This window comes from Lepidochelys kempii, chromosome 13 (assembly GCF_965140265.1).
Source record: "Lepidochelys kempii isolate rLepKem1 chromosome 13, rLepKem1.hap2, whole genome shotgun sequence".
Taxonomy (NCBI): domain Eukaryota; kingdom Metazoa; phylum Chordata; order Testudines; family Cheloniidae; genus Lepidochelys; species Lepidochelys kempii.
Window position 1 is genome coordinate 13,981,981 of NC_133268.1, and position 144,179 is coordinate 14,126,159.

A 144,179-nucleotide genomic window follows, 5' to 3' on the forward strand; every position below is an offset into this window, starting at 1 on the left:
GGCCAAATTCTGCTCTTACCTCAAAGTAAACTTGAAAAGACTTCCTTGAGGTAAGTGAAGTTACTTAGATTAGTGACATCTAAACAGAGTGTGGCTCTCAGTTCCCACAGAGAAATAGTGGTGGTATGGCAATAATTACTGATGATTCAGCTTTCCTACAGCTTCCTGTGCTGAAGCAATTATTCTCTGTTTTTCATAGCCTCTTTAAATGGCAGTGTCTAAATAAAATACATCGTTAACAATTATGATGGTTTCAGAGTAGCAGCCGTGTTAGTCTGTATCCGCAAAAAGAAAAGGAGGACTTGTGGCACCTTAGAGACTAACCAGTTTATTTGAGCATAAGCTTTCGTGAGCTACAGCTCACTTCATCGGATGCATGCAGTGGAAAATACAGTGGGGAGATTGAGATACACAGAGAACATGAAACAATGGGTGTTACCATACACACTGTAACAACAGTGATCAGGTAATGTGAGCTATTACCAGCAGGAGAGCCGGGGCGGGGGGGGAAACTTTTCTAGTGATAATCAATGTGGGCCATTTCCAGCAGTTGACAAGAATGTGTGAGGAACAGTGGGGGGGTGGGGATAAACATGGGGAAATAGTTTTACTTTGTTTCAGAGTAACAGCCATGTTAGTCTGTATTCGCAAAAAGAAAAGGAGTACTCGTGGCACCTTAGAGACTAACCAATTTATTTGAGCATAAGCTTTTCATGAGCTTTTCGTGATGCATCCAATGAAGTGAGCTGTAGCTCACGAAAGCTTATGCTCAAATAAATTGGTTAGTCTCTAAGGTGCCACAACTTTTACTTTGTGTAATGACACATCCACTCCCAGTCTTTATTCAAGCCTAAGTTAATTGTATTCAGTTTGCAAATTAATTCCAATTCAGCAGTCTCGTTGGAGTCTGTTTTTGAAGTTTTTTTGTTGAAGAATTGCCACTTTTAGGTCTGTAATCGAGTGACCAAAGACAGTGAAGTGTTCTCTGACTGGTTTTTGAATGTTATAATTCTTGATGTCTGATTTGGGTCCATTTATTCTTTTACATAGAGACTGTCCAGTTTGGCCAATGTACATGGCAGAGGGGCATTGCTGGCACATGATGGCATATATCACATTGGTAGATGTGCAGATGAACAAGCCTCTGATAGTGTGGCTGATGTGATTAGGCCCTATGATGGTGTCCCCTGAATAGATATGTGGACACAGTTGGCAACGGGCTTTGTTGCAAGAATAGGTTCCTGGGTTAGTGTTTTTGTCGTGTGGTGTGTGGTTGCTGGTGAGTATTTGCTTCAGGTTGGGGGGCTGTCTGTAAGCAAGGACTCCCAAGATCTGTGAGAGTGATGGGTTAGGTTGTAGATCCTTGATGATGCGTTGGAGAGGTTTTAGTTGGGGGCTGAAGGTGATGGCTAGTGGCGTTCTGTTATTTTCTTTGTTGGGCCTGTCCTGTAGTAGGTGACTTCTGGGTACTCTTCTGGCTCTGTCATTCTGTTTCTTCACTTCAGCAGGTGGGTATTGTGTCTATTAAAATAATCAACTGGTTGCTGAAAGCTGAAATTCCTCCGGTTGTCACCAGGAATCACTAAGCATAAAAGCTATAGCAACTTTATCCATTGCATTTCATTTGGGTATCTAGAAAACTATCCCAGGGTGGGTTAAGTACTAAGTAAGGGACTTATGTTCAACTGACAAAATTGTCTGACCCTGGGAGTTCCCAGTCTCACTCTCCTAGAAACAATGTTACAGCTGGGAAAAAAGACAGGCCATTATTTTTTACAGTATAATTTGTAGGGCTTTATCAAGCCTAGATGTAAATGTTAGCAAGGATAGAGCCTTTGCCACCTTTATTGCAAGATCAGGCAACAGCCCTCAAGGTGAATGTGTTTTGGTTTTTTTCCCTGATATTCAGTATAAAATTTCCTAGCTTTCTTAATCCTATGGGGCCAAATTCTAATGCCTTTAGTAGGGAAAAGTCTCACAGAGACATTCAAATACCTTGGTGTTAAATGTGATGTAGAAAGATTACATAGAAGTCAGTGGGGACGTTGTTGAGTGAGTTCCACGAGCTTTAGCCCATTATCACTAGTGACACCTCCTTATTCACCCTGTGCTTTCCTTTAGCCCTATACTCCCTTCAAATACTTGTAGATGGTGACACTGGAATTACCTAATATGTAACTAAAGCTGCTCAGGAATTTTTTGATTTTTTTTAATTGAAAGACCAAAACTTTTCTTGGGAATATATGTTTGAATAAACTTTCAGGGGGAAAGTTTCTCACGTCCAGGAGAGAATTCGTAGTCTAAGAGAGGTAGTCATGTTAGTCTGTATCAGCAAAAACAACGAGGAGTCCTTGTGGCACCTTGGAGACTAAGAAATTTATTCTAGGTCATTGTAGAACTGTATCATGTTTTGTTAGGGTATGTCTACACTATGGAATAAGGTCGAATTTATAGAAGTCAGTTTTTTAGAAATCGGTTTTATATATTCGAGTGTGTGTGTCCCCACAGAAAATGCTCTAAGTGCATTAAATGCATTAACTCGGCGGAGTGCTTCCACAGTACCGAGGCTAGAGTCGACTTCCGGAGCGTTGCACTGTGGGTCGCTATCCCACAGTTCCCACAGTCTCTGCTGCCCATTGGAATTCTGGGTTGAGATCCCAATGCCTGATGGGGCTAAAACATTGTCGCGGGTGGTTCTGGGTACATATCGTCAGGCCCCCCCCCCTCCCTCCGTGAAAGCAAGGGCAAACAATCGTTTTGCGCCTTTTTTCCTGAGTTACCTGTGCAGACGCCATACCACGGCAAGCATGGAGCCCGCTCAGGTAACCGTCACCGTATGTCTCCTGGGTGCTGGCAGACGCAGTACAGCATTGCTACACAGTAGCAGCAACCCATTGCCTTCTGGCAGCAGATGGTGCAATACGACTGGTAGCCGTCCTCGTCGTGTCCGAGGTGCTCCTGGCCACGTCGGCTGGGAGCGCCTGGGCAGACATGGGTGCAGGGACTAAATTTGGAGTGACTTGACCAGGTCATTCTCTTTAGTCCTGCAGTCAGTCCTATTGAACCGTCTTATGGTGAGCAGGCAGGCAATACGGATTGCTAGCAGTCGTACTGTACCATCTTCTGCCAGGCAGGCAAGAGATGAGGATGGCTAGCAGTCGTACTGTACCATCTTCTGCCGAGCAGCCATGAGATGTGGATGGCATGCAGTCCTTCTGCACCGTCTGCTGCCAGCCAAAGATGTAAAAGATAGATGGAGTGGATCAAAACAAGAAATAGACCAGATTTGTTTTGTACTCATTTGCTTCCCCCCGTCCCCTGTCTAGGGGACTCATTCCTCTAGGTCACAATGCAGTCACTCACAGAGAAGGTGCAGCGAGGTAAATCTAGCCATGTATCAATCAGAAGCCAGGCTAACCTCCTTGTTCCAATAAGAACAATAACTTAGGTGCACCATTTCTTATTGGAACCCTCCGTGAAGTCCTGCCTGAAATACTCCTTGATGTAAAGCCACCCCCTTTATTGATTTTAGCTCCCTGAAGCCAACCCTGTAAGCCGTGTCCTCAGTCGCCCCTCCCTGCGTCAGAGCAACGGCAAACAATCGTGCATCTGAGTTGAGAGGTCACAATGGAGCACTCTGGGATAGCTCCCGGAGGCCAATACCGTTGAATTGTGTCCACAGTACCCCAAATTCGAGCCGGCAAAGCCGATTTAAGCGCTAATCCACTTGTCAGGGGTGGAGTAAGGAAATCGATTTTAAGAGCCCTTTAAGTCAAAATAAAGGGCTTCATCGTGTGGACGGGTGTAGGTTTACATTGATTTAATGCTGCTAAATTCTACCTAAAGTCCTAGTGTAGACCAGGGCTTAGTCTCTAAGGTGCCACAAGGACTCCTAGTTGTTTTAGTCTAAGAGAGTGACCCATCCCTAGAATAGGCAATAGCCCAGTGACTAGGACATTCAACTTAAACCCGGCTCTCCCACATCCGAGGTATGTGCTCTAATCACTGGATTAGAGAGACATTCTCTGTATAAATAATTCAATATTTATTAGTCCAGAGCGACTTGCTCCATATCCCTGTGGCTAGGGCACTGACTTGGGATGGGGATCCAGATTCAAGTTGAGTGCTCTAACCACAGGGCTGTTAATTATTCTGGGGTTGTCTCTTTCATATCTTCTTGTGGAAAAATTCCAAAGGGGTTTGGTTTCATTCCAATCGGAAAGAGAACAAATTTTGTAACCTCAACTTTTTGTGAAACAGAATTATTGTTTTCTTGCCAGACTATTTGTTGTAACCATATCAGATTCATTCCAGTTAAGTTACTTTTGAGGAGTTCTGTGAATTTTAACTGGTTTTCTTGAGATGCACCTAACGGTGTCAGAAATGCCTACAGATTACCCTATTCCGGCATCTTGGGTGATAATGCACTTGGACTCAGTGAACCTGGAATTTTTCATTGTGGAAATCCTTTTATTTTGTAATGTCCATTAGTAATTGTGAATTAAACAAGCATCAGTAGGAGCTGACTCAGACTTCACAGCTGAACTTATGAGTCATGCCACAATAAACTTAAAGACCTATCAAGGGACCAATGAATGTTGATTCTTCTCTCACTTCAAGGTCAGTGACTGCTTAGAAAAGATGGAAGGCTTTCGGCACCACAGGATCCTCTCCTTTGGAGTCTCTGTGCAGGTTGGAAAACAAAAGGGTTAACTCAATCTTAGCCCTACTGACAGAAGGGGAGGAGGTGAGACACTCATGACCCCAGCCTATCCCTCTGCCAATTGGATTGAAGGGGGAAGGACAATTTATAGCCTGTGTTGCACTTTGGTTGAAATAAGCAATTATTCAATAGGATTAAATTGAATCACAGCTCCACCTTGTTTTTCTCCACCATTCTCCCCTGGATTCCTTACTTAGCTCCCTCTAGTGTTGATATGTATGTATTGTTACCTATTTACTCCTGTTCCATTCAATCAGCTTTAAATATAATAGCCTGTTAACAATCCCGACCCCCATACCAAATCAATGGGCCAGCCCTGTTACAGGATCACAGATAATGCAGGGAACAAAATGGGTGCACAAATGGACTAACTTTTCAAACCTCTCTTCAGTTGTAAACATTTGATTTGTGCTGGCATAAATTTTGGACATGAATAAAAGAAAATGACTAGCTAGTTGATTAATGGTCCAGTGCCCCTGTATAATTTAACAGGAAGGTTTATGAAACTGTCAGATGCACAAGTTTGAGCTGCTCTGGGAAGCACCTCCTAGACAAGATTTCAATAGTGACAGTCTCATTAAAAATTCCTGATAGAAAATGCAGTATTTTTGATTGCTGGGAGATAATTGAAGCCATTGTGCCACCAGGGCAGCATAGAGTTTCCTTTCCTTGAGGAGGAATTCTCTCTGGCACCCGACTCTCTCTCCCCCAGAACCTCTATTGAGCATAAATAACTGCATAATTAGGAGCATTCTGCAGGAACCACTATCAAAACCAGGATACTAGACTAGATGGGCCATTGGTCTGTACTGGATGTCAGCTCCTATCTCTTTCAGTCTATGAATATTTAGAATATCTTTGAATTGGATATAAAAGGGACAATAAAAGCGGTACTGAAATATTTCTCAGAAGCAGCTATGATCTGGCAGTGGGTAATTGTACATTAAGAGATGTCTGTGAAAAATAAAATCCTCTTAACAGAAATAAAACTAGGTTTTGCTCTCAGCTATGCCAGTGGGAATTCCACTAACTTCATTAAGGTTGCCTGGAATTTACAAGAAGTGAATCTGGGCCCTCACCAAGGCAGATTCATCCCTGGTGTAACTTCATTTACTTCAGTGTATATAGGACTATAACGGGTTATTTTTTGCTGTCACAAATACTTCTTACCAAATCAGGTAAGAGAAAATGAGTTATAAAGGGAGTGTGGGGCTTTGACTTCAGACATCTGTTGAGTCCCATGGGAGTTCAGAGCCCTCAGCACCTTGTAGGATCAGCCTGTTTGTGAACATGCTGGGAACTGAGAAAGATCCAAACTCCGTCTTTGACTTCCAAGGTAGGAGGAATTGGGATTGTTTGATAAGGGAAGCAGATTTAACCGCTGTCTCATGCCACTGATGTCTGCAGAGAAGCAGAATGCAAACAAGCATTTAGATTAAAATGTTAAATGAGTTCCACCCAGATCAAACCAAATCCAGTGACACAGTGAGGAAAAATGCCCGGGTAAGTAATGGTGAAAAGAAAATCCTTTGGTAAATAAAAGAAAGCAAACAGCCTGTAGTGTAAATACCATGGGTTAGAGGCTGAATAGAAGAATGTCCTGCTCATTGACAGAGAGACAGGGACTGGTTTTGTTTCAGTGTTCTCTACATGATGATGCAGATGGCAGTCAACATTATGTTTTGGATAACGTATAGTGAATTCTGAAAACGACAGTGGTGTGGAAATCCAGGGTCCTTGCTCTGCTTCACCTCAGTGCTGACTCAGACAATCTATCAACTGAGACTTGCCTGAGTCAAAGTAGAGTAAGAAGTAGATTTAAAAACTAAGCAAATGATTGCAAGGTCTGATCCTAGATTTGAAATCAGGGGATAAATGTTACTGCTGCCCAGAAATTTTCTGACAACATTTTTCCATCACACTGCCAATTTGTCAAAAGCAAAATACTTTGTGGAAATGTCAGTTTTGATGTGTGTTTCTCCCCGTTTTAGAAAAAAAACATGAAGTGTTTTAATGTCAAAACATTCAGTTTCAACATTTTTGGAACAGAAGTGTTGTTTTTCATTTCAAAACAGCTTTTTCTTTAAAAATTTTATATTATAAAAATGATCCAAGTGGAGCAAGGCATTTTAATTTTATTGGAAGAAAATATTTGTTTTTTTTCCAGAATTGTTTTATGGGAAATTTCAAAATGTTTGTCTTCATTCTGTTTCAGAACAGGGAAAACAACTCCAACTTGTGGAATTTCCCACAGAATGGAAAATCCACTTCCTTCCCAACTTAAAAAATGTTAAGTTATACCTAGTGGCTCTTTGATAACATAGGGCAAGTACAGAGAGCCATACACCACATGCTAAATGAAAATTTTCAATTGCTTCCTACTGGTTCAAGCTTCCCAACTAGGTTTCATAAGTAGCCAGGTTCCTGGGGCGAGTGGTCATCCCACAGTAACCAAAGAAGACCAAGTGAAGCAAACAGAGACTGCCAGGTTCTAATGGATGTAACTAGAATTTGGCAGTTGGTTTATATTGGAACTCTGTATTCAATTTGCCATTCACTACTGCATAAGCAGTTTCCAAATTGCTGATCAGTGAAAACCTCACTTTTGACAGCTGGTTGTGGCCACTACAATCAAATTTTGCTCTCTGTGGGGTAAGCCCAGGATGTATGGTGTTACTTGGGCAAATAGCTTAATAGGTTATAAAAAGCTAATAATAGTTGTTGTTGTTGTTTTAACAAAAACAGCACCTGAAGTGACATTAGCTGGGGTGACAATCTGCATGCTTCATGGTATGGGTTGATCAGGATGGTTTCCTATCCACACCCATAGACCTGGGCCAATGGTATATTAATTACACAGTTATGCAGGATTTTTACTTGTGTGGTTTTCTGGTGGATGAAGCCTCTGGCACTGAAAGTCTTGGGGACAGGATACCATAGCAGTTAAACCAGGGGTCTCTTCCTGTTTCAAGAATAATAATAAAAGGGAAATGAGCAAGATGGGATGTGGAAAGAAATGGATGGAATGCATTAGCTTTCTAATTTAGCTGAGTTCTGAGATCAGGTATTGCACAGAAATGCAGGGCTAGAAGCAAGCAGATTAATAGAGTTGAACACTTGAAATTGATAGGTTATCTGTGCCACCCTAACAGGGCTGCAGAGGAAGTGTGCCACATGACACTCCAGTAATAACTTAAGATAATTTTCACATTGTATGTCACACCGCTACGGCTTGAAGAAGCATGTAAGTGAAGTGACATGGTCTAATACTCTGCGTATGGGGCCAAGAAATGGAAACTTCTGAGTCTTAATCCCAGATCTGAAACTGTCTTGCTCTGTGTCCTTGTGTGAATCTTTTCACTCCTGGGTGTTCCATTTTCCCCATCTGTAAAACAGGAAATTCTTATTTTGTATTGTAGGAGCACCATAGAGCCCCTCAGTCATGCTTCCGTACCCCATTATGCTCAGCCCTGTGCAAACACAGAACAAAAAGACAGTCCCTGTCCCAAAGTCTATATGTGAAATAGTAATACCTATTAAGAGCATCATAAGGATTAAATAGTTAATATTTCACAATGCTCTAAATTGCTAAATATGATTGCACTTTCCAGAAGGAAATTTAAGATCCATCTCATCAACACTGAACAGAAAAGCAGGGAATAATTTTCACTTGGCGTATTTTGCCAATGTGAGGGAGAATTGTGCTTTTTTTAAACAGTGTTCAGCAAACAGTTGTTATTCCCAGGAGGAGAGAGAATTTATTGCTGCTGGGATAGCCCAGTGTAAGAACTCAGCAGGGGGGGAAATGAAGCAAATGGATGTAACTGAACAGGTTTGAGTGTCCCTAACATCCAGGAACAGAAAATAGTTTGACAGGGCTGGTGGAGTAGAGCACTCCACCCCTCTGTATATTTGCACCTAGTGTTAGTGAGCATTCTGATAGCAGATTACTAAAGGCACAACAAACCACCGCTGGCAGCTGTTTGCTAAGGGACTGCAGCACTTCCACCTGAACAGCTCCAGGTTGTCTCAGTGGTCGTGGAACTCTTTGGCAAGAACCTGTACAAGGTAACTGACACTGTCATGATTTCTCCTGTATCTTGGGCTGTGCTGTTGTTTCCATTGCGTACCATTACTGCCCCACGATTCAACCTAGATCTATCTGTTCTCATGTTAACTTCTGCCAAGTACGCAGCTGCAAAGCTGTGTGTTGGTTTGTTTATTCTTCAGTGTGGCTGGTGCATGTTGTTTTTTGCTGTGCATCAGCATTTTCTACCTGATGCTTAGTGCAAAAAGACAGAAAGACAAAAAAGGAAACAGATGTTCCAAGAGAGATTCTTACCAAATTGCACAGGACTATTAAAGCTTTCTTGGGACTGGTTGAATTGTCATTTCCTGGTAAGATTTCCCATGAGACCCTGAGGTGTGACTATAAATGTCAGTCTTAGCTAGAAGAACAGGAGTACTTGTGGCACCTTAGAGACTAACAAATTTATTTGAGCATAAGATTTCGTGAGCTACAGCTCACTTCATCGGAGGCGTTCAGTGGGAAAAAAAACATTAGCTAGTTTACCCTTCCCTTTTGATTAATGCATGTCTTGAAATCCACTCCTGTCTTGCAAAGATTGAATGTGAAACCATAAGGACTTTAATTTTGCACTTTCTGAATGGGTGGCCACAGCTTTGTTGCAGTTTGAATTGTTCTAGGGTGGTTCTTGTTTGCTCAGAGTGAGCAATTTCAGTCCTCCCTTGTGTCCCTTCCGTGTAAGGTGTATAAACTCTCCTTTAAGAGTTCACGAGTCCTGTGTCCCCTTCCCCCTCAGCTTCAGAGCCCCAAACCCATCCCAGCTATCTTCTACAAAGGGTATCTGAGAGCTGGATGACTTCTATAAAGGTAGGAAGGGGATTTTCTGAAGGCCCTGCCCCTGCCCTATTTCTTCCTTGGTTGCATATGGCTCAGATCAAAAGTTTCTTTATTCAGCTGGATATTTACTTAGTGACAGGTCCTCGTACTCCTTTGTTCTGCATTTATTTTATTTTTCTCACTGCAGCAGCATACGAGCAGATCCAATATGATGTACTTACGGGTTTAGGATGCAGTCCTACTCCCCCTGAAATCAGTAGCAAAACTCGCTGTTCCTTAGGCACAGAACATAGTGAAAAAAGAGAACTAAGCCTGATTGATTGTAAAGGGATTTTAAGCAAAGCATATGGGCTGTGTCAGTGCTGAATTAACTGAATGTTATATGACACAGCTTGCTGTAATAATCTTAGATTGGTCAATAAATGGCATTTAAAGGGTCAGTTTCAGACGGGTTTCACCGGGCAAGAGATCACTTTTTATTTATTACTTTCTCAGTCTTTACTCTGTAAAACCAGGTATACACACAGCAGAACCAAACCTATAATTTTTGGATGGTGGGGGAAGGGGGGATGACATTCACCCTTACATAGAGAGCCAAAAACGGACTGAATTTCTCCCTTGTGGAAAATGCTATGGTTCAAAAAAACCAACATATTTCTTTTGGGGTTTCTTTTCCCTATTCCCAGTAGAAGAGGTGAAAAACAGTTCATGAGTTGTGTCTGACTTAATCGCATGCTTTCCTTTTAAATCCAGTTAGACTACATTCCTATCCCCCAGGTTTGATTGATCCTCCTGCAAGGTTACAGTTGCAACTTGATATAAAAATCTGTATCCTCTTAAAAGAAACCTCCAGGCTGATGGCAAAATTACTTTTATACTCCATCCACACCATGGCAAGGACTTTATTCTCCAACTTAATTCCCACAATGGTGTGTGTCTCTATAAAAATATCAATACTCACCCCCACAGCAAGCTAGGTCTGGGAGAGATTTGCTAGCAAATCTCATGTGGAATCATGCTTTGCCTACATGCCTGTATCTGAAAGGTGTGAGCTCTTTGAGGCATGGACCATTTTTTGTTCTGTATTTGTACAGCGCCTAGCACAGTGTGGTTCTGGTCCATGACTGGGGGGGTTTAGGTGCTGCCACAGTAGAAATAACAAAGTGACACACCTGTAAAATGGGAAATCTGATTGAATACATGAGGAGAACCCAACGGGGAGCTCTGAGAGAAAAAGTGTCCATAGTTAGAGAACGGCTCTCAGATAGCGACTGACAAGATCAGATTCTGCTTAAAAGAGAACTTACAGGTGATCATGGAATTTAAAGTACATCTAAGGGTTCAGGCATTCAGTTAATTCAGCACCAAAGCATCACCTACACTCTGCTTAACGTCTCTGAATGGTACTGAGCACTTTCAGTTCACTTAAATAAATGTGAATTGCAGCTGCTCAGCACCTTTGAAAGTCATGCATTTAGATGACCTTTTTATGTCAGTGTCTAAATGGATTGTGGAGCCTAACTTTATGCAACCCAAATTCAAAAACGCTGGTCTAAGTAAGTTTGCTGGTGCTGAAAGGAGCTGGCATGACAGCCTTGGAGAGTAAAGTCCGGAGAACAAATATAGGAGAGAATGCAGCTGTGCACACATCCTCGATCCAGCAACCCATCCAATCACCACACTGCTGGCCTGGAGAAAGAGGGGGTTCCACCTTAATGTCTTTATATGGGATTGTACTGTGATTTTAGGTAATGTACTGCAAAGGCAGACTGGCCCAACTGCCTATTACATGGTGCTCAGCTGACAGGCTCAGCCTGTCAGACTAGAGGGAACTAGGAATTCATAATGCTCCTCATTGCCATTGTGAGGTTTTCCCTCATAGGCACATTTAAAGTAGTGTGTGCATTTTCATGCCTAACTTGTGCATTTACTGAAATTGCATGTGCAAATAACTGATTTGCATACACAAATGGTCGCTTGGACCTCTAACCAGCCAAGTTGGCAGGCAGTCACAGTTTGCACCAATTACTATTGCGCACATTATGCACTCACATTTTGTTAATGGAGCTGGGCTTCCGCTCTTTTGCTAACCAGCCTTAAAAACGAGAGGGTCTGCCTTAAACTGAGTTCTGCTTTTTGTCATCTGAGCTGGAATAGCCTACTGGGAAGATGTTATCCATTCTGACTAGATGTGTGCAAAAAGATCCTGCTGAACGAGCACTTTCCTTGGGAAATAATTTAGGAGAATAGAAATGGTCCCTAAATGGGGCCCTGATTCTAGTAGCCCTGCACTTGGAAAAATTCAGCTTTGATTTGAATTGCAGAGCTGACTTAACTATTTCAATAATAGACCTAACCAACCTCCTGCAGGCAACCTACTGTGCTAGGGAAATATTTGGATATTTGAAAAAATACAGCCGCTCTTTGTGAAACCTTGAGTTTTACAGCATGCATCTTGGGGCTGTAGCATCTTCTGCGGCCGGCAGCCTCATTGTATCCTGCTGTTTGGCAATCTAGAGCAAAGTCAGTGGGCAGTATGTATGCTTGCAAAGGCTTCGAAGCTGGAGAAGTAGGTTTGCTATGATGAGCAAAAGTCCCCAGCACAATGGGAGCTGCTGGATGATGAGTGCTTCTGAAAAAAAAAAAAAAAAAAATCTTGGCCATTTAATTTAGGTGTCAAATAGGAGCTAAGCTTTCTTGAAAATCTGGCTCCAAATGCAGGTGCTGAAAATCTGTCATACCAATCTTTGCTACAGTGATATCTAAACATAATGGCAGGATTACAGGAGAGAGGCAACCACAAGTCTGTACCAGACTGTTGTGGCAAATGTAAGTGATGCTGGTTTAGCATAGTTATCTGCATATGTGTTGTTAATATAATCATTTCTACTGATGCTTAGCTTTGTCTAGAGGTGGCAGTGACCTTTCGCTTGAATATTGCTTTTTCTTGAATATCAGCAACATGTATGTTTTGTTGGGGTATTTTTAAAGCAATATTAGAGAATCAGAGTCATGACTTGACTCCAGGCCATGTCATTTTGTACCCAGATAGTAATTGCAAGAGACTTGATACTTATTTTTTCTCAGTAACCACATTTCCACTTAGATTGTAGAGCAGCCATTGGTAATGCATAATAATGACCAATTGCTGTGACCTGAGATAAGTCTGAATGGATAATATCACAAACACTCACATGATGGAATTTTCTCTGGCTTTTTGTGAAATTTCAACATCATCCAAGCCAATGAAGTAATGAGTTAACCCCAGCCTTTTATCAAAAGCAGCTTTCAAATGAGCTTTTACCTCTTTTGGGTTTCCACGAGATAGGCAGCTCTGAGGATTTCTTGAATTTCAGTGTGAATGTTATTTTGATTGCCTGCTACTCTGTATGGTGCCTGTCACAACGGGGCCTCATTTTGGGCTTGCCCTGAGGCACTACAGTAATATACATGATTAATAACAATAGATGTTTTATTTCATCTGGAATTATATTTTTTTCAGTCACATTTATAAATTTAATTATATGTAGGAACGTAAAGTTCTGAGCCCAGTTTCTGATCTCAGTAATGTACCACTGAGATGCAATTGAAATCATTAGAGTTGTACTGATATCAAACTGCTGCAAGTGAGATTACAGTCAGACCCCAGACTCTTGTGAAAATAACCAGATACTGGGTTCTTTTTCTTTCAAACGCACGGATGTTACATCTAAGGCATACACGGGAAGTGAAACACATAGTTTGCAAGTATTGCTTACACTGTGTAAATGGTATAGTCTGCTTGTTGAGCAGGTAAGCCTGGTAACATTTTGCATGGAAAATAGAAGTAAATTCTTCAGATTCAACTAGACCCTGAATTTCCCCACTGAGATTAAGCAGTGGGATTTGAACCCTTTTTTTCCCTCTAGATAGCATGCTACTTTGTTGCTAGGCAACAGAACTACCCAACAAGGACAAGGGGCCATTATACATCCATGGGGAAATGTTGGCTGTTTTCCACAATAAGCCAAAAGTTCTGATGTATAGATGAAATATCATCTGAAAAGATAAACCTCTTGTAAAACTTCTCTGCAGTCTGAAGTCAGGGCTCCCTGCTACAATCTGTACTCACACAGGTACTCTTATTGAAGTCAATATATCAGCTGTGTTTATGTACTGAAATCAATGGGATTATTTCAATGTTCACTTCAGTCCAGTGTCAGGCCTTTAACAAATCACAGGGACCAAGGATGTGAGAGAGGCTCAGCCATAATCTCACCAAATTTGGGAGTTTGCATACAAAAGAAACCAGTTCTGAACTGTCCCTGGGGAAAAAACCCTACTTGATGAGGTTTAGCAAAACTACCCCTGGTTTAGGCCCCTCTAAGCAGAATTTAGGACCTAACTGTAATCAGTTATTTGAACCTCCAACCGTAGTGGCTTCAGCTACAGGGAGACCTTTTTCTGAACAAGTTTTGCAGAACCAAAGTCTGACCAATAAAGTTTAACAACCCCTGGATTTCCTCCTTCTTGAATATTTAATAATGGTCTAATTCAAATACCTAGAAAAAACTCTCCTTTGAGATATATCTGTGCAACATGACTAGGGTCATGTGGGGGTAAGTGAGAGCTAAATTTGGTACTTCCTGCCTAACTAAAAAATAAACTGGATCCCACATTTTCAAAGAGGGAAACATGGAACTGCCTGCCCTGTTTGACAATTTGGGCCTAAGATAGCTTTGTTTATTTCTCTGCGGCACTCAGATACCATCATTTAATAGACCTAGTGGGATGAAGTGGAATGAACTACTAAGTTGGCCAATGACCGTAGAACTGAACAGTCCCAAAATACTTGAGAATTTCCTGTTTTAAGGTCTGGTCCAGGCTCTTTTCTTTTTGTTTATTTAGCTTGAACAGCATATAGGCCCTGACCCCAAGCCCATGAAAGGCAATAGGAACCTGGGCTTTGTATTGGGCCCATTGTGCTAAGCAAGCTGCAGTTCCTTGCCATGAAGAGCTTACAGTCTAAAGACCTGGAGAGTTCAGATGATATAAGGCAGTCAAAGAGAGACCTTGCTGATTAACTCAAATATATTGCCTATGCCTAAACCAGTCAACTAAGGCCTGAACTAAAGCCCAGTGAAGTCATTGACTTCTATAGGTGTTGGATCAGGTCCTTAATGAATTAAACTTATTACCTAACTAAAATACCCCACCTGGACATGACCCCCACATTTGGAGCTGCAAGTGGGTCTACATTGTTTTGTGCCGGGGGAATTATCTCCCTGACACCATCTGTGACCTTTATACCCTCTGTATGCCATTGGCAAGGCATGTGAGGCTGTCAGGGAGGAATGGGGGAATAACATCTCCTGTAGGATTTGCCATACTGCACACACCATTCCTCTGACAAGAGCCAGATTTTCAAAATGCCTAGATGCATGCTTTTTCCCCCTTTTAATTGCCCTGTGTGTGAAAGCTGTTGGGATAATTTCTCCCGACCCCTGCTTGTTTCAGTACGTGCGTGGTGTTTTTGCCTTTAGTCTTAATAGTGAACAATTCCCTGCATGCCCTATGCCTTCTTTCCAGCTAGCAGACACAGGCTCTGTGCTCTTGTTTCACATATCTTAACAGTTCACAAAGTCTTAACAAACAATCCATGTTTTGGCTGCAACTAAACTTTGTGAAGAAGCCAGAAATGTTTGTGAATCTGCCCCTTTTTTGGTGAGCAGTTGTCAGTAGAGGAGGCTGTATCCAAGTAATGAGGCCTGTAGCATCAAAGAGACAGTGATGTAATAAAGAAGCAACTTTCTGCAAAGCAGATGGGACTTTCCGGGAATTCTAAGGTGCCTGTGAAAACCTGTAGTCAGTTGCCTTCTCTTAATTTGATAGATTCCTTCATAGGCATGCATCAACTTTGTATCAATAAACTGTTTTTTTTTTCATAGCACAGCAAATATGGGAAATAATTTGACTGTTCAAGAAGAACCTGAAGACCAAGAAAATGTGTGCATAACAGAGAATTATCAGGTAACGGAGAAATATTCATTCTAATGTTCCTTGGCTACTGTTACATTAATAAGAATGGACAAGAATCTGGGTGCCTAACTCCCTTTTCTGCTTTTGAAAATCCCACCCTTATTGTATACAACCTTCCTATATTAAGGCCTGGATTCTGGATTCGCTATTCCCATGTGTATAGTGTGGGAGGAAAGGATGCATGGACACCATAATCTTGAGGTGCAATCTTGTCCTCATTGGTGTCAATGGGGAAACCCCTATTGACTTCACTAGGGCCAGAATTTCACTCCTTTCCCCTTTGATGGGATCAACAAAGCAATAAATTCCATTGATTTAGGTGCCTAAATGCCTTAATATCTGGGCCTCAGGCACGAAAACCCAGATTTCTAAAGATATTTAAGCATTGCTCCACTCAGTTTCTAAGGTTCTAAGTCAATTTGAAAATGGGACTTAAGCTTCAAAGTCACTTAAACGCTTTAAAAATCTTTACCAGGTATCTTCTGCTACACTGGTGTGTGCAAATTCATGCAAATGTTTATTCTAAGGCATGCAGCTGAACGATATATTATTTGATGTTTCAGGTTGTGTCTGAACCACCAGCCAGTGCTAAAAATGGACCTGTCACAATTCAGGTTGTACAGACTGTTTCTTCTGTAAACGATAAAGGTATGTACTGGAAAGGGAAGACTGTCACATCCACTCTGCTTTTGCTAGCAGCTAGGAAGATACAAGGTTAAAGCTGAAGCAATAAGAAGCAATGTTTAGTGTCAGATGAAGAGATTAGCTCATGCGTCTGCTCAGACTTGTGAATAGGGGCTTGTGGTTTTCAAAGCTCAGGCCTTTCAAGAAGATAAGATAGCAAAGAGAGCAGCTAATACAAATACTCTCATTAAGCTGTTTAATCAGATTAGGTGTTTACTGCTGCAAATTGCACCTGAACTATAAAGAGTTATACTTTAGACTGAAAGTAGACTGAATATTTAGGACCGGATAAATCATTAGCCCAGGCTGGCACAAAGGGGTTAAGTACAGGTGAAAACCTGGCACAGGGACGCTTTATGCCTCTCCCTGAGCCCAAGATGCGGGGGTGTTCTGGGGTGGACTGAGGATGGACTAAAAGAAAAGGAGTACTTGTGGCACCTTAGAGACTAACCAATTTATTTGAGCATAAGCTTTCATGAGCTACAGCTCACTTCATCGGATGCATACTGTGGAGCTCAAATAAATTGGTTAGTCGCTAAGGTGCCACAAGTACTCCTTTTCTTTTTGCGAATACAGACTAACACGGCTGCTACTCTGAAACCTGAGGATGGACTGGAGTTGTTGTAGGTGGGCCAAACAAGGAAGGGAATGATTTAAGGGTGGGAAGCAGTGTGGCTGGGACATCTTACTTCCCAAGTATTTTGTGCCACTGCATAGCCCCAGAAGAGCCATTGCAGCAAGGGGCACAAGTGAGGGCAGCCCTGAAGGCTCCACCAACCCTTGGAAGTCCTGGAAGAGAGGTCCAAACTGCCTTTTCTCTGTCCCAGTGCTTGCACCCATGCCAGTGAAGGGCTGAATCCGCCTCTTAGAGATGCTCTGAGATTGTGGGTACATGGTGGGAAGGTGTGTCACCAAGTGGAACGGAGGAGAACGTATAACGTGTTGATGGGAGCAAAAGCTCCCTGCGAGCAACAGTCAGCAGCAGCACCAGTGATACCCAGTGTAGAGTTACCAAGTGATTTCATTGTGCTCTTGTGCCAAGTGGAGAATGCACTGGTCACTGACATAGACACTGATCATTAGAAAGGGGAGGCAGGAGAATAGATGGTAGATAGTGTCGGGAGGTTTACTATTCATTGCTGGAGTGTCTCCTAGGGACTCATCTGGGGACTAGCTCTTGACAAGTCTGATGCCCTCTCCTTCAGTTGCTTGCCATGTTGTGTCTCTCTCTCTCTCTCTCTTTCCAGACTAGATTGCTCCTACTTCATGGCTTGGCCCTCCTACCAGGTCACTACAGTTCTCCCCTTCCAAGGTCTCAATGTCCCACTGGACAACCAGCAGTCTTCTGCTCTACTGCCTAGTCCAGACCACTTCCCCAGTGGCTAATAGGGGAACTGGTCCTATTCTTTACTCCAGGTTCCAGCACAGTGACCCTATGTCTAGCAACCACAGTGTATGCAATCTCAAACCCTATTGCTCTTTCTCTGGGCTCCATCCTATCTTTCTTTAGCCCCTCACCCCAGGCTACTACTGGAGCTTTCTCTACTCCCTGTGGCTAGTCCACCCCCTATCAGGTTCTTGCTAGAGAGTCTGCATTTGCAGGCAGGATGCCAGGGCTTACATCCCCTAGGACTCCTCCTCTTCCCTTTCCAACTCCCCTTCTCTCCGGAGTTCCTCCCATACAACCTCCTCCTACTACATACTTCCTCTCTTTCTACTTAGCCCAGCTCAGCTTCATCAGCAATTAGGCCTCATCAGTCCTGACTTTCCTCCAGATGCAGCCTGTCATGGGGTTAATTGGCCCTTTTTCCTACTCAGGCCTTGTGTGGGGTAGACACCCCACCCCAGCTGTGTTGGAAGAATGGGGATTGCATGGGTTAGAAACATGTTAGGGTATTTTAAGTGCTCCTATCCCACCATTTCTAACAGAATCAGACCTACAGGAAATAAAATGTTTACCTAATCTGTGTCCCTGTGCCGCTCTGCCAAAAGTATTCTTCAATGGAGGTTGAGGGTGCTCAGGGCTGCTCAACAATTGGATCATCATACATTTACAGTCGTCATAACACAGATATAATACATGTTTAGATGTATTATATCTGTGTTACGACGACTGTAAATGTATGATGAGCCAATTCTTTTTTATAAATAAAAACTATGCCAATAAAATGCCCTGAATTTAAAAGTTTATTTTGAAATTGCCAGATGAACTCCAGTGGTAGGGTCAACATAGGTGTGGCAGAATCATACAAAACCTTGAAAGTTAGGATGCACCTGATACTGACAGAGGATGGAGGCCAGTGAAATGAGCTGAAAAAATATTGCAGCCCTGTGACAATATTGACTTGCTTGCTAATGAGTTACACAGGTTGATTATTTTGATCTTCAGTAAGTGTGTATGTAAGATCAGGGCAAAGAAATCAGATTGGGGGGTGGGGAGAGGGGCATTTTATGCCAGATCTTCAGCTAGTATAAATTAACCTAGCTCCAGTAATCTGGACCTTAATCTGCTCAGCGTGACTATATTCTGGTCTTCCGACATCCACACAAATTGTTAAGAGTTTCAGGATTTAAGCCATATTTCTAGATTGCTAACAAGATTGGGATGTAAAGGAGGGCAAGGTGCATGGTATTGCACAGCTACCAAATAAATGAGGTTACTAGTATATATAAATAATTTATGTCCCAAAATAAAGTGGTGTTAAATGAGAGGAAGGTTTAGAAACCAAATGAATATTTCTTAGGGATTTCAGTAATAAACATGTAAACATTCACTTTTATCCTCTCCTCTCAACTTTTGGCTAAAATCAAGTCCAATCTTACACGTCGGATGAGTTTTTGGTCTGGAACACAGAAGTCAGGGCTCCAGAAGCTAATACAAGTTATACTTAACTGGAGAAAAATCAGTACACTGATTGCAAAAAAATCACTTTGCTGACTCTAAAATACAGGGGGTGGGAATGTGCAAACTCAGGCTTGGAGGTGAGCTTCTGGAGCCCTGACTTTTGTGTTGCAGACAGAAAACATATCCAATATGCATTTTTATTAATCTATGTCTCTGGCTTGATCTATAACAATTTTAGTAAGTGTCCTGGTAAGAATGTTACATATGTTCATAAACCAGGAGTGGGCAAACTTTTTGGTTCGAGAGCCACATCGGAGTTGCGAAACTTTATGGAGGGCCAGGTAGGGAAGGCTGTGCCTCCCCAAACAGCCTGGACCCAACCCCCTATCCGCCCCCTCCCGCTTCCTGCCCCCTGACTGCCCCCCTCAGAACCCCCGACCCATCCAACACCGCCCTCCCCCCCCGCTCCTTGTCCCCTGACCACGCCAGACCACCCCCTCCCGGGACCCCTGCCCCAACCACCCCCTAGGACCCCACCCCCTATCCAACCCTCCTGCTCCCAGACCCCGACTGCCCTGACCCCATCCTGACTGCCTCCCGGGACCCCACCCCCTATCCAACTCCCCCTGCTCCCTGTCCCCTGACTGCCCCGATCCCTATCCACACCCCTGCCCCTAACCGCCCCATGGGACCCCACCCTCTATCCAACCCCCCTGCTTCCTGTCCCTTGACTGCCCCCTGGGACCCCTGCCCCTTATCCAACCTCTCCCCGCCCCCTTACCACACTGCTTAGAGCAGCAGAAGATCTCAGCCATGTCGCCGCCCTGCCCAGCAGCAGCGGCGAGCTAGAGCACCGGCGGCGCGGTGCACTGAGGCTGCGGAGGAGGAGGGACAGCAGGGGAGGGGCAGGGGGGCTAGCCTCCCTGGCTGGGAGCTCAGGGGCTGGGCAGGATGGTCCCGTGGGCCATAGTTTGCCCACCTCTGTACTAAACATTCATGACTCATTTTCTGATTCCTGATGATGTTCTTGGCTACTCTTGGGATATTGTTTTGACTAAGAAAAAACTATTAGAACCTCCTTTCTTTTACATTTGTATATAGTACAAGCAATAAGTTGAGACAAGATGTTTACAAGTCCTAACTCCCTTAACAGAGGAGATGTTAGTGGGTAAAAGGCCAATAAATTAGTAAATTGATTGTTTTTGATGCGATCTACAGTACAGACACAGAATGTCTCGGGGAAAGTAGTAATAACATGACTGTCCCCCAGACCTGATTAAGACATGGATCCATTTTTTTTCATGTAGAGGTCACCTAACTATGATCCTGAATTGTGCCACTGACTGGCACTTTAACAGTGTTTTTTATTTACAGAGATCACCCATACACTTAGTTATTAAAGAAAGTAAATTCTCCAGGAGAACACAGTTTGTGTCTTTCCTCTGTAACAGGCTGCTCCTGAACACAACATAAAATGGCAGCTCCTTTCATTAGATGTCTAGAAATTTAAAGGTACAGTACACAGAAGAGAAATCATAATTTACATAGCTACGTATAAGTGAGAGACCAGGTGTGGGGAGGCAATATATGTTGAGTTGGTCCAATAAAAGATATTACCTCACCCACCTTGTTTCTCTAATATCCTGGGACTAACACAGTTACAACAACAGAGCATAACTGCATATGTGACCATCAGGACTGTAGCGTGGTTTGGAAATATGGTTAACCAAGGATTCAGTCACATCTACACTGCAAGACCAAAGCCTGTTTTATCTGTGTTTAGGGACTATCATAATGTAATTCAGCCCCCTGACCTGTGTGACTGTAATAGTCTGCCCTGGACATTAGTTTACTATTTTGTGTATAACTACAGTACATAGGTGGAGCCTTGTCTTTTTGTACATAAAACATATGTCAATATCATGTATAAATTGTGGGTGTTAGCTCAATACTTGAATGATTAACACTATTTGACTTGGTTCAGCTCACATATAGCTGCCTTTTCCTTCCTGTTTTCCAAACTATACTGTCGGAGGAAAACCCACTGGTCAGTGTATGCTATCCATATACCTTCATGACTGGTCCACAGAGACTCTTGTCCATGGGGCTCAACAGTAGAGCAAATGCAAAGAGCCATCTGCCTGAATGACCTTGTCTCCTACATGTTCCCTGAAGCCTGCAGATTAAGTCAGTGGAACTCCTACCTTACTCCACAGCAGTTCAAATCCCCAGTGCAAGAATCCTGGAAACATGACTGGATTCCCCTCCCTTATGTGAGTTATTGCCATAGAGGGAAGAATGGAGTTTTGATTAGTTACTGCTACATACATGGACTGTTTTTCTTTTGCTAAGAAAGCTAGATCCCCTCTGATATAAATATGTATCGACTTCATTTATGGATCTCTCTCTTACATGCACACACCTACCATTGTTACCAACATACAGCTTTTCTCCAAATATGTCCATGTGGTGAGCTAGCAGGCAGTTAATTAAGGTATCAGCCAAAGGCCTGGTGAAATTTATGAAGCAGGGAATTGTACTTACAATCAGAGGTTATTTTTTCCAGAGCAAGGGAAGAATGCTGCATGATTCTGAATTTCATGATTTCCCCTATTTTTTTTCTTTTTGATTCTTGGTGAGTTAATATATGAACGGACATAATGTGACTCCAAACTTTGTGACTTTTTTAAATAACATAATATAAACCTTTTGCTATGAGTCTTATTGAGGTTTCATGTCAGTTTTACATCCCTCCTCTCACCAAAATTTCATTAAACTTGCAATTTCAACAAAATGGGTATATTAGTACCAAAAATATGCTTTTTCTTAGATTTTCAATTTAGGAATATGGTTACATGCATGCTCAATCCCATCTATACTGCAAGATCAAGACTTATTTAACTGAAGACAAACATCATGTAACCCAGCCCCCTGACCTGTCTATATTGTTTAGTTTTAATTTTCAGATTAATCACTCAAAGAAAAGGACCCATTTTCACTTAGAAACAAGCCTGATTTTACTTGAGAAACTGCCCCATTTTCGCTCCACAGAATCAATTACCTGAGGAAATACGTAAATCTTTATGTGCAAGTAGTTTTGCATTTCATCGGGTGTCTCTGATACATCTTTAGACAGAAAAAACAAATGAGAAACAAAATTGTGATTGTATACACCTAATTGTCTCTGAAGACTCAAATCCTGCAATGAATCCCATGTAGATGGACCCCTGAACTGACACAGAGTCCCACTGATGTCAGGAATCTATCTAGAGACCATTGCAAGGCAGTAACCTAAATGTCTGATGCATTAGAAAAATTGGAAGTATGGTGTGATTCAAGGCTGGGGTTTTTCAGAGCTGCCTTGATGATCCGGATATCCAGTTCCCATTAATTCTAACCGGAACTGCACATCCAGAATCCTTAGGCAGCTTTGCAAATATCAGCTGAAAAGAACCCAGTGATGCGTGGGTGGTGGTGAGGTGCATTTTCTCAAAGAGAAGCCATTTAGGGTCAGTTTCACTCAAGGGAATGAGAGCTTTCCATCAGTTTCAACAGGTGAAGGATCAGACCTTTTGACTCCTAAAGAATCCCAATAAAGATGAGAAAGGCCACAGTTTTCAAGAGTGCTCAGCACCAACACGAGGGGACAGATTTTCAAAAGAGCTCAGCATGTTGGTGGTGTGTGCTGGATGCTGCGTTCTTTTGAAAATCTATCTGTAAATATCACAATGGCACCCTATGAGTGTCATAAGCTAGCCCTTATTTAGATGCCTAAATGAGAACTGACCTTGTTTGAAAATTTGGTCCCAGTTCCGGGTGCAGAACGCTTGAAAATTTGGCCCTGGACTGTTTTGAACATTTGGCCGCAAGTGCTCAGGCATGGTTGTTCCATGCTGCCAACCACATCTTTTAAATGTCTCTTTGCTTTCCTTTTGGAAACTATTTAATTTCTCTTCCCACCTGTTATTTTTGCAGCCTTGTTAAAGCATCCTGCTACGTGCTGAGAAAACACTGGTTGGTAGCCTTATTGTTTCAATTCACATTTCTACAGATACAGCGGAGTGAATGTTACTAGTATTTCTCCTGCCTGGGACATTTTCCATTTCTCGCTGCTTACACATATCAGCTACTAAATATTGTTTCCAGTCTTATCTAGAACTTTATTATTAAGTGAAAACTACCAGTATGCTACAGCCAGTAGAAATATCTAGCCTTTGAACATTTTTCTGGAACAGTAAAAGAATGTTCAGCTGCATTATGGTGCAAAGCCTCAATTCCATACTGTTTAGTTGTAATAAATCTTAAATAGCCTATTAACCCCGCTGCATACCACCAGAAGTTTTCAATTGTGCCCCTGCCAACAGTTATGCATCATCTCTATCAGATCCAAATCTTTATCTTGTTAATTTCTTACTGTGCTTTCCAACAACGCCCTTACCATGTGAGAGTTGTTTGTATTTAATGGTATATTTGGTAAATAGGTGGATTTCACACACCCATCTGCTAAGATAACAAAAGTAATCCAGCGAGTTAAATTACTCCTCTGATACAACTAAAAGGAATAACATTGTTTGGAAGGCTCCATTGCCATCTGCTACTCATCAGTGTGGGTGGATCGGTGGCTGCCTCCCTAGGTGCATTGCTCTGGAGCTGGAGGCAAAGGTAAAGTTAGAGTACAGTTCTGTTGGATTGTAAAGCTTTTCTGCATGAACATATTGATCCAGTTTAACAGGGGACTGTTGAGGGGGAAAAAAAAGGAAAGTAACACAATGGCGCTCAATAAGCAACCTCCCAACAAACATTTCAGGAAAAATTTCAGGTCAGTGGCCTACATCCAGGCTTCAGCCCAAAGTTACACAGCTGTTTTCCAAGTCTAGGAGCCTAGAGAGCAAAGCAACCCTAAACAATTAAGTGATCTGACTCCTGGGTGGGGTGATCAAAAGGCTGAGCAGCTTTAAAGACACTCTCCCTTGTGCAGACTGAGTGAACTGCTTAGTGATTTAAAGGAACAGATTATGCAACCCAGACCCAAGCAGTCTGGGGGGGGGGGGCAGGGGCGGTCTATGGGAGGCTTAGACTTACCAGGATCCCCCTGTGGAAGATGGTTGGTTCAGTGTTTTAAAATTTTTGAAATGCTTTTGTTCTAAATACTTTGTTTTAAGAAGGCTGCCTAGTGACTGTCATTGCTACTGGAGAGAACAGAACTGCATGTGCTGAACCTAATTCAGATCTGCTGAGGTAACCATAGTTGATATGCAGACCAGTGCCACCCAAGGACTGATCTGAGATTAGGAGAAACATACAATTCTTCCCTCCCTTCTGTAGGGTAACCAGATGTCCCAATTTTATAGGGACAGTCCTGATTTCCTTATATAGGCACCTATTATCCCTCACCCTGCCCCGATTTTTCTCACTTGCTTTCTGGTCACCCTACCCTTCCCCGACCCAGAAGTAACAGCTCAAGGCCCGACACCTGAGGGGATACATTCAAAGAGACCAGGAGAGGGTCAGAAGTGCAATTAATTTGGTAACTATAACAAATGGCATTCTTCTCTGCTTGTCCAGTAAAACGCTGCTGCTGAGTTGTCAGATAGTTACAATATTGCAACCCAAAAATGGTTACATATCAAGAGTGCTGCTTGCAGATAATCTGTAAAGAGCACTGCGTTTTGAGAGGGATGGAGCAAAGTCATCCAGCCACCACCAGTTTGAAACTTTGCCCTATAACATAGATTTCTGAATGAGAATTTCATTCTATGAAGAATATTAGCTTGAAAAGGGAGAAAACAAATTTACTATGCTCATAAGTGAGGCTCTAATACCTTTGAAAATAGATGATCTTTTAGTCAGATCAAAACTTCTCTTAGCAAACCATTGGGGTGTGCCATGTAAATACATACAAAGTGGGTGAGGTAATATACATACAGCAGGGGGGAACTCCTAAATGTACAGCAATTTTAACAATACAATAACAATGACATTTTAAATATCTGGGAAAAGAAAGTCACATACTAATTAGATATACTGAAAATTAAATGAAAAGGTGAAAATTTAAAATAAAAAAAATCCTTCTTGTATGACTACATATTTAGAATCCTTTAAAATGTGTATTACTCACCAGAAGCACTGCGGTGGCTCATTCAAGGCTATTACAGTCCATCGTGCTAGACAACACTGATGGACTTTTAAAAGGGTTTTAGGCTGACATGCAAATTTTAGTTTAAGAACATAAAGATGTTTTTGAATTGTAAGAAAGTTGCAATATCTGAAACAATGAATCAGAGTGGTAACTGTTAGTCAACTAGGAGTTCGGTGGCACCTTTAAGACTAACAGATTTATTTGGGCTTAAGCCTTCGTGCGTAAAAAACCCACTTCTTCAGATGCATGGAGTCATCTGTCATTGCAATATTTCATTTTGATAACATTTAGTCATCTCATTTAGACTTTGATATTAAAACATTATTTTAAAAATATGATGTTATATTTAATATTTTAATATAATATACAAGTTAACAAAACTAATCAAAATGATAAAGTAAAAATGAAACATTTTGACATTATTGAAACTAAACAAGAAAGTTGAAATTCAACTGTTAGACGTTTCATTGTGAATATTTTGTTGAAATCAACAGATTCCCCCAAACAATCTTGATTTCAACAAAACTGCAATTTGTGATGGAAACTATTCTGTCAAAAATTTAACCAGTGCTAGTCATGTACTTGCTTTAGTTGGCAATTAATTTAATTGTTATTAATTATCAAAATTAACTACTACAAATTCATAGTCACTTGTCAAATAAAACTCATTTGTGATCATCTGTTAGTCTAGTCCTGGATGATCCAAGTGACCAGGGGCTATTAAAGAGTAGAAGACTCAGTTCGGAATGTCTTTGTATTTATGGATTGAAACTAGACTTTTAATGTTGATTGGATGGTTATTCTCAACCTTCCATTCAAGACATGAAAAACTCTAAGCTCACGCAGTGCAGCTGCTCTTCTTTTTGGTGATAATTAGAGACATAAGTACTTTCTTGGCTTCACAAGCTATGTTTTAAAAAATGAGAATTTAACAAGATTCTCTCTCTAAAAAACACAGCATCTTTTATGATATAAGCATCTTTATTTCCAGTGGACTTTTCTTGTCCTTGTTATTAACTGGAAAAAAAATGTCCATTTACCTTTTTGTTCTTTTTTTCTGGGTTGTCTTCCACATCCCTATCTGAATTCCTGAAATTCCTTCTCAAGTTTTCTTTCTCTAAATTACTAAGTGAAGGCCAGATACTGCAGTCCCTTCTCCGGCAAAACTCCTGAGGAAGGTCAGGAACTACACGAGACACCTTTAAAAATCTCAGCCGGTGCCGATCTGCATCTTTAGGCACCTAAGTAGATTCATAGATTCATAGATATTTAGGTCAGAAGGGACCACTATGATTATCCAGTCTGACCTCCTGCACAACACAGGCCACAGAATTTCACCCACCACTCCTGCAAAAAACATCTCACCTATGTCTGTGCTATTGAAGTCCTCAAATCGTGGTTTAAAGACTTCAAGGAGCAGAGCATCCTCCAGCAAGTGACCCGTGTCCCATGCTACAGAGAAAGGTGAAAAACCTCCAGGGCCTCTTCCAATCTGCCTTGGAGGAAAATTCCTTCCCGACCCCAAATATGGTGATCAGCTAAACCCTGAGTATATGGGCAAGATTCATCAGCCAGATACTACAGAAAATTCTTTCCTGGGTAACTCAGATCCCTTTAACCTTTAACAATCTGGCCCTGTGTGCTTAGAGAGAGATATCAATAGTTAGTAGACCTTAAATTGATAGGGGAGTAGCTATTTAATAATTGTATGCAAACTTCTCTTTGCATGCACAGATGCTCAAACAAATGCACACTGAATATTGCAGAAGCAATTAGATAATATTGTTTTATTAAAGGATAACAAAATTGTTGCCAGAATAAGTTATTTTCTTACATAAGCAGTAACAGGGAAGGCATAAAATGTGAGATAACCTTTTAAAGTACAGAGCTGGAAAAGGAAAAAAATCTGTTTATTGACAAACACAAGTTAATGAACCCCCCCCACACACACGAGGAAGGAGGAGGAAAATACCAGATTGAAAGTGGTAAAAGTAGAGAAACTAAATGAACCGGCCCTTTTGGCATCTGGTAAGAACCTCACCTTGGTGATGAATCTCATTGTCACAGCCCTCAGTTTTCATCAGTTGTTTCCTTCCCTGCTGGCAAGCCTTTCAACAAATCCTATTTACATTCACGCTGGCATATCAGCTGACTCCTAAAGCTCTGTCTTTCTCTTGTCACTCCAGTTTATAGAAGGTTCCTACCTGCTGGTTGGTAGGCAGTAGTAGAATGGAGACAGCAGTGTCTGGAGTCTAAACTAATTACTCAAAGAGTTAACTTTATGACAAGAGTGTAAATTTGATTTACTTGTTGTGTATGGACCTAGGAACCCTCTTCTTGTCAACTCTTTGAAATGGGCCACCCACATTACTACTACAAAAGTGATTTTTCCTCCCTTGGTATTCTACTGATAATTAAATTGTCTCGTTAGACTGACCCCCCACCTGGTAAGGCAACTCCCATCTTTTCATGTACTACATATAAATGTATATGCTACTGTATTTTCCACTCCATGTGCATCTGATGAAGTGGGTTTTAGCCCACGAAAGCTTATGCCCAAATAAATTTGTTAGTCTCTAAGGTGCCACAAGGACTCCTCATTGTTCTCTCTTTATTCTTTGTCTGTACATCACCTAGCACAATGGGGTATCGATTCATGACTGAGCTCCTAAGCACTACCACAATATAAATAATAATATATTCATCTTAGCTACACTGTGCATGCTGCTGTAAGTCGGATTTCTCTTGTGCTCTATCAAGAAAAATCTCAGCAGAGTCATACTGTTGATCGTCAAGGACTATGATGTCCTTACTGCGCAATGGGAAAGGATCAAAATGAAATATTCTAGGCAGCATTGCTGTGATGTTCAAATTGTCATCTGCTGAACTAAGCCATTGTCTTAGCCATGTTACTGAACATGAACTGCTTCTTTATGCCGCTGCTTCTTAGGTGATACCCGCTAGTACTGTTGCCTTTCAAGCATTTAATTTGAAGTGTACGAAAACTTAAAGGCAAAATGCTAAACAAGGTGAAATTTGAGGAATTTTTTTCACAGTTCATTGCCAACTAGACAACAGTCTGTTTTACTGAAAAACTGATCATTTTGCTTGGAGTTTTGGCTAAAAAAAATGGGTGCTTTCCCCAAGAATGAGCCCATTTCAATGCAAAAATTGGCCCATTTAAGTAAAAAATTTTAAAATATGAAGTTTAAAAAAAATTCAAATGTTGAAAGTCCAATTTCAATGTTTCTCTGTTAAAATGGGCATTTTAGCAAGTTTTACAGAAAAGCATGGATGTGTTTACATAGCGCCTAGCACAATGGGATCCTGTTCTGAGTGGGATCTTTGGGTGCTGCCACGATATAAATATTAGATGACAAAATAAAGCAAACTGTAGAGGGTACCCAACTGGCATAGAGAGGCTAAGTGACTTTCCCAAGGGATCACATGGGAAGTCTGTGGCAGAATAGGGCTGAAGTTGGGTCTTCCAAGTTCTAGGCTAGTTCCCTAATCACTGGGCCATCCTTCCTCTTCCATCTCACTGTACCTCAGTTTCCCATCTGTAAAATGGAGTTGGGAATACTTTCTGCCCCTCCCCTTGTTAGTCTTTTTCTAGTTAGGGTAGAAGTCTGAGAAAAGAAATAATGGGCTTGATCCTAGGCTGGTGCTGAGCACCACAACTCTCACTGACTTCAGTGAGAACAAAGAACATCAGAAACTCAGAGAATCGGGCCTCAAAGCTAAGCAGAAGCTCACATTTTGTACCACAGAACACCACATTTACTTAACACATTGCAGTATATATTGTCTTCACACAGGCATTGCATTTTAGAATGAGTTTATTAAAGCTCTAGACCACCATGATTAATAGGATAACTTCCCCGCTTTGTTGGATAATTGCTGTTTTATGTTTCTATTTGCAGTGGATGCAAGGACAAGTGTTGAACAGAATAATGTGGCCGTTTCTTCCGAGAAGACAATAGAGATAAGCTCCACTTCTGATGCAAATGGAAAAAATCCTGGGACTGAGGCCAAGAAACCCATGCCAGCTGCAAAATTTCGTTTTCTCTTTGCTTTTTCACGGCCTGTACCAGGACGTACTGAAGAGCAAGCTACAGACTCATCAGTTGGATCATCTAAGCTTGATGTCAGTTCAGAGATGCCTGAAGTGAACAAAGCATCAAGTGAGATAGCAGATAGTCCTGCAACAGCTGTGCTGGAGGAAGGGTCCGATAAAAACCTAAGCCAGGCCCCTTCTACAGCAGAATTTAGTGACACTGAGCTAATAGCATTAGCATCACCTGAGACAGAGGACAAAGCCTTATCAAAGACAAAACAAGTAACTTTCTTTGACAGACTCTTCAACCTGGAAAAGGGGAAGGAGAAAGAAAAGAGTAAGACACAAGTTGAAACCCAAGAGGAAAGCCAGACTACGGAAATTCCTGACGCAGGTATCGCAGAGGAAGAGGCTGCTGGATTACAGAGCACACCAAACAATGTCCCACAGGGGAAGGCAAGTGTTTGAATGGGAATATCAATTTCTTCCTTAATGAAATCTCTTAGGAATATTAATGGTGCAGGACAGCATCATGTTCTGATGGTTGTATGAATCAGGCAGCAAATATCTTTGTTTTGTAGTGTGACTCCCCCACTTATCAGGGGTATCTAACAATCTCTGGAAGACGAAAAAAAGCTGTGGCATCTGTTTCATGACAAAATTGGTGATGTCTGATGTACAGCTTAAGTTCATTTATATTTTTACCAAAGACTTGGGCAAGATAGCTATATTCATGCTTCATTAGTCTAGATGATGAACACCAGCTGGCTGCAAGTGTAAAAAATGTACTTGGAGCACAAGTGACTTTCATGCTTTAGGAGCTCAGTGTCTGATATTGAATGGTTTTAGGAAATTCTTTAGGCATATTTCACATGAAGCTTATAAAATACTAACTTACTCATTTTATGCACTAGCTACCTCTGAATATCATACATATTAGGTCACAACCTTTAGTGAAGACTAGAATACCATAGTAACTCTTCGCACTTTGTATGTGTAGTGCTCTTCATCCAAAGAATGATAATTCTTTAGAATGGATAGGAATGAATTTTAGAGACAGGGAAAATGAAGCATTAAGAAGTTAAGTGACTTGCCCAAGGTCATATGCTAGTCAGTAGCAGAGCTGGAAATAAACCTTGACTCTCTTGTGTGCTTTATAGAAAAGATCTCAGCATTTGAGATAAGCAATTGTTCTGTATCTATAGCAATTGTTCTGATGCTACTTTTGAGTTGCTTTATACTTGTCTCAAATGTGATGGCTCTTTTTACTCTTCCTGTGAATAGCGGGTAGTAGCAAGAAGTAAATGTGCAGTGGTTTATTATTAATTTTATTTTATTTTTTATTTATGAAGGGCTGTTAGCACTCTGAAGTAGAACTAGTGGAATGTAGGAGAAAATGTAATCAGAGTTCTTTCTGTTTTTAAATGATTATTAATAGGTTCTTAAACTTAATGGGGCAAATCAACATAGCTTCACTGACTTCAACACAGTAACGCTACTTTACAACAGCTGAGCATCCAGTCCAAATTTTTTCTAAGGGATGACTTCAGGCTTCATCTGTAAATTTTTATACCATCAAAATTACTAGAGATTGATTTTGCATATCATGGCACTTCAAGGATGGCTATGTTGCTCAAAGGGCCAGCCCCTCACCAGGTGTAAAGTGGTGTAACTCTACTGTTTGCTTCAATGTGCTAATTTGCATCAGCTGAGGATCTAGCTCAAATATTTTTATGATCTCTGGGGAAAAAATACATTGTAAAAACTGGCTGTTTACCAGAATCTATGGAGGAAAAGGCAATTTTAAGAGCAATTATTATTTTGATGGCTCTAGTATAAGTCTTCTAATTACATTAATGGTGGAATATCACTAACTGCTGCCTTGAGCACTGTTGACAATGTCTCTGAACGAGATCTGTTTGCCTTCTGAATATATTATTGCAGTAATGTTTCTAAAATAAGTCTCTCTTTTTCTACTCTGAAATTCATCCCCCCTCCATCCCCCCCCCCCCCCCCCCCCGAGGTTTGGTATCTCAGTTCTGGAGGATCTCAGCCCCAGAATAAATCTATTTATCAATTCTTTTTTTAAGGCTTGCCAGTTTCTTTTAAGATAAGAGTTTGAAAGAATAGAAGTTTACTGATAACAAATGTGTTTTTGTGCCTGTCCTTCAAAAATGGTGCACAATCACTGGGTATTTCAGACAGCTAATTTCTAACATATGGGATATAGTGCCTATGCACACTTGTGTATTTGTGTTTTGACTTGGACTCATGGAATCTAAAATCATCCACTGTTTAAAGCAGAGCTGAATAAATAATCCACAATGAATAATGTATTCAGTACGTATTACCTTTTCTTTCAGTTTGCAAATTATCCAGGGAAAGACTGATATTCTGCCAGTATTAAAAAATATTTACAAATTTCTTCAGGATTAAGTCTTGGCCTATAGCTGATTAGAATTGTTACCTTTACAGTTAAATATAAAATTCACAATTCATGCTTTGTTTGTTAATTTCTTTAGACTTGACCTATGCCATTTTACTTTACTAGGAATGGTTTGCTCACAGGTAAACCCCTGAGAGGAGACACAACTTATACCAGAAATAAAGAATGTTTTTAGAGCTATGTCTTATGCCTGTTCCCCAAACAAAATAAGCTATATCAGCAAACCGACATTGCTATAACTGCATCTACAGTAGGGATTTTTGCTGGTATAAAAATGTTATAGAGAATCACACCCCTCGCTGACTGGCAAACACTTCTAGATGGCCTATGATTCTCTTTTTTTACGTTAAGCAAGCACAAAGCAAACATTTCAAATTACATATTTGATTATAAAATGGGCAGTGTACAGTTCATGCTGTTGGTTGGTGCAAGCAGTGAAACATGAAGCATACATTGTACACTGCAATACATAATCAAAAGTAGCTTTTCACTAGGAATTTGAGTTAAACATTTGCTTGTTGTGAACAAATTCTCACTCTGTAAACCTCAAGCATGCGAGCGTTTGTTAAAAGTGAACATCAATGCATCATAAACATGATCAAATCAAAGTAAACTTTTCCAACTCAGACAATTACACGTTAGAAATGTTTCTGCTATTCCACAGCTCTAGCTTGGATACTTGGACATCTGCTACTGTTACTCATGTTGAATACTACCTTCAACCTCAATCCTGTAAAGACCTATACATATGAAATCAATGGGACTACTTGGAGTAGTAAAGTTAAGCACATGCATAAGTATTTGCAGGATTGGGGCCTTAGTTTGCATATAAGGCCTTTGGAATTCAGTGGAACTACTTATGGACTAACTCCCTGATTCTGTAAATACTCTTAACTTTCAGCATGCAAATGGTCCCAGTGAAGTCACAAATGTACATAGGTGCTTGTAGGGTAAGGGCCTCAATTGGTACTCAATGTGAGAGTGAAACTTCAGCCTTAGCCTTGACTTTTGTGGCATTTCTTTGTATATTTGAGGGACAGAACACAAAAAGGCAGGGGGTGTGGGAGCCTGAGACCTTTCATGATGAGCCAGGAATGAACATTGTATAGCCAGATTAAACGAGGTGATAAAAATGCTGTCAAATTTATAATTATTCTTGAGTTGCTGAGCTTTGCTTTAATTCCATCTGATTAAACTAAGGCCTGGCCTCTGTCTTCAAATACACGCATACTATGTTTCCTGTAAAACTAGTTACTTTGCATGTATGATGGCAGAAGGATTAAGATTTAAAATTATACCCCAAATCCCCCAAACAGTTGCTAATTTAACTTGATTGTGTCTGCACAATGTTACACAATTAAAAAGAAACTCAAGTTATTGCTGTTGGCACATTATCGGTTTTGGTGGATTGTGATTTGTAGCCTTTATAAGAGCCTGTTCAAGTCAAAACATCACTGAGGTTGAGAACCAACAAATAACCACGTTTCAGAGTAACAGCCGTGTTAGTCTGTATTGGCAAAAAGAAAAGGAGTGCTTGTGGCATCTCAGAGACTAACCAATTTATTTGAGCATAAGCTTTCGTGAGCTACAGCTCACTTCATCGGATGCATACTGTGGAAAGTGTAGAAGATCTTTTATACACACAAAGCATGAAAAAATACCTCCCCCCACCCCACTCTCCTGCTGGCAATAGCTTATCTAAAGTGATCACTCTCCTTACAATGTGAATGATAATCAAGTTGGACCATTTCCAGCCAAAATCCAGGTTTTCTCACCCCACCCCCCCCACACACACACAAACCCACTCTCCTGCTGGTAATAGCTTATCTAAAGTGACCACTCTCCTTACAATGTGTATGATAATCAAGGTGGGCCATTTCCAGCACAAATCCAGGGTTTAACAAGAACGTCTGAGGGGGGGAGGGGTTAGGAAAAAACAAGGGGAAATAGGTTACCTTGCATAATTACTTAGCCACTCCCAGTCTCTATTCAAGCCTAAGTGAATTGTATCCAATATGCAAATGAATTCCAATTCAACAGTTTCTCGCTGGAGTCTGGATTTGAAGTTTTTTTGTTGAAGAATTGCCACTTTCATGTCTGTAATCGCATGACCAGAGAGATTGAAGTGTTCTCTGACTGGTTTATGAATGTTATAATTCTTGACATCTGATTTGTGTCCATTTATTCTTTTACATAGAGACTGTCCAGTTTGACCAATGTACATGGCAGAGGGGCATTGCTGGCACATGATGGCATATATCACATTGGTGGATGTGCAGGTGAACGAGCCTCTGATAGTGTGGCTGATGTTATTAGGCCCTGTGATGGTGTCCCCTGAATAGATATGTGGGCACAGTTGGCAACGGGCTTTGTTGCAAGGATAGGTTCCTGGGTTAGTGGTTCTGTTGTGTGGTATGTGGTTGCTGGTGAGTATTTGCTTCAGGTTGGGGGGCTGTCTGTAGGCAAGGACTGGCCTGTCTCCCAGGATTTGTGAGAGTGTTGGGTCATCCTTCAGGATAGGTTGTAGATCCTTAATAATGAATTGGAGGGGTTTTAGTTGGGGGCTGAAGGGGACGGCTAGTGGCGTTCTGTTATTTTCTTTGTTAGGCCTGTCCTGTAGTAGGTGACTTCTGGGAACTCTTCTGGCTCTATCAATCTGTTTCTTCAGTTCCGCAGGTGGGTATTGTAGTTGTAAGAATGCTTGATAGAGATCTTGTAGGTGTTTGTCTCTGTCTGAGGAGTTGGAGCAAATGCGGTTGTATCGCAGAGCTTGGCTGTAGACGATGGATCGTATGGTGTGGTCAGGGTGAAAGCTGGAGGCATGTAGGTAGGAATAGCGGCCAGTAGGTTTCCAGTATAGGGTGGTGTTTATGTGACCCTCCTCAGACGTTCTTGTTAAACCCTGGATTTGTGCTGGAAATGGCCCACCTTGATTATCATTCACATTGTAAGGAGAGTGATCACTTTAGATAAGCTATTGCCAGTAGGAGAGTGGGGTGGGGGGAGGTATTTTTTCATGCTTTGTGTGTATAAAAGATCTTCTGCACTTTCCACAGTATGCATCCGATGAAGTGAGCTGTAACTCACAAAAGCTTATGCTCAAATAAATTGGTTGGTCTCTAAGGTGCCACAAGTACTCCTTTTCTTTTAACAAATAACCAGTTACACTGCTGGTAAGTGAAGGATAGACTCCACAGTTTTAATTTAGGAGTTGCACAAGCATTCAGTGTTTGACAAACCAGTCTTTATTTTCGTGGTCTACAAAACTACATTCACATCACAGCATAATCAAAACAAGGACAGGATTCATGAATTGATGAAGAATTTACTATTTAAGCCAAAGAAAAGATAAATTATTTGCCTGAAATGTTTCACTGAGCCAGGATTCATACAAACAAAAGTGTTGGCAGGATTACATTCTTTTGATACGTTTTTCTAATGACTGAACTAAGATTCTAGTATAAACCCTTAATTACTCAAAAGCTTGGCTCCTTATAGAAATGCATTTACCCAGGAACATTTAGCTCCTAATGCTGACTTTCCTCCTATGTTATTTCCAGAGGTTTTTTTATTAGCATTTGTCATTGTGGAATGTGCTGATGCAGAGCATTTTGTGGATATTTAAATACAGCTCTAGATTGTGAGGTTCCATATTTATTACCTCCTCCTGACTTACACTGTAAGGGACTGATGCTGCATTCCTTACTTCAGAAAATTCCTGTTGAAAGTAGTGCTGGGCCACAATTAAAGCCCCATATCACGACACAGGTTTGGGTCTGAATTTGCAGCTTGAATGTTGATGGAGGCTAACAGTTTAGGGAAGCTCCTTGTACAAAACGGGTGATTATAGGGCAAAAAGGTAACTGTGTGTGAAACTGCCCACTGTCCAGAGGAAAAGGTGTATGTATCTCGTGAGTGCAATTTGCTTGTTTGCTCCTCTGTGCACCCATTTTGCTGATGCAGTTTGGTTGCTTGCATATGAGAATATGAGCTGTGCAACATGTGTGGGGGGGGTCTATTGAGGGGAAAGAAAGGGTCACTGAGGATTTAGTTGTGCTTTGTGGCATGTTGGGCTTTGAGTTGGCTCTGGTAGCATGGTGCCTCAGGCTCTTTAAATCCTCCACCTCTCTGCACACTGTGTAGCCTGGCTCTCGTAGGAGAGTGTTTCAGGTCAGCAATGAGATGCGTTGGAACGGTTGTATGAACATAAAGAACCTACTCCTACTTGACCAATGATGGCCGCAAGACAGTCCTGTGTTTGTTTTGTGTGTGTGTGTCTTTCATTTCTATTTGAGAGTATGTGTGTGAGAAATAGAGAGAGAGAAACTCAGGTTAACGTCACTAAACAATTCTCACTGAAGTTCTTTTGCTGATGTCACCAGTTTCAAGCACTCTGTTGAGGCTAGTTTTGCTTAGCAATGTATATTCTGTGTCCTGTTTTTTTGGTCTGTTGCCTCACACTTAACTGTCCCTTTCCCATCTGAAGCAGAGCTAGCTTTTATCACATGTCCAGTACCACTATACATGGCATCCTTGGAAGAATGGCCACTGAAACTGGCACAGACTGCATGTGTTTTACAGGGAACATACTGTTCTTGGAAAGGCTTTGGCCTGTAATTGCCAGCTGTACAAACAATTGTGTCAGGTCCTTGCAAGAAATTTCTAAATAGCCTGTTAAACCATTCTGAGCCATTGTGATGCATATCTTTCTGTGGTAGACTTGCAAAATGGTGGCTTGGAGATTTAAGCAGGTAAAATCCTGTTATTGCTAATGAAACCAGTGTACTTAACTCCTTGCCTACAGGTCTAAGAATGTACCCCACTCTGTGCACATTTCACAACACCAAAGAAACCCTCTAGTAAAGTTTTTTAATTGCATTCATGATTTCACATGCTCAGAATTCCTCTTCCCTCCTCCCCCAGCCCACCACTTGCCCATACAAATATATGCTCCTTTGTAAATCATATGTAAATAGTTCTTTTAAAATTCTGTGATACAGAAGAAGAAAATCTCAGAAACATGACCCAAAGCAATATTTCTTTGAAAAAGTGGAGATTGATAAAAATGCCTAATGGCAGGTTGATAGAAACCTCCTGTTCGCCTTTCTAACGCCAGCGAGTCCTTTCTCTCAAGGTATTTCAAAGCTACCACCTATTGAAGATACATTGCAACTTTTTTTTTCAATTTTGTCCCTCAAAGAAAGTGGGAACGTCATCTCCTAACGGCTATTACTACTACTAGTGTCACCGGTTTCTCTGCCCCTGGTAAATCCATACTGCAGTTTCAAGAAAATATACTGTATGATTATAAGTTGTTATTAGTATTGAAATAACACTTAGAGGCCACTACCAAGATCAGGGCCCCCTTGTGCCGGGCCCTGTAATTATTGAGCATTATATGTGTGCGTGCGTGCATGCATGTCTGTCTGTCTCTGTGTACAGACAGACAGCCCCTGCTCTGAAGAGCTCCGTCTAAATAGACAAGGCAGAAAAAGGGTTGGAGAAATGTAGTATTAATGTCATCCCCACTTTACAGACGAGGAATTATGCTCAGAGAGATTAAAGCCGAGATTAACAAAGGTATTTAGGTACCTAAAGATGCAGATAGGTGACTAACTCCTAATGACTTCCAATGGGAGTTAGGTGCCTAATCTCCACAGGTGCTTTTGTATCTACAGCTAGGCACCTACCTGCATTTTTAGGTGCCTAAATACCTTTGTAAATCTGGTCCTGTGTGATTTGCCAGGATTATACAGGAAGCCTATAGCAGAGCTGAGAAACCAACCCTGATCTCCCAAGTCTAGAGCCTATCTTACTACTTGGAGATTTCTGGTGATTGGATTTGCATGAGTGTCCCTTTCTCATCTTGTCCCTCAGTGCTCTGCAAGGCATATAGACAGCCCCTGTATCAGCACTTGAGCTGTGCTGGAATGTTCCAGATGGCGTTCTGGTATTTCTGATGGGGTGCAATGAAGAGGGGAGCACAATGGAGGGGGTCAGGAGGCACAAAAGAGAGAGATAGGGGAGCCATGCCCTCCTCCCACAGCTAGCTCTGAGCAGCAACCCAGAAGCCACGGCTTCTCCTCACGGGCATGCCCAAGCCAGCAATGTGGGGCGACTCTGCAGTAGGGGTCAGTTGCCTGCATCCTCACCCAATGGGGAGCCCCTGCTGGCGTTCTGGCACTGTGGGCTGGAGGAGAGGCCAAGGCATGGCCAAGAAGGGAGGTAGAAGCTGCTGGGTCTACACTCAGAGCCGGCCAAGGGGGAGGCTTGGGCACTCCTTCATTGTGCCCTGTCCCTGCCTTCCCTATGGCCAGTGCTGTGGGCACCCTCTTCTTCCCCCCAGAGAGCCCTGTACCACTGCACAGGCTGAAGGGTCCTGGCAGGAGTATAGAGCCCCCCCCACCACCACCCCTTTTTTGCTGCCAGTGAGTAAGTCGACTCACAGTGATGTCATCAAGGCTTTTTTTTTTTTTTTAGAACTCAAGCACAGCTCTGTATAGCAGTCTTCGTGCTAAACATCCTCCCCCCTGAGAAAATAACAGCGGCCTGCTCCATGAGCAGTGGAGGTACAAGGGTACAAGGAACCTTCCTTCCATACCCTCCTTATGCCCCAGCTTGTGTAGTACATCTAGAGACCAGGCTGAATTCAGTCCCTGTGCTCTCTGAGTGCAAAAACTCCTTCCTCCCTATTCACTGGGGAGGTGCTTGCTACCCAGGGGAGTGGCAGGGAGGTGGTGGGGCTGGGCCCCCAACGCTCCCTGTACCAGCCCATCAAACAGGATTGGAGCATAGGAGAGAGCAGTTCCACCTACGGCTAGGGAGTTCCTGTGCTCGCCCTGGGACAGGCAGCTTGATCTAACTATAAATAAACAAATCAATATAAACTCAGATGCATTTGTCTGCACTGTACTGCACTCATCACTATAGTTACCTAGACAATAAAGTACCTTCTCAAAATGCCAATATTTACCTCCTGGAGAGGAGGTAAACTTTGTTGAGGGAATGAAAAGGGCAGTATGTCCCTAGTGCATTTAAAAATGCACTTCCATTTTAGTTTATTTAGCTCATTAGTGAATACGTCACTAAAGGGTACAGAAATATTTATCTTTCTGCTGTTTTTTTCCTTTTTTTGTTGTAATATCTGCACCCCTGGTGGGTGTGGAATAGAAGGTAAAAAACTAGTAACTGATAAGATCTTAGGCCCCAAGTCAATAATGCATTGAAACAGTACTGAATCAGAACATCTCTGCACTGAATACAGGAATGGACTACACTTACAGTACAATACTGCATACATCATTCTAGCATGAAATCTGTTTTCTTGCCACGGTTTAGTAGATTATAATTAGAGCTGGTAGAGAAATTTTGAATGTTCAAAATTTGTAAAAAGTTTTTGATTTTTTTCCAATTATTTTTACAAAAAATCTTATGGATGATCAAAAAATTGTAAGTTTGACATTTTCAAAAAAAAAATTGAATTTTTTTTAAAAAGTTTCTAATTTTTTGTTATTATGTTTAATAATGAAGCTTTGTTTCTGAGATGTAAGCAAAAATTAAAGAAAACCCCACAAACCCATTTAACAGAAAACAACCCACAAGCTTTTAAAGGCTCCAGGTTCCATATTGGTTATCTGATCTATGAACAGACTTTGCATATGTCGTTATTCCTTCAAGCATGACAGACTGGAGTCATTTAAAGTAATTGGGGTGTGCTGTATGCCATGAAAAAGGAGGAGCAAGAAGAAATTGCAGGGTTCATAACAGGTCTCTGAGCTGTACGTTGGACCCCGACCTGGCTGCTGGTCTTTCTAGTGTACTGCATTGGTATTTTCAAGGCAAAACTTATTATTATTTTTTTTTTAAGAACTGCAAAATCTCTTTCTTCGCATCGCAAACTAGTGTGTTTGATGGCACTACAAGAAAGCAAACTGACAATGGGAACAACTGCCTGGTGGCATCCTTACAGCAAAGGACTGCAAACAGTAAATTAGAACTTAAGAAAAAAGGACTATAGCCCGCCTGAAGGTGAAGAGTGGTGCATTAACAGAGTCACCAGTAGGCAAGACAGCTATTCAGTTTGGTGAGGAGGCTACTCATCCTGGGAGGGTATAGTGCAGCCTGGGCTGCATGCTTGCTCCCAGCAGAAATACCCATTTCCAAATGAATGGCTACTGAGCATCTCGTTTCTATAATGTGGATAACAGCTCAGCACCATGGTCTCCCCATTATGCCAATCCCCCATGCAGAAAAGCAGTGTGTGCATCTCAGCAAAGACTCGATCCTATATCCATTGAAGTTGATGGTAATGCTGCCATTGACTTTAATTGTGCAGGATCAAACGTCCTATGTAAATCTCATTTCTGCTCTCTATCAGCATCAAGCAAGACCTTAGAACAACAAGAAGCCGAAGGTACGAGAATAATTTCATGTCCAGGACCACCAGAGCTGATTGGAAAATGGAATTGCTATCCCATAGGAAATTTTGACATTTCAAAATTCGTTTTCCCCGAGAAAAGTGGGTGCATGGAGAATACTTACATATTAATTGCAACGTTCACTTTTTGAAATTCTGCCTGAATGGTGAAAGAGGGACACTTGTTTTGCACCTTCTGCCTCATAAAATGTAAGTTATGTGGTTCAGTTCATACATACTGATCAGTGAATAGTCTTGAGACTAAAACTTAGTGGCTTAGTAAATGGATGGATGGTGCTGTGTAGCTGAGTGCAGTTTTCATTAATTCCTGCTATTTTACCATAACTAACACATCTCATTGAAACCATTTTTTTCCCAATTTGCCCCAGTCTTTGATGTATTAATATCTCCAGTAGGGCAAAGCTATTGAAAACATTAAAGTAGAGACTGGTATCACTAGATCCAAGTACCAGCCATTAAGACAGGGACAACTTAGGACCCACATTTTCCAAACTGTGCATGTGCCAAAACGCATAGAAGTAAATGCCTACTTTGCAAATGCCACTGTGCAAATGAATGGTTAATGCAACGTGGTAATTTACACATTGGGGGTGAGTGAGGATCCTAGCGTCTACATATAAAGACTAAAATGGGCGACATATTAAAGAAAAAGGACAAAACAAGCTATATAGTTAAGTGGTTTTAAAAAAATAAATAAGTTCAAGGGATGATTAACTTAATTACCTGAGGGTTCAAAGGCCAGATATTTATCTAGTGTAAATAAGCATGGCTGCATTGAATTCCACTATATACTTATTATCTATTTAGAAAGAAGGAGCATTTCTCAGTCCTTAATCAGAGACATTTGATACAAGAAAATTACAGAAAACTATCTGGATTAAAATTATAGGGGGCCCAATTTTCAGTGGAACCTCAACCGAACCTCATCTTGTATGAACACTTCTTTTGCATAGCCCATCCAGCAGTCCCATCCGTGCACCTGCATACCTAGCTGGTAGGACTTTTGCTATCTCATAGTGATCTTCTGTTAGAGATACAAGGCAGGTGAGGTAATATCTTTTATTGAACCAACTTCTGTTGGTGAGAGAGACAAGCTGTTGAACTTACACAGAGCTCTTTTTCGGGCTCTTCATAGATCTTCTGCGTCCTGCTGCTCTTCATGTAGGCTTTTGAAATGAAGACAATTGGGCCATCTTCTCGTCTCCCCTTCTGCAGCATGGAAAGGTGCAGAATTGCCCTAAACACATGGAGTAGGTGTGGGGAGGCCCCAGGAAAGTGAGAGAGAATTATGCACCCACTGTGAAGTTGCTTCTTATCTATCTGGAAGAAGCTCAGCTCCCTCAAGATAGGTGGATATAGGCAGACCAAAAGGGGAGAAGTTGAGGAAACAGCCCGTCTCTGTGATGCCTTCCCCTCTCAGGATAGAGTGCAGTTTGAATCATCAGTTGTTATTGTTCTGGGCAGAGAAATACAAGCTGAGCACTCCCCCAATCCAGGCATTTTCAGCTGACCGGTTATGGCCAGATTCTGGTCCCCCTATGCCATCACAGCAATATGGAAAGGCCAGAACAGGGGAAAGAACCTGGCTTATTGTTTGTTGGGTCACAAACTCTAACTCTGAAAAACTTTACTCATGTGATCTGTCCTACTTACTGCAACAGGACTGCTCACATAAGTAGGATTTGCAGGCGCAAGCCCCAAAAATAGATTAATGGAGAAAGGGAACCTGAGTGTTAATAAAGGGGGGAAAGAAGAATATGCCCAATCATTGTTCAAAGATACGTAAAACACTGTAAACTGAAATTGAATTCACTCATGTTCATGTGTGACTGCTCACATAAGTAGGATTTGCAGGCGCAAGCCCCAAAAATAGATTAATGGAGAAAGGGAACCTGAGTGTTAATAAAGGGGGGAAAGAAGAATATGCCCAATCATTGTTCAAAGATACGTAAAACACTGTAAACTGAAATTGAATTCACTCATGTTCATGTGTATAAATCCATACAGTGGTGGTTAACTGATCTATTAGCCTCTTTAGAGTTACAAAGTTATCTGCTAGGAACAGAGATCCCTAACTGGTCTGCTTGCACTTTGCTAATCGCACTGTTATTTGTTAGTTACAATGAGATCCACTGCATTTGAATAGTCTGCTACCTGAGCCCTTAAAGCCCAGAGCCCGATTCTACAAGGTGTTCAGTGCCCCAACATCCACAGACTTCAGTGAAGATGGGGAGGGTCAGTACCTCTCAAGAGGCACTTAGGAATTTGCAAGATCAAGATCTAAAGATGTGTGAGGGCTCACACTTTTATGTTATTTCTTTTATGTATTCATGTAAAAGATATTTGGGAAGGGGGAGGTGAATTTTTTGCACAGCTCTTTAGGTAGTTTCTGAGTCATCAGGGTGTCAAGATTGTAAATAATGAAGACAGTCTAAGGGCCACATTTTCTAAGAGTTCCAGGTTTTGAGAAAAGCTCAACAGGATGGATATTGTACTCTCTTGAAAATCAGGCTGTAAATGTACTAACGGCAGCTACTAAGCACTTCTGAAAATCTGGCCCTTATTTACTGCCTATATGGGAAGTGAGCTTCTTTGAAAATAGATTCCCAATTCTGAGTGTGAGCATAGGAAGAACTGTCCTGATTGTACTGTTTGGAAAATCTGGCCCCGCTGACAGACAGCTGTGTGTGGCTTAAAAAGCTAAAGTTGTTGTTGATATTTGGTGGTGGTTTGAGAGGTTTTTTTAATATTGTTTGCGTTTTCTAAATAAAAATTATTTCTGGAAATTGCAGAATATTGAGGAGCAGAAGCTTTCTTTGTATGTTGTAATCAGACACTGCGGCTTCAAAGGCCAAAATCTCAGCCATTTGTTCCTGTTCACAAGTGCTAAGCCATGTTGGTAGAAAAGGGGGGTTGTTTTGCTGCATGCAACTTTATTTGCTATGTGTGTTATACTCTGTAGCTCAGAACAGTGTTCCTCTTGCCAGCTGCAAATGCTTACTACATTAGAAGAGAGGGACAAAAAGATTTGTATAAATGCTCGATTGTTCTGAATATGTAGGCTGGATAAGTATGGCTGGAATTGGGGTTATGACTCTGAGAGCAACAGGATGCAAATCACAAGTGTTACTTTTACATTCCACTGGAAATTAAACAAGCTGGGTCTGAAGAAACTGTGCTTCTTTTTTAGGACATAGATGACTGCAACCAAAAAGCCGTGCAGCAAGGCTCAGCAGGTGTCAATACTGACGAGGCAGCAGTAAAACAAGAGAACCCCAAGGCATCTGCCACAACAGACTCCAATAATTCTGTCATGAGTTTCTTTAAAACTCTGGTAAGTCTTTGCCTACAGTTTTGCTGTATAGGGAACACCTAAAAACAAAGAGTGTGTATTAAATTCCAATCTATATGCATCTATGAATGTCGAATATGCTCATCATCTCAGGTACCAAAGATTAATGTTGTAAAACTAAACTGATGCCTTAGAGAATGCTTAGATTGATAGGTAGAGAGAGAGACTGTGCAATAGTTACTTAATGGTATTGATTAGGAAAACTTCCTCTATTCTTATAGACTATTTTAGAACCCATGTCATTCAGTTCTGTTAAAAATATTTTCTGTGAGTTAAAACTTGCTTTGAAAATGTCTAAATGTACAAACAAAACAATCATCAGTTACTGGCAGCACAAATGTAAGTCAAGGAAGAGACAGGAAAACCATTAAGTACAAAGAAGAACAATAGTTGTTAATGAGAGAGGAAGCAGGGTAATGAAAATACTAAATTAGCCATGCAAAAGGACAGCAAATGCCATAGGTTATAATCCAGGAGCATCAGAATTCATGATTGGGTTCACCTTTAGGGAATAATAGAACCTGAAGGTTTGTCTAATATATATTTTATCTTGATTTTTATCTTTCCGGACACCGTCTCAAAATTACATTCAGGAAATGAATTCATCTCATATTAATATGCAATAAGTCTTTCCCATTTGGAAAGCAAAATAGAGTTTGATATTGTAGGTTGCATGTGTATTCTTTCCCTTATGTCATAGATAAGCCTGCTAGGTTCTAACTAACTGATGAAATTCCAGATCCTTCCTATTGAAAGAAACTGAATTTGGACATATTTCATCAACTATTACAGTATTTTGTTTTCTCAAATATTTAAGGTTTCACCAAGCAAATCAGAAGCCAAAAGTGACTCTGAGGACAAGGTAGGCAGTTTGCTTGATGTTTTTCTCTGTGTCATTACCATTACAGTGTGCTCAGATTGGCTTCAATGCTATCCTTTCTTCTCCTGTGCCTTCCCTTCATCTGTACATGAGGTTACTGTTTGTTGTAATAAAACAAACAGTAACCTTTCAGAAATAAAATACAAAAGAAGAAAGATGACCATAGACTAGTCTATTTTTTCCATTCAGTTTCAAATAATGTGCTGAATGTACTACTTAATTCACTTCCCATATTAGAAGTTTGAAGCTGAAATAGTAATATTGTTATATTGGAAGTTATTTAGATTCTCAAACTAGATCAGTTTGGGGTTTCTGGATGAAATTCTGGGCCCACTGAATTTAATTGCAAAATTCCCATTAACTACTATAGGGTCAGGATTTCTTCATGATTTTGCTTATACAGCTATGCAAAGCTGCCAGTTTTCACTTCCTATTATTTAAATGTGAATATAGATCTTTTTTCTTGAGGCCTTGCATACAGGGCGACATTCTCACCTCTTTGTACATAGGGTCACAGAAGTCTTTCAGCACATGCAGAACTGTAGCTATTCTGTGCAGGGTGTGGAACAGGTCCATAGGAAGATGACAACACATTCTGCTCTTGTTGGAGCTGAGGTCCAAACCAGATGCCATTGGTGGGAACGTGCCCACCAGGGGTCTGATCTAACTCCCATTTTAATCAATGGGAAGACTTTCAGTGATTTCAGTGGGACCAGACCTGACACCTTCATTGTGTGTCTCTAGCGGTCACACTAGGAGCATGCTGTAGTTGGAGGGGCTGTACTATTCCTGCTAAGTAGCTGAAACCTGCACCCTGATCCTGGTTTGTGAGGTAAATTCAGTCCCCCTCCACCTCTGTATAATTCTCTCATTTATTCAGGCTTTAGAGGACACGGGGAGGTGAGAGTCAGTTTCTCCATGATGATTTTAAAATGGAGTAGAAAGAATGTCCAGATTCTTCTAATGTAATGCAGCGTGCAGTCTCTCCTACAGTGGCATTGCCTCCCCACCCCTAGCAGCTCGTGAAAATCAGCATAACCTTCATAGGCACAGACTTCATTGGAACTACACTCCTTTATACTAGCTGAAGATATGGCCCATTGTGCCAATTTCTACATGCTGTTACATCTAGAGTCTTGCTGCTGAAGGTAGAAGAGTTATTCTGGATTTACACTGGTGTAACAGAGCAAAAATTGGCCCATCAAATGTGTGAGCTCCAGGAATCATCATTATTGTAGCTCTGTGAAGCATTATGATAGTAGGAGTCTTATTATTGTGCATATCTGAAACCTGGCATTGTCCAAAGTGTATACATCTAATTTGTGAAGGTTGTATATGTTCTGGAAACTGTTTTTAAAAGCACAAATCATTCTAAGAGAAACAAGTATGCCTTTAAGGACTGCTCTTGATCCCATTTTGAAGTCAGTGTCAAAAATCATAATGGCATCAGCAGCAGCAGAATTGGACCATCAGAAAATATAATGTAGCTTAATAACGCAATGTTACAGTAGCCTACAGGAATTCCCGGTGAACCTGGTAATCAGTTTATATGACTATAACTAAATAACCTCCTACATTATTTTTATTAATTAGATTTTATCAAGTGCATTCAGAGAAATAGCTTAAAGAGAATAAAACGGTTTAAAAAGTAGCATCAGAATTCTGTATATTCGGTAATAAAAAATAACTGTTAATGTATTTCTTCTTTTATACCAATTTCCTACTATTCTTTATGACCCTTTCATTCTGAATTCTTAACAACCAGCCAAATGTTGACAGTTTGGACATGTAATAGGTCATGCACACAATTACCTAACTTGTCCACGCAACTCTGTCAACTGCCCCTAACTATCAGGGATGAAATTTTCAAAGGAGCCAACAGGAGTAAGGCACCCAAATCCAATTGAATGTCAATGAGATTTGGACACCCAGCTGTCTCAGGAGCCTCTGAAAATCCCAGCCTACATAGACAGTTGCAGGCCTGACTTTGTGAAAACCAGCCTGATATTTCTGCAACATATAACTGTGGATGTAGGCACACTGTAGTTTGGAAACAAATACACTGTTTGGGTTTGGTTTGCTAACACACCTGTAAAAGTAAACATGTCCTGGTGCCTCCAGCAGGATATGCCAATCAGCCTTTGTGCACAATACACAGAGATTGCTGGGAGTGCTTTCTGTGAAGAACACACTTTTATTTCCAATAATCTTTTTTCCAGAATTAACACCATGACTAAGTATTTAGATTGGCAAGACAAATAAATCTTCACTCCTGGTGAGAAATCACATTTTCACTCAATTCAACAAAAATAAAAAAAAAAGAAAGTAACATTTTGTGTGTTTGTTTTGTTTAGCACTAAATTTTATTCCCCGCCCCTCCCTTCCCATTTCAACATCAGTTTGGTAGGAAAAGAGTGAGGAACAAATAATGAATTTCTGATCGAGAGGAATTCATAAACAATGCTTTTCCTCAAAACAGGAATTTTGCCACTTTCACCATATTAAAGCCCTGTCAGCAAACAGGAGTACTAAAATTTGACCCTAATTCCAGTTAGGACTTGGTCCTCCCCTTAGTGAAATCAATAGGAGTTTTACCATCAACTTCAGTGGGAGCAGAAGCAGGCTTTTCTTCATGAATACAACAGGGAACAGTTTTTATAGTGCAACCACTTTGTCCACAGAATAAGTTCTCTCTGAGTATGTGTCTTCATTGCAGAGTTAGCCCATACTCTTACCTACGTAATGCCCACTCATGTCCTCACCCAACTTTGGTTGTGCTTCCAACCCAAACTAGCTGGCACAGCTGCTGCTATGGGTTAGAGTCCAGGTTCCACTTCATCTCGAACTGGTAACCCACCCACTTTGCAGTGAGGACACATTTGAATTCTGATAGTCCTCCAGGGTCTTCCCACAGTTGCCCCCAGGACAGACAGATTCTCCCAGAATTCACTGGGAAGGAATCATAGAGCATCTTTTCTTACTGCAGCACAAGAACTATGGTATATGCCCCCAAAAGTCTTAGTGACACACAGCTGTGTGCAGCACAGTGGTGACGCAGTAAGTTGGCTCATAGAATCATAGAAGATTAGAGTTGGAAGAGACCTCAGGTCATCTAGTCCAACCCCCTGCTCAAAGCAGGGCCAACCCCAACTAAATCATCCCAGCCAGGGATGTCAAGCCGGGCCTTAAAAACCTCTAAGGATGGAGATTCCACCACTGCCCTAGGTAACCCATTCCAGTGCTTCACCACCCTCCTAGTGAAATAGTTTTTTTCTAATATCCAACCTAGACCTCCCACACTGCAACTTGAGGCCATTGCTCCTTGTTCTGTCATCTGCCACCACTGAGAACAGCCTAGCTCCATCCTCTTTGGAACCCCCTTTCAGACAGTTGAAGGCTGCTATCAAATCCCCCCTCACTCTTCTCTGCTGCAGACTAAATAAGCCCAGTTCCCTCAGCGTCTCCTCATAAGTCATGTGCCACAGCCCCCTAATCATTTTTGTTGCTCTCTGCTAGACTCTCTCCAATTTGTCCACATCCCTTCTGTAGTGGGGGGGCCCAAAACTGGACGCAGTACTCCAGATGTGGTCTCACCAATGCCGAATAGAGGGGAATAATCACTTCCCTCAGTCTGCTGGCAATGTTCCTACTAATGCAGCCCAATATGCCTTTAGCCTTCTTGGCAACAAGGGCACACTGTTGACTCATATCCAGCTTCTCGTCCACTGTTCCCCAGGTCCTTTTCTGCAGAACTGCCGCTTAGCCAGTCAGTCCCCAGCCTATAGCAGTGCATAGGATTCTTCCGTCCTAAGTGCAGGACTCTGCACTTGTCCTTGTTGAACCTCATCAGATTTGCCAATCCTCCAATTTGTCTAGGTCACTCTGGACCGTATCCCTACCCTCCAGCATATCTACCTCTCCCCCCAGATTAGTGTCATCCGCGAACTTGCTGAGGCTGCAATCCATCCCATCATCCAGATCATTAATGAAGATGTTGAACAAAACTGATCCCAGGACCAACCCCTGGGACACTCCCAGCCAGCTGACTGCCAACTAGACATTGAGCCATTGATCACTACCTGTTGAGCCTGACGATCTAGCCAGCTTTCTATCCACCTCCATTCATCCAATCCATACTTTTTTAACTTGCTGGCAAGAATACTGTGGGAAATTGTATCAAAAGCTTTGCTAAAGTCAAGGTATATCACGTCGATCCCTTTGTCCATATCCACAGAGTCAGTTATCTCATCATAGAAGGCAATCAGGTTGGTCAGGCATGACTTGCCCTTGGTGAATCCATATTGACTGTTCCTGCTCACCTTCCTCTCCCCCAAGTGCTTCAAAATGGATTCCTTGAGGACCTGCTCCATGATTTTTCCGGGGACTGAGGTGAGGCTGTAGTTCCCCAGATTCTTCTTCTTCTCTTTTTTAAAGATGGGCACTATATTGGCCTTTTTCCAATCATCTGGGACATCCCCCAATTACCCTGAGTTTTCAAAGATAATGGCCAATGGCTCTGCAGTCACAGATAAGCCTTTTCAATGTGGCTGATGACCTGGGTTAGCTCTACAATGAAAACACACCCTTAGATCTGTCCAAAGAATGTTAGGAAGATCCTCACCTTCATGCCTACAAAGAACAAACTACTTTAGGGTTGAATTTGGCGTCTTAAAGCACACCAACATGTTGTTAACCAACATACCTATGGACTTAATCTATTTTTGAGAGAGAGAGAGATGCTCTCCAAACATGGGTGCAACCTTATTGATGTCATTGGAGTTTCACCCATGTTAATAGAAGCAGAATTTGGCCAATACGATAAATCTGTATTTCTTCTCTTCTGTTGAATCACACTGTCATAGGATTAGCTGGGTTTTTTTTTATAAGTTGTTATTGGACAAAGTTATCCACTTGACTGGAACAAATCTGCCCTCAACTGAACCATATATTCAACCCTTCACAGTACTCCTGACTTTGTCCCACTATGTTCAACCCTTCAGCAGAGCCATGGGTATATCAAGAGCACTGCAGAACAGAAGAGGGTAAAGAAGAATTGGCCATTGCTAATCTTAATAGCTAACTGAATTATCACATAATAAAAAATCCAAGAGATAGTACGCGACAGAGTTAGGGGCAACTACGTGTCAAGGGAAGATCTAGGTGTCAGGATGACATCTAATGCTATGTCAGCTTCAGAGCTTCCTGCAAAATACTTCATATTATCCTGCACGATTGAGTGAACAATAGTGTCTTTAATTTAATTGATGGCACTGTAGACCAAACAATATTTATTGCTTTGGGACTTGGATCACTCAGTGTTCTTGTGGTTTCTATAAGTCAGTCAACTCTGAATGTTTTTATTGAACACCATTTTACTTTCATACGTTTATAAAAAGGGCTGAAGTTTTCTAAGAGGTGGATAAAGGAGAAATCTTAACTGGTGTTACCTGTGAACTCTATAGAGTATTGGCATTAATATTATTACAGTAATGGGGTTAGTCTGGTTCAGAAATAGAATTGGCTATTCTATTCCTGAACCAGACTATACCTCTAGATCTGGTATCAGAGAGTAGGATACTCCTGATTCATGCTCAGATTGGAAGATCATTCTCAGAAGCAGTGTCCTTTTAAGGGAATATACAATGGAGTGACTTTGAAACATTTACTTCCTGATTTAAGAATGTTAGTACCTGCCCACTTCCTAATATTTCTCTGATTTTTTCAACATGACTGGTAGACATTGCATAAGCGTTTTACACATTTCCATATATCTCAGAATGTTTTGAACATGCATTTTAGATTAATGTATTAATGGAAGATTAATACATTTTTATTATTTATACATATTATTCAGAAACCTTTTTTATATAATCAGCAGTACAGCATTAGAAAAACCCTAAATAATAAAGATAAACCCAGACCCTGCAAAGATTTACACACCCACTTAATTTTAAGCACATGAATAATCCATCTGAACTCAAAGGAACTATTCATGTGCTCAAAATTAAGTACATGCTTTAATCTTTGTAGAATTGCTGCCTTAGCATAATGATGAATTTGGGGCCAAATTCTGATCTCATTTATACCAGTTTAATCTGGAATGAAGTTAATTTTGGATTTAATTGGTGTAAATTAATTCAGACTTTGGCCCACTGGACTCAGATTAAACATTCACATACAAATTCTTCTCTCATTTGTAACTCTGATCAAATCATCTGAATTCCACTGAAGTAACAGAAAGAGGAGGTTTGCCAAGTGATGACTGTCAAATTTTTGCTACTGTTCATCTAAAACAAAGTCCATGGGAACTGAGAGATAACTATTAAACAAAAAATATAACATTATTTTGGCATGTTATTGTCCAGGTGGATGAAATGAAATGTTTGACTTTAATACACCACCTGTAAGTGTTGTATTATGTATTAATTAATACTTAATTATGTATAATTAATAATGCATTAAAGGAAATGGAGTATGTAATAGACTATGAATGCTGTTGCACAAAAGGAATCCAAAGTGGAGAAGGGCCATGGTGGGCATCCTGCTCAGAAGACACGAGTAGAATCCCAAGCTAAAGGAGCCAAGAAAAAGAAGTCAGAGAGTCCCAAGTTAGGACACAAAACATTTAGCAAATTCTTTAGGCATAAGGTCTGTATATGATTCTAGCAAAAGTGGAACCCTGAGAAGTAACAGATGGCTCTTGTCGCAGGGTGAAGTATTAAAATGATGGGATTTCATATGGTGCAACTGAAATCGGAATCTGGTCAACCCTTAAATAATTTGAAAAATAATTACATGAGCATATACCTAAAACCTGTGGGGAAAAAGTGTTTTGCTACATGGAAATACTTCCCTCATATACCATCTGTGAATTCAGGATTCTGAAAGAATTCCTCTAATCTGCTAAAACCTACATTCTTTTATTATTGTAATAAGTCATTAACGCTAACCAAACATACAATGGCCATAACCCGAATACATAGAAGATTTGCACTGACAAACAGTGAATTATGAAACAAAAAAAGGTCTCCTTCAATGGGATGCTAGCTCTAAGGGCCCAATCCAACTTCTAAAGAAGACAATGAAAAGATTCCCATTGACTTAATTGGACTATTCACATGCTTAAAGTCAGGCATGTGCTTAAATACCTTGCTGAACTGGAGCCTATAACCCCAAACATGTATTCAGTAGAGGTGGTTGAAAAATGAGATATTTTTCCATTGAAATGCTTGAATTTTCATTGTAAAACTGAAACATTTTTGGCTGAAAACTGAATTTTGTTCTTGGTTGAAAATCTTTTTTGTTTTTCCTCGTGAAAACTTGAGGAAAGCAGACACTGTCCATGAAAATTTTGATGTAGCTGAAAATCCAGTTTTCCATAGGAAAAAGAAGTGTTGACCGAGAATTTTGAACCCAGTCCTAGTATTCAGTGGGTTAGATCTTAATCAAAGCTTTTGTCTTAACAAGGACGATCAAGATTTATGTTGTGATGCACTGTGGCTGGGAGACAAAGAACAGCAGCATTATATCCCAAAGAATGTAGAGTCAGAGACCCTTTAGCTGAGGGAGGAAAATAATATTAATTGCATGCAAAAATTCCACTCAGACACCCACTTGGAATGTTTTGGGAGTAGGGGGCTTTTATAATAAGTAGCTATGTTAGGGTTAGCGGTGGGGAGGCACCTCTTTAAAACTGACAAGAACATTTTATTCTCCACTGTTCACTAAAAGTTCCATGTTCCTTCATTTTTTTTCTAGTCCAGAAATGTTCCGTCTCATTAAATCTCATGGAAGGTACGACAGTCTTTCCGCTGTAGTTAAAACTATTGGGCACTGTCTAGACGAGGAAAATAGGTCATGTTTTGAAAACATGACAGCTAACATGTTTTGACTAACACATTTTTAAATAGTGTAGAATATTTAATGCATTTAAAATAAGTTAGCTGGTCACAGCCTACCCCCTAGACCCTGCACTAGTGTCAAACATTACTAGCTAATATGTTTTTAAAAGCTATTTAAAAATGCATACTTTTTATGTTGACTCATTCCTCCTTCTGTGGGGATTTTTTAATTGTGTTTTTCAGAGTGCGTGGGTGTTTTGTGTTTAAATATGTAAGAAATTACCACACTATAAAACAAGTGTAAGTAATATTGGAACTACAAATTGTGACACTCTCCAATGAAAAAGGTAGAAAGTTCAAAGTTGTGGCTAAAACACTACCCCGTTAGTTGTGGCAGAGGTTTCAAATCAGGGCACTACCTTTTGTGCCAACACAGGAAGGTCAGTCCTTTGTCTTGGTTTGCTTCAAAATCTGACATTAGTAACTTAACAGTGGAGTTCCTCGTGTCTTAATTTCTGGTCCTGTGACATGACAAACTGTAATTTAAACATGAGACATCTTAGGCAATTAGATAAAGAACTAATGTATTTAAAATTATAGTTAATTGTTTTAATAAAATTTAACTGTGAACACTTCATTTTGAGAACCCTTGGTTACTTGGAGTTTTTTCTATTTAATAGCCTTGTTAGCTTCAGTAATAATCCTGAAGTATTCATCCTAATTGAAGGAGGATAGCAATGATTAAAAAATCCATTGTTTTTCAGTGCTGTCACTTATATAAAATACTAACTTCTAGTCAAAATAAGCATACTAAAAACCAAGTTTCAAATGTTGCTTCTGAGCAGTAACATGGACCCTAATAACTGGAAACATATTAAGCCTGGTACCCTGGGATTTTGTTAGCTTTGATGGGATTCTCCCAGCTGAATCCCTGTGCATCTCGCTATTCAGATCCTGAGTGTATGTCGCTTTATGCTCAGATCTAGTTTTTAAATATAACTTTATTGATTTATGAAATTCCATCTGGGGAGGAGAGAAATTATTAATTAACTTTCAGGCACTATAGCTGAAGTCAGTTTCTGGCTTTCACCCTGGAGTTCTGTAAATTACTCTGGATCATTGGAGTTAACCACAAAAAGGGGAAATTCATGTCTCCAGCAGAACACTCACACCTGTTCTTTCAAGAAATCTCCAACTGCATGGCAAGGTGCCTAGAATTAGAGAAGCAGGAAGAACATTTGCCCTATATTCTAATTTATTGCTTCTCTTCCTTTTACAGAATTCAGCTACTCCTTTCCTAATCTAAGCTGCCCTATTATTTGGAGTGAGCAGCTCAAGAGTCATGATAACTGGTTCAGTGAAGTTTGGATCTGGTTGCATAAACTGTGTGCTGCAAGGCTACCAGTGTTGCAATAAATCCAAAGATCACACTTTTCATGTGAACAAACTCCCAAATCGAAAAGCAAATCCCAACTAAGACCACTGAGTTTTAACTGATTTTTTACATATAAATATAAATTCGCCCTGAGTTAACAGGTCTTGGGTAGGGATCTCTGCAGGGAGGCGGGGTGGGGGCAATGGAATCAACCTCCAACCACTGGTGCCGCCCCTCTGTAGCTACAACACCAGTTTATAGACTGGAAATTCCTAGCTCCCTTGATCCACATAAGTGTGGACCTCATGGTTTCTTCCCTAGGCTGCCCCAGTGGTCTGCTCTGTTGATGATAATCAGAGATGATATATTCTAGGCACACTCCATGGCCTTTAGAGTGCAGAGATGCCCCATGGCTTCTCTCTTTGCCGTCTCCCTCTCCTCCTGAACAGCCTTACTGCAAAACGCAGCTGCTTTAAAGGGTGTGTGCAGACCTTCTGAGCTTGGGTAAATGTTACTCCCAAAAGGTCTCAAGGGTACAGAACCTTTATCTTCAGTATTGAAGTAGGGCATACAGTGCTTTGCAAAACTCTGCAATAAGACCTGATGCTCGAACAATCATAACAACAACAAAAATGTACTTGCATGGTTATTTGTAATGGGCATAGCTCAAATATTAACCAGGCCTCAAAACAGAAATTAAAAACAAACATTACATGGCCCTATATAGCCCCAAATCCATCCTAGACAATTCTCTACGTCAGCTGCACCTAATATAATCAGATCCACCTACATTTAAAGGCCTGATTAAGCAATTATTGCAGCACTATCTGCAATATCTTACTTGCGTTTTGCTACAAAATATAGGCCGCAGTATAGCATTTATCACTCAACATTTCTTATCACAGAAATTAGGCCCAGATTTTCAAAGACACCATTTTGCAAACAGTTCCCATCTACAAACATAAGCCAAGGTTTGTACACATGTATTGAGGGTTGTATGTGCATATGCGTGCACACAGGCACACACACACAAATGTGTGCCTTTGAAAAGCTATGTCTAGTTGTTGTTGTTTTTAATTTGTTATGCCTTATACTAGGAAATGAGTTGGAGATTTTTTTTTTCTTGAAAGTACAAGTCTGTGAAAATAAATGCATGAGAACTGGCCACGAAGCACCTGACATGAAACTCCGGTGTTTCTAAAGATATAAATAAATTGTTGGGAAAAGGACACAAAATGCACCAAATAAAGGTGACTGGTGTACTAGTGGATGAGTTTGAGTTTGGTGATTTCCATAAAGTAAGCATGAAAGCCCAAGACCTTTTAGAAGCCAGCTCTACTCCAGTAAGGTAGAGCTGATGTAGTGTGTATCATTAAAGGGCAATTCCTCTAGGTCAAGCAAAAGGTTTATTGCTGGAGCTGCTCAAACTACAGCTGCCTTGTTTCTTAAAAAAGAGTTGGTAGAAGCAGGGCAGTCCAATTCAATTTACATGGCAGCAGGAGTCTGGACTTTGACACACACAAGTATTCACTGAAAAGAAAATGATTAGCGATACAACCAATTCCTACACTGTGTAACTGAGAAGAATGGTATTGTTCAAAATAAACTTACCGTTGTGCTTTGTTTCCCTTTAGTCCACAAAAGAGGCCCAGGAGCCAACTAATGCCCAAGTGAGTAGGATTACTTATAAGTCATCCAAATGACTTGTATATAGTCATTTTTTTAACTAATGTCACTGCCACATCCAGTCTGACACAATGTATGAATGTAACAGTTAACAGTCTTTGCAATGGATGGATTTCTACTTAGTTTACATCTTCCTTGCCATGAGTTCACTGCATTACTTACCTCTGAAGTGTATGGCAATGCAATTTGTATGAGTGATGCTGTACAAGTTGTGCTCTACTGTGTCATATTTCTTGGGTGAGCGTGGTTTATTGCGTCATCGCTCTTGTCATGAGTGATGCTTGAGTGTGTTTTGAGTCCGTTTTCCTTTACAAAGTTTTAATGATGCTGTAACGATTTTTGTGTATGTCTCTAGGGTGCTGAACAGCTGCCGGTCACCTCTGTCAATGTAAAATCTGAAAAAAATGCCCCTCCCTCTCAGGAATCGCAGACTGCAAAAGCCCCTGAACCCGCAGCTCAGAAGCAGGCAGCAGCAGCAACTACTGAAGCTCCCAAAGATATGGCTAAGGAGAGATCTGCACCTACTTCCACACCATTGAGCAAACTCTTCTGGAAAAAGGTATGTCTAGATTTCGGAATGGTTTCCTCTGCTCCCCATCTCCGCAGTTTGGGGAGATAATGTAACTGGATTCCTGATGAAGGAACCAAAGCCAAAAAGTTAAGCAGAGTCACATTTTTAGACAACATAGGTAAGTGTGAATGTCTATGCAGTTACCACCACTGTTCATGTGCTTTGTGCAGTTGCCTGTGCAAATGGCTATTGATGGTTATTTGCACATGTATTTCCTTTACTAGTGTGTAATTATGACCCTTCTGGAAAAGGCCTATATGACTTAATAAAGAGTAATAACTTCCTATAGAATTTTTGAGCTAACCCTATGAATAGGTGATATAAATCTCTATTAAATTATATAGGTTGGTTTAAAAATCCTTTAGAGATTATATTATTCTTTAATAAATTCTATAGGTTTTTAGAGTAATTTCCATAGTAGTCTGTGATGGGTTCGGTCACAGAGACCTCCCCTTGGTTACTGTCACCTGACAAGCTGGAATTGCCTCTGAGCCCATTTTCCCTGCCAGCTTGGAACTCCAGAACACCTGCTTTTTTGAGCCAGACATGCTAGTTTGCTGCAAACACAGACCCAGGTCTGGTTTACGCCCCCAAAGCTGCAGACTTTAACCAAAAACTGCTTAGCAAGTTGCCTATCTCCAGCACCCAGACACCCAGTTTCAAACCTCAAATAAATCAGTTTTACTCTGTATAAAGTTTATGTATAAATAAATTGTTCACCCTCTATAACACTGATATAGAGCTGATATGCACAGCTGTTTGTTCCCCCAGGTATTAATCACTTACTTTGGTTTCAGAGTAACAGCCGTGTTAGTCTGTACTTGCAAAAAGAAAAGGAATACTTGTGGCACCTTAGAGACTAACCAATTTATTTGAGCATAAGCTTTCTTTGGGTTATTTTGGGTTAATTAATAAACAAAAGTGATTTCATTAAGTATAAAAAGTAGGATTTAAGTGGTTTCAAGTAATAACAGGCAGAATAAAATAAGGTACCAAGAAAAATAAAACAAAACATGCAAGTCTAAGCCTAATACACTAAGAAACTGAATACAGGTAAATCTCACCCTTAGAGATGTTCCAATAAGCTTCTTTCACAACTAGACTCCTTCCTAGTCTGGGCCCAATCCTTTCCATGGTACAATCCTTGTTAGTTCCAGCAGGCATCTTAGGTGAAAAACAGAAGATTCCACATGACAGGGCCCCTTTGTTCTGTTCCACTCCCTAATATATCTTTGGCACAAGGCGGGAATCCTTTGTCTCTCTCTGGATTCCCATCCCTCCTTCTAAATGGAAAAGCACCAGGTTAAAGATGGATTGCAGTTCAGGTGACACGATCACATGTCACTGTAAAACTTCATTACCCACTAGCTGACACCCATGTATACAGGAAGGCTTACAAGTAAACAGAGCCATCTACAATCAATTGTTCTAGTCAATGGGAGCCATCAAGATTCTTAACCACCACTAATGGCCCACACTTTGCATAATTACAGTAGGACCTCAGAGTTATGTTACATATTCCTAGTTTCAGATACAAGAATGATACATTCATACAAATAGGATGACCACACTCAGTAGATTATAAGCTTGGTAAAGATACCTCACAAGAGACCTTTTGCACAAAGCATATTCCAGTTACATCATATTTACACGCAATGTCACAGAGTCTGTTTCTTTTTTTGGAGTCCCCTGATTTATTTGTTTTACTCATGCTGACGCTCTGAAACTCTGTCCCTCCCTTGGTCTGTTTCTTCTAATGGGTTTCAAACAAGAATGAACATACTTGACAGACAACCTAAGGGTTGGCAGCCCTTAGGTAAAGCAATATATTTGATAGAAACTAGCAAGAATTATGAAAATGAAGCTGCAGTTTCTATGGTTCTTTGTGGTACATACAAAAAGGCGGGGCCCTATCTAGTTTTATTTACCAGAGGAACTACACTGAATCATTGTATCGTGAATAACTGCCCCCCCCCGGGCTACGGTTCAAATTTAGATGCCAAAAATGAAATGCTTCCAAATAAGTAGATACTGATTAAATGAAGCCCATGAGCTTCTTTGTCTATGATTTCTCTGCTGGGCAGAAGAATTGGAGACATAGTTTCTGTATGCCACTAACATTGAACATTTGTGGTGCTTACTACTTCACAGATGAAGCAAGCATGATTTGCTTGTTTCACTTCACATCCAAGACAGTTTAAAGCAGTTGTCTGGGTTTATTATTTTCCTATGGCATTGGATGAATCAGGTATTTGTATTAAAAGGAAGCCTGTAAAGTGGGGAAAGAGATATCTGAGAGGTTTCATATTGTTACAGAAACCATATCCACTTTCTGAATATGTCTGGCTCAATGGAGATGCAGAGCAAGATGCATACTGAGCCTCAAGATGGGATAAGAAGAGAAACAGCTGAATCAAAGAGACAAATCCATTAAGTTGTAAATTCACTGACGTCAGTGGGAGTTGTACCAGAAATTCACTTTAAGCCAAGTTGTCAATTTTTTAATAAATAAGTAACCTAGTCTACTGTGTAAGAGGAAAGAAGGGAAATGTAGATCTGTTCCTGAACATTAACTCTCATTGAAGATTTATGGGCCAAAATTCCATTCGGACTAATAAGTGAGATTCTGCCTTCTACAGATGGCCAGCACAAAGCCTCTGCACTAGGGGAGTCTCACTAAAGTCTTCTCCTGAGGGATTCAATTGGACTCAAGTAGTGCAGAGGCTTTCTGCACTGTGGTGAGTTCCATCCAGTATAAATATCAGCTGCCCTCACACACCACAACCCCGTCCAAATATGACAGGCCCAGGCAACTCCCTCCATTTGTTTCTTCTCTTTTTTTTTAACCTCTGTCAATCTGAAGGGAGACTGAAGGGGTATGAGGACATGTCAAGGTCCTTCCTGGCATGTGGGACCTCCTTGAGCCTGCAAAAAGGGCTTGACCATCCTACCTAATGTTTCTTGTGGCCCTCAAAATTTGGAACAAAAATAAACTACTGCAAGACAAGAGTCCCACACGTGCTCTGGCACCAGCCCCACTCCAGCCTTGGGTGTATTGTGTTCCTCACCATCCAAATGGTGTTGGTTGATCAGAGTGGAAATTTGCCCCAGTGGTGGACAGGGACTATAGAGAGCTCTGCATATCTCTGTGCAGACCTAACATAGGCTGCAGCAGATATGGGTGACCCTGAGAAATTTCTGAGTATAGTTGGGCCTTCACCAAATGCATGACTCTAAAGACCCCTGAACTTTTGAGGTCTTTGAAACCTGGACCCAAATTTTGCTGCATGGGCCCATCTTTGCCTAATTTTGAACTATCCAGACTTCCTGATTCTGCAAACTTTGGCTGGAAGTCTTATGAGAACAAGATTTGTTGTGAGATTTCTGGTCTTGCCTGCTTCCAGCTGGGATAGAAATATCATGAGCTAACTGAAACCAAATAAAGGGACAATGAAAAATAAGAAAAGGAGTACTTGTGGCACCTTAGAGACTAACCAATTTATTAGAGCATAAGCTTTCGTGAGCTACAGCTCACTTCCTCAGATGCATATCGTGGAAACTGCAGCAGGCTTTATATATACACAGAGAATATGAAACAATACCTATTCCCACCCCACTGTCCTGCTGGTAATAGCTTATCTAAAGTGATCATCAGGTGGGCCATTTCCAGCACAAATCCAGGTTTTCTCACCCTCCACCCCCTCACACAAATTCACTCTCCTGCTGGTGATAGCCCATCCAAAGTGACAACTCTTTACACAATGTGCATGACAATCAAGTTGGGCTATTTCCTGCACAAATCCAGGTTTTCTCACATCCCCCCCACCCCCATACACACACAAACTCACTCTCCTGCTGGTAATAGCTCATCCAAACTGACCACTCTTCAAGTTAAAATAGAACATCTGGGGGGGGAGGGGGGTAGGAAAAAACAAGAGGAAACAGGCTACCTTGCATAATGACTTAGTCACTCCAAGTCTCTATTTAAGCCTAAATTAATAGTATCCAATTTGCAAATGAATTCCAATTCAGCAGTTTCTCGCTGGAGTCTGGATTTGAAGTTTTTTTGTTTTAAGATAGCGACCTTCATGTCTGTGATCGCGTGACCAGAGAGATTGAAGTGTTCTCCGACTGGTTTATGAATGTTATAATTCTTGACATCTGATTTGTGTCCATTTATTCTTTTACGTAGAGACTGTCCAGTTTGACCAATGTACATGGCAGAGGGGCATTGCTGGCACATGATGGCATATATCACATTGGTGGATGTGCAGGTGAACGAGCCTCTGATAGTGTGGCTGATGTTATTAGGCCCTGTGATGGTGTCCCCTGAATAGATATGTGGGCACAATTGGCAACGGGCTTTGTTGCAAGGATAAGTTCCTGGGTTAGTGGTTCTGTTGTGTGGTATGTGGTTGTTGGTGAGTATTTGCTTCAGGTCGCGGGGCTGTCTGTAGGCAAGGACTGGCCTGTCTCCCAAGATTTGTGAGAGTGTTGGGTCATCCTTTAGGATAGGTTGTAGATCCTTAATAATGCGTTGGAGGGGTTTTAGTTGGGGGCTGAAGGTGACGGCTAGTGGCATTCTGTTATTTTCTTTGTTAGGCCTGTCCTGTAGTAGGTAACTTCTGGGAACTCTTCTGGCTCTATCAATCTGTTTCTTTACTTCTGCAGGTGGGTATTGTAGTTGTAAGAAAGCTTGACAGAGATCTTGTAGGTGTTTGTCTCTGTCTGAGGGGTTGGAGCAAATGCGGTTGTATCGCAGAGCTTGGCTGTAGATGATGGATCGTGTGGTGTGGTCAGGGTGAAAGCTGGAGGCATGCAGGTAGGAATAGCGGTCAGTAGGTTTCCGGTATAGGGTGGTGTTTATGTGACCATTGTTTATTAGCACTGTAGTGTCCAGGAAGTGGATCTCTTGTGTGGACTGGACCAGGCTGAGGTTGGTGGTGGGATGGAAATTGTTGAAATCATGGTGGAATTCCTCAAGGGCTTCTTTTCCATGGGTCCAGATGATGAAGATGTCATCAATATAGCGCAAGTAGAGTAGGGGCTTTAGGGGACGAGAGCTGAGGAAGCGTTGTTCTAAATCAGCCATAAAAATGTTGGCATACTGTGGGGCCATGCGGGTACCCATAGCAGTGCCGCTGATCTGAAGGTATACATTGTCCCCAAATGTGAAGTAGTTATGGGTAAGGACAAAGTCACAAAGTTCAGCCACCAGGTTAGCCGTGACATTATCGGGGATAGTGCTCTTGACGGCTTGTAGTCCATCTTTGTGTGGAATGTTGGTGTAGAGGGCTTCTACATCCATAGTGGCCAGGATGGTGTTATCAGGAAGATCACCGATGGATTGAAGTTTCCTCAGGAAGTCAGTGGTGTCTCGAAGGTAGCTGGGAGTGCTGGTAGCGTAGGGCCTGAGGAGGGAGTCTACATAGCCAGACAATCCTGCTGTCAGGGTGCCAATGCCTGAGATGATGGGGCACCCAGGATTTCCAGGTTTATGGATCTTGGGTAGTAGATAGAATATCCCAGGTCGGGGTTCCAGGGGTGTGTCTGTGCAGATTTGATCTTGTGCTTTTTCAGGAAGTTTCTTGAGCAAATGCTGTAGTTGCTTTTGGTAACTCTCAGTGGGATCAGAGGGTAATGGCTTGTAGAAACTCGTGTTGGAGAGCTGCCGAGCAGCCTCTTGTTCATATTCATGAAAAATAAGAGAAATTGGAGAAATTGCCCAAGTTTTACAAAGCTCAGGAAAAAAATTGTTTTGAATTTTGTCTGAAAGCCCTGTCTTGCTTTTTATTTAATCCAAAGCAGTGTTTGTCTAGCTTTAGAAGTTGCTTGATTTTTCTCAGACAAGTTGAAAAATATTTGCATTTTTCACTAAACAGGTGTTATTTTCAAATGTTTTGTTTTCTCGGTAGGAAACAAGACATATTGTAATTGTTTCATAATAAAATCCCTGGCTTGGCTTTAATGATTGAAATAATGCATTGCACCAGTCTACAACTCCCTGTCGGGTGTTCATGTTCATTCATGTTCCCTCGCTCTCTCTCATTGTAATGTAGCTGATTTAAAAATACATGAAAATGTATCTTTTGTCTCCATTAATGAACTAGTTGTTGTCAAAGGAAGGTTGATTGTCATGGAAGAATTATTTTATCTTATCTCATATGTGGCAGGCATGGTCAAAATTAGGCTAATTAAAAATATGAACTAGGTTCTCAGCTGGTGTGAATTAATTCTTCATTGATTCCAGTGAAATGATGCTAAATTACACCACCTGAGCTTCTGATGCTATATTCTGTTAATTTAAAATAATCTTTGGACCCAGTTCTTCTCCCACATACACTGTTTTACAGTCATTGAAGTGTATCTTGTTTACGTAGGTATAAACCAGTGGGAAATTAGGCCCTTTGTCTTTTGAAAATCTCACTCTTCTCTCTGTTTGAGAAATGGGTACTGTAGGTCAAATCTGAACCTTACATTGGTGCAAACTCCATAATAACTCCATTGATTTGACCAGGGAGAACTGAATTCAATGGAGTTACTAGAGATATAAATGGGTGTCGCTGAGAACAGAATATTTATATTTATATTTTATATTTAGATGTTTTTAAAAAAATAAAATTACCTGTTTGGTTTGAATGATTATCCCTTACCAGCAAAAGATTTGTGTCACTTCCTTAGGTTTTCTTGATAGAGGAATATATTATATTTCCTTTAACCAGGAATCTTGGTGACCTAATCAGCTGAGGCCAAAGGAGTGCATAAAGGCACAAAATGATTTCCCCCCTCATAGGTTAGCCTGAAACTCAAGTTGTTTTGGAGATATTGCTTGTTGGTTTTTATTTTTACTTTATCAATTCCTTTTGCATACTTAACGTATTGCTCTCTTTCCTTAGTTGTTAGAGAGCAGAAGCTAGTAGCAGTTCAAAATAAGTGTGTGTAATTCACACCAATGTGTAGTGCTTCTTTTCAACTAACAAACAGAAACAATCAACAAACAGATCCAGTTACTTCTCCCTTTCCAGCAGGACTCCCTGGAATCTAAAATGCTTGTCTCTTAAAGGAGCTTTCACTTCAAAATATAACTAATGAAATGACTGTCAACAGACTGCAGTGCTAATGCTTTAATTAGAGCTCAGTAAACAGTGCAAAATAATATCTGTGAATGCTTGTTTAACTCTCCAAATTAATTCACTTCTGCTGCGTTTGGCCCTATTTTGTGATCACTTTCCAGGAATATTCTCACAAATGGCTGGAATGTTTGCCAACGTAGCCTTTCTATTTTTTAAGCAAATGGTGAATATTAATGGAAAAGCAAATTTTGCATTTGTAATTACAAGTATTTGCACTGGAAACCTGATTCCAGGACTGGAACGTATCTAGGCATAGAAATATACCACATGGCCATTTTGAATATAGAATGATTACAAACAAGCTGCAGGCTAAGAAGAATTCAGGGAAATTAGTCAGTAAATTATCTCAAATAATGGATACATTCTGGAGGGGAAAATCACAATTTGAAGTAGTTACAGTTTTGAGGTCATAGATGTATCAGCAAAAGACCTGCCTCTGTTACTGAGATGGGAGGCTTCATCTATTGACAGTATAGCCAGCAAGCTGTCCAGCAGGTATGATAAGCATGTACTAAACAGCAACCTTCAGCACTGAGTCATTAGCATGGAATTTGCAGAGCAAACAGTACCTGAAGGGTGTGTGCCATAAAGAAGGAAAATGAATATTTGGGTGGAGAAGGTGGTTATAATGTATTGCCCAGGCCTTATCGAGTCCCTGAAGCGCTTTGTCAACCTCCACTACAGAATGTACTACTGGCAAAGTTGCATGGGAGTCGAGGGTCAGGATATCACTGAACTCTGGTCTTTTTATCCTGCCTCAAGGGGCCAAAGCAACATAAAGGGGCTTTAAAAGGAAAGATCCCTTGTATAGTAACTAGGAAAAACAGGCACAGCTGATTTCTGAGGAGCCCCTTGAAAGTCCTAATGTAGCAGGCATGCTCGGGTGGGGCTAGGGTTGGGAGGTGTATCAAAAGCTGGGCCATAGCATATAGCACTATAGAGGTTCTGGACAGTGCCACTTCCCACAAGCCGGCAGGGACAGGCTGCAATAACTTAAACAGAACCTTTCTAAGTTACACAGGGGCCACCCAAAATCAGAAGGGCACAAAAGTGGCTTAAAGCCATTCTACTTCTCCCACTGGGCTATTGAGTTCTGCCATGTGCCTCTTAAGCAGTAGAGATCAAAATCACACTCAAATTCCAATTTACCCCAGTGTAACTGACAGCAGAATTTCGACTTATAAATCCAGAAAGCTCAGTCAATGTAATTTATGGCTATAGGAATATCACCGTGTATTCAAGACAAATAAAGTTGATAAAATTGTTCTCCCTATAATTTATTATTATACAAATTGTAGAGTCCGCCTTTTAAAACTAATCACAGAACATAGTGTCATTTTTAATTTTTATTATTGCTTTGTTGAGTACAGAGGAAGACAGGCCCAATCCCTAGAGGAGAATGTAACTTAATGTAAAATCATTCAAAGTTTATTGACCATCCATAACCAATTCTGTCCTTTCATTGTCTTTTGTTTTGGACAGTACATCCCTGGTGCCAATGGGCGTTGAGGCACACCCCAAGCCTGTACCAGGGCAGAACATTTATGTATCTTGACATTGACAGGTTTCCTGTCTGCCTATGCCAAATGCTGAATTATACTGTTAAAAGGTATTGTGGGATGTATACTTTAGCATAAGTAAAGTAAGTAGAATACAATGTAGCATGACTTCCCAATACTCTCATTTAATAACTACTATATACTATATTAATAAGTGTATAATATATACTATATTAATAGCATTGGCAGTTCTCACAAAAGAAAAATCAAATCATTTATAACTCCTGATTTCTGGGGATGTTCTTACTGTGTTTTGTGGGATTGCTGCTTTGCAGCTCCAAACTGAACAATAATCCCAACAGGTTCATCCATTACTAAAAGGAATCTACTTTGACCTTTCTCGGCACTGTATTATAAAAGTTAATGTGGGATGAAATACCACCCTGTGAACGGACTCTAAATCCTACTTACAATCCAAGTCAACATTTCAGAGCCTTTTTCTACAACCTGCCGAGAAACTATAAAAAGAAACCATTTGGGATATCCAAAGTCAGGGATCATAGACCAATGTCCTTTCTGTCTTAATCTTAGGTACCTACATGGCCCCCATTATTATTGTGTCTGAATGACTCTCAATACCCCAGGGAAGTAGGGAAGTACTAATATTCCCATATTACAGATGGGAAACAGAGACATGAGGCTTGTCTACATGGTGTGTTAGTCTGCACTACTGGAGGTGCAAATTCCATTGTACACCAGTGTGTGGTGCACTAACTGTCTGCGTGAACCCTGCTGGCTCACACTTAAAGTTCCCTGGTGAGCTTTGATGTAGTCCCAGTACAGCAACATGCACTGGGGAGCTTTAAGTGTGAGCCAGCAGGGTTCACACAGACAGTTAGTGCACCACACTCTAGTGTGCACTAGAATTTACAGCCTGGCTGGTGTGGACTAATGCAGTGGTTCTCAACCAGGGGTCTGGGGCCCACTGGGGAGCCCCCAAGCAGGTTTCATGGGGATCTGCCAAGCAGGGACGGTATTAGACTTTCTGTCCTGGGCCACAGCAAGCCAAAGTCTGACCACATGGGGTTGAAGCCTGGGGTTCCAAGCCCCGCCACCCAGGGCTGAAGCCAAAGCCTGAGCGACTTAGCTTCACAGGGCCCCTTGTGGCGTCGGGCCCCAGGCAAATGCATGCTTGCTACCCCCTAATGCTGGCCCTGCCTTTTACATGCAGAAAAACATTGTGGCACAGGTGGGTCATGGAGTTTTTATAGCAGGTTGGGGGGGACCTCAGAAAGAACCCCTGGACTAATGCATCATTTCAACAAGCCCTAAGACTCAAATCCTCAAAAGATACGTAGGTGCCTAACTCCCATTGCAGTCCAACTTCCTATTGTTCCCTGTTCCTTTTTCAATAGAAAATTTAGGTAAAATGGTGAGAGGTTTGTGTAAATTACTGTCTGAGCAATGAATCCCTCCTGCGCCTAAGTGACTTGCCCAAGGTCATACAGGAGGTCTGTGGCAGAGTAGGGAAGGATCTAAGTTACCCAGGAAAGAATTTTCTGTAGTATCTGGCTGGTGAATCTTGCCCATATGCTCACAGTTTAGCTGATCACCATATTTGGGGTCGGGAAGGAATCTTCCTCCAGGGCAGATTGGAAGAGGCCCTGGAGGTTTTTTGCCTTCCTCTGTAGCATGGGGCATGGGTCACTTGCTGAAGGATTCTCTGCTCCTTGAAGTCTTTAAACCACGATTTGAGGACTTCAATAGCTCAGACATAGGTGAGAGGTTTTTCGCAGGAGTGGGTGGGTGAAATTCTGTGGCCTGCGTTGTGCAGGAGGTCAGATTAGATGATCATAATGGTCCCTTATGACCTTAGTATCTATGAATCTCCAGAATCCCAAGCAAGTAACCAGTGGCCCATACTTCCTCTTGAAGTTTAATGGTATGAAGAATATAACTGTTTAAATATTGAATATGTTATTGGGTATTAACCCCTTATGAGTTAACAGGGTTTCGAGAAGAGAAGTCTTCTATAAAAGATTTCGGTTTTCTATGTCCAGTGCCCTCCCCCAACCTATGCATGGAGTCCCTACTACAGAGCCCAATTGTTCATACTTTGCAATGAAAGTAAGAATTTGACCCTTTATTGCTTTGTGTGTAAGTTTAAAAGCTTTTGCATTCCATTGAAACATCCTGCACGGAAAAACTAAATACAGCCAAGCATCGGTATGTCAACCAAGACGTGAAATAAAACTGTAAGTTAACAGAATCACAGCAGCAGTTTGGAAACTATCTTTGTAGTTATAGGAGTGACATTTCCTTTATGATGTCATGGCAGCAGTGGAGTGGATTTTGCAGTTTGTACAGCAGCTCCAGTGTTCTCTTTCAGCTTTTATTTACAAAGCACAGTCAGAAGGAGTTTCATTTTCTGGAGTGAAGTATTTTAAAATAAGATCTGAAAGTTAAATCATCATTATAGCATGTAAAGCATAATATGAAAGGTCTGAACCTTACAGGGCTGAAGGAAAATAAGTAACTCTCAAATGCATTTTTGTAAGTATAATACACAAAATAGATCTTGACAGGATGAGGGTAGTCATTTTCCTGTCTCATTCATCATGCTGAAACAACAGGCCAGGCCTGTAATTCAGAAGCTATAGCGGCATATCTACAGTATACAATGCTATAGGAAATAGAGAGAGAGAGTGTAGTTTGGTCTACACTTGAAAGTTATATCAGCATAGCTATGTCAGTCAGGATGTGAAAAAAAAAATACCCCTGACCGATGAGGCTGTGCAGCCATAACCCACAGCATAGACACAGTTATGTTGATGGAAGAGAGCTTCTGTCAATGTAGGTTTCAGAGTAACAGCCGTGTTAGTCTGTATTCGCAAAAAGAATTCCACGATATGCATCTGAAGAAGTGAGCTGTAGCTCACGAAAGCTTATGCTCTAATAAATTGGTTAGTCTCTAAGGTGCCACAAGTCCTCCTTTTCTCTCTGTCAATGTAGCTATCATCATTCAGGGAGGTGATGTTCCTACACCAACAGAAAAACCTCTTCTGCATCTACAATACAGAGCTATGCTGGCATAGCTATTCCGATATGGATCTCGGTAGCATACACAAACCCTGTGACTCAGGCTGAGGGGTTTTAGAAAATAGGTATAATATGACAAAAGCACATGCAATTGTGCATCCAATATGTACACACACATCTAGTAACAGCACTCAAAATGGCTATAGGGATTTCATCTATCAGTCACTGGTTAGAAGCATGGGGTGAAATCCTGACCCGGTTAAAGGCAATGAGAACACTCTCATTGATTTCAGGAGGGTAAGAATTTCACCTGTGATGATCAATTAACACAGAAGCTCTGACAATTGCAGTACTGGGTTGTGCAAATTAGGCACACAAATGTACAACCTATAAAGTGCACACAAAGTTCTGACTGAGAATAGTGGATCAACGTGTATGTAATGCAAAGTGTGAATGCGGTAATAAGAGATAATTATATAATAACATCTACATTTGAAAAATAATTCACAGATCTGACCTGAGTTCCAAAGCCAGCACATATCTAGCATTTAAAAACAATTAGATTTGATGTATATTTGTAAGTATAAAGAAATCCTGATGTGATAACTGTATACAAAGTTCCATCTCCAGGTCAAGTTAATGGAAATACTTTAAAAACTTTGAAAATTATAAAAGGGGGTTCTAGGGTATGTGCACACACATATGCAATTGTACAGGATTCCTTCCTCGTAATAATTATAACCAAATTATTATAAAAATATCATTCCTAATAGCAGGCTAAGAACTCCAGACAAGGTACCTTATAATTTCTTCAGGAACACTGTGGGATGCCTAATTAAAATGTGTATTAGCAACATTGCTCAGGTAAAATGAGAGATTTCATATGCAGTTGTCATCACTGCAAATTAGATGTGCATTTTGTACATGCCTATTTTAAAAAAATCTGGCTCTGTAATTGCGTTTATAAAATAGGTTTGATATTATTTTTAAATTGGAAGTTTTATTTAACTTTCCTAAATTTTTCTGACTCTAAATTACCTACTCTTAAATTGTACAGTCCAGTGACCAATGAATAAAAGTACCTCACTACTGTAAGTATAATGTTGTAAAGCATGGAATATTCAACAAATTAATCCCTCTGAATGGCTGATTATCTCTTAATATTTTCTAACAGACAGCAGCACTTCTTCCTTCCTTCCTTCCCTCCCTCCAGTATTTGGCATTTCTTCCCAGGATGCAATTGTTATCGCTAGAGAAACTAAACCCCCTGCACAGAAAGCGCTTGAGAGAAAACTCATTCGGGCTGCAGCTGTAACAGCAGTAGCTGTAATAGGATTCCAAATGCTAATCTTTGAAAGATGAGCTCCTTGAAGCTAAGTCATTGCCTTACAGCCACTCTTCCAGCTCATGCAATGATCCGTTTCCTTCTAGCAAAGAAATGGTGAATTGATTGTGTGTATTCATAATGCAGATGAAATAGAAATACAGATTAAAATTATTACTATCAATTAACTGTTTAACTTTCATACATTTAAATTCTGTTCATAGAGTAATTTTTAAACACATTTTAGATGCACACAGGAATTTCTAGAAGAGGAACATTGCAATTAAATGTAATGCTGGAAAAAGTTACGATTGTGAACATCTAATCTTGATTCCTATCAAAATACCGTTCATCCCATTGAAAAAGGAAAAAAATGCCCAGGAAAAAAAAATAGATCAGACAAACCCGTGTTTAGCAATATATTACAATCTGTTTCAATGCATGCTAGGAAATCTGAGGCTAATTTCTCTGAACTAATATACGGTCCAATCCTGTCATACTTACATTGGAGGGTGCTGTTAGGGGTATTATTGCAATTAATGGGATTACTTGTGTGGGAAGGTGCTATGCAGTGTGAATCAGGATGGCAAAATTTTGCCTGTAGATACGTAGGGCACAGTTGTGACCATGGCTATGTACCTGAGCAGGGGAGTAAGGAGGTCAATACACACATTACCAATGGCAGCATGGGGTGGGGAGAGACAACTTGCACTGGGTCGCTACTCCCACTTCCATGCAGGTTGGCAGGGAATGGGTGGGCAAGAGCAGGATTAGAAGAGCCTTGGTTCTGCCCCTCAAGTGTGCTCTCTGGAGCAGTGGAGCTGGAGCGGCAGGGGAACTTATCTGTAGGTACAGGGCTGGCTCAAATTACCTTTCTCCTGGAGCTTGGGGAGAACCTGTAACCAGACTGACTATGCCTGGTCCTGAGGCAGTGTGACTATGCCCTCGGGGCTTGTAGAAAGCTGCAGTTGAACCCTTAATGGGTCCAAATGATCAAAACAAAATAGTAAGAAAGGGCAGCGTTGGCAGTAGGGATGAACAATTATAGAGCTCCTGTGGGCCCTTCACATGCATGGTGCAGAGAGCCTACAGCCACTTGTCATTCACCAGCTGAAGGAACAGTCATGGGGAAGTGGGGGTTGTGCTGTAGAGCCTTTGAGATGGGGTGGGGGGGTGAAATAGATATCTTCCCCTGTAACCCTCCCGCACCAGTCTCCATGCATTTCACCCACAAAAGTTGCATTATATCCAGACAATCAGGATTATTTACTGCAGATTATTCATGCACTTCGCCAACCCCGTTTTCAAAAATCCAGATGATGTGCTTTATACCATGGGCACCCGCGTGTGCATGTTACCGTTCCCCTCTGTGCCCAGGACACGGAGGATAGCAGTTGTTCCAGCCTATAGCAATAGAGCCGTGGTTCTTTAGTTCAAACTGTAGCAGCTCATGCTTTTTAGGTCCCCAATTCAATCCCCAGTGTGTAAACCAAGAGGAGGTCACCATATAGGCTCGTACATTAAAAGTAACTCTATACAATGTACATAAATATTGCATGAATGTCTATAAATCGATGTGACACATTTGCAGCAGTTGCTTTGTACAATATTTTAAATTATATTCACTTTGTTGGCAATGTAAACAACAGGTCATGTCTAAATGTCAACGTCTAGTGTAACTACTTTCGTTTTAGTTCAGTGTTTAAGGGGCTGAATGCAAAGTAAGATGTGTTTATGATGTTATGCATCATTCTGCAATTGGCTGTAAAATGCTGCAAAGGCTGGGTTCAGATCAAATTATTCAGGTTATTTCCATGAGAATAGCTTGGTCTCTAAGACAGAAAGGAAGATGCTTCTCTATATGGTGACTGTGAGTTCCGAATTAATTAACATTTCTTTAGTGCACAGGAGAAAGTCCTTTTGGGGGGGAGGTGTCTACCTGGGCAGGAGCGTTATAACAATTTGTATAGTGGGGGTGCTGAGAGCCACTGATCAAACTGTAAACCCCGTATATGATGGAAACCACTTCAAGCCAGGGAGTGCAGGAGCACACCTAGTTCCAGCACCTAAGTACCTGCGCAGTTATAAAAGAGAGAGCAGTCAGCCAAGGAAATGCACGTTTAGCCCATACCCAGGTGGGATCTGAAGCATCCATACATCAATGAGGCACCTATGTTCCTCCTGGTTGTGTTCTCTGTATTGTGAAGTTTGCTTGAACACGATAAGCTCTCAGAGGTGTGGCCCTAAGTAGACTGTGGAATGAGGCATTCATAGACACAATTTTTCATTAATACTTTAGAGCTCATTTGGACCCCAGTCCTGCTAAATGCAGAGCACCTCTTGCAAATTGCTGAGCACGTATTAACTTTCATGAATTCCAGTGGAAGTTGAGCACACGCAGGAGGTGTTCTAGACCCTATAGGATCAGGATCTTGGTAAGATAATGGATCTGATTCTCCATTACCTTGCAGCTCATGTAGTTCTTTACACCTGTGCAAAGTGGGGGGAGGGGGATGGGAGAGCACTACTGATATGACTGAGTTGAGAATTCTGAGTCTGATGTCTTTCATCCACCCCAGATTTCCTTTGCACTGGTGAGAGTGACTAATCCCGGTGAAAGCCAGTGAAGAATTAGACCCACTATTGTTTTCACAAGTTATTTAATCTTATTCCCATTTCTGTTTACAAACCCCTGGGCCTGATCCTCCTCTCACTCATGCCCATTTTAGAGAAGTATAACTGACTTTAATGAAATTACTCCCGATTTATACCACTGTAAGTGTTCACATTCTATGTTGATTACATTTTTGTTTTAAATTTTGAGTAAAGGTGAATATTGTACTTGGGAACTAAAGCCCCAATTCAAGAAAGCACTTTTTTTCAGGAAAGTTCTCAAACATGTGTCTAACAAAGCTTGCGCTTAAATCACACTGATTTAAGCATTTTCTTAAATAGGGATGGACTTAAGCACATGCTTCAGTGCTTTCCTGACTGGGGGCCCTAAAGGATGTAATGCAATTCATAGAATAATTGTACCTGATGTTCATTCTTTCTGTATAGAATTCCTGCATTTCTAACTCAAGACATCATTGTTACATTATAACAGCACTACAAAAAAGTACTGATTTAAAAAGTATGACAGATGAATGATTTTCTGCCTTCTTAATATTTGTCAAAAATAACCCTAGACTGCACCAGAAGACACAGAGGTTGTAATCAATGAGAAAGTGGAGGCATCCTTAGAAGCAGTGGCTCCTGACAAAGATGAGACTAAAAGCCCAGAAACTGCAGAAGTAAAACCTAGAAGAGAAGAAAATAAAAACCCCAAAACAAACCTGAGGAAGTTTTTTAAACTGGTAAGCAGAATCTTTGAACAAGAGGATCTGAGGGAGCCTTGTTCAAAACTTGTGGGTGGTAACTTTTTAAGCAATTCTCATAATGAGTTTACAATTCTGCTTGCATACAGCAATGAAAGCTACATATGTAAATAATGGAGACAATCTTTATAACTGACCAGAGGCACGTAAATGCTCTTGTAATAGTATGAAAACATTTGTGTGGCTACTTTGCATGTGTAATTACTATTACTACACATAAAATATTGTTATTTATATTTCTGTAGAGCCCAAAATGTGCTAGGTGCTGTAAAAGTGTCACCCACTGTTTATTTTGTTACATAGCTCCCTCTAGTGGCTGCTCCACAAGCGTTTATGGGTCTGCTAGAGCTAACGGCTCCTAAGTAGCAGAGATAGAGCCTGATCCAAAGCCCATTGAAATCAATGGGAGTCTTTTAATTAATTTTGGTGGGCTTTGAATCAGGCAGCTGGTTCTTTAGGTCAGAGACAGAGGGTTATGCTTAGCATGCTGAAGGTCTCAGGTTCAAACCCCATTGTCAGCCCAAGTGGGGCTAGCTACCTAGATACAGCCCCTTACTTCACCAATCTTACAATCTAAAAAGACAAAATGAAAATATAACCCTCAACTGCTGACAAAGTGGGGTGGAAATGGAAACAACATACAAGGAACTGATCAAGGTAATAAGTGGCATGTATCTTGTTATTTCCATGGACACGAACCACTATTATGGTAAACGCACATGCAAATGACAGTGTAGTAATCTAACCGGCAATTGTACACTCATTCACTGCAGTTGAGGTCACTTCTTCAAATGATCCTAAAGAAGCAGAAAAGAAAACAGTCCTGGTATAGAACTAACCTGCTGCTCTGATTAAAACACTATCAGGTCTGGGACTTTTAAAAGCATTTTATCTGTTTTGGCTAGGTGGTTCAGATGCTGCTTTACTGGTTAGGTAGTTACCTGATATGGAGTCATAGCTGTATAGAATTTAGCTTTTATCTGACACCATATAATGGCCCAGCATGTCATGGCATGTTTTCAAATATGTGTATGCACAATTGTGGAAACTGTATGCAGAAATTAGGTGGATGCAGAGTTTTTGAAATCGGAGCCTGTCAAGGTTCCTTCCCCACTCTGAACTCTAGGGTACAGATGTGGGGACCTGCATGAAAGACCCCCCTAAGCTTATTCTTACCAGCTTAGGTTAAAAGCTGCCACCACCAAAGTGTTACACAAAAATCAGGGGAAGTGCCCACTTGGAAACGTCTCCCCCAAAAAATATCCCCCCAAGCACCACACCCTCTTTCCTGGGGAAGGCTTGATAAACATCCTCACCAATTTGCATAGGTGAACACAGATCCAAACCCTTGGATCTTAAGAACAATGAAAAAGCAATCAGGTTCTTAAAAGAAGAATTTTAATTAAAGAAAAAGTAAAAGAATCACCTCTGTAAAATCAGGATGGTAAATACCTTACCGGGTAATCAGATTCAAAACATAGAGAATCCCTCTAGGCAAAACCTTAAGTTACAAAAAGACACAAAAACAGGAATATACATTCCATTCAGCACAACTTATTTTATCAGCCATTTAAACAAAACAGAATTTAATGCATATCTAACTAGATTGCTTACTGACTCTTTACAGGAGTTCTGACCTGCATTCCTGCTCTGGTCCTGGCAAAAAAACCACACAGACAGAGAGGACCCTTTGTCATCCGTTCCCCCCGAAAACCTCCCGTCGTCCCCCCCAGCTTTGAAAGTATCTTGTCTCCTCATTGGTCATTTTGGTCAGGTGCCAACGAGGTTATCTTAGCTTCTTAATCCTTTACAGGTGAAAGGGTTTTTCCTCTGGCCAGGAGGCATTTAAAGGTGTTTACCCTTCCCTTTATATTTATGACAGAGCCATTATCTGGATCACCCTACATTCTTTTAACAAGTTAGGTATGCATTTGGCTGGACCACTGCACTCTAATTTGAAAATACCATTGCCACAAGTAAATTCTCATATTTTTTCAGCACACATGTGGATTCTCGGGTCTGCTCCAGTTGCTGAAAGCAGGTAGAAAGCTGATTTAACCAATTCCCTGAAGATTTATAAGGGATATCCAGGGGGCATAGTGCTGACAGAGCAACTCTGCACAATCTCCTGGTCCTAGACCTCTGTGCAGTGGGTATTCCTAGAAGAAAGAGGATGGTTTGTGCATCCTTATACTTCTGAGATCCCCAGCTTCCAGAATGGTAGATCTGAAGATTGGGGAGAATTGTTTATTGTAGCAGCTACAAGTACCAGTACAGGATCAGAGCTCAATCGTGCTAGGACCTGTGCAGACATGCAATTAAAAAAAAAACAGTCCTAGCCCCAAAGAACTCACCATTTTGGCTGTGACATGATGAAACACGTGGCTGAGACAAACAAATGGAGAGGCGTGGAGATGAAGGACTGTAAAGAGAACAAGTTGTCATACTGTTGTCCCTCAGGTCTGAGTGGTTAATCGATGCTTGGGGCTTTGCGGGTTGTTTCCATTAGGAGGAGAAATTGATGATGGAGTCAGGTATTTCTTGAGTGCAGTCTTGTTTATGTACAAAGAATGTACACGAAGTCCTGTTTCCCTGAACACAGCAGGCTTGCACTTCCAAGCCTCTTTCCAGTGAGCACTCTGCCCCAAAGTGCTCTTGCGCTTTCTCTCTCTGCTTCTTCCGAAGGAAGGCCATCCTAAAAGTACTTTTCTGGCTGTCTCCTGGCTTTTGTGCTAGCTTTCTGCTTCTTTTCTGACACACAGACACATTCAATACTGCAATCCAATCAAACTCCCTGTTTCCACTATCATTCACTGAACAAAGAGGGATTTAATTGCTTCCCCATGTAGACTGAATGGAAGGCATCCAGCTCACCATGCAGATTAGTAATACAATTAGGATCTAGTTTCCGATATTCTAAAGTATCTAAAGGAGTCAGGCACCCAACAACCATTTAATTTCAAAGGGAACTGGGCACTTAACTCACTGGGGCTTTTTTTTTTTTCTTAAATCCCAGTTCCAGCCCCAAATCTTTGTTTGCATATGGACATTTGGTAATTGCACGTAAAAATTTCAGAGTAACAGCCGTGTTAGTCTGTATTTGCAAAAAGAAAAGGAGTACTTGTGGCACCTTAGAGACTAACCAATTTATTTGAGCATAAGCTTTCGTGAGCTACAGCTCACTTCATCGGATGCAATAAGGCAGGTCTTCTGCAGTTTCCACAGTATGCATCCGATGAAGTGAGCTGTAGCTCACAAAAGCTTATGCTCAAATAAATTGGTTAGTCTCTAAGGTGCCACAAGTACTCCTTTTCTTTTTACATAAAAATTTGTCACCCAATTGATCATGTAAGCTTGTAAACAAATGCATGCCTAACTTGTTACAAAAGCAGGCCATATGAATCAGCAGCTATGTACATCAGGCTTCAATTCTGAGATGACCATGACACCCCCACCCCCACCCTGAAAAATTTAAAAAGTAGCACTGGTTAAATATAAAGATCTTTTCCATGCCTATCTTACGTCGCCATGACAAAACAAACAAGACTCTGTTAAAAAGCACTAAATGTAACACTGCTCTAATCAGAGCAAGGAGTTGGTCTTGGCTCAGCTTCTCTGTTTTCTGCTTCTTTAAAAGAGGAAGACGCTGATATATTATCCTCATTGTTAAGGAATAAAAACAAGGAACTAAGACTATGACAAATATCCCCTCCATGCTGAAAACAGATTTGTACTAATTGCATAACTGAACCTACGGCATTTTGAACTGTTTATTGTTGATTTAGCCCATTTTGGTTTATCCAATCATTCCCAAACAGACCCTGATTTCCTTTGTTGTTCTTGAAGTATGTGCCAAATAATTTCACTGAATGATTTTCACTTTATTGGATACTATCCATCTGGTTGCCTAGAATACTAGACATTGAGTAGGTATATTATTTGATGTGTGATTGGTCACCTAAGTTGCATGGTGTTATTTCTGCTCCCTAACTGGATGAAAGTTTTTAAAAGCAGAAGGGTAACAAATGATGAACAACAACCTTTCCTAACATTTTTCGACAAATAACCACATGCTGAAATGTGCAGGAAGTGTTTAGGATTCCCCAGCTGTTGTCTAGAGCTGGGTAATTATAACTTCATATCTCCCCACCTCATCCTGTTCCCTGACATGATCGTCCACTCCTGGGGGTCACCTGGAGGGAGAAGTGCCTGTGCTCCAGTTGGGCGCGTGGTACTGTGCAGAGATGTGTGTGGTGGGGAATCTCTTTGCACAGAACAGCTGGGTACTGTGGGGACCTAGTAGGTGTAATTTCCACTCAAAGGCTATTTGATGTCATCTGTATGTCTCTCTAGGAGGGACACCATGGGGTGTCGGACTGAACAATCAGGCCCACTGTGCTTGGATTGTACCTTTCAACTTTTCACCGCAGCCTACATGTGGGTGACAAGTTTAATCTTTAACACCAACGACCTAAAGCTAAGCAATGACTTACGGGTTTAGATCTGTTTCATAAAACTCTCGCCTACAAAACAGGAGAAAACCCAACCAGTGCCAAAATGTGCTTTCTGATACTACACCTAAAGAGTCATAACATAGGACACTGTGGCAAGGAGGCTATTGGAGTTGTGAAAAATGACTAAAAGAAATACCCTCGGCTGTACAAGATGTACCACACACTTGATACAGGCCACCAACTCATCTGACACTTCCTTAGGTGTTCCCTTGTCAAGAGTGGAACAGGCAATAAATCCTTAAAAGATAGTATCTTAACAAATATTTATTCAAGGCCTCTGATACTTAAATGATTATTACAAGGGGAGTTTGTATCTGGAATGGAATGTTGCAGGGCCTCGTGTTTGCATGGCCACAAGCTTCTTGGTTGGGTAATGATTTATCTCTAGCTTAGTTGTTGTTGTTATATTCCTTTAGGTAATGGACATATCATTACAGCTATTGACATTGTTGAAGTAGGAACTGTCTTAATTTTAAATTGATTATCTGGGTTTCTACTTTTTCCGCTTTGCTTGTGGAAGGGGATCCAAAAGGCTCTCACTTTCCCAATTGCTACAAATATAAGAGATTTTGTCTATGCTGTGTTTCATTTGACACCTTCAGGTTAACCTGATGAGTCAGAAAAGTAATGGGATCCTTCACCTCTATTTCCTGAGGTAGGTGAACAAGGGAGAATTCAATAAAAATGAAAAGCAGCAATATTAAGAATTATTCAAAAGGAAATCTCTCTCTCTCTCGATATATATAAATTATATAAATGAATGAATAATTTACCAGTAGAACTCTCTGCTACAAGATATCATCAGGGCCAAGCATTCAGCATGATTCAAAACCAGAGCATATTTTATATGGATAATGAGAACATCCACAATTATATTACACACAAAAACCAAAAAGAGATATCAATCTTGAAGCTTTAGAGAAGGATGGTCTTTTATTTAAGGCTCTAGACTAGGATTCAGGATATCTAGGTTCATTTCTGGCTCTGCCACAGATTTCCTTTGTGACTTTAGAGAAGTCACAATCTCTCTGTGCCATGATTCCCTATCTGTGAAATAGGGAGATATTATCCACAACTGGTGGGTGCTGAAAGGATTGTTTGTAAGGCGTTCAGATATTATGGTGACAGGGGCTCTATATGAGCCTAGATGGATACAAGCCAACCAAGCACTAGTCTATGATGGGTTATTCCATAATTGGAATCTTTACAGAGATTCTAACGCTTTCCTCTGTCGGTAAAGTATGTTCCAGATGGAGAAGCAGTTTACCAGTTCCTCTTCCTCCATTAAAAGGGAGCAGTTGTGGAGAATTATTACTTTTAAAAGAAAAATCAAAGATCCTGGTTTCAGCCAAGTGCCAGCTAATCCCCTGCACTCAGAGAAGGATTCTTAGCAATGGAGGGGGCAGTCAGTATTGTCACCATAGACTTCTAGGATTATATGAAACCTCTTGGGAGAAGCTACTGCAAGGAATCAGGACGTGCCATGCCTTCATGGGCAAGACCCCTTTCCAGTTTCTGCAATCCACTTTTGGGCAGTGTGGGCCTCCCCATCAGAGTGAAGGTAGCAGTCACTTCCCATAACAATAACCTCCCCGGTGGACTTTTCATAAATGGGGGTCCTGAGCCTGGAGCAATTCGGCAGCTTGAGGACAAAAACCAATGGCCATCCAAAGATTATTCAAAGTGAACTAGTTATATGCCAGAATGGTAGAATTTGTCCTTTTTTCATTGGAGGCAAAACTCTGGTTTGGAGATGTTATGAGCCTACAGCAGTTTTAGTGTTGCTTCTACCATTTTGGTTGAGCAGAAGAGCTCTCTCCTTAGCGGAACACAAAAGACAAGTTAGAGCCTCAGGTTGTTTGATGAAGATTTATATAGTTTATCTTTGATTACCAGTGAAGGAAGGAGGTCCCTATTTTTTCATAACTCATAGATTAGATTTCCACAGAGGAAATGGAACAAGTTATTATTGCCTGTGTGCCTATTGAGAAATGCATGTTTTGTCATCTATGGTTCACAGGATATTCGGCAGTGGAAATATTCTTACAGCTCCTCCGTTGAGCAAGGAGAGAAGAGGTTTGTCCAATATAGTGATGGCAGAGGTTGATCAAGGCTAACCAAGGCCTGAGTGGTGCTACTCTGCTCAAACTTTGCCAAGAGCATAACCCTCACTTACAAGTCCATAGTAGTTGGGCTTTTCTACTAAAATTATGAGCATCAGTATGGCTAACTTTCTTGACATTTAGAATTGTAAGGGCTAGTAATATGTGTTTGTTTTTTTAATGAAATACTGTTGCTTGGAGTAATTCATAATGTCATATGTAATAAAAAATCTGAAAACACTGGCAACTTAAAAACTGGACAGTAGAAGACTGCAGTGATGATTGCACCTAATGATATTCTGAACAAAAAGCGCTCTCAGCCATGTTTGTTGCTTCACACTGACTCAACAGACATTCTAGCCTTCAGAGTGATGTTTGCGGTTGTGTGTGCTGATTGTGTTGTATTGTGCTGGGAGGTGTGTGGATTTGTGTGGGTGGTGGATGAGAGGTGTGTGCTGCCATGAGGGACTATATGTGTTTGGGGTTATTGTGTTGGTTGTGATGGTGTGTGACCCAGAGGGGTTGTGCTGGCAGATTTATGTTGGTTTGTGTGAGTGGCAATCGGGACCTCAGCTGTAGAGTGTCCCTCATACAATCAATGAAATTGTTGCATGCAAATTAGCTATAGAGAAAGGGTGGTGTTTGGTTGAGTTACCTCTGATATCATAATGGCCTTGGACTCTTAGCATGGCGTAGCTCTACACCATACCTGTATACCACACAGGTGTAATTCATGAAATATAAATGTCTGAGACCTAAACATTGGATAGTAACAGACCATGATACCTGGTTATGATTCAATCTGGTGATATTCTGAACAAAAAGAGCTTCTCAGCCATGCTTGTAGCTGCTTCCATCATTCCACACTGACTCATACATTTTAAGCTTCAGAGTGACTCACAGAGAGATAATCCTAAAACCTTGTTATGTAGAATAAATATTACAACACCTACTGGAATCATGAGGGAAGGGCTGGCTGGATGCACCACCAAGTACTGACTCACTCCAACCCCTTATAACAATATTAAACATAAAGGAATGTCAGTATTATTTTGCTTGAACTATAGGCCACATCTGTGATCAAGCATAGATGCAAAGTCCTCTCCTGCCACTCAGGCTTAATTGATCAAAACAAGTATGTATCATATGCCATGAATATCTGCAGATATTATGAGGAAACTTTCGAACAGTATAAAATTTCTCTCCTTTCTCTGACCACAGTGAGTGGAGCTATAAACCTGAGGTCAGTGGAAAAGCTGGGATTGAGTTCTTGTTTATGTGGGGGAAACTGACTGGCATACCTCAATGGCTATTAGCCAGGATGGGCAGGGATGGTGTCCCTAGCCTCTGTTTGCTAGAAGCTGGGAATGGGTGACAGGGATGGATCACTTGATGATTACCTGTTCTGTTCACTCTCTCTGAGGCACCTGGCATTGACCAGTGTTGGAAGACAGGATCCTGGGCTAGGTGGACCTTTGGTCTGACTCAGTATGGCTGTTCTTATGTTCTTACCTATTCCAGAAAAACTATTCTGCTATAGCTAGTCTGGTATAATTTAGATATTCTGGAATAACTCCCCCATGTGGACACTATTTGGAAATAAAAAAGTGATTTTATTCCAGAATCAATCTGCTTCAGAAGCAGAGTAATTATTCGGGAATAAAGTCACATTTTGTTTCAGAATGGAGTGCTCATGTGGGGAGTTATTCCGGAATAACTATGCTCGTCAATTTCCCAGTATAGACAAGTCCTTAGTAACAACTTCCTCTTAAATATAGATATAGGTATTTTACACTGTCCCAATTCTAACTGACAGCCATTACTCACAAAAATGTAGCCTGTATTTAGCAAGGTTATTCCCTGTTCCCACCCTGTGTGCTATCTTGTCATGTTGACCCACCCTTCTTGTCATGGAAATACTTCAGGGGCCCATCAATAGCAGCCCTAAATTGGTTAAAGTGAGACACAAGAACAGAGCAGTTCTTTAGGGTGAAGTCTTCAGGTAAAACTTCCATTGAAACAAATGGGAATTTTCCCTGGGTAAGGATTGTAGGATTTAGCCCAGTGATGGGCAACCTGCGGCCAGCCCGCAGCCCATCAGGGTAATCTGCTGGCGGGCCACTGAGACAGTTTGTTTACATTGACCATCTGCAACAGTGGCTGCAGTTCGCCATTTCCGGCCAATGGGAGCTGTGGGAAGTGGCAGCCAGCATGTCCCTGCAGCCCACGCAGCTTCCCACAGCTCCCATTGGCCAGGATTGGCAAACTGCAGCCACTGGAAGCTGTGGCAGCTGTACCTGTGGATGGCCAGTGTAAATCAAAGGTGTCGCGGCCTGCCAGCACATTACCCTGACGGGCTGCGTGTCGCCCACGGGCCACCGGTTGCCCACCACTGTTTTAGCCCATAGTTAATTATGCTCCACTGATGATAATTCGTAGTTTGAATGATGAGAGATTACTGAAGGTTTGTTAAAGTTATTCTTCTTTCCTTCCTATAAAAGGCAGTAGAGTGGCTCCTATTTTGGTAAACTTACTTGTTAAAATTAATCTTAAACATATATGAAGAAGAGTCACTGAAAAAGAAACGCAAACTCGATCTTATCGCTATACAGTCATCATACACCATGGACTAGAGTACTAACCTGTAATGTAACAAAGATCACACTGTGCTTCCTCTCCCAAATTTCTTCAACCTTTCTCACAGATAGCAACCATCATTAATATAACTAGGTAATTGATCAACCAAGCCAAGACATGTTCCTAAGAGAATAATGTTTTCCCCACATTTGGTTACCCATAATAAACCCCTTTAAAATCTTTAGCTTTTGAACAAACTCCTATTTAGTATTGATTTTCAACAGCTAGAGAGAAAAGAAAAGAATCATACACCAAAAAGAGATCTTTGCTACGAGATTGCACTCAGGATTGAGCTGATAATATTGTTGTTGTAAGTGATAAATCTACAAGCTGCAGAAAACCACAAATCCGCTTGGTCTATCTTTAGAGCAAAAGTCACATCCTTTCATTGTTTTCACTGCACTTATGCAATGAAAAATGACATTCAAGCTCGGGAACTTTGAAATACTGGGGTTCACTTTATGCTTTAATACTCCATGGCTAAGCAATGCGCAACAGAATAACATGTTATATTATTGGAAACAGAACCCAGTCAGACACTTTGACTACTTTTACACTGTTCTAGTAATTTTTTTAATTATTAATTCCAATCTAAAAGCTAACCCAAATTTTAATGAGTCCTTTTGTCATATCCACCCATAAAACTAATTATATATCATATAAAAATATGGGTATATCAGATCATTCTTTTAAAATGTAATTCAGAGTCAAGGTTTACTTTGAACACGTTGCCTGTGCTATAGCCTCAGAGTCTACTTTGATTATTCTGGCCAAGAAGAGCTGAGGCCAAGCTGTTGCCTATATGCACACACTCCTTGGAGATTTAAGGCATAAAATAGAATACATTGGGGTGGGAAATGGAGAGTAATGGTGAAAATGTGCAAATCTCAACAGTTTTTAATTGTCAACCGCAGCTTTAAGCATATATGTAGAAATAAAGTACAAGTACAACTTCTCAAGAGGATAATCCTATAAAGGCGAGTTGTCAAAGCTGTAAGCTAGAATCACGTCCCTAGTTAACTTTGATGGCAGGGATGATAGCACCATTCATGCCACTTATCATACATCACAATCATCTATGTACTGAGACACTGTTCATATTGTACAGCCTTCAACAGGAAAATTCCCTTCCAAAAGACTACAGTGCTGCATTGAAATACATATGCAAAAATTTACCTTGGAGATACAGCCATGGAAGGGGACCCATTTCAATAGTGTTTGCAGATAGTTTGAGATGTGATAGTTTTGTTTTGCGTTTACACTGTTAGGAATGATGTGCTTAAATTAAGCCTTTAGACTTTTGACTTAATATTGAATCTATGCTTAAAGCTTGGAAGACCTATATTACTTTGTTATTTTAGTCAGTAAAAAGTGATGGAGGGGCTACCAGTTCAGAAGAGATAAATGGGCTAGACCCCAGTCACCAAGTAAGTGTTTGGATTTATTCATCTCTTGGTGATGGGTTTCACTGTAGCTTATTTCCCACTTATGTATCTGATTGGCTTTTTAGTACAAAAATCGCTGATTGTAAAAAGATGGTATCATGTCCATGGAATCTTTTTTCCATTCAATGTTGCTTAATAAGGATGGATGAAGGTTAAAAAAAAAATTCTAAATGTTTTTCATTTTCATAATAAAATAATTAGTAAAATGAACCAATTTTTATAATCTATTTTCCTTTACAGCCTTTATGCTATTTGTTTACTTTTGCACTTCAATCACCTTCGACGGTGAAATTAACCAGATATCTTTTGAGTCAGTTATTTTCTTGTGCTTCACATGCACTATTGGAGAGATAATTATTTGCCGACAGACACTGTGGAAGAAGAGTTAAATTTAAAGTAAAAACCTTCACTGAAATTTAACGAAAATCAGGAAAATATTTCTTTGTTTTGTTTTTCTTTAAACAAAACCTAAAGCATGAGCCAAAACTACCTGATCATGTCCCTTTATATTCCTTATTGTGCCAAGATTTCTTTATAAAATCACTGACTTTTCTAGTAGAAATTCAAAAGCTGTGAACTTTACTGTAAGCCAGATCCTCAGCTGGGGTAAATCAGCAGACCTCCCTTTATGTCACTCGAGCTAAATCAACTGACACTAGCTAAGAATCTGGCCATGTATGGAATGCTATGATTTTCTGTAACTGTAGCAAAATTAAAGCGGTGATGGAAATTGACCTATCAGACCTTCTTTCTTCATTCTCATTTTTATCATCAGGAAAGTGTTTTTCTGTTGTGTAACATCTGCTGATAGTTTAAGCTAATCTTAGCTGATTATTCTCTTGTAGAGATCACAGAAGATACAAGGTCTGATTCTGAAACCTTTACTCTTATAAGCTAACAAGTCTTTACTTACAGTGAGGCTTCTCAGATGACTAAAGGTTACCGTCCTGGGCTCATATTGTGTACTTTTTTCTCTTTTTTTTTTCTTTTTCTTTTTTTTTTTTTAATTGTCAGTTGCTACCAATTACCTACCATATTTCTAGAAAAAACATGTATGTATTGGGCCTAATTCTCTTCTCACTTGCACTAAGGAGAATCAATCCATTCTTCACTTTATTTTAATTTTTTTGCCTGTTTTTAACTGGTTATGCTATTGTATCAAACAACTGCCTTAATTTATCTTTTGTAGTTTTTCTTGGAATGCTCTGATTCCATTTCTCTCTTCATTACTTACATGTTGTATGTGAAATAACTGCACTAGGGGACTGATCCAGAGCTCTATGAAGTCAGCAGGAATCTTTCCACTGACTTCAAAATCTTTGGATCAAGCCTAAGTTGAACATGACAGGAAAAATACTATCCTGTTAATCTTTTTTATTACTTTTTTCCGTGGGAGTAAATTAACTCCAAAAGAGGTAATGCAGTTTGTCAGATGCTGATCAACCTTTAAAATGAGAAACATTAACATGGTTCATTATTCATAGGTTTCAGTTTTGTATTTCCTGGTGTCACTCTCATCAATATTAAATGTGTCAATTTCCTGCCTTTCAAGATTAATATGAAACACCTCAAAGAGATTATCTGATTTTTTTTCTGCTTTGTTTGAAAAAAATATTACCGATATTGTTTAAAGTGTTTTTTCTGAGTAACATCAAAGGCCAAAATCTGCTTGCTACACTCATCAAAATAGTCCCATTGAAGCCAGTTTGGATTTGGCCTGAAAAACTACAATAACTATCAGGAACTCACACAATTGAATAAACATGATAGGGCAGACTCTGCCCTAACTTTACAACCTGTATGATCTCATTGATTTCATAGGGTGTTAATCAGGGCTAGACTCTGTCCTCACATCTTGGAACTTAGGCCTAGTCTGCACTTAAAACTTAGGTCAACATAGCCGTGGTCCTCAGGTGCGTGAAAAAATCCACACCATTGACTGCTCTAGCAATGCTGACCTGATGTAGATGCAGAATCCTGATGTAGATGCAGCTGGGTCAATGGAAAAATGCTTCTGTTAACCTATCTACCATCACTCGGGGAGGTGGAATTCCTACAATGATGGAAGCAATTATACCACCATACACCTGTAGGGTGGACATGGCCTGTTGTAGTGCAAGAACCTTTGTATTTTGATTGTTTCTAGTTGTTCATGCAGGTCTGTGAATCCACTAAATAGTCACATTTCAAAAAGCAATCTATGGCAAATAAGAGGGACAAGTATCTTGTCAGACAAAGCAGGAGGTGAGCAAATGAGTGCTTCTTGTTTGACATTGAAATTAGTTAGAATAAGAATAGACAGAATTAAATTTGGTTTTATGTAGCACTTTTCGTTGTATTCCTTGCACCCTCAGAAACCCCCTTTGTAAGTTTTGGGTGCCCACGGAACACAGAAAAAACAGCTCTTTTACCCCATATGCAATTATTTACAAGATAAAGCATAGTGTCTGTGTCGATAAATCTGAGTTTGCCTTAAGAATGTTCCTTTTCCTTTGAAACTCTGACTCAAAGCTGGCCTCACTATGGTATATAGTGCCGTTGCTCAAACTGCATTATAAACCCGATTATAGAGCCAAATTTGATGGGTCGTCTTATGTGCCACACCAGAATGAGGGAATTCCAGAGAAATGATATAGATTTGATTTTATGGAAAGGTGGAGAAATAAATGTACAAGGAAGCAATACATAGACCTACTACCTACCCAAAAGAAAAGGAACAGGGGCTCAGAGTTGAAAATAACGACAATATTATAACTGAAGCCGTGTCTCTAAGTACAGCACTGCAGCCGTGTAGCCGCAGCGCATCTGGTGAAGAGCTCTCCCGTCAGCATCATAAAACCACCTCCGCCAGCAGCAGAAGCTGTGGTGTGACGTAGCACTGTGCACAAGACCGCTTATGTCTTTATAACTTATGTTGCTTGGGGGGTGGTTTTTTCACACCCCTGAGTGACATAAGTTATGCTGACATAGGCTGTAGTGTAGACATAGCCTTAGTCAAGGAATTAAGTTGTTCAATCTTCAACAGAAGTGGAACTGGCATGGATATAGAAACAAAGGTTCTCTGACCTGCAAGATTTTTGTGTGAGCAGTACATTTATAGCAAGGATGTAGAAAAACTGGAATAGATCCAGAGGCGAGTGACAAAGATGATCAAAGGGATGGAACTAGAGTGACCAGATGTTTATAGGGACAGTCCTGATATTTGGGGCTTTTTCTTATATAGGCTCCTATTACCCCCCACCCCCCATCCCAATTTTTCACACTTGCTGTCTGGTCACCCTAGATGGAACACAAGCCATATGAACAAAGGCTGACGGAACTGGGTATGTTTAGTTTGGAAAAGAGGAGATTAAGGGAGAACATGATAGCCGTCTTTAAATACTTGGAAGCCTGCCTTAAAAAAATGGAGAAAAGTCCTCTCTTGCCATAGAGGGCAGGACAAGAGGCAATGGGTTCAAACTACACCATGGCAGATTTAGGCGATGTCTACACTACAGGCCGTGCAGCGGCACAGTTGTACCACTGCAGCTGTGTTGCTGTAAGGTCTCCCATGTAGTTGCTCTATGCTGGTGGGAGAGAGCTCTCCTGTCGGCTTAATTAAAGCACCCCCAATGAGCAACTGTAGCTACGTCAGTGGGAGAGCGTCTCCCACCAACATAGCACTGTCCATACAGGCACTTTTGTCAGTGAAACTTATTTTGGTTGGGAGAAGGGAGGGGCTCTTTTTTTCCACATCCCTGACCGACAGAAGTTTTATTGACAAAAGTGATAGTGTAGACATAGCCTTAGATTAAATCTCAGAAAAAAACTTCCTAACCATAAGAATGGTAGAACAATGAAACGGACTGCCTAGGAGAGTTGTGGAAGCTCCTTCACTGGAGGTTTTCAAAAGAAAGCTTGATAGCCATCTGTCTTGGATAGTTTAGGCACAACAAATCCTGCAATCTTGGCCAGGAGTTAGACTAGATGACTCTTGTGGTCCCTTTGACCCCTATGGATTCTATGATGAAAAGGAAAGAGGGACTTATGTGAAATAGACCAGTTGTAGTATTGCCAACCCCAGGAATTCAAAAATCATAAATCAGGCCCCCAAAATTAAGTGATGAGCTTAAAAATCATGAGGTTTTTTTTTTTTTAATAGTAGATTTTGGGTTCTTTTTATTTGTCTTCTGGTTCTTGAGCCTTTAGAGTTTATACTTTGAAGTTTCTCTGTAACCATGATAGCTAAAGACTTACTTTGTTTTTAATGAAAGCTGATATTCTCCTGTAATCACATGATTCCAGGAGATGGAGCTCCAAGAAAAACAACCACTACTATGAGACTCACAATAAAATCAGAAGAGTTGGCAACACTGCAATTCGTTAAACCGTGGGGGCATCTCCAGGATGCAAGGGCCAAATTTGCAGATGGCCTAAATATGTCTAATTTGTAGGCTCCACTACCATGATTCTTTTTAACTCAATAAGTGAGTCAGGATAGTTTTGACAAGTCTTATATAATGCAAAAAGAAATTCCCATTTGCAAGCAAATGTTTTAGCACAAATGTACAGCCACAGAAACTGACAGAATCATCATGTTATTTTATTTGTTCTTCAGATCTGAATCTTGATTTGTGACCTTTGACCCTATCCAGTTGTTTTCTCAGTTTGAGTTCTTACCTTCACTGTATTTGTCTGCTCTGTAATGTTGTTTGTGTTTTGAGGAATTCACAGTGTCTCCTTTGGCAATTCCATGCAGCACTGGACTTCCATGGCCAAATCATGGCTTGTTAATCACCTGGTGGAGTACTGTAATTTTATAGATGGGATATTTTTACCTCTGCTTTATGTGCCCTGCTACCTGTCTTTATCGCTCCTTCCCTTGCACTTTCAAGCTTGTATGGGGACTTTGCAGCTTGGGATGCAGAGACGGTTATATCTTTGCAGCTGTGAGAGCATGCATGTAATTCTATATATCTATAAATATACAGTCTTTTCTTTTTTTAATCACGTGCCGCTGCCAGCTAAAGAAGCTTCACCGTAGAAATATATAAAAATAAAGGCTATGCAGAAAGGGCCTGATCCTCAGTCTTTACTCACATAAGTGATCTCAGTCTCATTGGGGCTACTGTCCTAAGTAAAGGCTGCTGAATCAGGCCCCAGCTCTGTACATTGGAGGTGGCCTTTGATTTTTACTATATTTATGAACCTCCTGCCAAAATGTTTATATTTGCCACTAAAAATAACCATTGTCTGAAACTGCTTTAGACATCAGGCTCCACAGAGAGGCCAATCGCCCCAACGGAAAGTGAACTTGTGGGCCAAAAGAGCAAGGAGAGTTCAAAAGACAAAACGTCTACAACAGAGCTGAGCAAACAGGAAACCCAAGATCAGCAAGACTCCAGACAACAGCAAACCACAGCCACCGACTCAATCCAGAATGGAGGAGACACTGCGAAGGACTCCCCCCTCAAGAAAATAGAGAAGAGACAGTCATTTGGAGGATTTTTTAAGGGCTTAGTAGGTTAAATTAATTTTTGCTTTTAAATCGTGATTCGGCTGATTTAAATGACAACCCTGCAAGCTGCCTCTTGTGAGCAGACCCCTGCACTGGTACACGCTATTAACTTCAATGGAGCAGCCCTGGAGTCCACTTACATGGAGCAGCTTGCAGGATCAGGGCCTTACGGCAGCACATTTTCAGCCAGAGGCAGGGAAAAGTGGGAACAAAGCTGCCAATCAACATTAGAGCAGATGGAAAATGTCTTGGGAACACATGCTTGGTTCTAGTGAGCCCTTGGCAAGCAAGTTTGTTGTAGTTGTGTTGGTCCCAGGATATGAGAGAGACAAGATGGCTGAGGTAATATCTTTTATTAAGTCCCCCAAAGCACGACAATGTGGGTAAAACCAGACAGACAATCACTAAGCTCTCAAATGAACTGACACAGAAAAAAATAATAAGACACAAGTACCCTATCACCTGCAGGTGAACGCTTTTTACAAAACCACCACTCTCCATATCCGACCTCTCAGTCCTCATCCTCAAAGAAAAGCTGCACCACACCTTCAAAAGATGAGCATGGGAGCTAAAATTCATAACTTTGCTAGACATTAAAAATCATGAATGGAGACACTGATTTTATGTCTCATTACAACAATCAGTAATCCACTAATCCTCCTTTGTCCTATGACTGCAGAGGTGGTCATTGCCTACTTCATTGTGAATAGGCTCTTGCAACGTGTTAACTCCCTATGCTTAACAATCTGTCCCACCTTCTATTTAGCTAGGAGACTCAGATTACATTTCCCAGACCTGAAAAAGAGCTCTGTGTATCTCAAAAACGTGTCTCTTTCAGCAGTAGAAGTTGGTCCAATAAAATATATTACCTCACCGACATTGTCTCTCTCATGGTGAGCAATGCAAAAGCTAGTTCACAGATAGCCACTTGCCTCTGTTAAGAAGCCCTCTCTCTAAACTAGTGGTTCTCAAAGCCGGTCCACCACTTGTTCAGGGAAAGCCCCTGGCGGGCCGCACTGGTTTGTTTACCTGCCACATCCACAGGTTCAGCCGATCGCGGCTCCCACTGGCCGCGGTTCGCCGCTCCAGGCCAATGGGGGCTGTGGGAAGGATGGGGGGAACAGTGCCAGGAACAGAGAAGTTAAGGATTTTCTAGTAGTTATTCATAAAATCAATTGGCAGGAAGCAACTTGTTCCACTCTCCCTACCACAACAGACAGACTGAGTACAAAGTGTTATGCGATCACTCCTGACTTCAGACCCTCATCCAAGGCTAGCCACATCTTTTTACATCCTAAATGGACATCACCAGTGGACATCTTCCAGGGCTGGGAAGAATACAAAACGAGGAGGTCACCTTAGTTGTAATGAATCTGGTTGTGATAGGTTATTTACAACTTTTTTTCCCCTGGCTCTGCTCAGAGGGTGGCTAGAAAATAAAATAAAACTTAGCCAACTACCACTGCCCAGAAGAGGAAAAAGCAAGTAGAACAGAATTTAAATTGACACTGATTTGAAAACTAGCCGTTTTAGAACATTGCGTTAGAAAGTTAAGCTGTTGTTCAGAACAATATGACTCATTTTGTGGCAGATGTTTTTCCACATCATAAGGAGTGTTTGATTAACATTCATTTCACAGAATTGTGATCTATCCTACACTGTGCTATTTGCACTACAAAAAATTTGTATATTGTCCGGGGAAGGAGAAGGAAGGAAACTTAACTCTTTCTGCATGATCTCTTAATAATAATAATGAAGCCACTTACATATATGTTAAACAGGAAAAAAAATTGTATCATTTAGGGGCCTTGAGTGAAATCCTGGCCTCCCTAAAATCTGGGGGTACTTTGCCATTGAAATCAGGATTTCACCCCAGATGCTAAGTACTAATAATTTCCATTGACTTCCATTCATCTGCAGCCAGTGCTTAATTTGTGCTGGGGCTTGTAAGGGTTGAGCCCCAACACCTCTAGGCTTGGCAGTTCATAGCCCCAGTACCACTGTGCTTGCCACATCAGTTATGAAAGTAAAAAATTGCTTGAGCCCCAGCACCTTTCATTACAAATTAAGCACTGTCTGCAGTACCCACTGAAGTCACAGGTAGATCCTGTTCCTCAGCATCCTCTGGAAGAAGCAGAACCTTGTTTATACCCGCTCTTTGTATTTTGTACAAACTGGTCACAGTTATTAGACATGTGCTCCTGAGTGCGTGTTTACTTTCCCACTCAATGTGTGTGCAAGTCCCCAATATGCACAAGTATATAAATGTGTGTGTATGTACCACATGACTCACAAGCATACAGTGTGCTCACGTGTCTGGAAAACTCGGCTCATATTATGTATATTTGTAACCAATCCCACAATCCCACTTGGGGGGAGGGATAGCTCAGTGGTTTGAGCATTGGCCTGCTAAACCCAGGGTTGTGAGTTCAATCCTTGAGGGGGCCATTTAGGGATCTGGGGCAAAAATTGGGGATTGGTCCTGCTTTGAGCAGGGGGTTAGATGACCTCCTGAGGTCCCTTCCAACCCTGATATTCTATGATTGGCCAACAGGAGGGTTTCAACCTGGGACCTCCTGGTATAAAACCATGAGCTTCTATTGCTTGAGCCAAAGGATTTAGCTAGCAGCTGTAGTAGATTTGTTAACCTCTTATGGGAACTGGGTAGAGGTAGTCCTCACATGGGTTACAAATTGACCAGGCAAATATTTACTACCTCTATTGTTTCTAGAAATAATGGAGAATTGCTTTCTTGGTTTGAATTCTGCAGAAATCAAATAGTGTGGGCCAAATACCAATGTCCTTTCTCAGTCAAAATTCTCACTGAAGTCAATGAGTGAGAAAGGGCTTCTGTATTTATAGACAATAGTTCTTTATTTTGTATTCTGTCATTCAAACAAGCTGCATCCAGAAACTTTTCATACAGTTAGGCCATGTCTACACTAGTGCATATGTCAGCAAAACTTTTGTCGCTCATGCATGTAAAAAAACCCACCTCCCTGAGCGACGTAAACTTTGCTGGCATAAGCACTCATATGCAGAGTATTATGTCGGTGGGAGCTCGTTGAGATGGTTTTATTATGTCGACAGGAGAGCTCTCTCCAATCGTCATAACGTGGCTATATGAGCACTCTAACAGCAGCATAGCTGTATCAGTACTGCTGTGCCGCTGTAAGCTTGTGTACGTAGACCTGGCCTTAAATAGAAACAGCATTAGAATAATTGCAAAGAGATTAGGAGGCAAACAAGAGAATATGTTTTTGTACGAGAGTCAGTGAGGCAGAAGGATGTCTCAGAGCCAGAGCAGAGAAGGCTCTTGCACCAAGAGAGGTGAGATTGCGTGCAGAGACAGAGAGGTGGATACTGCTACAAGCAAGTAAAGTGAAGAGAGAATAGAAAGAGATTCTCTGAGATATTTTTCTTTGCTATTTTGCATTTCTCATGCCTGATATTAATTTGGCCATGCAGTGCATCATTTTTTCTTGCATTAACAGAGCCCTAAAATACTCAGGTATCTTTCCTCTTTCGTGAACAGAATAACTCTTTTTTTATTTATGTATACAGTGTAAAGGTTTTAGATTTATAGCTTATCTGGCCAGTTGGCTAGCTCTTCAACTGGGAAAGACAACCCACTACCAGATCTTGCTGCACAGAGCAGATGGATGTTTTCACCTCTCCAATGAGGAAGAATATTCAGCATTTAAAACAGAAGTGTTCCCCAGATTGAAATATTTGACAGCATACTACCACTCCTTCATACATTTATGACTCAACTTTTTACCCATGTCTAAGGAAGTCAATCCCCAATCCTTCCAAAAACCAACACTTTCCAATAAAACAATAATAGTTCAAACCAAAATAAGTGGCAAAGTCCACACCACAAGTTGTAATAGTTAAACTCTTAGAGTATTAGACTATACATAAACCAATCATAGTATCCTCCATTTAAAGTATAAGTCCAGAAATCTGGTAAGAGCTTCTCTGATAGAGTGCTGAGCTCTGGACTGATAAAATGGGGATAGAAGATATTTTAGCAGAAGTGGAGGTTCTCTAGACCTTACTTGTCTCCATACTCCATTGTGCATTTTCATGGGCAAAGTCCACTGGATTGTCCCCTGAATTCTGGCCAGCTGTTTTAAAAAACACTCTGCCCTGAAACCATTGATTCTTTTGCAAAAGGACATAGTATAAAGGAAGCGGAATGTAGAGGGACGCACTAGATTAGAAAGTCGAGATCAGGCATCTGTTCCTAACTACTAGTGGAGCAGATTATGCTATTAGGCAAAATTACAGCACCAATAGCATAGGTCTGTCAGAGAACAAGGGTCATTGACTATCTGAATTTCATTGAAAGAAGCTACACAATTCTGTGTCCGTTACATAAGCAGAAGAGGAATTCACAACATAATAAAATGCAAAGGAATTTAGGGTAGAGTGGGAATCAGGAAAATGTACATTTACTAAAGCTAGGGAGTAATGGCTTGATTTTCAGAAGTAGGACGACGCAAAATGAAATAAACGAAAACTGTGGGTATTCCACACATGAAAACACTCTTGGGAACTATCTGAATTGGGATCTTCAGTACAGTGTGCAGAGAGGCAATGCTTTTGTTGAGCGCGCTCTGAATCAGAACTGCCGTTCTATCGCTACTTTCCTGATCCCGCTCTTAGAACAGATACAATCCAAATTAAATGTGCTCCAGGTTAGCCCTCAAAGGGGTTGTACAGGAATAACTGAGAGCAGAGTTTGGACCAATGGGAACCATGCCCGCCCATGTATCTGAGGGCAGATCTGGAGCTTGCTTGTTAAAACAGAGGTATCAACTCTTTCAAGAGCCTTGAAAATTCTAGGTAATAAGAATCACAGGCCAGCATCCTTTCCAGCTTCCAGTTTTATTTAACAAGCCACTTTGAAAATGGGCTCAGTGATCAGGATGCACTATAGGTGAACATAAATAAATGATGTTATTTGGCAAATGTGCTAAGTCAGTCAAAATGAGTTCACTTCCAGCCTGCAGTATTTACAGGAAATAGAGCAAATAATAGTATCTTATTTCTCAAGTTAACGTACTCATGCATTGCACAGACACAGTTACAGTTGACAGACTTCAAGTTTATCTAACATTGGGAAATCTTTTAATTGATGTTCAGACTCTCTTTACTGGCTAAATTTGGAATGACTAGCTTGTTTTGTGTTGTTGATTTATAATTATGGTCAACTACCAATGTCGATGCATTTAGAAAGCCAGCTTGTGCTGTCTGCAGGGCATAACCAGTTAGAAACAATCTAGTTCTAGACAGTGGTTCAAATTCAACTTTGGGGTAAGCGGGTGCAACTCACAATCACTGGAGTCGCACCAGTCTGCATCTGGGTCAACACAGATTGTACAGGATAAAACAGTGCCCTCTTTGGCCAACTGTGGTGGTGGTGGTTTTTAAGGGTGGAGAGGTGTTATGCTGCAATTTTTTAGAACAAGAAAAATAAAATGGCCAGCAGGCAGCAGGTCATTAACATGGCCACGTGGATTAATGTCAAAGTATCTGCTGTTGCTTCACAAACAATGGGGAGGATTCCCTAACCATGCTTGTGAGACTAGTTTAGCTAATCCTCCTTTCTCCCACTTCTCTGTGAAACTGTATGTCCCAGAGTGCAATGCTCCATGCATTATTGGTGTCACCCTGTGTGCATGTCCTCTCCAGGCAATAGAGCCACTGCTGAAGTCATGAATGATAGCTGTCCAGATTTCCCAGTAATGCACTAAATAAACACAGGTTTCAGAGTAGCAGCCATGTTAGTCTGTATCCACAAAAAGAACAGGAGTACTTGTGGCACCTTAGAGACTAACAAATTTTTTAAAGCATAAGCTTTTGTGAGCTACAGCTCACTTCATCGGATCCGATGAACTGAGCTGTAGCTCACGAAAGCTCATGCTGTAATAAATTTGTTAGTCTCTAAGGTGCCACAAGTACTCCTGTTCTTTTTTTAAATAAACAGTAAGACAGAATGGTAGGTATGGCTGCGTAAACATAGCTAACACATGGTACTGGTCTACTGCAGGCAATCTTTTAATGGTTTTAGATCTGGTTCAGCTAAACTAAATTTTAAAACGGATTAGTGTATAGTTTAGACATGGGTTTAGATTTAGACTGTTTAAGAAGCCTGTCCTTCAGAATTATTCAACTGATTTTTGCATATTTCTATTTATTGTGCTGATTTCAAGACCACTACAAATGGGGCAGGGCACCCCATATCTCCTAAAACTGGGTTTACAGTATGGCTTTAACTACTTGGAAAATTTCACCCAACGTAAGACAGAGCCATGTCTGTGTTGTGAATAGAGCTGATGCAACTCAACCATGTTTGTTATAATCAGGACAGAGGAGTGTCATGAACTGTTGCCAAAAGAGTTGGGTTTGTAGTATAGACAGGGCATTACAAATGCAATATCATTATGACATTTTCAAATACCTAAATACGTAAAGGCATTTAATGTTCCTTTATACTGGGAGCAGAACTCCTAAACCCATTTGAAGGGCTCTAGTATGTGTGCAGTAACCAGTTTGGACAATGATATTTTATTGAGAACTATTCTAGAACCACAATAATATAGCATGGTTGGTTAGTGCAGTTCTCTCAAAACAATAACCAGAGAGAATGAGCAACAGCCATGTTCAGGTATAGTTGTGGCTTGCACCATTTTAATCCCATTGTGGGGAGTGTGCAGATGTGGCTCCAGCTCTCGGTAGTGTTAAAAACTGATTAAAGGAGAAGAATTGAGGAGAGAAGAGAGGTAACATCAATGGAAATGTCTGTTTGCAAAGGACCAAAACATAATTGCAGATGTAATTGTTCTTCAACATGGTTCAACTATTTTTACATGTTTCTGTATATTCTTCCTCAGGGGCCGAAACGGACATCTGATGCTGAAGTTCAAACAGATCCAGTGTCTATTCTACCTGCTGGAAAATCCAAGTAATGAAGATGCTTGGCTGCTGAAGAATCAGCCACTCTTTATGAGCTCCCTTGCAGTAAAGATGTCTCATTATTTTCCTTTTTATGGCTGTCATCAAAAGAGGGCCACACTGAAGACTAAAGCAAACGTTTGTGTACATTTGAGGTGTATCATTTACAGAATTTGTTCATTAGATGTTAGTAAGTAACTGTAAAGGTCATTAAGAAACAATGTGTAATATAATTAAAGGGAGGTCATGGGAATGATTTTTAAGTCTATAGGGGTGAGAGGAAGTATAGGTGAGGTCAGAAAGTGACAGTGAAAAAGATGAATAGCAGAGTAAATGAATATGATGAAAGGATTGCAGTTTTTGTGGCAAAGCAGTGGACAAAGAATTCTCAGCTACAGAGCTTTAAAGCAGTCATAAAAAAAATCATATTTTGATAAAATTTATATTTAAAGGTCAATACCAACCAACCAACCGAACCTTATGTGGTTTGTCATTATGTTGTAATTAGCAAGGTCTGTGGTATAATAGAATCAGTGGTTTTAAGATTATGCTTCAGATTGGTCTGTACATTATTAATGTAAATTAAAAGGCTAAAATGCAAAGGCTCAAAGTGATTTAAAGCACAGTTTCTTCCTTGACTTGGTGAGGTAGAATAACAAATACAAATACTTAAACTATTCATACAGCACAAGAGGGCGCTAGCATCTCCACTATACTACTAATTCAGAGGATATATCTACAATCTTATGTTGTTAATGTTTTTCAGATTTAGGAAAAGAAAAAAAAAACTTAGTTGTTTTGTCAGTTACTCATCTCCATTCATATCTGTAATTAATCCTAATAAAAAGCAACCCTAAGACTGGTCAGGATTCTACCTGCTTTAAAAACTCTTGTAATAATCAGGGTTAATAAATTTTACAAATGATTTCAGATTTCTTTGGTTTATTAAACACTTATACTAACTCAAACAGGGAACGGTGGGACTGACATTTTAATGATAGAAGCATCTGAATTATAGATTATTAAATCATACATAAATCAATATACAACCAAATGCATTTCCTTTTAAAAAAATAAATCATTCACATCTTTAATCCTTAACTGAAGATCCTTATACAGGGACTCAGGTTGTCCTTGTTCTTTGATCATTGATATGTAAGCAAGGATAAATTACACATCCATACCATGCTTGGCTGTGGAATAAGTATCTGTCATACTTCCTCAATGCAAGAATAGATTAAAACTGAAAATCAGATTTCAAACTTCAGTCCTTTCCAAATATCATCACTGTAGCAGATGGATTCTATAGCATCTGCAGAACTACATTCCTGATGAGTATTATGAAGGAAGAGGTGAAAAGATCTGTCCTTCTCATTAGGACCCTTTGTAGCTAGGAAATAATGCTGCAGTGGGCCTCTCAAACCCATAGTCTTGCAACTGATGACCAAAACTAGTGCCAGTGTCAGAAAACTACATTGGTCTTTTAATAATTACAGCACTTTCTGTTCTTCTCCCAACCATAATGGGCCTTAAATCTGATGTCATATATAGTGATATAAATCAAGAGTAATTGTACAAAACCATTATATGCATCTTAGGCCTGATCCAGAGCTCACTGGTTTTACACCTATGTTATTCCATTGACTGCAACGAGTTAATTCTCATTACACTGGTGTAAATGACAGGAGAATCAGTCCTATTATATCCAGCTTTATCAGATTGAAGTTAAGGTCCCATTTTCTCACTGTTCCACTTAGGAAAGTTTAATGTGGCACAAAACCAGCTATACTGGTTATATAGTTATACCGATAGTTATACTGGTGTAAGGCATCTTGATACCAGTATAGCTGCATCCACAGTAGAGGTTGTACCAGAATAACTCTGTCAGTTACAAAAAAACAAAACAAAAAGGTCACTCCCCTAAGCTGACTTGTTATAATGCTAAAAAGTCTGTGTGAAGGCCAGAACTTCCTTAGAAGAGAAATTTATCTCTACAATGGAATCAGGGAAGTGACTGCCACACAGAGCAGTATGAATAATGGATTTTTTTGGTTCACTCGCTTTTTTAGGGGGGGGGGGAATCGTTTCAGGTCTTTTGGGGGGGGGAACGGAGGGGAACAAACCAAAAATGTAAAAAAAAATTGAACTTTTTTGTTTTAACAAAATCTAAACATTTTATTTCCATCTCACCCTTTTTAAAGTCAAATTCAAGGAAATTTTGAAACAAGTCACATTGAAACAATTTTTCAGGTCAAAAAAGTCAAGAGTGATTGCGGATGACTTCATGCCACCGAGCGGCTAATACTGATGAAATAGTGGTTAGCGTTGGCAGGGCCCAGTTACACAGGAACTACCCCTTTCATTTGATTCCTCTCTGATAACAGGAAGATTACAAGCTTTGAAGAAGCAGAGTCAGCCTTCTCATAAAGCAGCATGACATGCAGCCCTAAGAGGAAAAAAAGGTTGTAGGGGACGAATTCAGTTGAGATTCCTCGATCCCAGTGCCATGTTACTAAATTTAGATATTTTTTAGATCGTAGGTGTTCACATAAAGTAAAGATTGAGAGCTTATTCGGGAGGAAGGGCTTTGTTAAAGCCACAGCCAAAGACAAAGGGAAAGGTTGCTAATGTTTCTGGTTCCCAGACCAAAATACTGCACTGAGCCCCAGTTGTCAAGAAATCACATGAAGAACTTTACAGAGTGGCTCTATCTTTATCCCTAAGCTTTTAAATAGCAAACCACATTACATCAGAAATATTGCAAAATATCCAGTGATCTTAAATTAGAATTTTTAAATAAATCAAATTTTAAAACCAAAAATGCTGTCTCAGGAATAAGTAAACGTCCTAGGAAATGAGTTTAAATAAATAGCTGCCATTCGCATAAGAAATGCCTCCCTCCAACTGACAGTGATTTATGGACTGCCCTCCATAAAAGAGCTCATTCAACAGTTAAGTTGTTTTGCGCTCCATGGCCATGTGTTCTGCTCGTTACAGGATTAGTTTTCTTTCAGCCAGGCTATGCACTGGAAATGCAAAAAAACAATTAGATTCTTGTGAAGTTTCATGCTGCAGGTTTTTCAACCTGCAAACAAATTCTCTCTTTGGAAACTGGCCGGGTGCCCAACTTTGTTAAACTAGAAGAGGCCAATAGTTGACATTTTCAAGACTGGAACTGTCCTGAGCAGACTCAGTAGCAGATATACACACACAAATTGAGGAACACAATGTAATTTCCAGTGTCAAACAGTCTGATGCGGATTTTATGCAGAAATAGAAGCTGAATTTTAAAAACAGCCAAAATATGGAATTTGATTTTAGTGTTTTATTTCTGTACTAAGTATTGCCTAGAGACCTGTACAAAAACAGAGCCCCATTCTTTCCCCCGTCTCTCTGGCTGCATCTGACGGTTGTCTTTTGCCTTATACTTCGACTATAAATCTTTGGAGCAGAAAGCATCTTTTTTCTCTCTGTTTGTTCAGCACCTAGCACAATGGGGTCCTGTTCCATGACTGGAGCTCCTAGGTGCTACAGGAATACAAATCAACAATTGTGCTAAGCACTGTACGGACACAGAAGAGCTCCTTGACAAAGGGCTTAGGCCCAGATCCACAAATGGCTCTTAACTTCCGTTAAAATCAATACTTCTGTAGATCTGGGCCATACAATCTAAACAGGCAAAGGGTGGGGGAAAGGATTATCCCCCTTTTCTGGATGGGAAACTGAGGCACAACAAAATTCAGACTAAGGCCTTTTGAAAATCTGGCCCTAAGTGACTTGCTTAGGGTCACTCAGGGAATCTGCAGCTGGGAACTGAACTTGGTTTAAATGGGTCCTAGTTCAGTGCTGTTCCCGCAAGATCCTTCTCTGATTGATTTATTAATGCTACTGGTATTACATTTTTTTCCTCTGGCTTTCCTTACATGTGGGTCAAGAAGAGGAAGACTTATCTGTGACTAGAGATCAAGATAAAGTTCTGTAGATGCTTACATTTTTTTAAAAATGCATATTGTCCAGGATGCTACCGAAGTGAAATCAAAAAGAAATCAAAACTATTCCGTAGATTGAATAAAGTAGATTAATTATGGAAGCATTGTGGCATCAATATTATTCCTAAAACATTCTTATCTTATCGGTTGTTAATTAAAGCTTTTTTTCCCCCTAACTGAACTGTATCCAGAAGTAGAATTGCTCCTGGTGTTTGCAGCTGCAAAGTGAGCCCATCCAGGTGGTGGCTCTGCTGAAGATTTACACCTCACTGTAGATTTAACATTTTCATATTAGGCCGTGTCTTCACTAGCAACATTAAAGCATTGCCACAGCAGCACTTTAACAGGGCTGTGTAGCACTGGGACAGAGCTCTCCCAGGGCTATAAAAAAACCCACCTCTGCGAGGGGAATAGCTACCAATGCTGGGAGCACGGCTCCCAGGGCTGGTGCACGGTCTACCCTGGCACTTTACAGCGCTGAAACTTGCAGAGCTCGGGGGGTGTTTTAACACACCCCTGAGCGAGAAAGTTGCAGCGCTGTAAAGTGCCAGTGTAGACAAGCCCACAGAGGGCCTGGTTCTGGTCTCATTTAGGCTATGTCTACACTACAGACCTTACAGCTGTAAGAACTACCATGTAGCCACTCTGCCGGCAGGAGAGAGCTCTCCCGTCAGCATAATTAAACCACCCACAATGAGCAGTGGTAGCTATGACGCTGTCCACATGGCGCTTCTGTCAATGAAACTTATGTCGGTCAGCCCTTATGTCTACACTACCGTGGTAAGTCGACCTAAGCTACGCAACTCCAGCTACGTGACTAACGTAGCTGGAGTCGACATTAGGGTGACCAGACAGCAAGTGTGAAAAATTGGGATGGGGTGGGGGTAATAGAAGCCTATACAAGAAAAAGACCCAAAAAGTGGGACTGTCCCTATAAAATCAGGAAATCAGGTCACCCTAGTTGACCTACCTTAGGTCTAGTTACCACGGGGTCTACACCGCGGAGGGTCGATGGGAGAAACTCTCCCATTGACTTACCTTACCCTTCTCATCAGGGTAGGGTACAGGGGTCAACTGGAGAACAATCTGCAGTCGATTTGGCGGGTCTTCACTAGACCTGCTAAATCGACCGCCGGTGGATCGATCTCAGAGCGTTGATCCCGGCTATAGTGTAGACATAGCCTGACCAAAGTTTTACCAACAAAAGTGCTAGTGTAGACATAGCCTTACATTGCACTTAATCAAAAGCATCCTTATGTGAGTCAGATCCGAATCCTATCAGATCAGAATCTTACCCATTGTGTGCCATTGCTTCTTTGCTTTGAGAGATTAGGAGCCAGATTCAGATCTGAGATCCCAGTCTAGTTCTGCAAGTGGGTAACAAAGCACCAGCCAGCGTGTGCAGATGAATTTCAAATTGCAATGTGGGTAAGAGCACCAGTTTTTATGGCTAAGCTGCTGTCTGTTGTGCCTATAGGAGTTCACAAGATTCCTTTCAGCTGACTTACGCACCAAAATTCATTGTTTAATACAACAAAAACAGTCCTTCCTTTGTGAAGTGATAAGCAGAAAGTGCTACTAGCATCTGCAGAAGGATTTGGCCCCATTTGGGGGGTTACATGTGGAACTGCTCTGACTTCCGTATGTGCCCTTGAGAATATCAGTGAAGAGCCTGGAATGGCTGCAGACTCCACCTCTTCTGGACAAACACCCTAGGTCTTTACTGGCAGTTTGAGCAGTTTAGCAGTTCTGACAGCACAAAAACAGGAAATTCTGCACCAGCCCTGACTAAGGCTGATGATGTGTGTAAATCCCTCAGCATAAAGCATGCATTATTTGTTTAAAAAAAAAAATTAAAAAAGCCACACCAATGAGAAGCCTTGGAGAATAAGTCCTTTATCAAGACTCCTCAGTTTTACATAATCATTTCCTATTAAATTTGTTGCCTAGTAAACCATTAAAAAGAATCCAAGCTACTTGAAAGGAAACATTAACCATTTATGTTTAAACCAGTAAAGAACAGAGTCCAAACTTCTTCCTTCTCTCACCTCACTGTGCACAAGTAATGCAGCACTGCAGGTATTTGAGATTACTCACTCTTATCTATGGATTTTTTTTTTTTTTAACATGCAGAATTTCCTGAAAGGAGAGAAAAGCACTTTCTGATTATTGCAGTCTGTTTACTGTATGTGTCTTTAGTAGAGCAGGGCAGGAAGCAGAACTCTGACATAAACAACCCCCAAACCTTTGACAAGTTCAGATCTAGATTTGAACATTGTAGATCCACCCCAGTTAAAGCACCTAGAGAATTTTTAAATGAATTTTAACCCTAATAAATTCTTGAATACAAATGAGGGTGGGCGGATGAATTTACAAAATTCTCACAAAATTTAATTTAATTTTTTCCTCACAGAAAGTTTATTTTTGTCAATTTTTTCCAACCAGCTATAGGGCCAGATCCTCAGTTGGTGTAAGTTAACATCACTGACTTCAACAGAAGCACATCAGTTTATACCAGCTGATGATCTGGCCCCTTCTAGTTATAGGTCTCAGTCTTCAGGAACCAAACTTGGGATGAAGAACAAACAGAAAATCATAATTAAAGTGATATTAACTGTGGATGATCCCTGTGTGTAATGGAATGATGCTTTCTATATCCATGATATAGTATTTCCAATCTAAACAACTGACAGATATAAAAAAGAGCAATTATGCCTTGAGATTGCCAGAAGGAAAGCTCTGCTGGCTACTTAACATGATGGGTTCTGCTTACAATGCAAAGTTACTGCATGAATTGGCCCTTCTTTGGATCTGTGTTATGGGGTGCACAGAGCCCATGCTGTCACAGACATGAAAGGATTAACAGCTCCTCAGCTGGGGCTGATTGGTAGCCCTGCAAAAGCTGGGGAGATAGACTGCAGGGCAGAAGGGACAGATGGCTACCGAAGAGGCTGAGGAACCCACTGAGAGCAGGGGTCTTCATCACTGGACAAGTGGGAAGCTGCCCAGTGTGACACCTGCTGGAGGACTGAGGTGTACAAGCATTATCAGACACCGGGAGGAAGGTCTGGTGAGGATAAAGAAGGTGTTGGGAGGAGGCCATGGGGAAGTAGCCCAGGGAGTTGTAACTGTCGCACAGCTGTTCCAGGAGGCATTCTAGACAGTTGCATTCCACGGGGCCCTGGGCTGGAACCCGGGGTAGAGGGCAGCCCTGGGCTCCCCCCAAATTGTCAACCTGGACTGTGTGTTCAGAAAAACGGCCAAGCTGAGGGCTGCCGAGAAGCTCCAAGGTGAGCAAATCCGCCAATAAGTGCAAGACCCACCAGATAGTTGGACCTCCAGAAGAAGAGGATCACTGAATGTGAGTATGGGAAACAGCCTACAAGAGACACATAGTAGGAAGCAATAATGGATGGAGGAAACTGATTCCAACTGCTTCACACAGGATCTCTGGCCTGGAACCCTAGGTTCCTGTACCAGCCCTAGTCTCTCCCCTCTCAGGGCAGTAAAGCCTGATGAACAAAGGGATCTGAACCCCAAAATTCCAGACACTATTGACCCTCCACTACTGTTCTCCTGACCCACAAGACTCTTTACTGCCCTGAGGCGGGGGGGGGGAGGGGGGACACTATTAAACATCTGGCTGGAGTCATAGTGAGGTACTACTAGACGTGGTTCTAAATGGAGATTGAGCAAACAAAGGGGAAACTGAGGCAGGCTTGTCCTAACACCCTGCTGAACCAAGTGGGGATACACCATTGGCTGAAGAAACCCCAACAGACAGTCCCTAGGACACACCAATAGTATACAGAGGCTTCCTTTTGGAAATGCATACTGAACAGAAAGAATTAAAATAAGGATACCTGTGCTGACTAGAAATCATAGTTTCCCATAGGCTTATGCTGCAACCTTGTTTGGACTAGACAGTCTTTTAACTATCAGGCAATATCTCTGGGGCCAAATCCTATGATCCTGACTCCTACAAATAGTTGATTAGATCAATGGACACATCAATAATGCTGTATCCATTTGACCTTACAGAAGTTTACACAGTGAGTAAGAATTTAAGATAGCAGTGAGTAAAATCTGCGGTGTCTTCTCTGAATGTTGACACACTGGACCCAATTCTGCTTTATTACACCACTGTAAGTCTAGAGAAACCCCATAGACTTCACCTGTGTTACTTCAGATTTACACCACAGTAAAGGGATCAGCATCTGTCCTGCTGTGTTCGGACATGGAATTCATAGGAACCCCTCTCTCTCTCTCTCTGCAGTTTTGGCTAGTTAACTTTGTTTGGGCTAATAAGGAAGAAAAGAGGAATTGCTAACAGGAAAATTTGCATGTAAAATGAAACCTGTCTCAGAAACAAATTTTTCTGTTTGCGTTGTTGAGAAAAATGTGTGGTTAACACATCACCTGCCTCCACCTGCTGTAGTTACATAACTCTGTGTGGAAGATAGCTAGAAACACACATGTCTGCACACTGAAGGTGAAATCCTCCCATTTCACCTAGGCTCTGAAAGGCCCAGTTCAAACCAGACCTGCCCTGGTTCTACTGCACCCCATGTGGTGGGGTGGCCATGTAGGTGGGACATTGCAGGAGTTCTCTCCAAGAGCATGAGGAGTGGTACTGAGAGCAATCTGGAGGAGTGGTGGGGATTTTGCCAGCAGCTCAATGGTTTGCATGACTGCTGGCCTCAGCATACACCTGGATATGTTTATGGGGGTGGGAGGTAGTGCGTGGCATGCAGCAGACTATAATCATTACTATGGTGCAGCAGCCATATTAGCAGCTGCAGCCCATTGGTGCAGGTGTCCTGCAACCTATCTCTATCCCTACATTGCTCCCCTTCCCAAAGCCCTTTCACTCAGGCTTTCTGCAGGAGACTATCACTTCCCTGTGAGCACATAGAGTTCTGTATATTCTACCATATTGCTTCTGAATATTGGATTATAAGCAGAGAGGCACCTGCTTCCACCACCCAGCAAGTGATACCAAATCAACTATGAATATATGAGGCGCTCAGATGCTATGCTGAGATGCAAATATCTAAGTAAATGAATAGATAGCTTAGATTAAATACAACTTGTCAAACAAAATGATTTCCTCAGGATACACCAGCTAACAGGATACACCAGCTAACCTAGCTATACTTAAGCTACATTTAACTACACACGTACAAACAACAGAACAAAGACCTTGTCTACACTAGGTAGTTGCATCGGTTTAACTAACCTAGGTTTTAAATTGATCTAGGCCAGTGTTTCCCAAACTTGGGTCGCCGCTTGTTGAGGGAAAGCCCCTGGCGGGCCAGGTCGGTTTGTTTACCTTCCGAGTCCGCAGATTTGGCCGATCACGGCTCCCACTGGCCATAGTTTGCTGTGTCTGGCCAATGGGGGGCTGCGGGAAGCGGTGGCCAGTATGTCCCTCGGCCCGGGCCACTTCCCACAGCCCCCATTGGCCGGGCACAGCAAACCGCAGCCAGTGGGAGCCGCGATGGGCCGAACCTGCGGACGTAGCAGGTAAACAAACAAACATGGCGGCCAGGTCCGCCATCGGCTTTCCCTGCATAAGCGGTGTCCCAAGTTTGGGAAACACTGATCTAGGCAAACCAGTGCAAATCCCTAGGGTAGACACCTAAGATAAATCTATCTGAGCAAGATTTAAAGTGACTTAATTGAGTAATTTAGGCCTTTGAAGAAATGTACTCACTCTTTTTATGTATTTATTTATTGACCTAAATATGCTAGAGATTGAATAGACACAGAAAATACAAGGTCCCTGACTTAAAAGAGTTTTCAATTTAAATTGGCATTGTGTAGGCATAGAAGGAACATAAGACATTGAATATCAAAGGTATGCAAGGTTCTTTGCAGACATCCTAGCATATAATCTAAGGCTGAGGGATAGGATGCAACAAAACCAGATAACCAAGTGCTCATATGTTAGCACTTTACAGAAATAACAGAACCCAGGGACTATTTTGAAAGTCCCTTCTTTCTTTTATATTTAATTGTACCTGAAATCTCCAAGTCCTGCTTTAAAATCATCAGAATCTCCCGCTGTGAAATATCAGTACAATGGCAGCTTTCACTGAGATGGTTCACCATTATGAAGATAGAACTATGCCTGTTTCTCTACAGACTGATTTGAAATTGAGCTCAATATCCATAGCTCAAAGTTGGGTGCCTAAAATTAGGCCTTATCTAAACTAGAAAGATATAGCACTTTAACTGTATCGTCAGCTAATGTGGATGCAGTTACATCAGTATTGAGGTGCTTCATATTAGTAAACTATTCTTGTAGGGGAATAGGAAATAACTATAGCAGTGTAAGGCACTTTCATGCTGTAATAATGACATACACACAGAAGCTTTTAAACTAAAAACCACATCCCTCACTGAAACAGTTACCAGTAAAACTTTCAATTATACACCGGGCCTCAGCCTCTCCTAAATCTGTATTTAGGCACTAAAAAAAGGGGGGCCTGATTTTTCGGAAGAGCTGAGCACCTGCAGGTCCCTTTAGAGCCAAAAGAAGTGGCAGGTTCTCATTGCCTCTGAAAAGCAGGCCACTTTTATTTAGGTGCCCCAATATGGATTTAGGAGCCTAATTTTAGGCTCTTATGTTGGAATAACTTTTATCTCGGTCAATATTTATTTAAAGGTAAACAACAATGCCAAAATGTAATTTGACTCAGAAATACACGAGAGCATAAAACACATATCGCTCCTCCCTGTAAATTCCTGTGTTTGATGCTCAAAAGACATTCCAGAACCACTCTGTGGCATCACACTGACGGCATTAACACACAGGGTTGCACTGGACATATTGACATCTTTGAAGTTAGAGCGATTAATTCTGGAGTGTCTTTGTCAGCAAGTGGCAGAGAATTTCCAAAGGAGTAACTTTTTTTTTTTTTTTTAAAAAGAGGAAGTTGAGCTTTCGATGGTGAATGTTTTCTTCAATCTTTTTTTTTTTTAAAGTGGTGCCTTTTAGCACAGATTTCCAGCCTTGTCTCATTGTTTATATTAGCACTGCAGTTCGCCTTTAATGAACACATTAGATGCTGCACACTTCCTTTTAAATGTATAAAGAAAAGGAGTACTTGTGGCACCTTAGAGACTTACAAATTTATTTGAGCATAAGCTTTCGTGAGCTACAGCTCACTTCATCAGATACATACATTTCTAATGCGAATGGCTTTAAAGGGAGTGACAAAAGGGGCCAGAGAAAGAGATGCTGGGCCTATCTGTTTGAAGCATGTCATTTGGAGTGGTGTAGAAGGGGTTAAGGAAAGTCTCAATGGATTCAAAAGTCTTCATTCTTTTATCGACACTGACGTGACAATCATTATGGCTGACTCAAAGTGATGTGATATAAAATGGACACTGAAGCATTTAAAGCATATGCTTTTGTCAAGGTGCCATATGGTAAGAGAGTTTATTTTACTTTAGCCTGAATTAAGTGTTCATCCTCATGTCTCCTGCAATGGGTGGTGTTTTATCTTAGAGAGACTATGGATCTGTTTCAGCTACCAATGGAAGAAGTGTATATTTTACTCCATTTCCATCAAATTTCTGCTTTGTTTTTCTATCTTTAGAAAAAAAAAAATCTTAACCATTGTAGGCAGGACAAGCAATGGCATTTACCATTCCTAGTCAATTACATAGGGTAGTGCTTTTAACTGCTTGGAAATGAACATCACTACAATTACAACTGACCACTGACAGAACTACCTGTAAATGTTTTTATTCTAGGATAGAAATAGTTCTAAAGGTTTTGCATACAATATTCCTTAAGCTTTTTTGTTCATCAATGTCTCTTTATGTGCACACATCTACCAAGATTTTCCGAGCTGACTCTCATTTTGGGTGCCTCAATTTTGGTGTGCCTAATTTGAGGAACCTTAAAAGGGAGCCAGTTTTCAGAAAATCTTGAGCATCCACCCTTTGAAAATCAGGCACCTTTAAAGTTCCTTAAAGTGAGCATCCAAGAACTGGGATATCCAAAAGCAATAGTCACTTGCAACTATTTTACTCACTGTGGACCCAATCCCAGCTCAGCACTCATTTTGCCAGATTAGCAGAATGCAGGATTGGGCCCTATAGGTTTTGGAAAAATACACTATGGACCCAATATGTATCTTAATTACACTGCAGTAATTACAGTGAAGTTTTAATCTAGTATAGCTCTGATGGAGTTATTCCAGATGTATACAGGTGTAAATAAGTCTAGCCGTATATTATCAGAGCTGGTGTATTGATCCTAATGCTTCCTTCCACCCCAAAAATTGTAGTTGTTTTGCTCCTCCCATTACACTCATCATGCTCACTTGTTTGGGGGAAGAAATAAGCACATAATATTAATGAGTGGGATTTTTCACGAGTGCCTTAGGAAGTTAAGCATCCAAACTCTCATTAAAAGTCAGTGGGAATTGGGCACGTAAACAATTCTTAAACAATTCTGAAAGTCTCACTGTACAGCCTTAAATTAATTCTTGTAACCAATGGCATTAATTCATTATTAACATACACACCAGGCCACTACAGATCTTCTAAATTAGTTCTTCAGGTATTACTGTGTAGCCAGCAAGAAAATTCTCTACTGAGCTACAATGAAAGATCAGATTTGGCAAAGTAGGGTAATATCTGCTTCCAAAAATGATTTCCCCATTTAGATAATATGATGCTATTCCATTCAGTGCAAATAACTGAAGCAAGTGATAGAAGTAGTTCAGTTTCTTTTCACTGAAGCCAAAACACTGGGGTTTGGGAGTCGGTTGGTTGGCTGGTTGGTTTATAAAAAAACACTCTGGAACCCACTGGAAGAGGGGAATTTGTGGTCCAGTCAGATCGTAGCATGTTTATATTCATGGGGTGAGATTTCATAATGCACTTCTTAGTGCAAAAACCCCAGCCAAGCTAGAGGGGGCAGCTAACGCAGCTTTAAGATATCCTTGTGCCCTCCTAACCCTGGGCTGCTCAGGAGGTCCCTGGCATAATTTAGGCAGTCCTGGGATTCTATCTAAATTACAACAGCTTTCCAGGCCTGCCCTATGGGCTGCAGCCATGGCCCTGATAAACGTTACACCCCGGCTTGTGATGGGGTCTTCCACAGTACCTGCACCAGGAAATCCTTCCTCTCTCCAGTGCTAGGTTTTTAAGGACTTCTTGTGTTACTCCACTGGCCTTTAGCTGTCACAAAGGGGCCAGAGCAGATATGAGGACCTTGTCCATAATTTGCACCCTAATCCTATGATCTCTCAACTCCATTTAGTTTAGTGAAACACTGTTCCATGTCAAATCAAGTCTTTGGTGCTGTTTGGAATGACCTGCCAGGAACATATGAAATGATTTCTATACATGTTTCATCTGTGTATGTATAAGCAGACTCTCTCGGCGTATATCGTAATCCAGCCCTATTTCCAAAGGACAGTTCCGATAACAACGGACTCCCAGGAACAATATTTCAGGTTCATCCAAGTTATTATTCAGATGAAGTGGGTGTTCTGGTAACATGCATCCAGCTAGCCACAGATGAGTCAAAATAGCTTTTTTCCAATCTTAATTTTTCCCCTATTGCATTTTATAGAAATTCAGCTTTTCAATATTAAAACTAATCTTGAGATGTTTATGGTTTAATATCCGCCGTGTGAGAGGCTTATGCATGAGCCAAATAATGAACATGATTTGAAGTCTAGGACTGTTGTGTTCTGTATAAATGATTTCAGCAGTAAGTGAGCTTTCATAACTCAGGCAAGGCTGGTAGTGTGGTTAAAGGGAGGTGCTGATGGAGAGAGATGGACTGCAAACAAACCACTGCATAGCCATATGGGCTGACTACTCCCAACAGTAAATTATTAAAGATGGAGCTGATAAAAGCATCACTGATACTGAAAATAATGTTATTGTGTGTGTTTATATTAAGACCACAATCCTTTTTATGAATGGACAGTGGGAGATGCTAGATAGAAACATACATTTTATTCAGATAGAGCCAGTCTCTTTCGGGTATAAGTGAAGACACTTCAGTCAAAAATCAGATCAAAATTTTAAGCTCCTTAGGGCAAGAATGGTCTCTTAACTACATCTTTGTATAGGTGCCTGGCACAGTGGGGCCATGTTTCTTGATCCAGGCCTTAGAGTGCTCCTGCAATATAAATGACTAAATAAATATAATAAGTACAAGCCAAAATACAATTCAAGAATCTTTGACTCTGCACAAGGTTTTGATGCTATTCTTTCAAACACATGTTAAAGTTATTTAGAAAGTATGGATTGATTCGGATCTCAGTTAAATTGACATTAATGGCATTACAGCTGCATAAAACAGGTATAAGTGAAATTGGAATCAGGCCTCACGTACAGCTCCTACAAAATCACAACATAGTAATTATCCAAACCCGGTATCAGAAATGCAGTTCTGTGCCTGAGTCACTACAAGCGGTAAAGCAGAAAGATGAAATGAGGACTGCAGAGATGTACAGTCTGTCTGCTTATTTTCAAGTGAATAATTGCAATACCATCCAGCTTCATAAAGGTTGTACCAGATCATAGTATCCTCCCCCCTCCCCAAAGGCAAGACTACAGCTTTCCTGAGTAACTTCCTCATACTGCAGTTGAACTCCATTCTTAGTTATTATTAGATGATGATTTGAAGTCGCAGCCCAGTTCTCCCACTTCACTGCTAACTTCCCAATATCTTTGTCTCCCTATAAATGCCTTAAGTCTTAGTCATGGTCTCGAAACTGAAGCAGAAGAAAAAACATCATCTATTATAGAACTTTAACAAGGTTTTTAAAAAATTATTATTTTCACCATTGATATGTCTCGCTTTTTCTACTTTTTGCCCCGGTAGATTATTGGAGTTGTTCTGCAGTATTAGTTCAGTTTGTTTCTAACTTTTACTGAGGTTGTGAAGACCCTGCAGGGTATTACACTCTATAAATTCTGTGTGTTCTTATACCTTTATATCACGGAGTATTATATATGATCTCCCAAGTTTAGTAAACCATGTTAGGAATTTACAATCAGCACAGTGACACCACTTTAAGAAATAAAACCTCACAAAGGTATTTGCTGTTCTAACAGGGCTAGGGCAAACTGTACTATCCAGAGAGGCCTGTCTTTTTGAAACAAGATTTTCCATGAACTGCTTTTGTCAGTGCATGTGTGTAAGCATACTCTCATCCACACAATCCCACAGTTCCTAGGGTCTCATGGATTAAGTTCTCTAAAGCAGGGCTACTCAAAGTGGTGGTCCGTGGACCGGCACCATCGGCTGCCGATCTGCGTGCACAGTGGAGAAAAAAATTGCCTGTCCCCCACATCAGATAGGTTGAGAAGCACTGCTCTAAAGCACACATATCATTGTTTCCAGGCCTATCTTCCTGTGGTACTGTTGTGCACAACTGCTTTTCTTAGCTGTAAATACTGACATTAAATACTGAATAATCCCAATCCCAATTCTTTCTCTCTTCCAAAATGAAGTAATTAAAACAAAATCACAAAGCTCCTGTGTTAAATTCTTCTGATTCAGGAAAAATAATGACTTAAAACAGGGTTTGGGTTTTTTTTTTGTTTTTTTTTTGCGAATACAGACTAACACGGCTGCTACTCTGAAACCTATTAAAACAGGTTTCAATTCTATTTTTCCCTAGACAGAAGTTTCAACATCCTGGCTTGTTATTGGGTTCATACCAGCAATACAGTACTCAGCATGTACGTACATTACATTATTCATTGTTGGCAGGCTTTGTTGTTAGTCCTGCTATCTGAGCAGTCTTTGGGCCATGCCCATTTTATTAACACAGTTTCCTTCTACTGTTGCTTAATTTCACTTCCCTCTTGTTCTTACTGCCTTTCCCCCACCCACGCTATCATTCCAAATGTCTTCCCCCAGTGGCCAGTAGAGGGCAGTTGGATTTAGTTTCTTAGGAGCTGAATAAAACTATTCAGACAGTTGCACTGCAGTCTTTTTCCTGGTGGTTCTTTCTTGTAGAAACAAGCTCAGAAAGTGGGTGAATAAATAAAAGATTTAAATCTAGATCAGCAGGAGAGAGAGAAGGTGGCTTCAGGTCCCTCAGCATCAGCTGTGTCTGTGATATCACTGCATGAGAAGACAATGGAAGACACCATTTTGGTAAACTCTATGCTTTCTAGTTTCTCTATACAAATCTTCTGCTCACAGAAAGAGGCGGATGAGGGGCTGCTGCACAAATCCATTCAGACCCTCACACATTTCCATGACGAGCAGGACTATCCCCTGTATTATTTCACACAGGTTCTGTACAAGAACACGTTCACAGCCACAACAAAATGGTGGCACACCCTAAGAACTGTGGATGATGTGGAGCAGTAGCATAGCTCCACTCCTATTTATCCTTCTCTTTGTCATTTGCTTTCCTTTGGTAGAAGGTACAGTTCAACCTCTCTCGTCTCTGGTAATCACTGCACCATGTACTTGTTGATACCTGTTCCCACTTCCCTCGGGTGAAGGGGGATAGTATTTATATTAGATAAATATGTATATATTCTCCTCAGAATGATACCTATTCAGCAAAGCACTTGAGTACGTGCATATTCAGGTGAGCCCTTAAGCACATGCTTAATTCTGAACATGTGCTTAAATCCCATTGACTTAAAGTTAAGCAAGTGCTCTCCTGAATCGGAATGCTTTTCTGAATCAGGGCCTACAAATGTGGAGAGGAATGGACAGGTAAATGGTGACATTGACAACGAGGGGCAGGGGAAAGACACGACAGAGGGGACAAAAGAGTACTGCAGTTGTCCCTCCCATTCTCTAAACGTCACTTCCACAATCTGTAGTTGTGAAATCGTTCAAAAATTACTACAATATTAATTTCAAAGTTTGTGTATGCATAAAAGGGACTTCAGCTAAAGTGAGCACAACAGAAATGACTGGAACTATATGAAACAAGGAAAATGTCTCCCCTCCCCCCCCCTTCAAAAAAGCCAGTTAAGCTTTTTCAACCCCCAGATTCCTCCTGTTGCATTACGCACTCACATAGACTCCCACCCCCCCAAAAAAAGTGGGTCTAAAGAACTAGTGATATTATATTATGCTGCATGGGAACAGGTTTGTGTTTAACATTCCCCCCCCTTGTCTTGCTGACCCATTTGTGTATGTGTAACGTTTAAATAAACAAAATTGTAATAATAATAAATATGAAAAGGTTGCACTCAAAACAAGAGATGGGGTGAGAGATCGACTGCTGTTTGCAGTGAGCAGGAAACTCAGCTGCAGTGAGCTCACTTACTTACCTGTGTGCTTCACCACATTGCTTTGAAAAATTGCGACACACACTTATCATATCCTTCCTGGAAAACAACTCATATTCTTCTGTATAAGACCTGAGAAATATCTGTTACTGAAAAAACTTTTCTACCCACCAATGGCTTCTAAAGGAGAAAGCAATTCTATTAGCTATAACTAATTGACGCTATTAATACATGATGGGTGCAAAAGGAAGAGGGTCGGTGACTGTGAAGATTGTAAGCAGTTAAGCAAAGACCTACACCGTGTGATTTTTCAGAACTACATGTCCACGGTACACACAACTGCATGACCAGTTTGTGTTTGCAGTTATTTGTGATTGCATGTGTAAATCAGGTAAGTGTGTAGATGGCTAGTGAGATATAACTAGCTATTTGCATTGCATGGCTAACCCATTTCCAGGTGCAATTGTAGCAATTGCATGTGTAAATTAGGAATACAATTGTACGTTTGCCTGCATGTCACAACAATCGACCTTAGCCAGTACTTCAATTACTAGTAAAATTACTAGTAAAAAGAAGGCCTTGTCTACACCAGGAAAGCTAACGACCCATAATTTACCATCCATGTAGCTCCCTGGGTTGTAGCAACAGGGAAAGCAATAATCTTGACAGAAAAGGAGGTGTTTTAACCCCTCTAACATGCATACTTTCGCAGAGCATACTCAGCCCCTGCTCGAGCAAGAAGTGCCAAATGTGCCCCATATGCCAATGTTTTCTGTATTATTCTGCAAATACATTTGGGTTTAAAAAACACAGCTGGGACAACCAGTGTAGAAAATGTTTTTATCAGTGCAATCCCTTTGTCAAAGAAATATTTATCTTCATACTTCAACTGTAAGCTGTTCGGGATGGGGACTGTCTTTTTATTCTGTGTTTGGACAGCACCTAGGCACATGGGGTACGAACCTGTGACAGACTCCTAGGCACTGTGGTAACGCAAATACTTAATTGAGAAGGGGGGGGCTTATCTATGTTTAATAAACCCAAACATTTCTCAGTCAACCCTTACTCATGAAAAGCAAAAGCCCAAGCACTTGAGTGATTATACTTTTAAATAAAGATGGGTCTTAGAGCTATCTGTGAGAGTTTGGACCCCTATTTATGTCACCCTCCAAAATTCCAGGTATGCAGATTCAGTCTTCTGGTTAGGCCACTACAGAGAGAAACAGAGTCCTGGATCCAGTTCCAAAGCTTGGGTGAGCAGTGTGGGATTGGGAACCATACTTTAGCTTCAGAGACAGATGTTGCAGAAGCCCATGTTCCATTATGCAGAGGCAGTTACCACTAAATAAATAAAGGATCTTTTCTGAGTGTTTTGGGCTCAGAATGATTTCTGAATGCCACAGGTGGGATCCACTGTTCAAGTTCAAAGTTTTGTTGGTTTGGTGAGTATTTCAGGATGCTGGCACTGACCTGGTAGGAGACAGTATGCTGGGGTTTCTAGGGTGATACTGATAGATGTATCAATACAGGCCTGTTGTCCAGAGCAATGAGAGCACTCCCTTGATCTTTACTCACACGGCTGGTAGGGGTGGGTGGAGTAATCAGGGTGTGAACAGGTAATTATGTGAAATAGAAAAAGAAGGCAAACCTGATGCTGGGCCTTTGTGGTTATAATTTCATTTTTAAGCTTTGGGAAGTTTGGTTGGTCTCCAAAGCTGTATCCAGAGCTACCTGCCTAACGGAATCACATCTCATAATCGATAATAAAGTGTAAACAGCTCGGGCAATCCTGTCACATTTCCACTCGAGAGCACTTCTGCCAGTGCAGTTCGTGTACATAGGTCATGGTCGCCGCAAGGAGGAGGTGGCAAAGAATGGGGAGCGTTGAACCAAGTCTAAGGGCACAGCTCTCTAACGTAGCTGCTCTAAGCTGATGGGAGAGAGTCTCCCATCGGCTTAACTACTCGAGCCCCTGTGAGCGGCAGTAGCTACATCAGCAGGAGTGTCACTAAGATGGGCGATTTATTCATCCGCCTGAGGGACATAAATTATGTTGACATAAGCTGTACGGTGGACATAGCCTCTGCAAGCAGGAATTAAACACCTTCCCCCCCGCCCCCACATCAGACAATCTAAAAAAGGAGAGCCCTCGCCTTGATCAATTAGAGAGTGTAGAGGACAGTCAGGGACTAACTCAAGCATCCACTTTCCAAGCAGACACTGACCCTCTGGATTGTGTTTGCACGCATGCCTGCTGACAAAGTGACGGGAGGTTTCAATGACTCACAGAGTATGTCTATACTTTAGTCACAGCCAGGGTAAGGCCACTTTTTATTCAGACAGGGCCAAATTCATCCCTGCCATAACAGAATGCACTATCCTAGGGATGAATTTGGCTGACCAGCTCTAGTCTATTTTATGTCACCCCAAAGATCCCATGTATCTACTGCTGCCAGTAATATCAGAAGGCAAACCTGATGCCACTTTTTGCCCCTAAAATCAGTCAGAGGTACAGAAGGGAGTAGAAATGTTAAGCACATTTTAAATAATCGCTCCTCTGACTATAGCCCTGCTTTAATGAATGAAAACTTGAAGCAGAGTGTAAATAATTATATTGTATTCAGATACACAATATATATGGACAAACTTGTCTGCTTGCCTAGTCCAACTCACTCAGACTGGGAACACACACACACCACTGCAGATCTGCCTCTGCCTAACAAAATGCACTGTGCTACTCTGCTTTTAATAAAGATTTCTCAGCTGTTAACAGAGTATCAAAGCCTAAAGACCGAATAAGTGTGTGTATTCTCAGGGCCTGAATGCTGGTTTTATTATTGCACACAATGGATGCAACATTCTGAGAAGAGTGCAAAATACCACTTCCCACATGTACCATGCTTCTGAACCTGTTGGTACAGATTTTTTTTTAAGCGATACCTGTGTTCTTAGAAAAAGACTGTCCTGACTCTGAGAACTCTGCACTCATTTTAGATTTGTCAACACAATTCTGCTAGAGGAAAACATGTTATTCTAGAGTACAACTAAGGATACAGCCTGCATAGTGCTGAACGATTCCTTGCAGGAAATACTCTCAACTCTAAATGAAGTAAATCCAATTTGAGAGTTGTTAGTACTTCGCAGCGTCAAGCCCTTTTAACAAGAAGCACCAAGTCCAACAGTCCTTTTTGCAAAGCTTGATAAATAGAAATGGAACCAAATTAAATCTGTTCTGGAAGCCGCTAAAGCTAGGGAAGTTTGGATCTGGATCCAGTTTCTGTGGGATTAGGCCCATCGCTACAGATAAAACAGCCAAAAGCCATGAACCATTTGTATGTAACAGCACATATGGTTACACAAAAGGGAAGTTGATGTTCTCACTTCTAGGAAATAAAGACTCGGAATCTAGCATGTAAGGTTTTATAATCTTTTGGAGGAAGGTGGGCAGCAGAGATAATGTAAGTGAAAATCAAATTTAGGCAAACTAGTTTGCATAAAATCAGAACTAACCTGAATCTGAACTAAGAGGTTTGAAAAGTTCTGAGATTTCCCCCACCCCCTTTCTCATTCAAATAATTATTCATTGTTGCTCCCTTCATCACATCTGGGGTGTGCCTGAGGCTGTCATTTGTATAAATGGAAAAATTTGGGATAGGTGGATCTGTTGGATAAATAAAAACTTGATAGAATAAAATAATTCTAAACCACTTTCAGATTTCACTGATTCACAGTAAATGATTTATCCAATTTAGCCTTTTCTTCTGTTCTTAAAGTCTGTTTTTGTTTCTTGTTTCGTTATTCAAAACTAATTCAGCAAATGGTTTATGCAAGCAAATTTTAGCCTGTGGTTTGTTCATGAACTAGCCAAAAAGAGAATTCATTGTCATTCATTTTTCTTGTCATGTGATTGGTCATATAATATTATTTCTGTTTCCTGATTGGAATACTCAAATGAGATATTGGGGGGAGGGGTCCATCTGCAAATTAGCTATTAGGCAAATAATGAAAATGGATTTTCAGAATGGCCACAAGAACACTTTTGGTAGTGAATGCTCTACCAAAATATTTATTTACACTAGGATTCATGTAACTTTTGCGTTCACTGAACCTAGTTGTGTATAAAAACAGGCTCAGTTGCAAACAAGCAAATAAAGGGGTCAATATCAAACTAGTTAAATATCAGTGTGTTCTCTGTACAAGTATAGTTAAAAACACTATTTTACTGTGTTGGCCAGCACTAATGTATGAATTTTTGCCCATTTTAGAACCTAACCAAAACTTTAAATTCTGGAAACATTGGGGCACTTTTGGAGGTCTGGTGAGTTGTTAATCTTTCTTCATTTCTCTCTGTGACTCTGCTCCTAGGATTGCCTGCACAGCTGGGGTAACTACACGCCAAATGTCTATTAAGACATATCTGTGTGCATACATAAATTAGAGGTGCAATTAGGTATGTAGGTGCCACATACAGTTGCATGCTTAAGCTATGAAAATCAGACCTTTCAGCTGAAATGAGAATATTGGTAGGAATCAACAAACATCTCAAGCTGTAGTGGCATAGAGGTGAAACAAGAAAACAAAAGTTTTTAATCCTGTTGGATTAATTTCTATAGCATGATTAATTTTCTATAGTCCCATCTTCATGGTTCAATATTAGTTGTGTCAATAATGTACAGTAAAGAAAAAGACATACCGCAAGATCAGATGAAAAAAAGCAAACATTTATCCTACGCCAAGCTATATGTCTCCTAATAAGAGACATTTTGGAGATATTTCAAAATTTTCAGATTTGGAACAAAGCCAAATTTTTAATCTCAAAATTCTTTGCAAAATAGAATTCCTATCCTCTACACTGCTTAAATAGAAATATTTTCTAATTTTAAATTTCTAATGAAGCTCAATTCAAATAAATACCACAAAAGAACACCTATTGAAAAGCACAATGGATTAAATAGGTATTCCTAAAGCAACATAAATTAACTTAATTGTGTACAAAAATTGCTTTTATACATGTGTGTACATATTTTTTAAAAGGGTCAAATTAATCCCTCATGTAACTTCATTGACTTCCATGGAGAAACTTAAAATCTGATTTTGACTTAATAAGACAATGAGAATGATCACTTTATATTCATATTACATATTTCCAAGTTGTTGTTCATTTTGGGAGGATATCCTTTCTACCCCTGTGAAATCACCAATTGGTATGTTCCAGATGTTGCTAAATTAGGCAAAAAAGGGGGACTTCCATTGTTGCAAAATCAGTTTTAGTTTTTATGAATTCAGGTCTGAGTAATTATTTCTATTCAGTTCATCATTTAAACAGAGAAAAACTCTGTAAAGTATAGTTTTTAAAACATCCCAAAGCACTAAAACAAACAGGGTAGGTAATGTAAAATGTATTGACCATGTTTAAAGCGTTCTGATGACTAAACCATTCTTAATTTTAACTAATAAGATCATTAGAAAAGTTGCACTAGGGTAACTAAATTGATTTTTAAATCAATCTGGTAAAGCTAGTGCAACCTCCTAATTTCGATCAACTTAAACCTGTTAAAGCTTCACTTAAATCAGTTTAGCTTAATTCAGGTAAATTAAATTTACACTAAATTTTCTAACAGACAAGTCCCTAGAACTAACAATTAAAATGTGAGTTTATAAAAATCAGAAATTAGAGAAAACATCAATTAGATCATCAGCTATTGCTTATTTCCCTACTATTGTAGGATTGTTCCATATATTGTATCTGGGCTTGTCTACAAGGGTACATTGACCAGACAGCTATTGCGGAATAGCTCCCCAGATGGACACTCTTATTTTAAAATGAGTGCCTTTTTTTCTGCTTTAGCTTAACCTCCTCTATTCTAGGGTTTTAAACCGTCACCCTTCACCATAGTATTTGAGTACCTTCCATGTAAAATCAGTAGCAATAGTGAAGTCCCAAGTGGGCTTCACTGAGCGAGTCTCTGGTACTTTCTTTTTTTGGGATCGAAACTCTGCTTGGGGTAGGGTTTTCAATTGGCGGGATTTCTCTGGTTGATGGGGTTGTGAACATTGTGAGTGTCATTCTTATAGTACAGTGGTTCTCAACTGCGGTCCACCACTTGTTCAGGGAAAGCCCCTGGAGCGCCGGGTCAGTTTGTTTACCTGCCAGATCTGCAGGTTCGGTCAATCGCGGCTCCCACTGGCTGTGGTTCACCGCTCCAGGCCAATGGGGGCTGCGGGAAAGACGGCCAGCACATCCCTCAGCCCGCGTCACTTCCTGCAGCCCCCATTGGCCTGGAGCAGCAAACCGCGGCTAGTGGGAGCAGCGATCGGCCGAACCTGCGGACGCGGCAGGTAAACAAACCGGCCCAGCCTGCCAGGGGCTTTCCCTGAACAAGCAATGGTCCACAGCTGAGAACCACTGTTATAGCAGAAAGGCTTTCTCGATGAGGAAGAAAATTTTACAGCATTTCCTAAAGACGGGAAAGTTCTGAATGTGTCTGATCTGCTCTGGAAAATTGTTTTGTAGCTGGATCCCTGAAATCGAGAACACTTTGTCCCCAGCTCTCACATACTTCATCCTGGGTTTAGCAATCTACATTCCCCAGAGCAGCACAGCTGTCAGTGGTTCATAGCTTGAAATTCAGCCTTTGATGTAGCTGGGTCTTGCTCCTTATAGTATATTCTCCAGTTCCTCATCTAGTCTGGTTTTAAAATGACTCAAGCCCCCCCCCGTCTCTCACCCCTGTTAACAAAATATTCCAGTCTAGAAGATCTTATTGCTATTCAGCCTCATTTTTCCTTTGGTCAATTTCAGTCTCAGCCTATACTATTCATCCTACTCCTTACAACCTTCAAATATTTGTAGACAATTATCATTTCCTCCCTTAGTCACCACTTTACCATGTTATACATGTTTGTTCTTTTACCCTTTTCTTACAAATAAATCCCTCCAGAAATCTAGTTACTTTTGTTGCTGCTCTCCAAGTTCTCTTGAAATTGTCAAGAAACCCCCATAAGGATAAGGGAGAGTGAACTGCTGCTGAAGCATTCTTTGGGAGGGTCCCTTTCTTTTGGAAAGCTCCTTGAGCCTGGTCCAAAAAAACCCAAACCCAAGTAGCCTTCCAGAGGCCTGCTGCAGAGTCCATTTATTTCATTGGAACAGGGCTTTGGTAGTTGGGAGTGGGATTTTATTTGAGGGCAGAAAGTGGGTGGGCTAGGAATTTTAATTAATATGGGCATCTACCAAATGCTGACTACTATTAGAGGTGATTGGGAGGTGGGAATGAAGGAGAAATGCTGCTGCATTCATTCAGGCCATGAATGAACAAAGATACTTGTGCTTATCTTTATAAGACACAGGGCTCAATCCTGCCAAGAGGCAAGCATGCTGGTTTGAATCCAACAAAGCACTTGTTTTCACTTTAAGCATGTGAAGTCTTGTTGACTTCAACTGAGCTACACAAGTTTACCCCAGCTGTGGATAACAGTCAGAATGAAGTACAGAAAAGAATATTCTGTTGGTAACATCCACACTGTTTGTACACTGTGAGAGAGATAACGTTTGAGTTAGTTTCACACAAGGTTTCATAAGTTTGTGTGTGTTCCTCCGACTTAGTATGGTAAAGGCAAAACAAGTCAGGCTCTGTGTATGCATGCGGGTTTATGAGGATTTGTCCAACCTTCAGTTATGAAATCATGAAACTCAGTCAAAAACAAAACAAAAACTTTCTAGCTACAGTAAAGACGACTCACCTGGAGTGACAGGTTTGTAAAACCTATTCAAAGTTTGGCAAGAAATGTACTGTATGAGCTTTTGTTTCTCTTCTCACCCCTCTACCTAACTCCTTTGGGTTTTAGTGTGAAAGTTTTTCCATAGCCCTAATCATAACCTCTGAAAGGCTTCACATTTCTTTAGTTATCACTGTCCGCCCTCACTAAACAGAATATCCTACTGCTCATCAGATATGTATCTTCCATTTGGCAACTTATAGTGCCAGAATATACATTAAGAAGTCAAAAACTGATACTTTCCCAGCTCTGAATCTCACTATGATATGCAATGTGGGCAAAGGATACAGAATAATGACCAGCCCAATGGCCTGTTGGGGTCTTCCAAATATATGTCCAGTGCTTCCCAGACTGATAGACAAAAAAAGCTTGGTTCGGGGTATTGGGAAAAGACAGTGCTTTCTATTGCTGTTATGTAACCTCCTCTATCTGACCCAAGACAATGAAAATCCTAAGCCTTTTCAGGGCTCAAATATATAAACTCATAACACATGCCCAGAGATCTCCCACTGGGATTCATACTAGTACATAAATGGTTTATAATAAAGGAGTTGCCCTGGAGTTAGAGCTAGAGAATTGGTGCAGTTTTGCATGGAGTTGAGCCCGTTTACACCAGGTTTGGATTTGGCCCTAAATTCTTAATCTGGAGAACTATTACAACACAGAGATTGTTTGGCTTCAGTCATGAATGAAGCTCAGTAACGTTTTTGAAAACCAAAACTGGAAAGGTTCCCTATTCCTTGTTCCTCATTATGGGCCAGAGCCTTGAGTTTGTGACAATGACCCACAACTGCCTGCTGGCTAGCAGCATTTGAAACCAACCCGAGCTGCCTTATTTACATACAGAGCAATTGTTATAGTAGTTAGGTGCGTGAGAGAACACCAGATGTTCTCTCTCTCTTGCTCACATATTCACTGTGCCAGTTACAGACAGACAGTTTGCAACGCCAAGTTGCAGGAGGCTGTGGAAAACAGTCTTGCTCTTTTCTGTTTCCTTGACAGAAAGGTTGTGTGTTAAAACAGGAAACAAGAATGTGCAGCCCATTGCTCTGTGAACGTAGCTCCTAGTGGTCCTTTCTTTTCCTTTCAAAAGATGAATAAGATCAAAAATAAAGAAGTGTCAGCATGCCAGTGTTTCAGTTTCTAATCAGTTCACAAATGGCAGGAAATTAGCTAGCTTTCCCAAACATCTGTTCCACTTCTGGCTCAGAAGGTTGGAGGCAATGCTATCTGTCAAATGTAAATAGTGAGCATCGGTAATAAATATACTTTTCAGTTTTCAAACAGATTCCCATAACTCTATTGCTTATTCATCATATTACACTACAGCAGAATGCATCGCATTCTCCTCCTGCCATAAGGAAAGATAGCCTCTGTTAATAGGATGATGAACTGCCTCAGACTGAGGCTCAGGAGACAATATCACAGGTCTGCATACTTGCTGAATACCTTGGAAGCTAGTACATAATAATACTTAGCATTCTGCAGGTAACATTTCCAAAAGCTCCTAACTGGCTTAGTTTCTAAGCCCCATTTTTGAAAGTGTCTTAGGCACTTAGAAATCTACTGGCTTGGTCTACACTACAGATTTAGGTCGACGAAAGGCAGCTTATGTCGATCTAGCTCTATAAGCATCTACACTACAACATTGCTCCTGCCAATGGAAGTCACCTACTACACCGACCTAACAACTCCACTTCCACGAGAGACATGGAGCTTTGATCGATATAGTTAGGGGAATAGAATGTCTGTGTAGACACTGCGTTACTTATATCACCTGTTGGCTGTCAGCCCTGCATGGGGCTCACAGCTGGAGCCCCACACCCCGGGGCCAACAGTCCAAGCTGTCAGCCCCACACAGGGTTCACAGCTTGGGTTGTCAGCCCCGGGGCAGCAGGGCTCCACCTTTCAGTGCCCCACAATGCCTACACAGTTAAGTCAGTGGAAGCGCGCCTGGTGAGGATGCACACCACTGACATTGGGGTGTAGCGTGGACATGAGCCACTGAAGTATTTACTGCCCTGGCTGTACATTGACCTAACTTAGGTCAACTTAATTTTGTAGCCTTAACAAGGCCTTAGTCTCATTGAAAGTCAATGGGATCAAGGGCCAGATTTTCAAAACTGTTTAGGTGGCTAGGAGGATTTACAAAAGCACCTAAGTATCATTGACTTTCAGTGGTCATTTGAGCCAACACATCTGAGCTTCACATTTGAGCTTGCAACACCAATATTGCACATTTAATAAAAAGCAGCACTATTGTTGTGTGTAACTATTCTGTGTTTCTAAGAGGGGCATACAGCTGATCTAATGAAAGTGGAAGCAACATTGCCTGCTATTAAGTAATCATCTTGTGCTGCCAGTACTGCACGAGCGACTCCTAGCAATAATCTAACAAAAAAGTAGATGGGCAAGCCCCCCACAAACTAAAATTCACTGCTAATAAATATGAGAGCATTAAAGAAGCCAACATATGCATCATTAACAACGGCTTCATAATTCTTTGTCTCCTAATAAAAGGCACTTTCTCTAATCGTTTCATTTCAAATGCAGTACTTTGGTTCCAGATTGCAAACCCTTTATCCACTCAATACGATTAGTCATTGTTCTGTTATCTTTACTCACCTAGAGTTGTACTTTACTTACTTGAGTAGTCCAGCAATAGGAGTACTTGTGGAGTAAAGCAATCGTGGGTGAAATGCACCCATGGGCCAGCACAGGGCACACAGGGCCAGAAGTGAGACAACATGGTGTACGTTTTTGCTATCTCTGCACAGAGATGAATGTCATTTAGTGGGAGGAAGGGTGGCAGATTCACTATCTTGAGTATCCTGTACAATTAAAACATATGACAGGACTAGGTTATGCAAGAATTGTTGATGTTGGGGTAGCTCTATTGAGCTCAATGTCAAAGTGATCAGGTAAATGCACAGTAGTGCAAGTTGAAGATTGCACAATCTAGCCCAGAATTGCAAAAGTTGAACTTGCACATATTTGGATTTGCCATTACTTATCAAGATGGAATTTCTCACTCTGAAGGCTGGTATATTACATCATGGGCTCTTTTCACCCACTCTGCCTTTGTTTTCTGAGTCAGAGAGGCCTAATATGCAAGGTAATGACACAGGAATCACATCAGAATTAGTAGCTTTTGTAGATGGGGAAAATCTGACCTATGAAAGTTTGAGTTTTGTTTTTGCTTTGTTCACAGCACAATATGAAGTAGCTGTGAGTTCTGCCACTAACAGTTCTACCACTGTCAGAAACTACTTCAATAAAATTGTAAGATCTTCAAGGCAGGGACCATAGAGCCATTTATAATTCCAACAGTACTTGGGTGCCTAAAGATACAGACAGATGCCTAGCAGGATTTTTCAGGTTTCAGAGTAGCAGCCGTGTTAGTCTGTATTTGCAAAAAGAAAAGGAGGACTTGTGGCACCTTAGAGACTCACCAATTTATTTGAGCATAAGCTTTCGTGAGCTAGAGCTCACTTCATCGGATGCATTTAGTGGAAAATACAGTGAGGAGATTTATATACACACAGAACATGAAAAAATGGGTTTTTATCATGCACACTGTAAGGAGAGTGATCACTTAAGATGAGCTATTACCAGCAGGAGAGTGGGGGGTGCGGGGGGGAAGAAAACCCTTTGCTAATGAATTTGTTAGTCTCTAAGGTGCCACAAGTACTCCATTTCTTTTTAACCTGCTTAGGCATCATTTAAAAATTCCACTAGGCATCAATCTGCATCTATAGGCATCTAAGTACCTTTGTAAAAACATGGACTTGTGTCTGCTTAGATGTTTGTGTAGGGCTCTGCTCAATGGAATTCTAGGCCTGGTTAGGGCCTTTAAGTGCTACCACTATCAAAGTAAATTTTGAAAGAAACAAACTAACAGCTAGATTTTGATACCCTGAATCATTTTGAATAGTTGCTCCGTTGCAATCAATTGGTATCAATATGGAGGAAGATGCTACTTTCTGTGCAGAGTGGTAGCAATAAATGTCCCTAAACGATCCAGATTATGATTCAATATTATCGAGCAAGATTCTGCCACCTTTATTCAGGCTGAGTTGTACCTTGCAGGATAAGTAGTCCCATTGAAATCAATGGCACAACGCAATTGAGTAAGAGTGGCCGAATCTGGCTCTTACGAAGCACTATAAATGTCCGTTTGTGCTTTTATTAAACTATCTTACCAACCAAATTCGTGAAGCACAATTAGAGAACCATGAATGTCACCTATTTATAGCCTTTGAAAAATTCTTATTAGAAGTTAAGTCATAGTTGAAAAAAAAATACACATTTGTCTGGCTCTGTGTGTATGTGGTTTTTAATGGGATTCTAGATATTTTGCCTGTGTGTTTTGTGTGTGTTTAATGGGGTATAAACAGTGTATACCATTCTACTGTAGATCTGTTTCCCCATCTCTCACACATTTATTTTGCATAATATTAGCACTAACCTTTGAGTCACCCACATCCTGGTATGCATCACCACATTTTCCTTATGAAACAGCAGAGAATCTTTGCATACTCTCTGACACACACACACACACACAGTGATAAATTGCCTTTTTTCTCCTCTGTTTCTTTGTGAAAAGAGGCCTGTGTGGGAAAATTCTGACACCAACTCCTATTTACTCTTAAGAGGTATTGTCTATAGAACAGAAATTGATATGCCCTTCAAAAGCCATTTTTGTCTTTATGGTATGCAATTTACAATGCCTACTTTAAAAAAAAAGAAGAAGAAGAAGAAGACGGCGACTGAACATTGTCCCAGTTTTGTCTGTTTCTCACTCAGTGTAAATGATATAGAAATTATCCTCAGAACTCTGTGGCTTTGTCTACACCTGGAAAATGACCAGATGTAGACAATGTTATGCTACTTTTCCCCTTCTGCACCAGGATTGTAAATAGTTTGCAGAGTTGACAACTCTCATGATTGTATCATGAGTCTTTCCATATTTGATGCATTTCATAGTATTTATTTGGTGTATTACTTAAAGACTCAGCTGCTGGAGTCAAGAGATTACAAGAGAATTTCCGCTTCCGTTAGTGGAACATACCATGTGATACAACATCAACATACTGGGATTGAGAGGAAGAAAGGTCCAGTGGTAGGGCCTTAGTCGGGGACTTCAAAAACCTGGGTTCAATTGCCTGCTCCACCACAGACTTCCAGTGTGACCTTGGCCATATCACTTAGTGCCAGATTTTTAAAGGTATGTAAGTGCATAAAGATGCAGATAGGATTTTCAAAAGTATCTAGATGCCTAACTTCTATTGATTCAATAGGAGGTAGGCACCTAGGTAGTTTGGAAAAATCTTACTGGGTGTCTATTTGTCTTTATGCATACCTTTAAAAATCTGGTCCTTAGTCTATCAGTGGGACTTATGTGCCTAAATACCTTTGAGGATCTGGGCCTCAGTTTCCCAGATATAAAATGGGGGATAACAGCACTTACACAGATGTGTTTATGGCACTCAAGCCTGGTCTTCACCTAAAACATAGGTCAACCTAGCTGCATCGCTCAGGGTTGTAGATGCAAGTAGTTCAGTGGAAGAATTCTTCCTTTAGCCTAGGTATTGCTGCTCGAGTAGGTTGATTACTTGTATTGACAGAAAAACCCTTTCCCTCAACATTGGAAACGTCTATATTACTGAGCTACAACTGCGCCTGTTCCCAATGTATTGTAGATATACCCTCAGATGCTATGGCGGGGTGGGGAGGGGGGTGCATAAAAGTACCTAGATAGATAGATCAAATTTCCCTAATTTAGATAAACTCTCTGAGACTGAATTGGTTAATCTTGAAATTCCTACTCAGAAAAAGCTCTCATGAAATTTGTTATCAGGCACTGTATTCCAGACAAACGTATATAATGACATATGTGAAAAAGCATGAAAGCAATTCCTTTTATCTTCATTTTCCAAGTATTCCTTACCTTTTCTAGTAAACAAAACCCAGTCCCCCCCCACACATACGTATACCTGGCCTATGTATAATAACTTTCAGCATGAAAAAGCTGTATTGTAGCCCATTGGTGTTTTGAAAAAAGGAAGCTACAACAAATTTTTATTTTTTTATTTTTTTTACTAAAGTCTACGTGTCTGGCTCCAAAATGGATATTGTAACCATCTGAACCAGCAACAAACATCCCATAGAAAAAGCAACGAAGATAGTCAAATGAAGCCACACTGTAAGGATTTGGAAAAAGAAACCAACTGGCTGTAACACCTTTTTCAAGAAGCCTGAAGCTTATTGCCAGTAATTCAGTACATACCTGACCCAAAAAAAGTTGTCTAACTGGTTTTGTTGTTTCAGCTGTCCTGAACTAGGGGAAGCCAACAAAGACTTAGCATTTCAATGAAGTCTAACTCTGACATTATTTTCAAGTAAATATTTATAATCATTGATGACGTCCCATCATCCCAAAGAGAGGATGGGATTCAAGAGTTTTCTGTCTAACAAGTTAATCATTGCAAGGGTGGAGTGTAACATTTACTATTCTTCAGTGGGTATAAAATATTTAAAGCTGATGACTTGTTCTCTGTGATGGAGCTGGTAAATGGACAGAGTCTCTCGTCTATCCTTAATATTCAACCAGGTGAATTATTCACGTTATCAAAGTGTCACAATCTCAATGCAATTTGCACTAATTTTTTTTTCTTAATTCAGGAAATGGACTGCCAAGCCATAAGATTCTTTCAGCTCCGATGTTATAAACAAATGCTAAAGGAAATCAGGCCAAACTTTATTTCAGTTTCTTTTACATGTGAAACTTCCATTAAGAAGAATGCAGTATTAATTTATCTGCAGTTCTCAAGATAAAGTTAGCAGAAACAGCTAACAAGTTTTTGAAGACATGTCAAAAATCTTCTCCCCCAAATGGCTGTTAATAACCCCAAGTGCAGCATTAGCAAGAAACTGCAGGTTTTATTGTGACATGGCAACTTCAAAGTAATTGTGTGGTTGTGATTATCCAATTGCAGTTCTCTGCAGCAGCTGTTAAAACTTAAATTGCAGAACCATTACATCAGACATAATAATGTAGAGCTAGGCAAAATAATATGTCAACTTATAATAGCAAACTTCAAACTTGTATTCATCCATTCATTCTTACTCAGGTAAAACTAAAAGAAATTAACTGAAGGTGGAGAAGGGCCTATTAAACTACTAATCACCAGACAGAATGGAGACAGCTTATCTCTTTGATCAACAGATACTGGTTTTAAATCACAGGTAAACAGTTCTAAAATGCATGAGACCACTTAAACTTTAATCACCTACATAAAGTATTTTTTACCCATTGTAATTGAAAAAAGGGAACATGGTGGGGGGAACCATACCTTTTAAGGAAGTTACTAGGTCACCCTGCAAGATTATAAAGTACTTGTCACACCCACACTAACCTTTTGCTAAATGCAGTATTGAATAACCAAAAGAACAGAGTGAATGCATGTAAATCTTTTATAGGTGTGTCTGCAAGATATGAGTGGTTTTGACAACTATTTATTCAGCCCAGTTATTCAGTTGCTCATGCTAACACACACATGCAAACACTCATGTTGGTCCCTATGCCATGACTATTTAGAAAAGCTGAATGTTGGGAGAAGCAACTGTACTCTCTATGAATGTCTGGCTTTTCCAGAAATAGAGATGAATTTGCAAAGCTTCATATTTGTCAGGGCATGTTTGCTTTGTTGGAAAAAGGGTCCATCCCTCCTGCATAATTTTTTTGAAGTATGATTATTGCTAGTAATATTCTAAGAACAATGGATAAAAAAATGAACACCCTGATGAAAGCTACTATTACTATTACTATTTCTTATAGTAATTAAACTAGCCTTTTATTTACATACCTACTGCACCCTTGAAACCTCGCATCTTCTTATTGATTGTTTATAAAGAAATATTTTCCCTTTACATTTGTCATTGGGGCTTGGGGATGATATATATTGTTAATCTAAGAATAAGGAGAAAGAAAAGGAGTACTTGTGGCACCTTAGAGACTAACCAATTTATTTGAGCATGAGCTTTCGTGCGCTACAGCTCACTTCATCGGATGCGATGAAGTGAGCTGTAGCTCACGAAAGCTCATGCTCAAATAAATTGGTTAGTCTCTAAGGTGCCACAAGTACTCCTTTTCTTTTTGCGAATACAGACTAACACGGCTGTTACTCTGAAACCTAAGAATAAGGAGACTCTTTCTTTGCTATTTAAAAAACCTGCTTGTAATGACTCTTATTTAATTTCCATCTATAGTTCTTTCTATGCTGTATGAGTAGAACCTGCTACTCTTCTGTGGCCCTATCTAGACTGGGGCCTTGTCCACGCTTGAAATTTGACCTGCATACCTAGAACAGAGCTACATCAGTCAATTTCCCTATGTAGGCAAGTCCCTACGAGATGTATATATTTCAGCTGAGTTAATTTCAGTTCTGTAAAGTTAACTTGATGTAATACCCCTCTTAACACCAATATAAACATAATTTAACACCTTCAACTTTATTACATAAAAATGGCCATACTTGGCCAGACCGAAGGTCCATCTAGCCCAGTATCCTGTCTTCTGACAGTGGCAAATGCCAGGTGCTCCAAAAGTAATGAACAGAACATGTAATCATCAAGTGATCCATCCCCTCTCGCCCATTCCCCGCTTCTGGTAAACAGAGCCTAGGGACACTATCCCTGCCCATCCTGGCTAATAGCCATTGATAGACTTATCTTCCAGGAATTTATCCAACTCTTTTTTTTAACCCTGTTATTGTCTTGGCCTTCACAACATCCTCTGGCAAGGAGTTCCACAGGTTGACTATGTGTTGTGTGAAAAAATACTTCCTTTTGTTTGTTTTAAATCTGCTGCCTATTAATTTCATTTGGTGGCCTCTAGTTCTTGTGTTCTGAGAAGGAGTAAACAACATTTCCTTATTTACTTTCTCCACGCCAATCATGATTTTATAGACCTTTGTCATATCCCCCCCTTAGTCGTCTCTTTTCCAAGCTGAAAAGTCCCAGTCTTATTAACCTCTCCTCATATGGAAGCTGTTCCATACCCCTAATCATTTTTGTTGCCCTTTTCTGAACCTTTTCCAATTCCAATATATCTTTTTTGAGATGGGGCGACCACATCTGCATGCAGTATTCAAGATGTGGGTGTCCATGGATTTCTATAAAGGCAATATGGTATTTTCGGTCTTATTATCTATCCCTTTCCTATGATTCCCAACATTCTGTTTGCTTTTTTGACTGCCTCTGCATATTGAATGGATGTTTTCAAAGAACTATCCACAGTGACTCCAAGATCTCTTTCTTGAGTGGTAACAGCTAATTTAGACCCCATCATTTTATATGTATAGTTGGGATTATGTTTTCCAATGTGCATAACTTTGCATTTATCAACATGGAATTTCATCTGCCATTTTGTTGCCCAGTCACCCAGTTCTGAGAGATCTTTTTGTAGCTCTTTGCAGTCTGTCTGGGACTTAACAATCTGGAGTAGTTTTGTATCATCTGCAAATTTTGCCACCTCACAGTTTTACCTGTTTCTCCAAATCATTTATTAATATGTTGAATAGGAGTACCTCTGGGGGACACCACTATTTACCTCTCTCCATTCTGAAAACCGAGCATCCATTCCTACCCTTTGTTTCCTCTCTTTTAACCAGTTACCAATCCACGAGAGGACCTTCCCTCTTATCCCATAACAGCTTACTTTGCTTAAGAGCCTTTAATGAGGGACCTTGTCAAAGGCTTTCTGAAAATCTCAGATTACTATATCCAGTGGATCCCCCTTGTCCACATGCTTGTTGACCCCCTCAAAGAATTCTAGTAGATTGGTGAGGAAAGATTTCCCTTTACAAAAACCATGTTGACTCTTCCCCAACAAATTATGTTAATCTATGTGTCTGACAGTTTTGTTCTTTACTATAGTTTCAACCAGTTTGCCTGATATCTTGCCGGCCTGTAATTGCTGGGATCACCTCTGGAGCCCTTTTTCAAAATTGGCATCACATTAGCTATCCTCCAGTCATTCAGTACAGAAGCTGATTTAAATGATAGGTTACAGATGACAGTTAGTAGTCCTGCAATTTCACATTTGAGTTCCTTCAGAACAGCTCACGAAAGCTTATGCTCAAATAAATTTGTTAGTCTCTAAGGTGCCACAAGTACGCCTTTTCTTCGTCTGGTCCTGGTGACTTATTAGTGTTTAGTTTATCAATTTGTTCCAAAACCTCCTCCAATGACACCTCAATCTGGGACAGTTCCTCAGATCTGTCACCTAAAAAGAATGGCTCAGATTTGGGAATCTCCCTCACATCCTCAGCCGTGAAGACCGATGCAAGGAATTCATTTAGTTTTTCTGCAATGGCCTTGTCGTCCTTGAGTGTTCCTTTAGCATCTCGATCGTCCAGTGGCCCCGCTGGTTATTTAGCAGGCTTCCTGTGTCTGATTACTTAACAAAACATTTTTTTTTTTTTTTGCTATTACTTTTTGAGTCTTTGGCTAGCTGTTCTTCAATTTCTTTTTTGGCCTTCCTGATTATATTTTTACACTTTACTTGCCAGACTTTATGCTCCTTTCTATTTTCCTCACTAGAATTTAACTTCCACTTTTTAAAGGATGCCTTTTTGACTCTCACTGCTTCTTTTACTTTGTTGTTTAGCCACAGTGGCAATTTATTGGTTCTTTTACTATGCTTTTTAATTTTGGGTATACATTTAAAGTTGAGCTGCTATTATGGTGTCTTTAAAAAGTTTCCATGCAGCTTGCAGGGATTTCACTTTTGGCGCTGTGCCTTTTAATTTCTGCTTAACTAACCACCTCATTTTTGTGTAGTTCCCTTTCTGAAATTAAATGCTGCCGTGTTGGGCTGCTGTGGTGTTTACCCTGCCACGGGGATGTTAAATTTAATTATATTATGGTCACTATTATCAAGGGGTACAGCTATATTCTTGGACCTGATCCTGTGCTCCACTTAGGACTAAATCAAGAATTGTCTCTCCTCTTGTGGGTTCCAGGAATAGCTGCTCCAAGAAGCAGTCATTTAAGGTGGCAAGAAACTTTATCTCTGCATCCCGTGCTGAGGTGATGTGTACCCAGTCAATATGGGGATAGTTGAAATCCCGCATTATTATTAAGTTTTTTATTTTAATAGCCTCTCTAATCTCCCTGAGCATTTTACAGTCACGATCACCATCCTAGTCAGGTAGTCGGTAATATATCCCTACTGCTATATTCTTATTATTAGAGCATGGGATTACTATCCATGGAGACTCTATGGTACAGTTGTTTCATTTAAGATTTTTACTTCATTTCATTCTATGCTTTCTTTCACATATAGTGCCACTCCCCCACCAGCACAACCTGTTTTGTCCTTTTGATATATTTTGTACCCTGGTATTACTGTGTCCCATTGATTATCCTCATTCCACCAAGTTTCTGTGAGGCCTATTATATCAATATCCTCATTTAATACGAGGCACTCTAGTTCACCCATCTTATTATTTAGACTTCTAGCATTGGTATATAAGCACTTTAAAAACTTGTCACTTTTTAGCTGTCTGCCATTACATGATGTAATTGAATGGGACTTTTTTTTCATTTGATTGTTTCTCATCAGATCCTGCCTGTATTTCATCCTCTCCTCCTTGCTAGGACATAGAGACTCTCCATTAATAGATCCTTCTCTAAGGGATGTCTGTGTCTGAACCACGTGCTTCTCCACACCTGTCGGCTTTCTCCCAGCCCTTTAGTTTAAAAGCTGCTCTATGACCTTTTTAATTTTAAGTGCCAGCAACCAGGTTCCATTTTGGTTTAGGTTTATTGAGGTCTTGTCTACAAAGTACTTATAGCAGTATAACAGATTCCCATATGGAAAGGGGTATAAACCATACAATTATAAACACCTTGTATCAGTACAACTATGTCCACACTAGGGTTTGTACTGGGATAACGATTTTGGTAACACCCCACCTCTAACAAAATGGTTCAGAAATTGAGTATAGGTGAGGCTTACCCTAAAGGGATTAAACTGTATTCATTTCAGTTAGCTTAACTGGCTAACAATTGAAATATACACTTTTTTACTAGTCTAGATGAGGCTTGTATGTGATTACAATAGTTGATGCCATACAACATGGCAGTACTCCCATACAGTCAGAGCCGTCCTTAGGCATACGCAACATACACAGCTGTGTAGGGCACCATGAAATTTGGGGCACCAAATTGCCCCAAATTTCATGGTGCCCTAGGCAGCTGCGTGCTGCATACGAGGCAACACCAGCCCCGTGACCAGCCCTATCCCCTGGATGGCCCCCCCACAGGCTGCACCCACTACAAAGGGCAGGGCCATCCCTAGGGGGTGTGGGGCTCTGGACAACTCCCTCCGCCCCACCTCTTACCCTCCCCCCCCGCTCCACCCCAATTCCACCTCTTCCCCCAGAGACCCCACACTCAACAGCAACGGTGGGAAGCGGAGCAACCCGGCCCCAGCCTGCTCCACTCTGCCAGCTCCCAGCCGCAGCGCTCCGCTTCCTGTCGCTGGTGAGTGCGGGGAGGTTGGGGAAAAGGTTGCCGCCCCGCACTCGCTGGCGGCGGGAAGCAGAGTGATGCAGCCTCAGCCCGCTCCGCTTCCCTTGCCCCGGCCATGTCGCTCGGGGGGCAGCGGGGTTAGGGAAAGGTTCTCCTCCCACCCCGACTCACCGGCGGTGGGAAGCGGAGCCCTGTGGCTGGGAGCTAGCAGAGTAGAGCTGGCTGGGGCCACGTCACTCCACTTCCCGCCGCCGGCGAGTGCGGGGGGCATCCTTTCCCAACCTCCCCCCACTCACCGGCGGCGGGAGGCGGAGCGCTGCAACTGGGAGCTGGCGGAGTAGAGCTGGCTGGGCTCGGGCTGCTCCACTTCCCGCCGCTGCCGATGAGTGTGGTGGGATCCCTTCCTCCAAGCCCCCTTCCCCGAGTGACACGGCTAGGGCCGGGGTGAGGGAAGCGGAGCGGGCTGCACCTGCCCCCCCCCACTAATCCCGCACGCCACTCTGGGCCTGTGGGGCCCCCAAAAGTGCCCCCCAGACACTTGGGGGGAGGCCTGGGGCCCCACATGGCCCCACGCAGGGGCCTGTGTAGGGCACCCAAATGGCTAGGGATGGCTCTGCATACAGTTAACTTTCGTAACAATCCTATGAATTTGGAGTACCAAAACTGGGAAGGTGTGTTATATGATTGTCATAGTGGCTGACTGGGAGTCAGGACTCCTGGTGTTCTATTCTCAGCCCCAGCAAGGAGCTGCTTACGTGCCTCAGTTTACTTATAAATGGATATGTTGATAACTGTGATGGGGTGAAGCCCTTGTGTAGCCAGGAGGGAGGGAATGAGATTGGGTGATTGATAACCCATCCAGCCAGAGAGATGGGAGGGACTTCCCTTTCCCCCTGCCCAATGGCTTCTAGGTGAGGAAGCCCTTTTCAAAATTTCCTGACTTTTAGCTTGAAGTCAAAGTTGCAGGAGGAAGGGTCACCTGGAGGAACGTGGGCCTATAGGTATTTAGTTATAGATGGTATTCCTCGTTGGTTGTTTAGGGTTTTGTTTTTTTTAAACACTTAAAATAATCTTGATAGGTTTTTCTAAGCCCCTCTGAACTGGGTCTCTTTGCTTTGGATTGTCTTGCTGCGATACTCTTCCACAATAACTCTGAGGATATTTAATATACTTAATAGCAACATAACTCACTGGAATTATCCGCATTAGTGAAAATTTCACTAGCGTGTTATTGTTTGTAAAGCAGTTCAGGACCCTCAGACACATGAAAGATAATAACATTCTTACTGACAATGTTACTAGACATTTGTACTGTCAATGTAAAATAAAGCTTCTTGGGAGGATCTCCAGAAATTAAACAAAAAATCCACTTTAAATAGCAGATTGTTTGTTAATGCAAGGCTCTGTTTCTGCAAAGATTTACCACAATCTTAACTTATATGCAGCAAATTAGATAATTGTTGTTTGTTTGGTTGGTTGGTTGGAGTTCTTTTCAGTGGGAGTATTCATAGAGCATGAAGTTAAGCATGTGCATACATTGTTTTGGGGGATCAGGGCTCCAAATGTGTTACAATAAGCTATAATAAAAAATAAAGTGACTGTTCCTTTGAATAATGAAATTCTACCGTTCACACATCTAGACTTAGGTCTGATCTACACCTAAAACTTAGGTCAACCTAGATACATCTCTCAGGGCTGTGAAAAATTTCACATCCTGTGTGATGTAGTTCGGTCTACCTAACCCCTACCATAGACACAAGTAGGTGGATAAATGAATTTTTCTGTTGATCTAGTTACCATTTCTTGAGGGGGTGGAAAAACCTTCCCATCACTGTAGTAAGCATTTATGCTACAGCAGTGTAGCTGCAGCTGTGCCACTGTAGAGCTTAGATATGTCAATATGTCAATGATGTAAAATAGAATCTACATAATCTTCTGGGAGTTTTTTTTTAAGTGCCTTTTAGTTCCTTAACAATAGTGGCTGGTAATTCATATATGCAAGAAAGGAAAACATAATTGGCTGAGCAAAGCAAAGGCCGACACTCCACTTGATGACACTTCTACATATATGTGACACAATAACTTTTGAACACCATTCCGAATCAAGAAGTTCGTAGTTTTTCTGTAAACACGGAGTACCTGAGCCTTTTACATTTGGAAGAGGAGGGAATGGGAAACCCACAGAGCCATAACAGGATGGGAGGGGATGGGGAGTTGCAGGAAGTGACTGAAATAAAGGTGGGGTGGCACATAAGTAGCTCATGGATAGATGAGAGATGGAAGGAGTCCATGGTATATGTGATAAGCTCCAGACTGTATTTTAAAAACACTCTAAGCAAGGCTTTGCACCGCTCATGGGAGATGTAGTCCTGCCTGGAAACCTGGCCCATAAGGAAAGGTGGACATGAAGAAACTGAATTACACCTCTCATGAGGCAGTGTGGATTCTGGGGAAAATATTTTGGTTCTTGGATGTTTGATTTTTAGACTGAAAAACAGTCTAAATTTTCAACAGAAAGCAGACATTTTTTGCAAAAAATTGTTTTGTCAAATACTTACTTTTCACTCAGAGAACAGTTTTGGTGGAAATCTTTTGACCATATGACCTTAGTCATAACTAAAGCCCCAGTCCTTCAATGTGATTGGCTGAGCTTAAAAAAAGTATTTGTCTCAATGAGTTTCACCTCCCTCCATTTATTGCACTTTCTCTCAATGTTTTTCCCTATCACACCCACCTCCCCCTTTGTCATAGATTCAGCAGAGGGCTACTGGATATGTGCCCCTGTTTACTTTGATAAGCACTAAGTAGACTTGTGAAATATAACATTCTCTGCATTACTTTAGTCTAAATTTGTCTTCACCATTACATTTAGTTTTGGTTTCCCTTTCTCTGTCTCTTCAGCCATGCACAGATAAAAGCTCAATTTCTTGAAACAGCTTACTCAATATGAAAAAAAAAATACTTAAGATTTGTCTCATTCAGTAACTCAGGCTTTCTCCAGACGTTAGACAATATAGAGCACAATCACAAGATATCCACAGTGATGGGTTTTCTTTTCATTGTCTTAAAGCTTCCCAAACGATATACTTATATGCAACATCCCTCTTCCTTTGTATCTGCAGTAAATTCATTTTTCTTTACCGACAATTGTTATATGCGTTATAATCTGCCAGCCTTTTAAAGCCAGTAATCACTCACCATAATCTGGTGGAAAACAGCTGAAACCATAAGCTCAATGCTCTGCTAGCTAAGGGGGTTAATATTTGGTAGGTTAATCTCTCATTATATTTGCTAACTCACTCAAAGTTAAATAACTTCATTCCTTTCTTTTATCCGGCTTTAGCGGGCTATACCCTTCTTTAGAAATGAAGGGGCAAAAAACAGAACAAATGATCAGCCAAGCTGTACTGTAGTTAAGAAGCTGACCTGCCAGCCAGGAAGATACTCTGAGGAAAGGTTCTTGCATCTGTATCAATCTGAAATAAATTAGCTGTGAAAAATAATAGAAGGCTTTTGAAATTGGACCAAATAGGAATGAGAGCCTAATCCTGTTCCCAGTTAAGTCAACTTCAAAACTTCCCCTTATTTCAATGGGAGCAGAATGTGGCCTAAAGTTTGTTTTTTGAGGGGATTTTTTTAAACCTCCCACCCTCTGCCAGAATGTTTGCAAAAGTTTTGAAATTATCTTAAGTGAGTATGAGGGTATTTTATTACTTTCTAAAATGATGATGTAAGAGGAGGAACAACCATTCTTTCAGAGATAAGGTCCTTTAGCTTCTATTTTGAATACTGTGATTAAATATATCTGTGCACATACTGGAAATATAGTTGGAGTGAGAGATGGAATGAAAATAAGAGATTTCTGAGGGTTAACAAAACAAACAAACAACCCAACCCTCTACCTAAAAACATACTAGGGCAAAATTCTTCCATCAGAACTGCATAGAATAGCTGACTTCCAGTTTTCAGCTCCTGCTGGCTGAACAGTAAATCCATCTGATACAGAGTAGCAGAGCAGAATATAGAAAGAAAAAAAATCTTCTGTGTGCTAGAGAACTAAAGATCTGAGAAATTTACTCTAAATATACAAATGCATCTTGGGATAAAAGTAGACACAGAAGCATCATCACACTTTGGCCCATATTTTTTCCATACAGGGTTGTGGTCTACACCTGTGACTTATCTGTAGTGCACCATCTTACAGTCCGACTCTTACTTCCAGCTTCACTAGGGGAAGTTTCTCTTTCTTTGTATTGCCTACTTGTGTAGATGGGGAACCAGCTTCCAGTGCTGTTTTAACCACTGTATTAATGTCAACTTTGTGTTGATCGTGCATCCCTTATTTGTGTGAGTAGTCCTCATGTGCCTAGTCCAATTGACTTCAGTGGAATAGCTCCCATAAGTTTTGCTGAATGAAGCTCTTTTGTGTTTTTGTCCCCTTCCTCTGACTGTTTTTATTTGTATTGCACTATACTGTTTCCTGAGTATCTGACCGATAATCATAAATACAAAAAGTTTCTTTGTTCCTTTTTCTTACATGTGAGTTATATAAATGCAGAAGTAAAACATCCAACTTGGTACATAGGGATGCACTTCTGCAAATATTGCATATTTCACATTATTTCATACTTCATTTACAGTGAAATTGGTGGTTTTCAGATTCAGTGTAAATGCTGAGAGGAAGATGAAGTATCTGATGTGAAGGGAGTCGAGAAACAATAGGGAAAATAATTTTTGAACTTGCATGTGGGTGGTAGTCAGGGGAATGGTGTTGTGCATTGTTACTGCTGAGTCTCAGCAAAAGCCTTGGATGCTGTAACTGTGCTTCCTTTGGTGGGACCCTTCTGAGAGTGTCAATTCAGGGCAAATTGCTTAGAGCAGGGCAGTCACAGCACAACGCTGGGGTATCTCCACCAAACCAGCCAAACAGAGAAAGACTGGCTAACCATAAGTCATACAAGCAATTCCCTTAGACACTCCAGTTTCCCAGCATCACCACCAGTGCCACTCCTTATGGGTCCAAATGGTTATGAAAACCAATACCCCAGTAAAAGAAAAAGGGTTCTCCTGATCCCAAAGGACCAAGTCCCAGACCCAGGTCAATATATAAGTCAGATCTTACCCACAAATCACGCTGTTTTCAGTCCTTTGGAATCTAAAATCTAAAGGTTTATTCATAAAAGGAAAAGGATATAGATGAGAGCTAGAACTGGTTAAATGGAATCAACAACATACAGTAATGGCCAAGTTCTTGGTTCAGGCTTGTAGCAGTGATAGAATAAACTGCAGGTTCAAATCAAGTCTCTGGAGTACATCCACAGCTGGTATCGGTCATTCAGTCCTTTGTTCAGAGTTTCAGTTTGTGGCAAGGTTCCTCCAGAAGGAGGATTGAAGACAAAATGTAGATGAGGCAGCTGCCTTTTCTAGTCTCTTCCAGGTGTAAGGACACCTCTTTGTTCTTACTGTACAGCAGCAAGTACAGCAGCAAGATGGAACTTGGAGTCACATGGGGATATCACATGTCCATGCACGACTGAGTTTGCAGGCTGACGCCTCCGTTTACATGTTAGTTTGAATGTTCCCAGGAAAGCTCACATGTGGATTGGCGTCTCCCAAAGTCCATTATCAGTTAAGTGTTTCTTGATTGGGCACTTACTGAGAATAGTCCCTTCTCAAGAAGCTGACCAAATACTTCACTGAGGCTACTTAGAATCAAAACACTTGATATACAAGTACATAGCCAATATTCATAACTTCAACTACAAAAATGATACACACACACAGATAGCATCATAACCAGCAAATCATAATCTTTCCATAGACACCTTACACAACAACCTTTGTACAATATTTGAGGCAAATATATAACGGTGGTTGCAACAATGATCTATACGGTCACAGGTTATATCTGTGACATCACAGATGCGTGTGGTACAGTCTGGCTGCAAGTGCCCAACAGAGGCCTCCCCAAATTAATGATGCGCAAGCTCCAGGTCTGCACTGATGCTTCCCCTATACACAGACACAGTCACACACACATTTTGGAGACTTTGAACCAGAGAACTAGTTGACTAACTTAACTAACAAAAAAAAAAAAAAAAAGCTTGGCATCTGTGCACACAGTCCTGTTCATACAAAAATCAGTGGAAGTTTCGCCATTGACTTCAGTGGGAGCAAAATTGGGCCCATGTAGGCCAGGCATGTGCAATGCTAAGAGCCCCCATAGGAGAGATGTAAGGGCTAAGGGCGCTGGGCACTCCATATGCTCCAGCCCATACTGCTTCACTTTCCTGATCAATGATGTATTGTAGGTGCTATTAATGTGGCTAGGTGCTGGGCACTTATCTGCATCTTTAGATGCTTAAAAAAATACCTTGAAAAACTGGCCCTAACTGCTGAATAAGGGCTTCATCTTGTGAGGTGCTGAGCATCCTCTACTACAGAGGCAAGCGGACTTAACATCTGCCAGGAACCGGCCCCCATCTATCTAGCAGGTGAGAAAATGAGTATACCTTTTAGATAACAATAACAAAGATTATATGAACAGCTTTCCCCTGAAACTATTCATAGCAGAATCATCTCAGATACAATAATATTATTGTCTTATGAAAGAGCGAATCTTGCAGTCAAGTCTAAGCCTGTGTCTAAATCAGGATTTTCTGGCAACAAATCTCCATCTCTTGCTAATACCAATGCAGCTTCTCCAGTGGAAACAATGCTGGATCCTCTAGTGTGGGCCAGATCCCCAGGGCCCCTGGCATTTCTTAACACCATGTCACTGAGACCTGCTCTGATGCCTAATATCTATGTTAGGTACTTATATGGCCTACATTATCATACGATCTCAGCGCCTCACAATGTTTAATATATTTATCCTCAGTACACCCCTGTGAAGTAGGGCAGGTATCCTTATCCTACAGATGGGGAACTTAAGCAGAGAGACTAAATAATTTGCCTAAGACCTCACAGGAGATCTGTGGCAGGAGTAGGGACACAAATCCATATCTCTGAAGTCACAGGCTAGCTCGCTAACCACTGGACCACACTTCCTCTCCTTGTTACATATGCCCTTATGTGAAGGTGTTAGACTTTTAGGATGTGTTGTGATTTTCCAGAAATGCTCAGTGTTGCCTAGAGCTGTGTCTACATAGGGAAGTAGCCCACAAGAGCAATACAACACTAGGTCCCTGTGTGGACTCTCTTATTCTACACTAAACACACCTTTGTGGGCTAAGGTAAACCTCAAAATAGCACTCCTGATGCAGAATAAGTGTTCACATGGGAAGTCATTGTGGAATAACGATTCCTCTTTAAATCCATACCCTGGACTATTTCATAGTACTTTCCCTGTTTAGACAAGCCTTTGCTCTTCTTCTGTTGAAGTCAATTATTGCTTTCTATCATGACATGTTGTCCCTGCAGGACCTACTCCCAAAGGCGTTGGGCAGAGAAACAAATGTAGGTAGGCAGTCTCCATAGCACTGCAACCAGACGTTCTCACTTCTGTTGCTAATACTTAGCTTCCCTTTTCTAATTACTCCTCATCCCTCTTTTGTACTTATAAAAAGCAGAAGAAAGGAATGCATGAGTCCTTCTAACAGTCTTTGTGCAATCCACAGCTTTTACTGTTGGAAGTTACTTACCTTGGAAGTAAAGAATTATGAAGCTAAGGTTATAGAAAGAGGTATTTACACAGAAGTGAGGAATCCCACGGTACTAGATTTCTTGTATGAATAATTGTTTTCCCTCTCACTTTGGGGCTGAGTCATACATCTTGTCTTTATTTGGGCCTTGGTAGGTTGAGTGTTACACTACTACCAGATTTGTGGGAAGGGTAAGGGAAAGTAAATAAGGTAAGTTGAGTAATTAAGGTGTATGCTGAAGGAGGGTGCTTCCTGTAGCAATTTGTATGATGGCAATTCTTTGGCATTCAGTCCTGCTTTCTTATCATGCCCAGGACTGTACAATGGGGAAACCAGAATTGTTAAAACTTAGGAAAGCCGATGTTCTATATGTAAATGCATTAGCAGATATTTCATTGTAAAGAAACTGTGTGGGCTAGTGCTTAAAACAATATGTGCAGCTCTATTACTAGCTTTGTGTTAAATAACTGTCTGGGCCTCAGTTTATCCATCTGTGAAATTGATACAATGATTGTCTATCAATGGCATTGAGAGACTCAGTTAATTGTTTGTTGTGCATTTAAATGACCAGCAGGTGAAACGATCTTTAGAGAGCAATGTATTAAGCACTGACCCTGCAAAAATGTACACACTTAAATAAAATCCACGGCAAGATTGGGGTCTTTCCTGTAACTTTGAATTATGTTGCTGATGTTTTAAGAACATGAGTAACGGAATTTTCTCCTAAAGAACAAAAGATCAAATGAGAAAGAGAGATTGTTCAATGCACAGAGTTGAATCTTATATTAAGAAGAAAATTTCAGGTAATGCTGAAAAAAAAATATAGAAAAGAGTAAACAATCTTGTTTAATCTATGCTCACACCTGTTTAGGGTTCACGGTCTATAAATATTCAAACAGAATATTAAGAAAACATTGGATGATTCTTAGTTTTTGTGGATATATATAGTTATATATATATATATATATATATCTCAGCGGAAAGAAGCAGACCATGTGACCTGTGCAATATTCAATACAAGCCAATATAGTTGAATTTCTAATTTCAGACAATGGAAATTATCAGTAAAATGCCCACAATGCATTGACGAAGGTTTATTTGTAAAAATTACTGCCTGAATAATTTTGAGTATCAAATCTCAGCATAAGCTTTCGTGAGCTACAGCTCACTTCATCGGATGTGAGCTGTAGCTCACAAAAGCTTATGCTGTAATAAATTTGTTAATCTCTAAGGTGCCACAAGTACTCTTGTTCTTTTTGCGGATACAGACTAACATGGCTGCTACTCTGAAAGAAATCTAAGTAACTGTCTCAGTTTTTTGTGATCAGAAACAGGAGGAATTCACTTAATAAATAATTTCTCAAGAGTTTTTTTTCCAGTTCCAAAAAACAGACTCTTTATAAGATACAGAACGTTACCCAGAAAGATGTTAATGTGAAACCAATGTTGACTAAAAATAATAATCAAGGAACCATATTTTTAATGCAAAGAAGAAATATCTTGGGGCTTGTTTGAAGCTGAGTATTTATTAATGATATAAATATTTACCATATCACTTGAATGAACAGCAGCAGCCTGAGATACAACATAAAAAGACATGGGGAAAAGTATTTCCCTCCCCAATCTTGCAATCAAATCTTTCTTCTTCCTTCTGATATTACTTTGAATATATATCTTTGAAAACACACACTTTGAACATGACAAATAGTTTTTCTACCTGAAAAGTGATTGACTGATTAATTACATTACACTGACTATAAAAATCACCACTTTTTTTTTTTAGGGAAAATCACTCAGCCATTGAAGTCAATGAGGCTCTGTGAGGTGGCAGGGTCCAAGAGCCTGGGCTCCAGCTTGAGCCCGAATGTCTACACAGTAATTTTTAGCCCCACTCAACCAGGCCAGCCGCAGCCATTCCATGAGTCTTTTATTCCAGCGTAGACTTACCTCAGCAGTCTGTTCCCTTGTTCTGCTTGCAGGATCAGGGCTATGTTTTGCATTTATAATGAGGGTCCCAGATTCCAAAGTGCTACCAATGAGGATAACGTGACATCTCTGGCCATTTCAGATTTTCTCAAGCAAAGACCGCATTTTAATGCAACAGTCGTTTTCGTCAGAGTGACATCCAGCCAAAATTCTAAACAGGTAACCTGGTCAGTTATAACGGCTAACTTTGTGAGGATATCTGAAATTCTGGAATTCAAACCCACCAAATTTGTTCAACGAACTAGAAAGCATTTCAATTTATTGTCAGAAAGAATTAGAAAAATTCCCAGCTTTGGTTTTTTAAGCCTATGATCAAATAAAATTGAAATATATTTGAAATCTCCATTACTCTTAAGATTTGAGATGCTTCTGTATACTCAGTTTGTCCATGGACCACAACATTTGAAAATCCATTAATGAAATAACAAATACTGCAATTTCCTAGTAACTTGTTCCTAGAAATTGCCTCTATAAAGCTTCCTTAGTAAAGACATAGTATAACATGTATGCAGAAAACTAATGTCAGTGTAACCTAAAAGGTTTAAAAGTGATCTGCAAAGGGTTATTTGTTTTGTTTTATTTTGTTTTGATGATGTGATGCTGGTAGACTAGGTGGCAGCTCATGCTAAGGCCACTGGGCCTCACTGAACACTGTGAAATGCCTACCTGGAAACCAGTCTGGCTTGCCTGTTTGTTAGTATTATTAAAATAGATATTCGAGTTATAAGAATGTGTTTAGTGCTTAGACTTTATTAAGTGGTTGTAGGATGCTCCATATATTATTCTTACTTGTAATACCAGTACCCCATGTAATAAGGCAATATTCAAGTATTTGCTTTATAACTATACAAATATTTGCTGACTGTAAACCACCCCCAGTGAGGGGTGCCCAGGTGCTCACAGGCAGACATATACCAAAGTTTGCAAAATGCTGGTTGTCCTAAACAGATTTCTTTATCAGCTGTATTTAATTTGCTTTTTCTTACAGTGCTCTATGGGAAGGCCATTGTGTGTCTGGATCATGAGGGAAGGTACAGAGCTTTCTCTCTGCTAATTTGAATTTGGTTCCTCCCCTAAAAGCTAAGCAAAATGTTACATTTGCATTGTTCAGTTGTTTGCTGGCTGTCCCCCAACTAAGTTTACTTTTTTCTAATGTAATGATACAGATTTTGACTGTATTTGGTTAGAGTATTAGCTTGTTTTCCTGGGTGACTAATGCTCATCTGAGCAGCTGTCACACAATTTCCCTCTCCCAGCTATCTCATAGTAGAGTCCCTCTTCTCCTTCCCCATCTGCTAATACTGAAAGTGAAAAATCATCTATGATGTAAATGTAAACAACCTACTACTGCCTTGTCCCCATCTGGAAGAAAAAGACAACTTACTTCATCTAAAGCCTTAAAGTCCATTTCAAAAACTTTCCAAATCTCTCACATCATTGCAGAACAAATATTGTATAAAGGCTGAGGAAATAGATTATATTCACTACATTGGCTGTTCTACGGCATTATACAGAAGGCTTAGGGAGGCATGCTATGTAGCGTAGTAGA

At 40.7% G+C, this 144,179-nt stretch overlaps 1 protein-coding gene across 4 annotated transcripts; it reads left to right on the forward strand.

Moving 5' to 3' along the window:
• The first annotated feature begins 15,514 nt into the window (after positions 1-15,514).
• BCAS1 (brain enriched myelin associated protein 1) lies at positions 15,515-96,373 on the forward strand. Of its 4 annotated transcripts, XM_073309333.1 has the most exons (11): positions 15,515-15,596; positions 16,169-16,253; positions 29,197-29,786; positions 43,404-43,547; positions 44,383-44,427; positions 50,953-51,093; positions 55,296-55,331; positions 55,703-55,906; positions 72,102-72,269; positions 88,236-88,487; positions 95,388-96,373. In XM_073309333.1, the coding sequence occupies exons 1-11, from the start codon at positions 15,525-15,527 to the stop codon at positions 95,460-95,462; spliced, it is 1,812 nt and encodes a 603-aa protein (XP_073165434.1). In that variant the 5' UTR covers positions 15,515-15,524; the 3' UTR covers positions 95,463-96,373. The 4 variants fall into 4 exon arrangements, with proteins under 4 accessions (XP_073165434.1, XP_073165437.1, XP_073165436.1 ...); XM_073309336.1 differs by lacking the exon at positions 88,236-88,487; XM_073309335.1 differs by lacking the exon at positions 72,102-72,269.
• Positions 96,374-144,179: the final 47,806 nt, after the last annotated feature.

Coding starts and splice junctions, on each gene's coding strand:
- BCAS1 (XM_073309333.1), top strand. CDS start 15,525: ATGGGAAATAATTTGACTGTTCAAGAAGAACCTGAAGACCAAGAAAAT. Junction 16,254..29,196: donor TTCTTCTGTAAACGATAAAG/GTATGTACTGGA, acceptor TTCTATTTGCAG/TGGATGCAAGGACAAGTGTT. Junction 44,428..50,952: donor AAAGTGACTCTGAGGACAAG/GTAGGCAGTTTG, acceptor GTTGCACAAAAG/GAATCCAAAGTGGAGAAGGG.